The following is a 110,919-nucleotide window of genomic DNA, read 5'->3' as shown; positions in this document are numbered from 1 at the left end:
ATGCACCAATCCACTTATACCAGTACGCTTTCTTATATGGACAAATGAATAATGATAAAAACAATTTGCAGTGTTAACAGACGTCTGTACTCTGTGACCGAGAGTGTGAACACTGAGTAATCCCACATTTCCAAAAAAAACACACCCACACTTACACCCACACACACACACCAACACAAAAAAACAATTACAAAATCCAGTGACCTACAACCGGTCTGCACGCAGTCGCCCCATCTTTCCTCCAGACCCATCTGTTTCAGGCGTCTGACAAAATCCACAGGGATCCTATTCTGTGTGTGTGTGTGTGTGTGTGTGTGTGTGTGTGTGTGTGTGTGTGTGTGTGTGTGTGTGTATGTGTATGTGTGATTATGACATTTTGTTAATCTGGTGTGATGGTGACCGGGTCATGTAATCTTATTTTATTTCGGTGTTTCGTTTCCTCGCTCTTCATTACGTTTTTTTTTTTTTTTTTTTTTTTTTTAATATTAATAAAGCACGGCACATCCACGGACAGCGTGTAATCTCAGCTCAAAAAATCAGGCCTCGTGAGGACGGAGGTGATGAGGGGGCCACTGGAAGACCGCTGCTGACGCAGAACGTCGTGCACGTGCTAAGTGAATTGCGGGCTTTAAGTCTTGCAGAAAAGGCTCCAGAATTAAAAGCGGGATGAGCCGAACTGACTGACTGAGCTTTCACGACGCAAGAGGAAGTGGAGAGCAGGGCACGTTTTCCCCGCCCACTATTGATGAGGACATCTGCGCAAAGGTCAGAATAATGAACTGAATGATGGCGCCGCCTGATTGCAACGTACTGACGACGTCGATGATGATGATGCATCAGAGGCGTCCAGCAGAAGCAGCAGAACTCATCACCAGTTATAGCTTGACTGTGTCTTTTAAAAGGCGTGGCGGTCTAACGGGGAAGTCACAAAGTTGCATTAGTTTAATGAGCAAAATGCACACACACACACACACACACACACACACACACACACACACACACACACACACTTAATGAACAAATTATGAAGGAGTGGGGAACACGTAGATGGCAGATAAAGGAGCGTAATAATTATCTCCCTGTTTCTGCTGATGGACTAATTAAGTGCAAAGTAATTGAATTATACTATCGGTGTATCTAAACACAATGGGACGGCATTTTCTGAGTGTCTTGTCAGTTTCTTAACTCGCCAAACTTTAATCACAAAATCGTCCAGCGCACACGAGTTGTTAAAATCTAATTAGCAGGAGTTTCACTCCCAAGTCGTCTGTCACCAGCCACTGCATCAGGTACTGTGTTCAATTGCTCATTAATGTAAATAAAAAAAACATGGTATTTTCCTTTATACAACTGCTGCCCACTGGACATTGATTCTTTCTGGGACCATTCTCAGACAACCCTGGAGAGGCTTGTGATGGGTTGTGATGCAGTGAGACCAACAGACTTCTTCACCGAAGAACTTCAGCAAGTCGTCTCCACCGCGCCTCCTGCCTAAACGCAGTGAACTGCTGCCGCGTGATTATTAGAAACGAGCGACTGAAGGCTGTGCGGAAAACCCCCTCAGGAGAGAAGATTTAGTTTGATGTTTCCATTTGTTTCCTGACACTTGGAACATTCAACACTCTTTATCAGCTACTTCCTGCTTGCTTTAAGTCAAGCATGGGGGTGCGAACGAGACGGTGCGACAGTTACGACAGAGATTGAGCGTTTCTGCTCGAGAGGTTCAGTGGGTGGGCGTCGTGTTTTTTTTTAAATCACGTCTTATATGTTGCGATATGTGACACGAACAGGCGCGGCAGAAACATTTCATCAGCGGATGAACATCGCTCCTTCCTCCTGTCTCCACCTCTCTGTTTTTTTTTCCCCCTCCTCTCATCCTCAGCGGACCATTAGCGTCCGCACGTCTCTGTACGTCCGTCCACTCCTCCGTCCATTCTGCCACGGCGAGCCTGTGCCCCGGGGCTGCAAGTGTACTGTAAGTTCCACTGAGCACATTCATGCGGCTTCTTGTCGTACGTACATCAGGGATGCGGCCGTCCACTATGGGACGACTTGTCTCGGCCGCCAGATGTGGCGGCACACCAAAGACTTCATCGGCTCGAGGCCACATCAGGCGTGCATGAAGCAAGAGCACCCTCAGTGCAGACGGACCACGGTAGAATCTTTATAAATAATTGTACAGCAAAAAAATGCCATTACATTATTTAAAGAGTTTGTGCATAGGTGCTTATGGCGGTGAAATTCGACGTCCGTCTCTTCGTCGCAATGAAGATTTAATCGTCCAGCTGGCAGAGCAGAGCGGCAGCTTTGGATATCCAGTAGTCGCTGCACCTGCTGGAGGGCAGCATCACCGTCACGACAAAGTTGGTGGAGTGACCTGAAGGAGGAGGAGGAGGAGGAGGACAGGGGCAAGAGGGCGAAGGGAGCAGGAAGTTACACGAGGTCCCAGACTGCAGAGGAAACGACCATTGAAGGCCCAGCGCGTAGAATTTAGTAGCGTTCAATAGTAAAATTCTAATTTCTGATACGAACTAGTACAAACAAAACAGCTCTTGACCATACTTAGAGACACACTTTTTTCGTTTTGCATATATGTTAAAGTGAATTTTAAAAACTAGCTGCTACGCAATGCCAGTGGACGCAGCCATCTTGTTTTCCGACAGTGCTAACTGGAGCGCTGGCAACTCAGCTGTGACGACATTCTCAGATCCCAGGGTTGGGATTTAGGGTTGGGTTTGGGGTTAGGGTTGGGGTGGAGTTAGGGTTGGAGTTGGGGTTGGAGTTGGGATTTAGGGTTAGAGTTAGGACTAGGGTTGGAGTTGGGGTTGGAGTTGGGATTTAGGGTTAGAGTTAGGACTAGGGTTGGAGTTGGGTTTGGGGTTTGGAAGTGAGGAAGGAATAATGAACCATCTCCATATGATATATTATTATTGATTATATTTAATAAGAGTGGTTAAACAATAATTAGGTGTTATCTGTTCAGAATGATAATTAAAGGAATATTTAATTATATTATTTATTTAATTATTTTTTGGTATAGTTAATGCCCTCTTTTTTAATTCTGCTGTCCTAAAGAACCAACCACACCACAATAAAATCCTTGCTATTCCGTGCTAAACCTACTTGGCAATAAACATGTTTCTGATTCTGATTCTGATTCTGATTATTTGCATTTTTTTCTGATCTAACCCTCCGTATTAAATTGTTCAAGGTTAATGTAGGCAAGTAGCGGTACAGTAGCTGTATATTTTTTCCTCCCTTAAAGAAAGCATATCCCAGTTGCTTCCTTCAAATGTTCCACACTGCACCTTTAACTCTCATCCAGCTCACCCATTCAGCGTGTTGACCGCTAAGCTAAAAACCAGTAAAGCGACGTACCGGTGGTGGACAGCGTTCCGGCCCTGGCGGAGGTCTTGTAGAGCGGAGCGTGGTACAGCTCCGGCTCCGGTACGTAGTTCTGCTGAGGCTCGAAGTGGACCACCGGCAGCATGGAGTTCATCACCCGAGGCAGCGCGTCCTCGATCACCATGTTGTCGTCGTCCCACCGGCTGGCGTCCATGAACATGCCGTGCACCAGCACGCCGTCCTCGGGTTCGGGCAACTGTTGCGTCATAGATCAGATTGGATGGAGCAGGAGAGACATCAGTCCACGGTGGGAGAAAAAGGAGCAAAAGTTTTGTCTGTTGTTTGTCCAGTTGTTCCTTCCGGGGAGGGGGGGGGGACTTTCTAATTTTAAGTCAGAATTTCACAGCAGCTTTATCAATTTCATTTTAAAGGACCTCATAAAATCAGAGATGAGAAAATTGCTTTCCTTCTTTTTTTTTTGCATGCTCCACTTTCTACAGAGAGTGTGCTCCAAAAAACCCACTTCTGGAAATCTGACACCTCACAGATACATTTTTTTTTTCTTTTTAGGATAATTAGTCATGGAGGGCAGCATCACTGGGGTCCAGGATGAAAAATGAGGATCTGACTATGGTATAATACGGTACATTTAAACTGTGCAGTGGGCGGTGCACTTTGGGAGACTGCAGAAGCTAATGAAGGAGGCGAGCAGATGTTGACTGATGACCCCCTGCTGTTCACCTCCGTTGGTTTATGGCAGTGACGACTGAATGAGGAATATAACTCCATCCAGACTTGCAATTTTTGTTAATAAAGCCACCATCACATGAGGTCGAGCGTGATCTTGTTGGATCAGACCCCCTCCCTCCCTCCCTCCGTCCCTCCCTCACCCCCCACCACATCATCTCCCAGTACCTCATCATCCATCTCCAGGTGAGCGTCTTCGGGCAGGTTGGCCAGAGCTTCGCTCACTTCCATCTGGTCTCTGTACTTGGGCACCATGTTGAAGCTGAAGTTGAGCTCGTCAATGGGCAGATTGTAGCGCCTGGCGTGGTTCTGGAGCACGCCTGCAGGGGCAGGGCACATACAGTATTATTAAATATATAATGATATAATGCAGGAGCATTTTAGTGAATCAGCCTTGTGAGGATTAAAACATACAGATCTTGGTTGCAAGGCACGAGTAGCAGTGACTTCTGTGACGTCACAAAGGGCTGATGTGACCAATCTATGTGTGTGTGTGTGTTTTTTTTACCAGTAAGGAAGCCTTGTGGGAAGAAAAACCCCGAGATCCAGAAGGATTTGGGCAGACCTCGAGTGATCCACATCTAGAAGCCACAGACAAGACAGAAGAGGGTTTAACTGGGTCTCATCTTTGGGTGACCTTTTGTTTTTTAAATACTCTTTTTTTTTTATATGTTTAATAAACCGCGGTGCACCACAGCAGGCGTCCCTTCGCTTCAGGGATCAGCGAAAATGACACAGTGACTCGCAGTCGGACGTGCGCGCGGAGGTGGATTTTGTCTTCTGAGGTAGCGAACGCGCAGCGTGACTCAGCGGCGGCGCAAATGACTTCAGGAGTGAAGGCAAGCCATCCGTTTGTCCCCTCTGCGCGCGGCACACATGTTCAGACCAGTCTCACGGAAGAGCAGCTTCAGTTGGAGGAGATGAAGCATTACTGGCGGGGGGAAAAAAAAAAAAAGGAAGTGAGGGGTGCGGGGTGGAGGGGATTCTACCGGAAGGAAGGGATGTAGGGCGAGAGAGGCACAGGAAGAAAGAGAGAGAGAGGGAGGGGGAGAGGGAGAGGGAGAGGGAGAGGGAGAGGAAGCCCTCTGGGTAGAAGGCAGAATGTGATTATCGTCAAGTGTTATTAGCGCTTAATGACTTGATGAACGCGCCCCGGCCACGCACACACGCTCCCGGGAAAAAAAACAAACCCACGTAGCGAGCGCACTGACGCGATCAACGCACACTCACACACTGCGGAGTGAGATACTGTTGTGGGCGTGTCCGAGAGAGTCAGTCACCCAGAGAGTGGAGCGAGTGAATCACATTAGCAAGTCATTATGGTTTCATTAAAACGGGATTGTTCCGCCGTGGTCTTTGAACACAACAAGACCGCCGTCTCGGAACAGCGGCCTGTCAGCGCAACAGGGACAGTAAACGCAACTCAAGGTGTGTTCCTTTTTGAAAATCTCTTCATTTGACTGGTAACCATTCAAAAGAGCCGTGTGAGGCCACAGAGGTGCTGAGATACGGGCTAGTTTGCAGTAAGACAAAATGTAAATGACCTCATTTGGTTTGTTTCTCGATAAAGAAGGCAGGAGGTTTGAGAACTGTGAGGGACTGGAGGAAACTCAGAGGGAGACTCGGAAGTTGGAAGTAGGAAGCAGGAAGCAGGAAGTAGCGATGGATTGGAGAGGTTAGCTTAGATTTTACTGGACGACTTTTTCCAAATTCTCGTGGACAAGGCAGCGACACGCTGCTAATGTTGACCAATAGGATTGGACCTCTTGAGTTGTGACAGACAGATGGTTTGTCCAATCAAAAATCAATCAATTCCAGTCAATTCTATTCCTCCCCCCCGTTCCAGAGATGCTTTCAATGGGCTCTTCACCCGAAGACACATGAATGTGTCTAATGTCTGGACGTTCAAGTAGATTTATCACACTGACACTGCAGTTCAAAGTTCTAAGTTTTCAGCTAAAGAGCAGATAGAATTCTACACAACATCCTAAAGTTGATGGCTATGTCGTTGTTATAAAAACAGCACCAGAGACAATAAATAAAGAATAACTGTCAGAGTTTGCTGAGTGGCTGAGACTTTGGTCCTTTCAGCCAGAGCAATAAAGTGGCAAAGTGAGTGAGTGTGGGAGTGTAATAGCTCAAACCTGGATGAAGGCAGTCCTGAGGAACATGTCCTTCACCCAGGAGCCCAGCGTCTTCAGGGAGGGGTACGCGGCGTTGGACCAGTGAGTCGGGACCTGATTATTCAGGAAGCTGGTGTAAATACGATCCATTTCCTCTGACATCACCACCAAGCCCTCGATGGCCTTCTGCAGAGTGATGAGTGACGTCTGGCAAAAGCAAAAAAAACATTTCGATATATGCGGTACAGGGTAGAGGAAATTGGAGCACGTAAACAAAACACAGTGAAATGAATAATTCAATTCCCATTTGTTTGGTTTCCGGGGTCCTCGGTAACACGATGGCAGTCTTTAGTAAAAACAAAAAAAAAAAAAAGAGGCAGAAAGAAAAAGAAAATACAAAAAATCACTCTTGTGCTGTTGGCTTTGCGCTCTCACTCTAAGGACTTTGAGCAGCTTGGTGAAGCGGTCGGCCTCCTGGCCGAGCACCGTGGTCAAGGAGTTGACACGGCCGTTCTCGTCCCGTTCGAACAGACTCTCCAGGGCCTCGTCCATGTCCAGACACTCTGCAAGATGGAAAAGTGGAGGGGCAGAAAAAATGGTTGGCGCGACGCAGCAAAGCTCGACACGGAGGCCCGGGATTGTTGAGGTGTTTACCCGGAAGTTTGAGCAGGATGGATGCGGCGAGGTCGCACACAATCTCGTCGTTACTTTTGCCCCCCTGCTGGGCGGATGAGCGAGGGTTCACATCCAGGATGGTGCTGATCAAACTGTTGGTCTCTTTGCGCTGTTTGGACGGCGGAGAGTCGTGCAGACGCACAATCAGGCCGGGAACACACACATCCCTAATTCATGATATATTGGCTCACTGACGCAGCAATTTAAGATTAGCTCTTTGATAGCATTGAAAAACATTCAATTAAAACATTACAAAATATTATTATTATTATTATTATTATCATTATTATTATTATTATTATTATTATTATTATTATTATTATTATTACATTACATTGACTGAATGACATAATTCAATTTAAACAACTATTTAGAAAAGAATACAACCCTGGCAGTGAAGGGAGATGTTGGAACACGGACAGAATTCTTGAGAACAGACAGACTTTTTTCTTTCTTTCCGGATTATTCTTTTATCAAGGCGCCGTTATCTCTCCTCACCTGGAAAGCTAAGTTAGCATTTTCATGCATGCCAAAGACCTCCGGGTCATCTATGATTGGGAGACTCTCGATGTATTTCTTATATTCCATCAGTTCATCTGACTCCGGGGTGCTGTAGGTACCTTTAAAATGCAAACGAGAAAAAGCACTCATGCACAGAAGAGGGAAGAGCGCGCCGCACTGTAGCAGCCTCAGACTAATGGATCCAGCCAGCTGCTGCTCACAATGCCAGGCTCTGATACATTCCTTCATCTATCTATCTATCTACAGTATCATCTATCCATCTAGCTATCATCTATCTATCTATCTATCGACATATAAGAGGTAAAAAAGCGCTAAAGAATAAAAAGGCACCAGAGGGGGAGAAGCTGTAGTGTGGCTCCAGGGTTTTTGGTGAAAAGAAGCTCTTCAGGACGGTCCTGAGGCAGCGCTGGTCCCAGGCGTCCGTCACTCTGCCTCCGTAAGTGATCTCACCTGAGGGAGCAGAACCGCACGTCGGTCACTCGGCCATATCAGTCGGCATCAGCCTCTCTTTTCGCACTGCTTACACACGACTAACTCTAACGGCCCAGTCCTCGCTTCAGCCTGGAGTCCCACATAAAAAAAAAATAATATTAAGAACTCTCCTCAGAATCAGCACCTTAGGAAAAAAAACTCTTGGTCTCCGGCAAACAACTTGAATAATACGTTAAATATTTATGAAAGCTGAATATGAATGAGTAAGCGTCTGGCCTGAGGCTTGCTGGAGGCCGGGGTAACTGTTGTCAGTAGCACCAAAAGAGGCTTTTAGAGCAGCACGTCTTCAATTTCCTCACCCTCAAGTATGAGGCGAGAATGGGCCAAAGACAAGAGCATGACATGACAAGTAATCTTGAGATAACTATGCTGTGCGACCAAAGTCTATTAGTGTCAGTGTATATACAATGTGGGCTTTATGTCCTCTTAATTTTATACTTTTCTACCTGCAGGTGCAGGAAATATGAGGGGAAAAAACACAGTGGAACAGTCTATAAATGTTCGCAAACCACACAGAAATGTTGACGATAATGGCGCAACAATAGCAGTTATTCCTCACACACACACAAAAGATACGGCTTGATTGTAATTACAATTGTTCACAATAAGTTTCAGACTAAAATACATATCAGTACGTAATACTCAATAATATTTGCGTCTTTGACAAACGTCACCTGAATGAGGTGGTGTTAGCATCAGTATCTAGTTAGTTAGTTAGCTATTGTGATGCTAACTACATATATTTATTTTTGTGTTGTGGAGGTCAGTTTATCTGAGATAATTTTATTTCTGTGTTTTCAACATATGTTTGTAGTTCACCAAATTAAGTAGCAGAAGACAAAGAAGAAACAGTGGTTTAACAAGTGCCATCACTTCCAGAGTGGTAGCGCCTGCTACGGGATAACACTATGCAGCCAGTGAACTGAAGCGGACTGAGTGAAGTACACAATTTGATCTTTTGTGTCAAGGATTGACTGATATGAACACACACATACAGCACGGGGAGGTAAATAGGCTAATAGGAAGCATCACGAGGATTCACTGTAGAGGAGCTGAGAAAAGGCAAGCATGGCTGCTGGCTAACGCTGCACTTATTAATCATGGTGAAAAAAGATCAACTTTAAGTAATGGTTTCTTTTATTCCCAACTCAGAGACAAAAAAAATCCACACTACAAAAGTGTTATATAAGACAGTGGAGAGGGGAGCCGGGGTGAATAATCAGACAAATCTCTGCTGAAGCTTTTAGTGGGCTGCAGGCGTAGCGAAGCTAGTAGTTTTTTTCTTTCCCGTCTTGGTTTTGTATCAGGACTAAAATGTCGTCTTCGGAAGGAGAAAAGAAAGAAGAAAAAAAATCACACTTGGCTTGAGCACAAATTCCTTCCCTCAAACGGTGTGAATGTCTGGCACATGAGGACTGTTGGAGGAGGGATTAAACTAATAACGCTGCGGCGCGATAAAGGGAGCCTTCGATTTGATGCCCCCCGAGGTGCCTTCCACAGAGACTGAACATGATCACTGGAAGGTGTAATTAGAAACAAGAGCGGGGAAATACATGAAATTAGAGATATGATGGGTAACCTTGAAATGGAGCCGGATCGCTGTGATTTCAACAATCCCAAACCGGCATTGCCAGCCTCGTTAGCGCAAATAGCTAATCGGCCAATCACACGGTAGCAACTCGGTGCATTTAGGCACAACGCGCTGGAGTTGAAAGCGAGCATGAGACAGGGAAGAAAAAAAGGGGGTTTAGGTGACTTTGAATGTGGTAAACGTGATTGTAATTGTAATAATTCCAAAAAAGAAAAAAAAAAAATCCAGCGAGTGCCGAGCGGCAGCTGTGTGGCGGAAAGACCGGAAAGACCGGAAGTCCGGAAAGAGACCATAGAAGGGCTACAGGAAATCAAATAACCAACAGGTAACAACCAAGGTCTGCAGATTAGTATCTCTGACACTGTTATTGCCACCTAAGGTCAGAGGTCACCACAGTCGGACAGGTTAGAGACTACAGAGACAAACGGAACACAGAAGTACTAGAAAAGAGCATCATGTAACTTCAGAAGCGGTGCCACGGACCCCTGCAGCAACACGTGTGTTTGTACTTTAACATCAGACAATAACTATCAAATCCCGTTTTTCACGCCGCAATGTCTGCCGGTGCTCAATAGCGGCGGCGCCAACGGAGGCTTACGCGTGCCCTGTGCGAAGCGGGCGCCACGGTTCCCGGGAAGCATCTGTTCCTTTCATCTTGCTCCTAAAAAAAGCCACAGAGCCACGGAGCGCAACGAAAGCTCACTGAGCGGGAGAGAGCGACAAACACGGGGTCGCGGCCGCTACAAACAAGGTAGAAAAAAAAACACAAAAAAAAGCGTTTCCCTACTAGTGATGTAGATGAGGGCGTCCCAGGGGATGGTGCCGTCCTTGCAGTAGAGGTTGAGGTTGAGCAGAGCGCACTCCCTGTCGCTGTCGTTGAACTCGTAGCCGATGTTCCAGCCCAGGGGTCCGAACTTCTTCCGCTCCTGCCAACGGGTTTTTGAAAAAATTGAAGACGCCGTAAGAGAAAAATATGCGGCGTCGAAGAAAATAGCTGGTGCACAAAAACTTGGTGTTGTTCTTTAAGCGGCGGAAAAAAGATTTTAAATCATGAGACGAGAGCGCGTCATCCATATAGAAAACTCTGATCGCACAGCAACAACTACAGCTGCACCTTTGTTGTAAACATCCATGTATACATACATATATATATATATATATGTATATATATATATATATATATATATATATATATATACGTATATACAATATATATATATATATATGTATATGTATATGTATATATATATATATTTCTGTATACATTTTATTGTTTGCTTGGTGAGCCTCTTTATGAAGCTGATTCTGATTCTGCGCCCCAATTTAAAATTTGAAGAGCTTAGCAGTGGTATAGTGATATTTTGTACTATACATTATAGTATAGCATATAGTATGGTACATATATTTTGTAACACTTCCGATGTGGTTTGTTTTGCTTTTGCCAAACCAAAGTGGTAAGAAATTAGTATTTCCATAAGACAGGCACATTTTAGTGTGAGGTTTAGAAAAGCTAAAACTGAAGTTGCTGTTGAGTTATTGTATTATATGAGTTGTTGTCACCTGGATGATTGCGTGGAAGAAGCACATTCCAAAGACGATCTTCCTCCAGTTCCTGCCGAGGGCGTGCTCTTCGAAGAAGTCGTCGGTGATCTCGGTGAAGGCTCGCCGGATGTTGGCTCTCAGACCTTTGGGAGGTTCATTCGTCACCTGGTGGCGTGTGGCGGAGACAGACAGGAAACGCAATCTTTGACCAACAACTCTGGAAGTAAGAGTACTAAGACTAAAGTCCAGAGTTTGTTCACCTTGACAGAGTTCTGGAGCACCGTCACGGGAAAGACTTTTGTGGGCATGGAGCTGAGGAACAAGCGGAAGTTCTCGTGGATAAATGTTTCTGCGGAGGATCAGAGAGCGAAAATAGCCAGAAATAAACATTAATATTAGGACTGGAATGATTTTAAAAGAAAAAACAAAACAAAAAATAATAAAACGTTTGTTTTATGTATATATATAAATATATATATATACCATGTTTTTATATGTATACATATATATATGTATATATATGTATATGTATATGTATATATATATATATATATATGTATATATATATATATATATAAATATATATAAAAAAAACATGGTTCGCCCTTTGTTTGCAGCATGTTTTTTGCTTCTTGCTAAGACTGACGCTTTGTTGCACATCTTTGTGAAGGTACGTGTCGTTGGAAGTGCTACTGTCCTGCTCCAGCGCGGCACTACCTGGCTCCGTGAAGGTCTTGATGAGCTCCTCCATGGATAACAACCAGGAAACAGCCAGGTGGCAGTTCTGCAGGAAAACCCACTTGCCATTTTTCAGGGCGTCAAGAATCATCTTCTCTGCGATTGGTCCCTGACCTTGACCCAATGAGATGGACTCGACTCTGTGAGGGTGAGAAAGACACGTGTTAGTGATGCATTAACCTGGTAGGAATCAGAGCAAACCGCAGACATCCGTTCCTGACTTTCAACGTCCGACTTTTGAAGGTGACCGACTGAAAGGAGATTCATCTGTATTCGGCCAGCGTGCGCTCACCTAATAGCAGCCACCGGCTCTTATCGTACCTGTCGAGACAGCCCCTCTCTTTGGCGAAGCGCTGGAAGGCCCCCATGGGATCGGACCCCGTGCTGAGAATGAAGATCAGCGGCGTGGAGGGCGACATGTCATTGTAGAGGTTGGCCAGGTCAACCGGCGGGTTTTCCACAAACTGCTGCCCCAAGTTGACGATCACAAATTCCGTCGCCGCGGCGACTACCTGCAAAACATGGACGCGCAGGAGTGACCAACGTAAAGCAATCAATGAACAAGTGTGGAGCACTGCAAGAAAGTGAGAAGGGGGGTTGAACAATTCCGAGATCATCAATTTCCTATTTTTCCTACTTCATGTCCATCATGTCTCTAACTTAGCGAGTTGTTCTTGCTAAGGAAGCTGTCTTGCTGTCTGTTTAGTCATGGCCTTTTATTCTGAATGCACATCACTTCATTTCCTAGCCTTTAAAAACCAGGAGTCACTCTAATTTGTTCTTATACCTCCACTGGCGTGCAGCTCTGACACATTCTGCATGCAAAAAGCAACGCATTTTGACAAACTGGTCAACTGGGAGAAGAAAAGAATGAACAACTTCTTTGTGGACGTCATTTACTCATTTTGTTTTTGACGTGTTAACCTGGATAGATCACCACCCATCAAGAGCGAGTGAGAGCATTGCAATAATTCAATCCAGAATTTGAATGCATTGCTGGGATTTAAATGTAGAAATCCTGTTCATCCATCTTCCCAAAGCTCCAAGAAAGGAGTTTTTAAAATGCCATGGATTTCATGAAAAATTAATCAAGTCACCTTCCAAGGTTTGTCTCTCCTTCACAAACGCTTCAAATGGGTTCTTCACAACACAAATGCACAATTTATACATATAGTATTTCAAAAACGCACTGCTTAGCAAGTTGGTACAGAGCTGCATGGCGGTGGTTCCGAAAGTTACTGCAACACCTTTTTTTAAACTGCTCCTCCTACCATCTGTTGCAGCCAAGAAATGATGGTGTCACTAAAAAGCAACTTGAGACACGTCGTTCTTGCACAGACATACCTTCTCTTCAAAGAAGCTCTTGATCAGGATCAGCTTCTGAAAGGTTGTGAGCCTCCGGTTCCAGTGGCCTCTGACCCCTGGCTTCTTCTCCGCAGACTCGTCAAAGGGAAGCAGCTTAGCCACGTAGTTGGTCCACCTCTCCGGATTAAAAGGTGTCTGAAAGGATCCTGGAGGAGAGGTGATGGTTGAAGAACACATTAATCTTAGGGGGTGACATTTGACCAGGAGATGCAGAGGAAAGACTAGAATACCAACGCCTGACAAGGAATAAATCACATTTCAACACACTGGTGTTGGTATTCACCAGACACGTTGTGGCGAGATAAGACAGGAAAGGGTAATAGCTGTCGGTTACCCATCTTGATGTGGATGTGTGTCTTGGTGATTTCGTTTGAGAAGTCCTCGAAGCAGTCGAGGGTGCTCTCCAGCTCGCAGCACGTCTGCCAGCAGAAGTCGCTCAGCCACGGCACGGCTGGCTTCTCGGCGCATTCCTGCAAAGAGGAAGGTTAACATTTTGAAAAGAGGACGGCGGGAAGGAAGGAAAACGCCTCGGGCCGAGGGGGCCAGCCGGGACAGACTGAAGCGAGCGCTAAAACCTGCGACACGGAGGATAAACAGACGGCGCAGGCGTCAAGACGCAAGAGATAAATCAGGAGGGCACCACGCGTTCAAAATCTGCATGAGAAGCGTGCGGATGATGAATGTATTGAATGTGTGGTGCTGAGGATGGGGTGGGGCGAGTGGGTGGAGGGGGAGAGGGATGACAGCAGCCACCCGACTAATGCCTTAAAAATGAGAGGCAAGCAAGGAAGAGGCCCCCGGGTGGCGCTGACTCGTTTGAAATTGTCAGCGAGAGCGGCGCCGATTCCCGGGCGGCACTTTAATTTAACTGTCGCTCTGTTCAACTGTCTTTGCTTTTTGGCTAAACAGCCCACCTGCCCGTGTGACAGCCGGGACTTGAGAGGCAGCCTTCCACTGACAGTGAAGGTTGCAGATAGAGAGAGGAGAGAAAGGAAAAGATAGGGAGGTACAGTCGAGAGGGAGAACAACTTATCTCAGCGGTGCTGCTGGAGAAGTACAGTCTTAGCTTCTGAAGCAGATAATGCAGGGACATTTATCAGGGAAAAACAAAAAAATATATGGAGTCTGAACTCAAATGCCCCGAGTTGAGCCAACTGAAGGCAGGACAACAAGCTCAGTCACCTGACTCGCCTCGCTCGGTTGGTTGGATTCGTCAGTCAACACCTATCAGCGAGCACGTACAGGTTGTTCCGACAGCTGAGAAACAGCGATACCCTCATTTTCTTATCTCTCGCCCGCAGACATATTTGGGCCGTCGAGCTCTCTGGAGACAGACAGACGATACGTGCGCCTTTGTTTCCCGCCTTCCTCCGAGTTTCCATCAGTCTCGGCGGAAACTCGACCGGCCAAGAGAACGACAAAGGCCGGCCGCAACTCAGCGACACGTTTTTTTTTTGTCTACATCAATTCAATCCCAAACACTGGAAAAAAAAGAAGGAGAAAGCTGCCCACAGACAGACAGACAGGCAGACAGGCCGGGTGGTGGGGCTGAGGGGGGCTGAAGGGATTTACGAAGGGGAAAATAGAATAGCGCCATGTTTATCTGCGCTTTAGAAGATTTGGGCAAAACATCACTTTTCATTATTCTTGGCTCACATTGGGGTCCAGGGGGAGCAAAGGAAGGAGAAAGAGTGTATTCGTGTTATTATTAGGCCTTGGATCTGGCTTCATCCCTTCAAATCTGCTCTCGCTTCAGTCGTCCAACCACAACAGAAACGTGGGAAAAATAATGCCTTGCATAACAGCAACAACGATAGTAATGATGATCATATTATGAAATGTATTGGCCTGATTTAATTGCTGTTTCACTCAAATGGGCAACACTGACGAACAAAGCAATTTGCTGTGGCGATAAAATAAATGTTCACTAATTTTAGTTTAGTTCTTCCAGTGCAGGCCTTCTGTTTGAGGAAGAGTGACACCGAAAGACTGTTGAAGGGAGGCCCAGTGAGCTGCACTGCAGAAACCTGAACCGGCTGAGGAGCATGACATTTAAAATCCAGACTGTCTGACCTAAAATCAAGGCAGCTGTCGGACCTCAGCACAAGAGTAAGAGGAAGGCCCAACTGGATCCTGGATACCATCTTCTAGTTATGAGGCACCAGTGCAAACTAACCAAAAACTGATGGAGCAAGCAGTGTAAATTTAAGGAACATACAAGATTTCTGAAAGCATTTTTAAGGTTTTACGATGCCCAAACTGAAGATCAGGACCGACACTTCCTGCGAGTCCGGCGTCCCAGCTCACCTTCTCCATGGAGGACCCTCCCCTCAGGAAGTACTGCCACTCGGCGTCGGAGATCTCGCACCGCTCCTTCATGACGTCCACACACAGCATGACGCTGTAGATGAGCTTGTGGTGCTCAAAGAGGCCCCGGGACACGTTGTTGTAGGAGTTGAGCAGTATCTGGTCCAGCAGGATCTGAAGGCGCTCGTCCAGCACGTCGCTCTTCTGCGACGTCTCGATGGTGGTGTTGAAGAGCTGAAAAAACAAAAAAAACAAATGCAAGACGTTGCGTTAACGTGTTTTTTCACGACTGGTGACGGGACGCCTGGCGCCGCACCTGCTTGAAGTACTTGAGGGAGAACTGGTACATAGGGTCGATCTCGGAAAGGCTTGCGATGACAAAGTACAGGATGGAGCCGCGCGTGGCCACCAGTCGGTAGCGTTCTCTGGCAGAGTTGATCTGCAGCTCGGTGGCCTCGGCCTCCTCCAGCCGCTGCTTTATGGTTTCTGATGTCACCTTGTGTGGGATCAAGCAAGAAGTGAATAAATAGTGAGATAAAAAGTAATACTGTGTGATATCTCTACGACAGCCAACGAGCAGCTGGCCGACCTTGGACATCTGCAGGGTCTGGACGAGCTCCTCGTTGTCCAGGATGTTGCCCTCCGAGGTGAAGAGGAGCCGCAGGATGCAGTCCTCGATCTCTTTCAGCTGGTTGCGGTCGGCGTTGATGCGCACGATCAGCTCGTTCCTCTGCTGCTCCAGATGAGGGCTCTCCAGACGCACAACTTCACTGAAGGGGAAGATTTTTTTTTTTTTTTAAAGCGTTTGCTGTTCGAGAAGGGAAAATATATTGTTTCCAAAGCGAGCACCTCAGTAGCTGGTCCTCCAAGCCTGACTTTGTGACAGTGAAGTTGATGATGGTGACCTTGATGCAAACCTAGAGGGCAACGCGCGCACACACACGGTAAATGTGTTAATTCATCCTTCACTCTTCATTGAAACAAGCCTCATTCTGCATGTGCCCGACAGACACGGCTGTCGGATCACATTAAACCTTTACTGTGTAACCGAGACGACTCATCCCCCCTTTTTAAACTGCTGCTTTTGTGATTCACCGAGGTCTTAAATTAACGCTGGAAGCCTGGTGTCCACGTGGTTGGGAAAAAAAAAATTTAAAACTAAAACAAAGCTGCAGCTACATCAGCGAGCAGGCAGGTTACTGCATCTCTTGGCAGTGCCTTCAAACTCTGCCTGCCAGTGTCATTCCAAGACAACCTGGAGAGCTTCCCAATTCCTTCACGCTGATCCATCTGCTAAAGAGCCCACAGAAAGCATTTGGAAAGGCGAGGCAGACACATAGGGTGACTGGATGAAGGTAGCAAGGTGGCCGAAAGCGTATTTTCCACCGCGATAAGCCTTCAGTGACGCTGACGTTAGCGGCGCGATTCATGCTAAATTGAGATTTCATCCATGTAATAGTATCATCCATGTTGAGGGAAAGTCATATAATCTTCTAATGGCATCTTCTAATCCATTGCGGCATCCATGTTAATCTCTTTAGCATGAGCTATGCTACCAGTAGCTTCCTGCATTTCCTCTTCTTCTGGGGCTTTTAAAGGTTTAGCAGAAGTTGAATCAGAGAGATTTAGAATAAAACCAACACTAATTTGAACACTGATTGATGGCATTTAGCATTTGGAAGCCAACAACATAAACAAGCAAGTTGTTGATACTGATGTCCTGCTGCCAGGCCATGAGTATTTTTTTTCTTCTCCATAACCAGACTTTCTTTTTTTTTTTTGAGTCACTTTGATTATTTATTTCAATAACTTGAACACACATCCTTACTTCTGGTAAATAGTGTGGGTTGGCCATCTTTGTTGTCATGTAGAACCTGAAGTTTTTGTCATAGTCAATGTCTGAGTCTCCCAGTCGGATCAGCGTCCGCCCACCAGCCACAAACGTCTGCTTCAGCAGGATGGGTTCCAGGGCTGGATCCAGGCTCTCCTTTAACTGGAATCACAACACAGAGGCAGAGAAATTCAAGCATGAAAAGCATAATAAATCTGAAAAGATCTGATCTGTCCATTATGATTCAGCCAAACTAAACAGATTAGAGTAAGGATTGTGGTGGTGAATGACATCATTAGATTGTAAAAGTGAAAAGTCCAAAATTGACTTATGTTGCAGTATCCACTTTGCTTTAAAAAACACATTTGTGTAAACCAGCACTGATGCCTCTTGCGGGTCGTTGACAGCCCACCTCACAACCAACAAAGCTTCAATTACAGCAGGAAGCTAAAACCAAATGTGTTTGTCGTTGTTGCAAACAGGACAGGCTAAAACTTGCTGTTCTGAGCTTTTTTGGATGGTTGTGCGTGGCTGCTTTACTTGAGTCTGTATTCAATATGAAGATCTGAATATATGGTTAAATAGAAGCCTTTTCACCTCTTCCAGCAGCACAGGCATGCCCATACGTATGGCGTTCTCCAAGGTGCGGAGGAAGTTTGGGTCCGTCAGCTTGATGACTTTCAGGCCGGCCTTCCCCTCTTTGGAGCGGATCCACCGGTTCGCCTGGGAGCGAAACAAACAAAAAAACAAAAACCTTAACACAGGGGTGTCAAACTCAAATACACAGTGGGCCAAAATGTCAAATTTGGACATTGTAGTGGGCCAACATTGATATTTACAGAAAAAAATCTTCCTTAAGACATAACAGTGCACCTTTGTATATGGACACAAACAAGTTTTGCTTGAACCTGAATATGAGTTTGACACCTATGCTTTAACACAATGCACCTTTTGGTAATTTTGGTAAAATGTGTGGCCTGTATTGGTGCAAAAATTCTTGTTGATCCACAAGTCTGTGTGAGGCGAGACAGAGGGAGCGGTGAAAGGAGCAGCAGGCGGCGCGGCGAAGGACGGAGGAGGAGAGCTTCTCTCGACATGACAGCAAAGAAAATTGGACTTGTCACCGGTCAGGAAGACGCAGAGTCATCAGCCGCATTAAGGCTTGGGAGCAAAGCCGCGAAAGGTTCTGAGCGAGCTGGTTTGTGCCGTCCTTGGTGCGGGAGAAGCTGGGAAGCGGCGCGAGCGACCCGGGGCGAAGAGGGTCGGCCGCTCGCTGATCACCTCTGACAGGAAGTCCTATTTTAAGAGAGCTTGCTTCACGCGCTTGGTGCTGGCAGGCGGTGCAGCCACGAAAAAACAGTGTTCTCTAATCAGAAGATGGAAACGTTCATTGTGTTTACGATCGAGGCGACCTTGAAAACGTAAAAAGTTGAGGCAGCTTTTTCTGTGTTTCAGGTCCATTTATGATGACTGCGTTGAAAAATGATTGTTTTCATGAGGGAGGTTCTCACAAACAGAGGATTTGCAAAAACTTTTGAGGTTGCAAAATGTTCCAAAACTGCTTTGGATGGACCTCTGGCAGTATTTTTCTCTCAACATGATCACTTTAATTCTGTGACAATGATCATCTTCGATCTCCTTGAGCATCACGACCAGCCTGGTTTTCCCATCTCGACTTTTGCTTCTAATGAATGACAAAATCTTGTGGAGTTTGGCTGATGTTCGCGAGTTCCCGGAAGAGCTGATAAATCGGATCAGTCGTGACCAACAGGCAGGTTGGCAAGTGACATTTTTTGCGATTCTGATATTTCAGTTCTCGGCTCACCTGGTCCTGTGGGTCAATCATGAGGGGCCACCGGCGTCCCTCCGTCACCAGAATGCCGTTCTCGGTGGACACAGAGTCCCGGGGAAGACCCTCGGCGTTCCACTGGCGGATGACGTACGGGTCGCCCAGGATGTTGATCAGGCTGAAGCTGGAGCTGATGGGGATGTTGAGCTTCTGGCAGCCCACTATCCACTCGTCGGTGAGCTGGAGGAAAAGGGAGGAAAATTAGGTACATACACTTGCCTTTCTTTTCCCCCATTGATACTAGAACATCGCCGGCGTGCCACTGACCAGCTGCCTGTAGTGGGAGGTGAACGCTCCGCTGTAGGCCACGCAGGCCGCCGCGATGAAGACGTTGCCCACCACGTTGATGATCTCCTGTTCAAACATGGCCACACTTTCGTCCCAGCGCACCTGCTCGTCGCCCAGGGCCGAGGTCAGCTTGCCGGCCCGAGCCAGCCGGCTCTCGGTCAGAGCCATGTTGTTCACTTCACACGCAGACAAACAGGGAGTCACAAATATAGGAAATCAGAAAATATCACCAGATTCTTAGTCAGATGGAAATGGTTGAATCTCCGTTGACGAGTAAACATGAATTTTGGAAGAAGAAATAGGGCCGGTTTGATATTTAGTGGAAACGTCTCCTCACACAGCTCCTCCTTCTCGTTCACGCTGCTCTCGTACAGATCCTGCAGCTCCTGGATCTGGTCCTCCACCTCCTGGAGCTGCGCTTGTTTTTCTCTCAGCAGCGACATAGTTTCGTCGAGCTCCTCCTGCACCGGTTGGATAGGAAGTCGGAAGAGTTGGAGAGAAGGGGGATGAGTGATTAATAGGCAGCACTTAAATCAAGCTGTTCCTCTTTAAAAAAACAATATGTGATTAAAACCCTGTGCAGGCGAATTAGCAGACAGTGTTGGACCGACCTGTGCCAGGGCCAGTTTCTCTCTCTTCGGACCCACTTCTTTCAGCACTCGGGAGTAAATGTCCATGGCTCTCACCCACATGCACATGGATTTACACGCTTTGGATACTTTGGCCACCTGAAAGCAGCAGCACAACAAAGATACACACAACACAGTGAGAGGCACAGCAGGATGGTCCAAAAGTCCTGAATGAATGATTTGAAAGGAGTCATTTTCAATTGTCTCGTTTTGTGTGTCAATTCCTCGCCTCCATTGTTTTTTCAATGCAAAGAAATGACTGTGACACGTCACTATTGTGCGACTGTTATTCTAACTGTATGTTTGTGTGACCATATAAGGTTTAGCCCTGTGCGAAGAGTAAGAGATCCAGTTTCTTGTTTCAACTCAGTTGTGAACGAACAAATCGAATCAGTAGCTCAAAGCATTTCGACCCCGCGATTGGTTCAAAAATGAGTGGAACATGAGTTCAAAAATGAACCAATCGCTCAGCAACTCTGCGGGTAGCAGCAGAGCTTGTGCAAGCATATTTGTTTCTTGCACACTACGAGTGACTGAGTAGGAGTCAAACAATTGTGTTTCCCATCACTACTCTGCAGCTGCGGCCAATGCTGCAGTTAAGACCTGCAGTGAAAATCAGCACAAACCTTTTCCGGGATGAAATCGGGATTGCTGATGTATTTCTGCAGCTTGAGCAGAACCTGAGGCTTGATGTTGTCTTTGTCGTAGTCCATCAGACGCCTGAGGAAATTGGGGTCGCCCAGTAGCTGCTTGGCACTGGCCCAGTCAGGTCTGGGAAGGGATGGAACAGGGATTAATTACTACTTAGTGAGGACTAGTGATGCACAATACCACAGATCTCCATTCCGATTCGAGTTAAACCAAATGTGGATACAGAACAGATACATGAATCTTTCAGCAGAGCAGTTCACTCCGCATTCAAACACGTCAGTCTTGAGTGCTTGTCAGTTTCTTCTCCTGGACTCACTTTGAGTTGAGGAGGATGCCGACGGCCTGCATGACGGTCATGACGAGGTCGGGAGGTTTGGTGAACACCTTGATCTCGGAGATGTCGGCCTTGTCCAGGGAGTTCAGAGCCTGATTGGCTCCTTCCAGTGCCGGCAGCGCCTCGTCCAGGTCCCTCTGGGCGTCGTCGGCGATGGCCTGCGTCTCCTCAGCTTTGACTTTGGCCACCGCCTCGTCCTCCATCACCATTTCACGCGTCTGGTGGCCAAAGACGTTGTTGTTGTTTTGCGTAGATGAAAAGGTTGTTTCTGTGTGTGCGGTATGGATTGTGGCATTGTGTCCCACACGAACCTCATCAGCCGTCTTCTGGTCGACGGCCAGTTTCTCCATCAGGGCGTCAACATCAATGGATTTCTGCTTCAGGATGGGCTCCAGGGCGGACAGGTTCACTTTCATCGTGTCCACCAGCTCATTGGTCTCTAGCAGCTTTGTCAGACCGTTCTTCACTCGATCTCTGGCCTAAACACACACACACACACACACACACACACAGACCATAATTTTGTTGATTTATTGTCATTTAAAGTGTCGCAGAGCTGCTGAACCAATTTTCTATTGAATTTTACAAACATGCATAAGTAAGCATATTGCTGCTGGTCGGCTAAGTGGCAACACAACTATCATTTAGTTTCCCAACTGGCAGCAATAACTCCAAGTGTTGCTCTCCCGGCTACACTTACGCCCACTAGCTGCTGCCGCTTGTCCTCCAGCATGGACAGGTAGAGGTTGATCAGCTCCAGGTAGGAGGTGGGCGTGGTGTAGTAACGGCGCCGCAGTTCGGAGTAGAAGCGCTCGGCCATGTCGGTGACGCTGACGTGGATCTCCACGCAGATGGCGGAGAAGCTCTCCTTCAGCTCCTCGCTGCCAAACTCGATGTTCTGGAAGAAGGCCTTGGAGACGGAGAGCAGCGCCTCCCGGGGCCACTGCAGGGCACAAAGAGGAGGAGGATGATGTCAGACAAGATGACAGTGGCACCGCGTTAAGATAAGGACTGAGAGATTTGAGAGCGGATACCTGGACAAACCAGTCGATGGTGCAGCAGTTGACCAGTGAAGGAAACATGCGGCAGCGGGACCGGAAGGCGTCGCCGACGGGGCTCATGCACAGCACGATGTGCAGCTTTGACCGAACGCGGGAGATGAAATACTGGAAGACCTACAAATACAGTCACACAGGCACCGACACTTAACTTCCACTCAGCTGGGGAGTCACGTTATTGAGAGCAAAGTGTTAAAACTGAAACTGCTCTGAATGAATCTGTGTTTTGAATACCTCGTCCCTGTTCTCTTCGTTGATTCCAGCTTCTTTGGCTTTCGGACGAGTGGCAGCCAGAACTTGCTCCAGCTCGTCTTTCTCAAAGAGATTAGGCACCTCGCCAGAGTTCAGCATGTTGTTTATGTCCTCCAAGAACTCCTCCACCACGATCTACAACACAGAGGGTCAAACACTGCAGCCTTTGTTTTCTCTTCTGCAGCAAAACCTCACTTAATTACTACTTAATTACTCAGCGTGGTTTCCAACCATCCTCTAAAAAAAACGTTGTCCCGTATTTTAAATCAAAAATGCTTGTCCCTTAATTACATTACATTTTTTTTAGGGATGGCTGGTAATCCGAGTAGTCACCTGAGGAATTTGTTATATTAGTATCACGATAAAGTGTTTTTGTGCATTCCTATTATAGACAAAACTGAAGTATTTTGCCTCCTGATCAGTCAACACATATTTATTGTTGTTGCTATGACCAGCCATGCTGCTGCAAGTTATGGAGAACAAGGAAGATGCCTTCACTGTGCAGAGTCGCTATGGGAATACGATACGATATGTCACGACTAAGTCTGAAAACTTTTCCATCTCTGACGTTGCACAACTGAAAGAAATCACCACGAACTTCAGCATTGCTGTCTCTGTCTTCTGATGAAAGCGTTCTCGACACACACAGAGGATCAAGCAGTCACCTCGTGACAGGGCATCCACCGGCTGGCGTCGCCGCACCCGGACGGCCTACCTGAGTGTCGGTGAAGAGGAACACCATGTTGTTGTCCTGCACGCCGGCCAGCTTGTAGAGCCTCCGCAGGTCCTCGTGGAAACTGTCGTAGTTGTAGCCTCGGCTCAGCTCGATCTCAAAGCAGCGGTAGCCGCACATGTGGGAGGCCAGGCGGGTGAGCGACTGCTTGCCGCAGCCTCCCACCCCCACCAGCAGGGCGTTGCCTCTCTCCTGGCGAATCATCCGGGCAATCCTGGGGAGAGACCATCACGACTGTCACCTCCAGGAGAGATCTGCACCTGCTCGCATCGGCCGCCCAGTCCTTTGAAACGCACCTGGAGACGTGCTCGATGGCGTCCTGGAAGAAGACCAGCTTGACCTCCTTGGAGAAGGTCATGTTGTAGTCGTCCAGGTAGTCCTGGAGGACAGTCTGGATCTTCATTATGTCCGTCAGGTCCTCGTACAGGCGGTCTTCCTTGTCGGCTCCCACCTTCAGGAACACGTGGCAGGATGTCAGGGTGGGTGTCTTTCAGCGGCCTTACAAAAGATACGACTCTGAGAGACGTCTGACCTTGATGAAGTCTCCGAAAATGATGGGCTGCGTCACAAAGTACGACGGCTCCAGGTCGATGGAGAAGTACCGGCCTGTTGGGGGTGAGAATCAGAGCCAGTAAGCTCAGACAAAAGGGGGTTGTGGAAAACAGGAAAAGCCAAAAAAGTGATGAATCGTGGGAACGCGTTCTCACCGGCCATCTCGCAGACGATGATGTTGAAATACATCTTGTCTTGGTTGTTGATGAGCCGGTCGTGGAACACGCGCTGACACTCGTGGCAGAAGAGGCGGAAGATCTGGGTTTTGTCTCGCACCTGACTCGACTCGCACTGCAGGATACCTGCAGGACGGGTGACGGAGCAGCAGTAAAGTTGGAGGCAGAAAGAGTAAAAGACAAGTACGGAGGGTTTCGAAAATGGGAGGCTGAGCCGGAGAGAGCTGCACGAGGAGAGCCGACACGACACTGGAGATAAAAGACACACTTTGTATCGGGAAGGGGACTGAGGGTTTGAGCAACACTGTCTGGCTGCCGAGCGAGTAGCTTATAGAAAGCAGCTGCAGAATTAAATTCAACTCATTTTCATGCTGTAATGATGCCTGCTGGGTTGAGGGAGAGGAAAGGGGTAGAGAGGTTGGAAGGGGGAGGGGTGTATGTTTTGGGGCAAGAAGCTGAGACAGAGTTTAATAAAGTTCCAAAGAGGCCTGTGGAAATACGCCACAACTTTGACTTGTGCAGCAAAGGGACCAAGAATTAAACAGAATTTATTAGCCTGTTTTTTGAAGGTCCCATGTTTTTTCATTTTTATTTGTTTGTTTGTTTCTCTAACCTGTCAGTGAACTCCACAGAGGGGAAAAGTCCATCCCCTCCTTCTTTCCTTGCCCCACTTCTCAGAAAGTTCGTGCCAAAACACGCTGTTTAGAAAATCTGCCCCTTGTGATGTCACAAGGGACACCTCTCAGGGGACATGTCAGTTTTAGCAGGAAGCTAACACCCAGCATTTTAGTGAGAGGTAAACATGCTGCATTATTTTCGAAAGCAGTTTCGGTGTTATTGATCACACTAAACTGGTCCACTTTGAAAAATAAAGATCTGAAAACTTCAACTCAAGGTTTAATAAGAAGAAGAAGAAGTTGTACAGATCCTCTTTGTTCCACGATTTGAATATTAATACTGTAGCTGTGTGTGTGTGTGTGAACCGGCGCCTCTCTCACCTTGGACACACTTGGAAAGATCCCGAAGATTGAAGACGTAGTGCGACTTGGCCGGTGTGGGCAGCAGGTCCAGACTCAAACGGTTGTAGATCTCCACGGCCGCGTTCACAATCTGGGTGGAGCAGTTTTTCACCTCCTCGGGAAACTCGCCCAGGAAACCGTCCAGGATGGCCTACAGGCAGGTGAGGAGGGGTCCAGGGAAGTGTAATTAAGGGGACTTAATTAATATTGACACATGGAGGACGAGAACGAATGATAATGTGATGCACGCGCATACACACACACACAAGTATCTGGGTGCATTTCCTTACTTTGAAGATCTGCTTGAGGCTGTGGTCTGATGGCGTCGGGAGGCACAGGATGCTGAAGTGGCGGATGAAGCGAGGGGTGACCGGATTGCGGCCCCCTCCTGGAGGAGCGCAGGCTGCGGCGATGGTCATGTCCTGAAGGACAGACGGAGACACGGGAATGGTGAGAGCAGATGGAGTGAAATATCACCTCAGTCTGCCTTGCTTGCTAAATGTCCAGAAGTCATTTCTCAGTCCATTTTCCCTCCAAGTTCCTTTATTAGAAGCGCAGATTTGCTTTTAGTGTGTGTGTGTGTGTGTGTGTGTGTGTGTTCGTGCATGTGTGTGTGCCAAGAAAGTACCAACAGAACAAATTCTAATCAATACAGAATAAACCCCTATTAACAGCTAGGATGTACTTTCAAAGGCCAATTGTAAAATGCTCAAATGCTTTTTTCTTTTTTTCTTTTACACAAATAGCTAATCAGCCAATCATATGGCAGCAATTCAATGCTAGCCGGGCCGATGATCTACTGGGATTTTCACCACATGACAACCATCTGTAGAGCTTACAAAGGGTGCAAAAAAGATTAAAAAATAAATAAATAAATAAATAAAAATGTTGCTGTCTGCATTGTTACCTGGATCTCCTTCCAGAAGAACTTGTCCCTGTCGTAGAAGCCAGAGAAATCCTGGAACTGACGCAGCAGCTCTATTGGAGGCTGAGAGCCGTAACTGTCCAGCTTGGGCATGTTTAGGTCGTCCACAAAAACTACCAACTTCTTGTTGGCAGGAGCGCCTGCAAGGCAGAGAAAAGGGGGCGAGGAAGAATGGAGAAGAGGGAAAATTGTTATAAGGTAAAAAGATACGATTGGAGTTTAGCTTCAGATATTTTTGCGTTATAGGCTGAATTTTATATGGTGCGAGTCATTACCCAGAACTTTCTTCCTCTTCTTCTCCAGTTTGGACTCGATGATCTCCTGCGTGCGAGCCGATGAGGTCTGAGCTGAGAAGTTGATGTAGACCGGAACGTACCCCGACTTCTCCTGGATACTGTTGAGGAGACCTCGAGCCACCACCGACTGAGAGACACAAAAAACTGGATTTGCACGCTGCTGTATTCTAACATGACTGTGTCTCTGTTCTGTCAGTGAACTCTGAAGCAATGTGAAAAACACACTCTTCATACTTCATATGCTTGATCCACTTGACTAAAAGTCAGTGCTAACACGTGCCAATCTGGAAATAGGAAAGAGCTCAGACACCTCTCCCAGGTTAACACCCACGTTAAAAGATGTTAAAACATGAACATAGACACGACCTGGTTTGGAAGGTCCAACAAAGAAACAGGTTCAACAGGAAAATAAAAAAGAATTCTGCAGGAGGCTGTAAACAGAGGGTTAAACATACTGGTCACCAGATTTTTGGGATCGTTAACCACGGAAGGCCGGTATTTCAAACACATGAAAATCTCATATCTGATAATAGATGTAATATGGGACCGTTAAATGTAACTTTATGCCACGGTCATTGTTTCTCTGAACACAATTTGCCGTAAAATGCATCTCATAGATTTGCTACTTTGCTTGAATGAAGCAATTCTGTTGTCCATTTGTTTTTATTCACTAACGATCTCCGTTTGAGCAAATCCATTTGGAGAACACTTCCAATTTTATGATCTTTACTGATTTATTTTTGTTATTTACTTTTAAAACCTCACCTCATTTAGACATTTAAATTGACTGCCATCCACATTTCAACAGCTGCCTTCTGAGGAAAGAGTTTTTTTTGTAGTTGCTGAGGTGGAAGAATTTAATATGAGGGCGAAGAGAAAATAATCCTAAAAAAAAAACCTTCACCTTCCCCACTCCGGTGCCTCCGGTGAAGAGCACGGAGCGCCGTACGGAGAGCAGCTTCTCCATCAGGTAGCCATAGCGGACGGTGTCGGTGGTGGGCACCAGCATCTCGAAGAAGGGCTGCTCACTGTTGTAGTGGAACGCAGGGATTATGGTCTCCCACGGGAGGAGACGCTTGTTCTTGAAGTCCATGTACAGGCTCCACAGAGTGCCGCCCTTCGGGATCTGGGAGGCCACAGGCACAACATGAGAGGATGTCGAGTGTCAGGACAATTTAAAGGTCCGGTGTGTAATATTTGGCTTGATCAATGATTTTTGTATTGGTAAAAGCGGAACAGACTGGGCATAAATACATTAATAAAAGTTAATACTCGCAGTACAATAACAGTTATTTGGTTTTACTACCCCTGAAAAGGTTCTCATATACACAAGAATATACATAAAGCAAGGGTCTTGCTCCTAGTTAGTTGTCATCTTGCTTTAAGGAAGCCCGCCTCACGGTGCCTTTACAAAACGTGCTGCCAGGCAGGCATTAATTACCAGGTTTTTTCACAATTGACCTTTAAATAAAACAAGGTCATAAAATGGAGTAAAATAATAATATTAGAAATCCTGAACTGAAAGGACTAAATTCCCATTTCTGTCCCTGGATTTGAGTTGGCACACTGTGCTGTACGCAGAAGTCAAAGATTCGTCAAGCATAACTGTCAACCACTAATGCTTCTCTTCAGAATAGTTAGTATGATCAAGACATAACAAGCAGGGGGTCCTTGTCATGACTCACGCACCTCCTAACGGACTCTGCTGCTGGTGTGAGTGCACGCAGAGATGCAGAAGCAGCGGAGGTGCTCCACATTTTAATCACATCCAGGTGCCTTCCCAATCTATCACCAGAATTTCTTGGTCTAACAGTGAGTTAGTGACGGTTCCACCCTGTCGTTATCAGCCTCTGGGAGTGAGACACTCCATCATTTCTCCTTTTTTTTTGAAACCGCCAGTCAGGAAATAAAAACATCATTACGCTCTCATGACGCGCCACAGCGCTCATTCATCAGCTGCTTCCTATCTGTTCGTCATGACCGGTGGGGTAGGTACCTCATTATTAATATCCTGCGGAAATGTGATCATTTCCAAGGCTGCTGAAAAAACAAAATAAATAAGCCTTACTTTTGTTATGGCAGGATGCATATGTATGTTGCAAACTCCAATTAGCAGATGGATACGGGGAATGAATCCAACAGATTGGGTTTCATTCAGTGTGCCAAATCTGGATAATGAAACCCTGACGTGGATTTCAACAATCAGAACTGATATAGAAAATAAATCTACATTGCGCTCCAGCTGAATAGAGCTGAAAACAATGTTGACAATGATTGGATATAATAAAACTCAACTCGCGTGAAAAACATTTTGATTAATTCAGGCCAACGAGAGTTGAGGTGTGTTGATGAACGCAGGACCGCCAGCACTCCCACCGAGGGGCCAAAGGAGTGAGTCACTCAGACCTCACACGCTCGCTTCACACCTGCCAGTTTTCACCCCTGTAAACATCCCTCCGACGTAAATGGCACAATCCCGGAAGCGGAGGAAAAAGTGTTTGCGTGGGAGACAACAAATTGGGGTGCGTCGATGCGTGCGGTATGAGGTGGGATTGTGCTCCATTACGTGGCAAGTGGTTCCCTATTCTCCCGTAAACTGGTGTAATAGAAAGCCGACAAAGGGGGGAAAAAGTGGGTGTAGAAAGCAAAGGCCTGCAGGTATTACAGTGCAGAGACAATGGGCTGGGAACATTTGCGCCCCGAGACGGCTTCGGCTGGAGGAGCGAGTGATTTGTTCCATTGCACTTTCAACAAATGTTCGGCGGGAGCAGCAATGAATAAATAATCTCACTGCAAACTGAAATCAGCCCCGATAAATGGGGTTGACCCTCTGTAATAAAGGTGAGCTGTAAAACCCGAGGCGGCTTTTGTTTAATGCATACCAATGCTAAGCTGGCGCTACAGCTGGATTGCAAAGATATCAACTCGGAAGTCTCGCTCATCCATCTCAGCCGACCCTCAAAAGTTTTCACTCTAAGTGTTGCATTTGGTTTTGTGACCCATCAGCTTCCTTTGAGTTGTGACAAAGCAGCAGACAAATATTTACTGGATATCTTGTCCACCTTCTTCTTTGTTGGTTTATTCGAAGACACAAGCAGTCACCCTAATTACGAAACGCGCTGTCAGGCGGGCTGGGTTGTCCACACCGGCTGAACGGAAAATATGGCGGTGCAAGTTGGCAGAGAGCAAGACCCTCGCTATAAGTGTTTTCTTATGCATAAATAAGAACCGTTCTAAGGGTAGGAAAACTAAATGGCTTTTATTGTACTGCGATTAGACACTTTTATTAATGTATTCATGATCTGTATATTAAGTTTTTGCTGATATATAAATCAAGCCAAATATTACTGAACCTTTGAAATCACTAGTGCAAAAAAACAACTTCCGAGCTAAAAGCTGCTAAAAAGGTTAGCATGGATGCTACAGGAGTAGCATTTAATTTTTCACCGACTTGGATGTTTTTTTTCTGGCTAAGGAAAGACCACATGTTGCTTTCTCAACATGTCACTTTACTTCCAACTGATTTTGACAAAAGTTGGGCTGAGCTCTGCAGTCTGCGTCACACCAGGGAGCCTGGAAGCGAAGCTGCAAGTTTCTGATTTATTCCTTCCATTTGTTTTGCAGCTTACTGTCACAAGTTGTGGGCATATTTGCCTCTTTCAGTTTTGGTTGTGTGTGTGTGTGTGTGTGTGTGCGTGTATGTGTGTATATGTCTCTACCTTGGCATTCCTGTTCTCCTCAAACTGTTTTTTGATGAAGTTGTCAAAGCTCTCCCAGTAGGTGCAGTTCAGGTTGCCACCTATTGCCCAGAGGTAGCAGAATATGAAGGTGGGACACAGCAAGCCCTTCATGTGCTTGGGCTCCTGACATAAGAGACACACATTTGAGAAAATGATGGATACTTACATAAGAGCAGGTCAAGGACTAAAGGCCTGATGTGTAATATCTGAATAAAGGAGCTTTTTTTGGTTAGCTAACTTAGTTAATTAGTTAAGTCAACTGTTGTTTTCAATTTGTCACCTAATCGGAATTTGCTTCTTTAACATGTGAACAAAAATCGTGTTCTCAAAGTACCATTTGGAGGTTCGGCCCTTCTTTGCCCAGCAGCAGTTCCTCCAGCAGGGCGCAGAGCGTCGTGACCTTACTGATGTCCACCTGGGCCATGGCCTGGATGCAGTTCTTCAGAACAAACTGAAGGCCCTTCTCCACATATTGCTCAAACAGCTCAAGCAGGTACGTCCTCACCGCCTCCGGAAGCTACTGGCACAATGTCATTTCATGTTAGGGACCTCCACCCTTAAAACTAACTTTCTGCTGTATGAAATGCAACCAGCATATTTTTACAATAAGCTCACTCTCTCATTTTAGCGTTGAGAAAATGTGAAACGGTCAAAAACTAGGAGAAAGCAGAAGGTAAAATGTAATGAGAATGGTTGAGTTTTCTCTGTTCCATGGAAACAGGCAAAGACAAAGTCAGCAGAATCAACTGTGCAAAAAAGGGAAAACTACAGCAAATCCTGTTGCATTTTCAAAAAGTGACTCAATCGAAAAGTTTAGGAAACAAAATATGACAAGATAGGGATTAGTTTAAAAGAAAACTTGAGTAGGCAAAAACTGTTGGCCGGCTCAAGGAGGCGCCGGGACGTAAGTGCAAAGTCAAAGACTGCAAGTCAAAAGTTGAAGGGAGACGTGACCCAATTTTTAACTTGCAGCGTCGAGTCACTTTTTTTAAGCAGCTCAAGGCTGATGCTGCAAGCTAGCATAAAGTTTGATGACGCTGTCAGTGTTTGTGATAAAGTTCTCCCAGCTGTTACTCCTTCAAAAGAAAATGTTCTTTGGCCTTTAATGACCAAAAAAACACACGTCTGACAGTAAAGCAACACTGGACGTGAAAAGCAGCGCTACGATATTTTCTTTTTCTTTTTTGGTGACTGCAAGTTTGGTCAGTGAGGCACAGCCACGACCTGGAGAAAAGAGGTCAGTGATGAGGAGCCTTATCACTGTGATGCACTAGATGTGCTCTGACTGATGGATGGGACATGATGTCGGGTGACGCCGAGCTCCTCTTGGCCTTTTACGACAGAAGTGAGTAATACGCAACCTTGTCTTTGAGACCGCTGATCCATGTCTGGACGTAGGGCATCCACTTGAGCTCGTCTGGGTCGATGTAGACCATCCCGCAGCGGCTGACTGTGGCCGGAGACGCCACAGCCAAGTCCTGGACCTGGAACACGCACATGAGGAAGAAAGGATCAGCAAGCTCTTCTAGCAGGAGCAGTTCTTGAAGGATCCCATTCTACATCACTTTTCAGCTCTTTACTCTCCAGCAAACGGCACACTTTGCACTCTGTTTACTGTCTCCAACAAAATGCTCAATCTCAACTTCCTGCTAAAATGATTTTATCTTCTCAGGGGTCTGAGGGCCTTTACAAGAGATACGCACACGATGTTGGATCCATTATTTTCTTTCAGAGACTCACATATTGCAGTGCGAAAGTTTGGTTTATAATTGTCGTGTCTGACGCATATTTGAAATTGGCACTAGTGTGGATGAACCTGTGTGACATCACAAAGGGCTAATTTCTATAACTGTGAGTTTCTTGTACCGGAGTTTTGAAAATTGGAGCAAACAAACAACGTTACAGGTAGATTCAATAAACTTAATATAATAATCTAACATTAATAGTAATGTTGTAATATAATAATATAGTGTTTAGGGCAAGACAAAGTGGAAAACATTTTCATTCGCTATTAAAAAATAACTTATTACATCAGATCAGACCCACTTCTTAGTATTTTTATTATATATGTATTATTGCGCTGCATTTACATCGACAGATGTTGAGAACACACAGCTGGTAGAAGGAAGACGCGAGGTCAAGTCCGCCGTCAGATTGTAACGTTCTCACCACCAGATGAGCGCGCTCTCTCTCACCTCAAACACCATGTGTATGGTTGGCGTGAGCTTGATGCGCTCGCTGTTGGCCAGACACAGCATCTTGTTGTCGTCCAGCACCGTGTTCATGTTCTCGATCCACAGCGCGTCGACCGGCCCGTCGCAGATCACCCACTTGTGGTCCTCGGTGGTGTCGCTGACGGCGTCGCGCACGCTCAGCGCCATCAGGCCGTCGCGCCACTCCATCGTCAGGTTGTTTTCCTAAATCAGAGATCAGGTGAGGTGTTAAACATGGAGGCGAATGCTCGTCTGTGTGTGTGTGTGTGTGTGTGTGTGTGTGTGTGTGTGTGTGTGTGTTGTCTGTGGCTCCTCGCGGCACCTCTCCGTAGAGCTCCCCCATGGTGACCGACTTGGGGTTGAGGATGTAGGTCTTGACGAGCTGGTAGAAGGGGTTGTATTCGCCGTGGCCGGTGCGATAGAGGGTCTCCAGCGTGTCGGCCAGGATGACGTACACGGTGGTCTTGCCGCCGCCGGTGGGGCCGACCAGCATGACGCCGTGGCGCACCAGCATGGTCTCGTACAGCTGGATCACCTTAGAAACACGGCCGAGCTGGAAGTTAGCAAAGGTTGACCCCCAAGTGATGTGAGTGAGCAGGTGGCGCCGTGCGTGGCAGCCATGGCCATCACCTTGTGAGTGTGTGTGTGTGTGTGGGGGGGTGACAGTGAAGCGGTGTAAAGCGCTTCATTGTCAAAGGCTATGTAAGCTTTTATTCTTTGTTTTGTTTTCTAAATGGAAATAAAAATATTAAAAAAAATAATGATATCATAATATCATAGAGCAGGGGTCCCCAAACTACGGCCCGCGGGCCACATCCGGTCAGTCATAACCCCCCCCCCGCCACGCAACTTTGCCGACACGTTAGCGTAGCGCGACCCATTGCTAAAAAAGTTTGGAGACCACTGTCATAGAGGATTACCATCAATTCACCAATTATTATTTATTCATAGACCTCACATTTTTCCTAAATAACCCCCCAAAAAAGTCGGAATCATTTCACACTACTGACTATTGGCACTTTGCAAGATTTATGTCTTATGTCTTTCAGTGACAGTCAAAAAAGGGTGCCAGTGTAGAACCTTTGTAGAGCTGTTTGTGTTAAATATGATGCAAGGTGGTATAAAGAGACAGAGTACTTAAATAAAATAGCAGCTGCGCAAGTTCAGAGGAATTTTTAAACAACAGAAGCCGTCCCCGCACCTTATTGGTCATGCTGGGCAGCTGTTGCAGGTTTCGAAGAACCAGGCACTCCTCGATGGTGGACTGGAAGATACCGTAGTCGTGCTCAGGAATCATCACGCCGGGGAAGAGATCCGACAGGATGCCGCTGGAGGGAGGCGGAACAAATGGACCGGACCGTTTTCACATTCAATTTTGCCTCCAGTCAAGAACACAGCGGCCCCACGAGGAGGCCCGCGGTTTTGTACAAGGTCAGAAGGGGGCGCTGTTTCACACTTACCCAAACAGAAGTGCGTCGTCGACAAGAAATTTTGGCAGGTTTGAATCCCTCAAGGCTCTGATAAGGACCACATCCTCAATGAGGTGGGGGTTGCTTCTCTTCAGAGACCTAAACACAAGCAGAGATATGATGATATGATGATAGATGATATATATATATGTATATACATGTATATTATATGATATAAGAGAATATGAGGCATCTTCTGAGTGTATCTGATCTGAAATGTACTGTTGTTCATCATTACAAAATGCCCTTTTATGTACACACCCAACTTCATAAAGCAACAATGATTTTAAAAGTGACACGCCAGGCATGGCAGCATAGCACCCTGTCTAAACTCATTTTACGTTGAGTAGATTGCATGAAAGAAAATTAACTAATTGAAAATTGCAAATGTAAGTGGTTAACAAAGATAATAAGCAGCAGAACCTGAGCTGATAATTCGATAAGATGATGGCAACAGGGCAACTCCACTTTGTTATTAACAAACAAAATAAATAAATAAAAAGCTGTGCAGACACCAGAGAGGGAGATAATAAAAGTATGCTTAGTGTGGAACGAGCAGGCTCACAGGGAGCAATAACCAGGCAACGACAGCCAATGGATCACGGGCCAATTCCAGCAAGTCCCTCAGCTGCTGCTAATAACCAACAGGTAATTGCCAACAAGGCTCGATAGAACAGCGCTTTACATCTTTTTAGTCATTGTGGCATAAGTCGTTTTTGCTTGATTTTCTATTTAAACTAGTCCCAAAACTGGACGGCCATGAATTCACATGTGGAATCGAACTCATCCATTGTGCCAACTTACAACTGAGAGGGTTTTACATTAGTCTCAGGAGTTGAGGAAAAAAAAACAAAAAAACAAAAACAAAAAAAACCAATAGGGAGTTGCATCAAATTGCCCTCAAAAACCACGCAGGGAGACAGGAAGTGAGAGCAAGGCTAGCTAATGCTAACGACTAGCAAATACTAGCAAAACTAGTACCAGTCTCCGAAATGTTGTCAGAATTGGATGAAAAATGCACGACTTATTAACAGCTGGCGCACTAGAGTGCATAAGCTATAATGGGTCTCTGTTATGTTTAGAGCCTGCCACCTACTGGCTGAGACCGAAAAAACAAAACAAAACACAGCTGTGGTCGCCCCCTGAAAGAAGCGAACGCATCGGCCCGGTTCTCTGACCCTGCCATGACCAAGACGGACTTGACGGCCCTCATGCCGAAGTCGTAGTGGTCCTGCTGGGACAACTGCTCAGAGCACAGCTTGTACATCTGGGTCATCTTCCTGGCGAGCGTCTTGCTGGACTCGAATCCCTCTGAGTACAGGATCACCTGGAGACAGATCAGGACAGTCAGCGACACGAAATTTCACAAAAAATAACAAAACAATCAAACTGTGAAGCCAACGGACGGCCGGGCACCCCGCTGTGCTACCTCTGCGATGAGCGCGTAGTTGGGCACCATCATGGCGATGGGCCTGAAGAGAGCCTTGAGGTTGTCGGGAAGCTCCGTTCGACCGGCGTAGCCGGGGTTCATGGTGATGAAGGCGGAGCACGTCATCACCAGCCTGATCTCCTTGCCCTCAAACACGAACCTTGTCAGCTAAATGGCACGGATGATAAGTGAGAGGCGCGGACACGTGTGCCCTGAATGTAATGTCCACAAAGTGTGTTAATGACAGGAGTATTACCATCGTCCTCTGTGGATTTACCCTAAGTCATCTATTTGGATGCATTTGCACGCACAAAGTTTGACTTTTTCTTTCTCATGAGATAATAAACAAATGGACAAAAACAAACATCTCTATATGTAGAGTGTTTCACAGATTGTCTGATTCTTACTGAACTGTGCAATTGTGAACTTTCACTGAACTGTTCAGTGATGATTCATGATTTATTCTTTTTTTGAATGAATGGTGCAAAAAGTGCACTGACGCAGGTGCGTGTTTACCTTGGCGGCCTTGGCGTTTCGTATGGTAATGAGCTGCTGAGCGATCACAGACAGCACCTCGATGTCGATGCGGTTGAACTCGTCAAAGCAGCACCAGGCGCCGGACTGAGCCAGTCCGCTGAAGAAGCGGCCCATCATCTGCAAGACGGCAGGGATCGGTCTCGTTAAAAATTCAAAAGGTATCACCGCGCATTAGGGCAGGTCACCGTGAAGGATAATAAGTTTCTGCAAATTTGTTTTTTCACTTGGACGACCAGTGCAGCGAGCACCGTTTAAAGTCACCACTGTCTCGCGGAAAAATGAATTCACACGCAGCAGCTGAGTGTCGCCCTGCGGAAGAGGCGAGTCGAACAAGGCATTAGCACATCAAATCACTGGTTGCTGTGACTCAAGGGTCTGCTGAATAACAGGTCTGTCCTCCTCCAACACACAGGTGTCTGCCGCTAATAAGAAACCCCTGCAGACGGTGAGAAAATGGCCTTTCAGCCTTTAGGGGCGCCGCTGAAGGCACAAGGCTTTGTGGCAAAAAGGGTGTGTAAAACACATGTTACGTGTCCAAAACTCACACTTGTTCTTGTCATCTGGGGGAAATGATGAACCATCATCAACCGCCTGCCCGCTGGAAATTGTTTAGAGTGAGTGTTTGAGCCAATCCTGTGATAGGAACTACATCGACAATAGCAGTCTTCTCTGCGAGGGTCTCATTTGATGTTGCAGGAGATTTATCATCATCAGTAGAAGCATGACACTGTTACATAAATACCATAAAAAACTTTGTTGTCACTTTAAAAAAATAGTTGGTATGCTTTGAGGTTATCGTTCTATTATTTTTTTTTCATTTTTTTTGAAGTTAAACCTGCAGCGTTGGTAAAGACTTGGTTATAAAGGTTCAGTACGAGCCTTCATTCTTTAGCATCACTGCCATCTAGTGGTGATTTATTAAGTGCATCCTCTCTCAGTGGTGACTCTGAAGTGTACAAAAAAAGGCAGACTTTGCAACAATAAAACACACAGCTGCTCATTTGATGGTCTTCAATGAAACTCTACCTTGTAATCAAGGCCGTCAGAGCAGTTGAAGACCACACACTGGATGGCGAGGGCCTTGGCCAAGTCCTTGGTGGTCTCTGTTTTGCCCGTCCCTGCTGGTCCGGCAGGAGCTCCGCCCAGGTCCAACTGCAGCGCTCCCATTAGGCACAGGTAGCAGCGATCCTGCATACCAAAGCAACATTAAGGGGCATGTTGGTTTTGTGTTTTTTCTTTTGTTTGTTTTTTCTTTTTTTTTTAATCCTTAGCAAATGGGCAACACGAGTACAAACACATTATATTATGTGAATAATTAGAAGTCAGTGCAGAATAGTGGGTTTGCAAACAACCTTGAGCTGTGAATTCACGGAAGCTCTCTAAGCTTTGCCACAAGGGGGAGCTTGTCAATCACAGACTGATTAATAGGCATGGAAACAAGGGCCGGTGTAACGAGGCTTTGACGTGTGGGAAACAAGTCTGGGCAACAAGTACGGCACGATACCGTGAGCGGCGTGATGACGAGCCGAGGACACGCCCCCAGGTACTCATAGCCGTAGACGTAAGTAGCCAGAGCCATGGTGGCTAAACAGGTGTCCTGGTCCAAGTCCCAGTAGTAGCGAAGCTGCCTCTGCCACTCAAAGTTAGAGATTGTGTCCACCTGCACGGAGGAAAAAAAAAGATCCTCAGTCAGCTGTTATATGCACATGCATAGCCGAGTAGAGACACAGAAAGATGGTTCTGTAGTGGGCGTCCTATGTGCAGGCTGACCCTCCATGTGTAGGTCATGCGACATTGAGTCAGTGTTGCAGAAAAAAAAATCACATGTTTTATTGGAGCTGACATGCTCAGGTATTAAAAAAACATAAACCTGAGCTGGTGTTTGTAATATTTCACGGTCTAATATTTCTTCCTCTGTCTCTCTGTGTGTTTTTAGCACACACACAGTCAGAGCAGATTTACTGCCGTTGAATTCACACAGAGAGCAACTGCCACACCGCCAAAACAAAGGGCTGGTATTGGAAATGTTGCAGATCTGACAACAGAAAAGTCCAAACTGAGCAACTCTGGCGTAGTGAACACTTTGTTCCTGCTGCTCTTTTTCCTCTCTCGACAACTTTATTTTTGAGCACAGCGTTCGGCACGTTTCCGTGAGATCTTTGCAGGTTGTGCTGAGTGCAAGCTGTTGATTAGCACCTTTGTTACGTTACAGATTGGGCGGCTGCAAAGGTATCAAATAAACATGGCCTGTGTGTCGCACGTCGTCTCGTCACCTTCTGATGAATCAGATCGGTGACGATGTCTCTGGCGTGGACGTCAATGGTGATGAGGGCGGTGATGATGTTGCGATGCAAAAGCAGCAGCTCTCCTCTCACCAAGGCCGCCAGAGCGTTGAGCCTCTGAACGCACGAGGACAGACAGACAGACAGACAGACAGACGGACAGACAGTGAGACGATGATCAAAGTCGGCTGAGCCTGGACGTGTTGGGGAATCTGGGCGCGATTTACGTCAACGTTGGTCAGCTCAAACTCCTGCAGGGCGGCAAAGTGGTCGTGGTCTCCCTCCAAGCAGGAGTCCATGTCTTTGCACCACATCATCTGAGAGATGGTGAGCACCACCTAGTGGAAACACAGGCAAGGCTGCACTTGCAAGGATGGATTCTCCGGCGGAGGAGGAATAAGCGGCGCACTGCAAAAAGCATATTGTGTGTGTTTGAGTTTGTGTATTTACCTGCGACGGGTGTCCCGCCACCACCCACTCCTCTCTGGATTTCACCTGGTAGTCGGCGATGGCGCCCTTGCAGAGGCGCCTCAGCGAGTTGAACATGGCGTCCTCCACCTTGCAGAGCCAGTCCTCCACGTTGCCCTGAGCCTTCAGACCTTTCGTCAGACCCACCTGCGCTCAAACACAAGACAGACATCAGCAGCAGGTGGCGGCAGCATCCTCCACCGTAAGGTCGCATTCTGTATGAACCTCCTGCAGCCAGCAAGGCCGCACGATTTATGCCTGCTGTATTTACATGCCGGTATGGCAGGAAAGGCCCTACAGTTTAAATAGCTGTGGAAATCTTTTCATAGAATTAAACAACGGGGTCATTATTTCGGAAGCAAAGATGAGAAAACAGCTCAAAGCAACATGGAATGTGAAGTGTGAGTGTCAGCTGGGAAAATCTGTTGCCTCTTTACTTTAAAGTGTCTATTTTTTGCTGCCACAATAGAAAGAGCGCGCGCGTGTGCGTCCCTTCTCACCTCCCCCGTCATATTTTTCAAGCCGAGGCTGAGAGAAGAGTAGCAGGCACAATAAAACAGAGCTGAGGTTACGCAGCCTGACCTTCTCTGCCTCTGGAGACACCATGAACAGGATGTCTTTGCTGTAGATGGGCTCCTCTTTCCCGGATTCCGGCAGAGACTGGTCATTCAGCAGGGCAAACTCCAGCCGCGTAATGGCATCAAAACATTTCCTGAGGTGCGGCTGCACGGCTTGGGGATTTCTGGTCTGAGCCAGGATCTTCAGCAGCTCATCGTTGGATAAGAAATAGAATCTGCGAGGACACAGAGCGGAGGTGTCAGAGCGATTCCCCTCCGTATGACAGCATGGCATAATCAACAGAAGTGTTATCTGGTGCTGACGGGGAGAAGATGTTTCAACTTAATTTAGACACAGACAGCATCAAAGATTCCCGTATTACATCTCAATTTGCATCTTTTTTTTCCTTTTAACTTCGGTGTAGCATTGATGTGTTATTAACTTCTCCAAAAAAAAATCTACAGATTTCCATCACGTAGGGTTATTTAGCCCTCTGTTTATAGCCTCCTGCAAAATCTCTCGATTACAGCTTTCTGTGAAAACTGGACGTCTGCAAGTTTGAAAGGGCACCAAAACAAGATTGTGCCAAGAGGGGCATCAACAACTGGCTTCCCTGAGAGAGCTTTCGGTGCCCCTTGTGACGTCGCAGTGGGCAGAGGCCTATTGCAACGCACACTGTCTGAGAGGTGGAGTAGGCAAAAAGCACTAAGTAGGTTTTGGTGGGATTTAACAGGCAGGCAAGAGACACATAATACTGTCAGACAAGCATCAGTACAGTGAACTCTGCAATTTGTGTGACCTTTAAATGTTGCACAACTACATGCAAAATTGTTTGGGTAATGTTGGTGCATTAATGCATGGCAGATTAAAGACCTGGGGAAAATGACTCTCTTGGACTCCAGATAGGCCTCCAGACACTTCTGTATCTCGTCCAGCAGAACGTTGTTGGTCTTGAAGGTCTCCAGCAGATCTGAGTAAGGCAGAATTAGAGAGAGAGAGACACGGGGAGGGAGAGAGAGAACGAGACAGAGGGAGAAAAAGAGAGAGAGAGCAGAGCGCACAGTGATTTATGGGACAGACTTTATACCTGCCTCTGCAGAAAACCTCCCCCCCGTCAGCGTTGCACGGTTACCCACCAGGCTGCGTGGCTGCTTTGAGGGCATTGGGCATCTTGTTGACCTTTGACATGATCTCCCTCCACGACTTGTCGACCTGAATGAACATCTTGGACTCGGCAGGCAGCTGCCGCTTGATGTCCGGTGCCAAGAAGATGCTCTCCAGATAGAGCCAGTTCCTCTGGCACGCGAGCCACTCCTCCTGGAAAGTGGGAAGAGGTGGCATGCGGGTCAAGGACACGCTGCTCCACTGGGCGGGGCTCATTTATTTATTTATTTATTTTTTAACGACCACTAGAGGGCAGCAGGTGCTACTTTTTTAGGACGAATCCGAAGCGATCAAAAATGTGTGCATGGTAGAAAGACAGAGGCGAGTCTGTGTGTGTGTGTGTGTGTGTGTGTGTGTGTGTGTGTGTGTGTGTGTGTGTGTGTGTTCTCACCAGTGTTTGGTTGAAGACTGTCAACTGCTTCAGCAGTTTGTCCACTCTGAGCTTGATTGGCGCCGCGTAGCGTGAAGACGCCACCGTGCCCACGTTGATGATGCTGTCGTCCAGCAGCACCTTTTCAGCAAACAACAAGACACACGTGTTAGGGGCGCAAGGTCCCGACAGGCGTCAGAATCAGAGAGCTCGGTGCCCCCACCTGGATGTCGTCAGTGCCGCCCAGGATGAAGGCGTCCTTGGAGTCGCCGTGAGCCAACACTGTGAAGTTTGTCGTCTTCCACTGATCTTCAACCTGGGCGGCAGGGCATTGTAAATGTGACGTGACGACATTTCAGACGCCAAATCTTATATCTCATGAACTTTGAACAACTCATGTTTTCTGTAGTCGAATAAGAAAGGTGAGGTCCTTTTCAAACCACAAGGTGGTGCTGTGTGGTCAAAGTCTGCAAAGGTGGGTCCGCACAGCAAGAGTGGGGGACCACGAAAAAACAAACAAACAAACAAAAATATACACATCCCAACTAATTACAAGAGATATAATATGATGCGGTTGTCTGTACTGTATTTCTATGTTCTCTTCTCCAGACAGCTGCATGACTCGCATCCATCATACCACAGATGCAAAATACAATTATGCTCTTTTTTTTATTCTTATTTTTTTTAAATAATCACACGCATAACAAGTTACTGATCAAACAATCATTTACCGAAAGGCAAACCGTAAAATTAATTAGACAGGAAAATAAAATGCTGCATCGCACATCGGCTCGAGACAAAATCCCCGTCTTGCTTGAACAAATACCTGACAGATGCGTCACTCGTCAATCCGACTAATCAGTCAGACTGCTGAAGCATGGAGTCACCTGTTGATGCAGCCGACTATTTCTAATTTCTAACAACTATTGTTGTTAGTTTAAAGCGATTTTACTTGATTGAGATTTTCAGCTTCTTTCAGAATGAACGATGAGCTTCTGATCTTTCATCTTTACCGCTTAAGAGACCTTGTTTTGACTGCAGGCACTCGTTCAGATGCTCTTATGGAGACACTCAGGTCGATGCTGCTCTTTTGCTCCCGGCTTATTACAAAGACTGCCACACTAAACACAACTGACACTGCATTTTGTTTTGTTTTTTTGTCAGAGGAGCCATTATGAGGAACGGGAGAGAGACTTGATTTTCTTTTGTACCACTGGAGGGAGCCATGCATGCATCTCTTCTTAATTTGCTGCACTCCTCTTTAAGATTAAGCTAAAAATTACCGCCTCCTTGCAGGGCCTCATATTAAACCATCGGACACGCAAGAGGTACCGGTCCTTTCATCTGACTCTTGAAAAAGCCAATCTAATCAGCCTGTTTTCAAAATGTCAAACTATTCTCTCAAGGATGAGTCGCATTCATCTCCCTCTTTGACAAGATATTTGCGGAGCCAAAATGCCCGTTCGGTCTTTGCAGCCGCCCTCGAGGGACGCATCATCTTCTCACAGATGCCTGTCTGGGATCTCACCTTCATTACAGAACTGCCAGTCAGATGGGGCTTTGTCAAATACTGTAGATCAAAGGCGCTGATCTCATAAGTATAGTTAATGCCTGGCGCTGGCGTATCTGTCACATAATGTATTTCTCCAGGTCTGATCTTATTGCAACCATCAATCCCTAACATGGCTCTGCCGAAGAGCCATAAAGCAGCTCCAGTTAAGGCGGCAGCATGGTCAATGTGCCTCTCTCACACACACACACACACACACACACACACACACACACACACACACACACACACACACACACACACACAAAATGGATATTTACCTTCAAATGATACTGGGAAGCATCCCAAACCACAAATGCTGCTCACAAGGAGGCTCCCGGCTTCCACCAATTTGAAATTGGTGTCACCAGTTCAGCATCCCTGTCACCAATACTGCCACTTTCTATTACCACTTATCCTGCACTCGCGATCGCAGGCATGCTGGGTCTTATCCAGGGTGTAGCAGGGTAAATATTGGAAAACGACATACAGGGAACTACACAGCAACGATGAAACTAGCAGAGGGGTTAGAAGCTAAAGAGCATGTGTTTGTATTGTGCACACGAGGATCAAGAGAGAAAGACACTGTAATATAAAAGTTAGGGTTTGAATTGAACCTGGGAAACTTCTGCTGCGTCGGACCAGAAGTACACTGAAAATAAAATATTGTCACATTGTTTTCCATCAGACAAACTCCTGCTGGGTCTCACTTTGGAAGGATAAAAGTAACTGATTAAGATGAAGTACTTGTGGATGTGCATGTATGGCTGACCTGTCTAAGTCTAGGCTGGCTTATGTATAGGTATATATATGAATATAATTTTGTTTAACATTTTAGCTTCTCATTAATATTTTTTCATGTTAATAGTCTACCATTTAAATAGTCTAAAATCTGGTATTTGTGTTTCTGCAGTTTTCTCTTAATGGCAGCGTTGAATTGAAGTGCACGTCATAGTACAATTGGTTTAGAGCCACCTGGTGGTTAAAAGTATAGAAAAGCAAAAATGATGGCAAAAATACAAACCTCAGTGTGTTTTTCTTTCTTTTTTTTTCAACCTTTCAGCCGAACAACTGTGGACCATTATGTTGCTAAAATGGCACTAAATCCAAAAATAAAGGTGAAAACCTCATGCAAAGGCCATTTTAGGATCAACGATAGCTGGGCCTGAGTACAGCATTAGCACAGTAACACCAAAGATGAGTGACATCTAAGTACAAAGTGGTAAATGGTCCCATTTTCCAAACCTTTGCAATAATGGTCTTGACTGAAGCCTCTCCAGAAGCCTGTCCAGACACCTGAAAGTCAAGAAATGGATTACACACATTTCATTTGCATTATCATCCTATCAATAGAAAAATATATTAGAAGAGCTTATTTTTGATTTTTGTGTTACCTCCTGTATCTCAGTGCCGTAGGAGAAGATATTGATCTTGTCCAAAACGGAGAGAGTGAGCTCCTCCACATTGAGCTCCGTCCCAACGATGGACTCCAGAGTTTTCCAGTGCTCTCCTTTCATACAAGGGTTGCGTAGATCGGTGATGACAGGCAGCTGGGGAAAATTACGGGCGACAACAGGGGTTTGGTTGTCCTGAACACTTGCTTTGCTGGTCCATACCTGTTAGCTGGCTGCACTGCAGACGTTTGTCCTACTCACCCTCTGCTTCATGACTTCCACCTTCTCCTTGAGCATTGGCAGGACGCTGTTCTTGGGCAGGCCCTTGTCCAGCTGGACCACATACTTGCTGTATTTCAGGATCTGTGTGCTGAACTGATCAAGGTCTAGTTCCACCAGTGTGCACTAGGAGGATGGACATGTGGGGGGGCGGGAGGATGGAGTCAAGCTCAGAAGAGAGGAACAGTTGTTTCCTGTCAAAGCGCTCAGAGCCTTTTTATTTTTTTTCCCTGGCAACAGATGAGTGTGACCTCACCTGGCTCCAATCCTTCTGCAGAGAGTCCCACTCCTCCAGAGAGTCCCATAGCAGCCGCTTCAGCCTGAACTCTGAGATCAACTCCTCCAGGTTGTCGAACTTGGTCACCTCAACCTTCACTCAACAGAAGATCGAGAGTGTACCAGGTGAGATTGTAGCACTTCTTTTGACGTTTAAAGAGAAACTTGGAAAATATGGCCAGAATATAATAGCAGCCTCTGCACGGTTACCCACTATAAAATGAAATACAATAAAAAAAAAGAAAGAAAAAAACTGACAAATGGGACCGGAATATTACCCCTGGAGGGGAAAAGTGGTATTATGGTATATGACAAGACAGGCTGGGGCTTTTGGGACAGCATGCCAGTTAAAACATTTTCGCAGTGCAATACACTGAAATCTTGAACAAAACAATGCCATACGTTGTTGAGGAGATTTATTTTGAAAAAATAACAGAAAAAGTCGGAAAAGTATACATTTCAGCACCTTGAATTTCTTCTCAAAAGAGTTGTAGGCAGTTGCCTGCGCTTGCATCTCGTCTATGGATATCTGGATCTCCCCCAGCAGCTGGTGCACTTGGGTTTTGTCGGCTTTGATGTCCAGCAGCTGTGAATCCTACATTTAAAAGAATAAATAAAGAAAAAATAACGTTAAGAAAGAAAAATGATTGAATGACTGAGATTCATTTAGAAATGTTAGAAAATAACATGAAAATGGTTAATAAAGCAACTAAAATAGTACAACTACTAAACTTCAGGGAGAACAGAGTGGTGGGACATTTTTCATTTTTAACAGATTTAAAATTTTCAGTGTGATATTTATTTATTTATTTTGCAAATTAATTTTTTGTGCACCTGAGACTTGAGCTTGACTTGCATGATCCTCTGGTTCAGCTTCAAGACGTCATCGTGCAGGGACGTGCAGAACTTCTCCATGTAGGCCTCCCGCTCAGCCACCGTCTCATGTATGATGTCATGCAGCGAGTTAATGGACGGCTGCAAGGAGGCAAAAGTGACTACATCCTCCGGCGGGTAGGGGACAGCGTAGGCAGTAATCAGATCGTACATCTGAGAAATTGTGTCTTGCTCCTTTTCCAGCACCGTTATCTGAAAAAAAAAAAAAGGGGGGAACAAGTTGAAAGGAAAGACACAGAGAAAGTAAAGGAGGCTGAATTACATCCTCCCAAGGTCCCTTAACGTGTTTAGAGATGAAATGTGAATCTCACCCTCTCGTGTATCTCGTCCAGGAAGGAGAGGAAGTTTGCTAACTCCACGGTGGTGGTGGGGTCCGACTCCAGCCTGAACTGGGCGTCCGCAGCCTCAGCAATCACCGCGTCCAGCTTTTTCTTGGCTAGCTGAGTGAGCATCCGGTTGACAACCTGCAGGCGGAGACACGTCAGAGATTATTATATTATAAAAATTATATTATCATAAAGATTATTGATGCTGCACATTTAGCACAGCTTCAGCTGACCAAAGTGCTGCACAATTATTAGAACCAGCATGAGAGCAGTGACGTGTGCAAGTCTGGGGTATGTTTTCATGAACTGTGGAAATGAGCATGACTCAGTTTTGACAAGCACAAAAAAGACTTGGTTCACGTCATGTGATGTGCAACAAAGGGCCAGGTGGATTTGAAACAGCTGATAAATGTGACTGTGAAGGTTGCAAAGACAACCAATCTGTAATGAGTTAGAAGTCAAAGCAAATATTAAGTTCCAAATAATGGAAAACTCTCGAGCAGAGGAACCTAATGGAGAATAATGGAAATGTGATGAAAGTTCAGCGGCAGTGAGTGCCGACGTTCCAATGAAAATGAACCAGCCACATTTCAGAACACTGAGCACCGTGTTTCTAGCAGCGGCTGCGGGAGAAAGAACAGTCCTTTTGTTGCATTATCAACACAACAAAATTGCACTGGAAACGTATGAACATTCATCAACCGTTCATTATGGGACTCGTAACAGCCGTGCGACTCCTCACCTCCAGACATCGCAGTGGAGAAGACTCCAGCATCTCCTTCAGCAGTTTCTTGTCCACCAGCAGCAGGCCTAAGTACGTCTCGGGTTCCACAGCCACCGCCTCCTCGTGCTCAGTGTGGTATTGATCCAGCGCATGTCCGAAAAAGGCCAGATCTGTAACGGGAAGAATTTGGCACCCATCAGTCTGAGAGAGGAGCGGTATTATTATTCAATTTGTCTCCCTCACTCAAACCTGGGAAAGACAGTTCCATTAAGAGAAACGCAAAAATGAGCCTTTGGGTGGGATTTTTATTGACCAAAAACAATACTTCAAAGTACGAGTCAAACAAATGTTGATTTAGAGAAGTAATTAATCCATTATTAATGTTTTACTGGAACTGCTTTTTTTTTTTAAGAAATCAAATCAGTATAATAATAAGTTACCTTGCTCCTCTTGCTGCAAAGCAACCAAATCCAGATTCTCGTTCTCGTTGTAAAATGTCCGAAAGTGTTCCAGCGAGTCTGCGTAAAATCGTGCTATTTCGAACACCATTTCAAGGTCATCCTACAAAACAAAAAGAAACACAACGGGTCCATTGAAATCATGAAAAGTAAGTCATGAAGAAAAAAAAGCTGAAAGAGTGAAAACTGACCTTAATATTGTGGATGAAACACTGCAGGTGCTCATCGTTTAATATGATAGTTTCCAAGTGAGGGCCTTCTGCATATTCATTTTCCAAGGTCTAAAAGAACGTAAAGACACAAACAGAACACAGAAATTTCAATTTTAACAATCACAACAACCTGGTGTAGGTCCCTCAACATATCCGGCATGAACAAGATTGGGGTGAATTCATTACCTCGTACTCTGTGGGTTCAGTCAATATTTCAAAGTCGGGACTGGCTGTTAGCATGTCAACCGACAGCACCGTCTCCTTCATTTTCTCAATGATCTCATCAAAGCTAATCTGTTGGAAGTGATGAGAGCACTATAAAGTGGGTGGGCAAACAACAGGGCGAAGCCAAACAGATGCAAAGTTGGCAAAGAAGAATAAAAATAAATCGAGACGAATTGAACCTGGAAGTCTTTCTCGCACGGCTTGTAAACCATAGCTCCTGACAGCAGCTTCAGCTTGGTGAAGAACAGCGAGTGTTCCTGGTGGTGGTCTACATGGAGAAGCTACAAAAGCACAGATAAACAAAGCGGTTTCATCCCAGCACAGGTGTATGAACGGCGTGCGTCCCTGCGAGAGAGAATTTTCTCTGGTGAGTTCCAGTGTTTGCGGTGTCAAGATTCCATTCTATGCAATATTTACTGACGCGACTTTGTGATTGCACACAGAACACTGATACCTCTCCCAAGGTAACATCCGCATTTGTTCTTCAACATTGTTTTTGACTCCTGACAACAAACCATCAGTTCTACCAGGACACCAACATTAAAAAGATGGGTAAATATTATATTGTTTTCAGGTGAAGCACATGGAGTTTTAATGTTTTATTTAAGTTATTAATCATGTGAGGCTGTTTGATTGGAGTCTGTGATGAAGAACAAAGATGTGACGGCAACAATATTCAGGGGGCTTTAACATTCCAAAGGCGACCTCCTACCTTGTGAGGTGTCAGCTCTGCAGGAGCTTCAGCGGTGGCGTCCGGCAAATGGCTCCAGCTCTCGATGGTTTCGCGGCTGGGCATTTGGTCGATGTGCTCCTGGAGCACAGCCAGCAGATTTTCCACAGCATTCACAACCAATTGGTGCAAAGTGCTGACGACCAAATAGTCGACGAGACGGATGAAGCTGTGCGGACGAGAGAAAAGGGTTTGCCTTTTTTTCCCTTCTTCTTCTTCCCAGCAAGCAATGTCATGAGCCATTCTGAATCGAGCCGTAGCAGTAACATTGAATTAGTGTGTTGCAAGTGAGACATGGTGAGTAACATGCACACGCTTGTGTGTGTGCATGTGTGTGTGTGTGTGACCTCACCAGATGAGGCGGCTGGAGTGAAAGGTCTTCTTGATCTGGAAGAAGATGTTGCCTTTGTCCTGATCATCTGTGACAAACGAGAACGGGTCGTCATTGACGCGGGGAGAAGACCGTATTCTGCACACCAGCGTCCGATCGAACGGGTTTGCCCGGTCGGCGTGCACGCACCCGTGTTACTGGACTGCATGTGTTCTGCCAGGTAATTGCGACAGGCGGAGATGGTGACTTCCTTCACCAGGTCGGCGAACTTCTCCAAGTCTTCCAGTGTCTGACAACAAGGAGCAAATAAGGGACGTGAGCTTGTGAAGGGGCAGAAAAGGATGGCGCAAGGTAATAATTAAATAAATAAAATAAATGTGCTAGTGGACCACGTACCTCTTCCAGTTGCGTGAACTGAGAGTCCTGGAACTCCTCCAGAGTGTATGTGTGTTTCGTCTGGATGTGAAACAAACCCGTGTCGGTCAGCTGATAGCACATCCTCTTGATATCCAACAGCGCCGGTCCTAAAGACTGCAAGCAATGTTTTCAAAGATTTGTACCATTGTCCGTGTCCATCAAGTCGCACGGTGACTTGGAGGTTTTGACTACACGTCTCATACCTGACTGACGACAAACAGTCGTTCTTTGAGGAACATTCTGGCCTGGTTGACCTTCTTGGAGCGGACCTTGGTGCGCCACATGTAGAACGATTCCCACTGCTTGAAGCGGGCGAAGAAGGGGATGCAGGTGATCTTCTGGTTGTTGGTGTACTCGTCCTCCCAGCGGTCCAGGGTCATGTACTCGTACTCGTCGTTGCACACAGAGAGCGCGCCGTCGCTGCTGATCATCAGGTAGTCGTCCTTGTTGTAGGTGTAGATCTGGATTCCAGAGGGAGTGTCCAGGTGGCCTCCGGTCTTGATGGAGAATGGCCATCGGGGGGGACTTGAGCTTCGAGCCGCATCGCTGGGCGGCTGAGGAGAGATGGAGGGAATAAAACGAACTAAATGGCTCAATAAAAAACTGCAAACTTGGAAGGAACCTTCAGGTTTTGACTTCGTACTAGTACGAACAACAGTTGGATCGCTATATACATATTGAAATATGGAATATTTCCTGAGTGTCGCTTCATGTTGGCTGTTGCCGCCACCTTTACTTCAAATTTCAAGTCTATTTTTGATACAAAGCCTTGAAGCGGCCTCAGGAAGTGTAAAACACAACTCTTGGAAACAATACTTTATCTGCTCTTGCAGTCACTAACCTTGGTTGTGTGTTTCAGGGGAGGCAGTCGGACGGTTGATTGTGCGCTGCTCCTGCGTGGCTTCTTAATCTGTGGAATCGGAGGTGATGGATTGTGCCAGCCGGGGAAATACATTTGCTCGCGGGATTTGAGAAAATCTTGGCTGGGTTCTCTCCTTGCTACTCGCCTCTTCAGCACAGCCTGAATAGTGGGGGAAAAAAAGGGAGAGAAAGCAGTGATACGGTTATGTATTTTAACACAGTGGGCACTATTTCCCATTGTGTTACCTGTGTGTCCCGAATGTTGACCGGGGATTTTGTAGGGACGGGCGGACTGTGTAGGTTCGGGATCTTTGGTAGTTGCTCTGAGACAGTATGGCAAGGTGAACTTTTTACTTATCACCGCTGTTTAATTAAAAGATTAGACAAGCCGAGGCACGACGTTCCGTTTGAAAGAAATTACCTTGGGATTCATTTTCGCTGCTCTCGGAGGAGCGGCTCGGTGAGGAGCCCCCCGGTGATGAAGAGGCCATGGAGACTATCTGGACAGGTCCTTTGGTGAATGGGCGGAGAGCAAGATGGAGGAGTTAATCAACTCCAGTAACATTATGACAAGGATCGTAGGAAAATTACTCTGAACCAGAGGAGACTGGCTTGATTTGGAAATTCACGGTCTCAATATTTCACGCGCAGCATTTAGATTAAAAAAATAAAAGAAGAAAGAATGAATGAAACAATGTGGCACGACACAGAATTTTAAGACTCTCTTCAGAACTGTAAGAAAAACATTGGAATTTTGAGAAAACCCTCAGGAAACTGACTTTAATCCTAAAATTCTGAGGCTGAAAAAAAGAAGTCAGATTAAAGGCAAAAAGGTGTCAGATTCATTAGCTGTTCTTAGTAGAAACTTTTCAAGTCTTACCTTTCGACTTGAACCCTCTCATCTCTGTCGATCGCTGTTGGCCTAATTATCACTCATTTAAACATTTAATCTGTAACGATTTGGACCAAGTGGTGACCATAGGTGGTGTCTGACTGGGTCCTGGAGTGTATGGTTTCCTAGTAACCTGATGTTTTCCCAGCATGCAGTGCAACTAGTTCATGACTTATTTTAAATGCATGCTGTTTTAAAATGTAAATTACTCATATAGTTATGGTTAGAATAATAATGATAATAATAAAGAAACAAAAGCCACACGTTTCTGTCCGAATCCAATTAAAAACGGAGCCCGGTCGAAACTGAACCGAGACAGACGGTATGCAGACGAAGCGGGGAGGTTGTGTTACGCGCGTCCGTTGTTACTATGGTTACCGCCTCTTTCACACGGTTAGTATGGTGGATTGTGGTGTCCAATACATCTTGTTAAAACTTTACTAAAAGACTATAGTTTGTGACATGTCACGTAAAGTCACTAATTAATGCCGTAATATTCCGACCCGGTAGATAAATTCCGACAGAAACTTCCGGTGTGCTTCATGTTGACGCGATGTCACATCACCCAGTAAACCAAATTGAACTGACGTGGGATGAGGACAGAATGTCAGTGGCAGCAGAAACAGTCACAACACACCAAATCATGATTTAAATGTTTTTTGCTAAATAATTGCAATAAACTGAATGCTCCGTTCTCTCCCATAAACCACGCTTGCTAAAACTGGATTGGACAGTGAGGGCGGAAGGGCCGGTTATGTTCCTGAGACTTCCGTCAACAGTTGCGACGTAATCAGATGACGCAGCAGAAGCTCAGCCCGCAACACGTCTGTGATATTCACTTCTCTTCTTAAACCAGTTTCTACTGACGTAGATTTACAATTCATAGGCATGAACTCAGGCTCAGGATGCAATGGAATTTATCTGCACTGTATATTTATTGTTTTACAGTTGGACCAAAAGCGTTATTTCACATGTATAAATACAATCAAGAACAAAACACAAACAAAAAACAATAATAGCACCTGAGCAAACAAATTAACAAGTCACAATGAACACACATGGCACAAATACTAGTAACACTGTGGGAATGTAATTTCATTTCATTCAACTTAAATTAAACAAAGTAAAATGTTCAAGCATTTTTTTTTTTAGACATTATGGCTTACAGCTCATAAAAATATTATTACAAAACATCAGCATTTTATGGAGTGCAAATACAAAGTATTTATAACACAAAAATGTAAACTAGCAAAAGGTATGTTCATTTGCACACTGGGTCGGAGCTACTTTTGCACGACTTGCTGCACCAATGTGGCGTGCAGTGAAGGCAATCATCCTGTTGTTGTGGGTGCTTTGTAGCGACCTTTAGTTCACCTGTGCAACTGTTTCTTTTCACAGGGCTGAGGTCAGGTGTATTGGCTGGACACTGTGGCTCAGTAAATGCATGATTAGCACTGAGAAATCAACATCTTATCCCCTGAGGATGGACCTGGAGACGAGGAGAGTGATTCGGGACGCAGGCCACGACGCGGTTAAAATGTCTCTGGATTAACTGCGGCTGCTTTCCTCCGCTGTGACATCAAAGCGCTCAGCTGCTTAGGGAAAAAAAAGAAAGAAGAGGCAAACAACAGCAAAACTGTCAGCATTCAACACCTACATGATAAAGGACAATGACACTGCAACAATCACACGCACCTGTTGGGCAGCAGCTGTTGCCTTTTGCTCTGCCTGTGTCAGTCGCCGCTGGAGTCGGTTGGTCTTCTCCTGATTCTCCGCCGCCTGCCTCTCGTACTGGGCAGACAGCCGTGTAAATTAGTCACACGCAATCAGCGATTCAACTCAACAAGTGTCCTTTACATTTCGCACGGCTCCGTCTTAGGGTGCCGCGTGCCTCGCAATAACAAGTGTGGAGACGCAGCGAGTGAACACCGTCGTCGACAGCGCAGCTCCTTGACTGTTAAAGAGCGACGCCAGCAATCACTCTTCCTGCCTCTACTGTTTCGCCACTTTGCATGAAATAATTACAACTTCACATTTATGAATGGTTGAGTGGATCAGACCAAACTTGTGAAAAAAGATTAAAAAATGGTGGCAAGAAACAGCTCCCGCACTTAAGCAGGAGACTGCACTTGAATCAGTCACGGGAATTCATCAGAATGTTTTCTCATTTTTATTTCCCATTCTGAGGGTGAAAAAAAGAAAACAAAACAGGCAAATACGAAATCGAGCAGTAGGGTCGTTGTGTGTGTACGTGAATTTGTCAAAGCAAACCTCTGTAATGGCACCATGGGCTGTCTCGAGCTTCATCTCCAGCTGGCGTGAACGCTGCTTCTGCCGGTTGAGTTCGGTCCTGAAACAGACGTTTATTTTTAGCCGTTTATGCCACTTTTATCTTGTCTATATCCCTCTTTTGACCTTTTCAGTATGACACCACCACATCTCCGTGGTACAGCTGCTGCCGAGGATGAAACTATTTCAACTGGTAGTGTTACAGAACTGACATTTATTTGGACTGACTTAGTAAAAAGAGAAAAAAAAAAACCTCCCCCCCAAAAAATCAATCCTTCAGTCGTCTTATCATGTTGGAATGATTCTTTGTTTTCTTTTATGCGTTAGTTTTTTTACTGTCTGTTTTACTTGACAAGTGTTAGGCATCTGTTCTGAAGCAGTCAGTTCCAGAAATGTTTGCTAAGCATTAAACATAGCCGAGTGCTCCCTGCAATAAGGTAATAATGCAGTTTCCCCTTTTTAATTTGCGCTCTGGATCTCTTCCAACATTTAACTGGTGACCTCTCGCCTCCCAGCGAGAATGTCTCAGTGCATATTTTTGTTGCTTCCTTTTCTTTCTTCATTAAAATTTAATCGACCGTCGCAAGTTCTTACTTGAGGCCGGTGATTTTGGTCTCGAAGGACTGAGTCAGGTTCTTGGCCTCCTCCTTCCAGCGCCGGGTGTTTTTCTGCTGCGCCGTGAGCAGCCGCGTCAGGTCGGCGCTGGAGCTGCGGCTGCACTCCTCCAGCTCCCTCACGCGCGCGTCCAGTCCCTGCTCCTTCAGGCTGTACTCCTGCTCCATCTGAGAGACCTGCGGCGCGACGGGGCGACTCGGCTAAGTTCTCGTTTCATCAGACAATGTTTGGAAGTGCTCATTTTATCTTTTTTTCTTTTTTTTGGTGGAGGAGGGGGGTTCCACGGGCTATTTCATCACCTTCAAAGCAAACTCTTGATATTCCTTCAGGGAAATGCATTCTCAGTGTTCACACAGTTATAGAACGCTCAGGATCTGCGGCTCATGAGCTAACGCCCCGTTGCTTTCATCTCCTCTCCCGCTTTCATTAAAGAAGGCACTGATTTTACAAAACAAGCCGAATGCCTGGAAAGCGCAGAGGCTGTTTGAGCCTGCTTGTGATGCCTTCTGTGGCTTCCGAGCCGCTTATTAGACTCGAAGTCCTCTGTGTAACCCGTTTGAGCTCAGATGTGACAAGCAGAAAGGGAAGAGTTACGGCAAAGGTGGGGCGTTTCAAAAGGAGACGCCGGCGGTGGAGTTTCCAGAAAATGTCAAGTGAATTTTGAGCAAACTTTTGGAAGTTTGCTTCAAAAAGAATAATAAAAAATAGACACACGAGCTTTGTGTTTCCATTCAGGCAACGTAAAGCATAGTTACATCATATGACAGCACCGCGTGGCTTGCAGACAGAGCAGAAGTGAATGACAGCAGCAGAGGACTGGAGACAGAATTTCAGGAGTTGCTGGCCAAGTTGGAATTCTTCTTGAGGTCAACGAGCATTGAGGGACGCTGCTCTTCAACCAACACACAGTCTTATGAATATTGACTGTGTTGAATATTTGCTACATCAGAGTTTATTCTGAAAACCCATTTCAGGTTTTATCAGCTCCGATTCAATTAGAAGAGTTTCTTTGTTTTTTTGCTATTTCCATGATGTTTCTTCAGAGCACACACTGAAATCCTTTATGGAAACTCAGCAGGTGACATTCCTCCAGTACCAGAGATTTGAGCCGTCTCCCTGTTGCAGCAGCCTGAGCTGCAGGGCAAGACACTAGAAGTACCTGCTGTTTGGCCTTCTTCTGCAGCAGAAGGGTGGCCTTGCGCAGCTCATCCATCTCCTTGCGCAGCCGCAGGTTTTCCTGCTGCAGCTGCAGCCGCTCGTCGCTGACGCAGACGCAGTCGTCCCGGGCCGCCGCCAGGGAGCCGTGCAGCCGCCGCACCTCCTCCTGGCAGCGGGACAGCTCCTCACCGTAGCTGCGGAGGAACGCGTGAAAATGAAGGATCAAAACACAAAGCTCAGCGCGCTGACTGTCGGAGTTCGCCTGGTTTATGTCGTTGTGAAATCGGGAAAACAAGAAAAGCAGCACTTACTCCATCTCCAGCTTCTTCAGCTTGTTCTGGGTGCTCTGCAGAGTGAGGCTGGCTTCATCCTTCATCCGCTCGGCGTTGAGGCACCTCTGGTGAAGCGCCTCGATCTTCCTGAACTCCGGCTCTGCTCTGCCTTCTTTGTACACCTGGTAAACAAGGCAGCAGAGGCGGCAACGAATGAAAAACCCCCGTTGCAGCCGCAGCCGATGTGCATCACACAACGTAATTCCGCTTCTTGGTTCACAGCCACCTACCTTCTCCAACTCCTCCTCCACGGCTTTCCTCTCCCGCTGGGACCTGTCAATCTGGGACGATTTGTCTGCGCACTCCTACGGAAGCACGGCGGCGACAAAGACGACAAGAGAAGACGAGACGGAGTCGAGATACAAAATCAAAGGGACTTTTGGAAGGAAACTGAGGAAAGTGTTCGTCAGATCCGGCAGTCACGCGCTCGGCTTCGTACCAGCTGCAGTGCCGACAGCTCCTCGGCCATGTGCTGGATCTGGACGTTGCACTGCACGCGCACGTTCTCCACCTGTCGGAGGCAAAGTCATACGGGTAATGACTCATTTGTTTGTCAGTAATTACAGAGGGGGCTCTGAACTTGTTCAGCGAAGCCTTCTGTTTGTGAAGCCAATACGTAATGTGGAGAAATGCTACAGAGTAACGACCTCATCAGCCGGGTTGGCTTCCTGCATTCTGCCACTGGTTAAAATATGTTTGGCACAACACAGAAGTTTTTTTTTTGAGTGCATAAATCTTGTAAGAGGCCATAGCAACGGAAAGGTCTTTGGCACCTCAATGTCTGTAAGCAGATGACCTTGGATGCCCTTTATTTTTTTACAATAAACAGAAAAGGACAAACTGATTAAGACAGAGGAAAATGTATCAGAAACTGAGGGATTAAAAGTCAGGAGTCAAGTTTGTTTATCTTTTTTTTTTTTTTTGACTGACATTACTTACATGATTCTGAAATCATGTGGTGGTTAAGGTGCTAATATTATGAGGTTCATTAAAACCTCATTCAGGCTAATTGAAATACATTTGGCAAATAGCAAAATAAATCTATAAGTCTGAAATTCTAAAAGTAAGTCAGTTAAATTCAAAACCGCAACACATGAACCCTGCCAGGTGACACTTCAAGCTGAACATCTTAGAGCCTTGTTATAGAAAGGTCCAAGCCTCGTTATTTTTCATTAACATCCTGGTATTTGGTGGAGCAATCAATCACGGCTAGTCACGTCAGCATCAACTTCAGCCTTCTGTTTGCAGCCTCCTGCCAACTCTGCAGCTCGCTGAAACTGAAGCTTTGTTTGATTGCTCACACGTTGGGAGGGGGACAAGAACAACGCATCGTCCCAGGGCTGTTTGTGACATCACAAAGGGCTACAGCTCTGGGCTTTAAATGAGGACAAACGATTTGCAGCAGTTGAAACAGATGTGAAGTGCGGTGTGAACTCTGCAGCAGGCAGCCACTGTGCAGCACTCGGGGACCAGAGGCCGCCGCCTGGTTTTTGATGACTCTCACACAGGAGATGAACTGTGGCGACCATCCCGCAGCCGTGCCGGCCAGAAGAAGTCAAGTATGAACCTTTTCCTCATTTCTTTGAAGCTCACCGACAGACTGAGACCAGAGACAGTCTGTTATATTAGAAATCGCCGCTAATGGGAACCTTGCATGAAATGGGACCTTTAACTTCTCGCAGGAATACTACGTGGCCACCGTGCACTCTGGTATGTTTTAGCAAATTACCGCCGCTAACTGGCCACCGGCCTCCAGGTCAAAATGAGCCCTCGCTTTGTCTCGCTGCTTCAGGAACTCCAGAAAAGGTCATCGCTCGCTCTGAAGGGGAATATTTAAGCTTTCTGTCTGCCGAGAGTTTTTGCATTATTTTGTGAAGCTCCACCCCTCACATGTCCACCCCCCCCCCCGGCCCAGTTAAGTCCGGCGTCCGACTGCAAGAGTAAGCACTTCTGGGATTAATTCTTCATTACACGTGCTTATCTCGACGCTGAATGGCTTTAAGTGAAGATGTGTGGGAGAGAAGATTAGAGTTGGGGGGGAGGAAGAAAAAAAACCTTATTACTTTGGCTTTAATGTTTAACCTGAACCTCCCTCCCCAACATCTGAGAAATTTACGTAGAAAAGACCCGCGCGAAGGGGAGGCCGAGGGACTGAGGTGGCGGGAAGCAGCACAGTCAGGCGAGGAGTCATCAGCGGGATTTAAAAGTTGGACGGATTTAATGAAAGCGACCAATTATTGAGCATTATTCAACGCATCCGGGGCGGAGGTGCTTGGACTGGGGTGAGTGAGCAAAGCTTTGATATTCTGGCCTTAATGAATCACTGAAGTTAGAAGTTTTAACGATATTAATTGCTTTGGAAGAATCTGGAGTTGGCAATGCATTTATCAGCAGCTTGGAAAAAAAAATGATCCTGTGAAGTTTCGGTTAAAAAAAAAAAAGAAGCTACAACTGATTTCGCCCCAAAGCTTCCTGCAGAAAAAAAAACAAAAAAAACAGGCCTGGCGGGTTGCAGCTTGATGAGCCGCTCACCTCTTTTCTGGTACGGGCCGCGGCGTCCTGAATCAGCTGCCTGATGGCCTCTTTCGTCTTCTCCAGCTCCTCGGCTCTCTGTTTCTCCCTTAACAAGGCCTGCAGGGGGAGACAAAGGCAGCGAGTCAGCGGAAGGGGTCACGAGTGTTGAAAAACGGGGAGACAAATAGTGGCGAAGAGCGACGGCGGGGAGCAGAAAAGGCAGTTGAGAGTGACGGACCTGATCCTTCTGCAGCGCCGCCTCCTCCGCCACCTGGACGCTCTCCCTGACTTTGGCCAGCGCCTCGTACTTCTCCTCCTCTAAGGCGCTGCAGCGCGCCTGCAGCTCCCCCACCTTCTTCTCCCACACCGTTTGCTCCCTGCGAACCGTCTCCGCCTCCTGGGACGCGGCTTTCAGTCTGACAGCGAGCGCAGGAAAAGGAATTGACAGCCAGGAGCGGATGGAGAGATTATCGCTCTATTCTCACCTCGTTCTCGCTACTCCGACGGCGAGACGTGCGACTGCGCAGAGTCGCTGAATGTATTCTGATTTTTTTTTCTTTTTTTTGGGGTTACGAAAGACAGTGTGGGAAGATCAGGTCGAGGAACCTGCGAGCGAAGCAGGCAAAGTGGACGGAATGCTTGATAAAGGGAGGAAAGCAGTGAGTGTGGGTTCACCTGGCCTCTAGCTGGCTCACAGCCGTTTGAAGCTGCTGCAGCCGTCGATCAGCGGCTTCCTCTCGGCCCACAGCCTCTGCTACGTCTTCCTCCTAAACCGGTGAAAACACACACACGTTTTTCTGGACTTTGCTAAGGCAAAAAAAAAAATATATATATATATATATACATACATAAAAACAGGAAATGAGACTAAATGTCTCCCAACAACATCCTTTTTGGATCATATCCTCCTTCTGTGTGTTGCAATACCGTCGCTCACCCTTCTTTGCATTTGCTCCTGGATGTTCTGCATCATTTTGGTCATCCCGTCCACTTTGGCTGCGGCTGTTCTCAGCTCAGCCCTGGACTGCCTACAGTAGTCAGACACAAAGAAGCCAACCCACTGACATTAAAACCTCTTTATAAGAGCAACATAAAACACTGTCACAACACCAGGTGCAGTCCAAATTTAGCAATACATTGTTTTCACATACCTTTAAGAGAATGCAAAACAATTGCAGTGACTATGGTACATTTGCTCCTTTAAAAAGGACCTGAATTTGCCCAAAGTCACCAGGTCAGATTGAGGTGTAGTGTCTAAATGTTTGTGTGCCTTTGATATATGCACTTTATTCCTATTTTTGTCATTACATTTTTTTCCTCTACTTGCAATTTTAATGTTTTATTCTATGAATAAATTCCATCTATTTTTTTTTTTTGCTGCACTGAAAGAAAGCACTTAACTTGTTGTACTCCTACAACGAGACAGAAACAATATTCAATTCAGGTCATTCCAGGAATGTGGGGGCAGCTCAGTGGAAAGCCTTTTTGGCAAACTCTTTCCTGTCTCAAGTGACAGAAAGTGCAAGACACTGCGTGCTACACATCTCACAATATCACAGTTTTCTTTCAAGTTCTTCCAACATAACGTCTCCCAGGCCCATTGTCTGCCATTACCTGAGTTGGATGTGCAGCGCCTCCATCTCCGTGGTCTGCTCCGCCACCGTCTGCAGGAACTGCTGGTTTGTCTGCGTGTGGCAAGAGAGACAAGACTGCCGCTTGTGAGGCATGACCCCGTTTAAACCTCGTCCCCGGCAACGACTTTGCCCCTAAAACCGTTCCGCTAGAAACTTTCTGCAGGCAATAGGAACAAACTTGGCGGCTCCTTCTCACGTCCTCTGTGGCTACAAAGTCACTTCTCGTGTGATGGAGCCACAAAAGCTGTTTGCATGACAAGTCAGAGCTGGGAAAGCCAAACCCTGGCTGCACCATTAAAAATGCATTAAAGGGATATAGTATTACCAACACAATGCGACGTGTCACAAGGGCCAGAAATGCATAGGTGTAAATGTGGCTGGTTTTGTATTGGGAATAAATGTATTTTCAGCTGCTTGCGAAACTTATCCTGTAAGAAAGTTGGAGGCTGAGGCGGGAAAGAGTCCCGACGTTCACAGACTGTTAAAACCAACACAGCAGCGGCCCTGGTGGCAGGTGCGACCACAGCGATTTCAAATTGTATTTACTCAGAAACAAGATTATTTATTAGAGGGTTAATGTGAGACAGGGGCACAGCGTTTTCATCCCATGGCTAATTAGAAGGCAACAACTTAACACACTTTTAATGAGGTGTCACTAACCGATTCCAGTTTCTGATTGGCCACTTGAAGCTTCTGTGCATGCTGCTGAAACTGAACAAGTTGATCCTGAGGTGGGAGAGAAAACAAGGGTTGAAAGTTAACTGCTTGTACCTTGAACACTCATCAACCGAGGCCAAATGGCTCTAATTAACCTAATTTCTATCATAAGGGCTCCCTCTAGTGGTTGAAGGCATATGTTCTTGCACTGGGCAAGCGATGCTGTGCAGACTGGGATGCTTTTGCGCGGCATCACTGCACCTTGAGCTTCAGTCTCTGAGCGTCGAGGATCTTTCCGTCAGAGATGCTCCTCTGGTGGGTCTGCTGAAGGTGGTCCAGCTCCTGGGCTGCTGCCTGCCACAGCTCTAAGGCCTGCAGGCGCTCCTAGACACAGAAGCATTCCCGTGTGTAGTATATCCTTCTTTGAAGCCGGTCAGTGTCAAGTACAAAGCAGTCCAAACCTATATGTGTACGTCCGAACCTGCTCAGACAGCTGAACCTGCTCTTGGAGGTTTCTGGTGACCACATCTTCCAGTGTGCTGCTGCCTTCAGCTCCTGAAGCTTGGGGCAGGGTGTGGAGTTGCTTCTCCACAGACTCTATGAGCTCTTGGTGCAACCTGGTCCAAGGTGGTGGGTGTCAAATGATCATTCTATTCTAGATTCCTCTTCACATTTCAAATACAGGATTAGCTGAAGTCAGCAGGTTTGGGTTAGCAGCAGCAGGTGAAGGTAAAAGATAAACTCAGATGCACTACTTCTCCCCTACTGAGCACGTCACACTTCTGGTCTGATATTGTGCTACATAAGTATGAGTCAATCAATAACCACACATTTGACAAGAGCATCCTTTCTATGAGAAATGCTAAATGAGCTTTAACATAGACTTTTCATGTGCCATGGATTTTTTTTCTACCTTTCATTCTCCTTGACAACCACATCCAATTTCAGTTTCACTTCAGACATCTGCCCCTGTTGAATGGAAAACAGTGATTCAGCATATAGCATGGAGTCACAGTTCAAACTCTTAACAAACTCAAGTTAATCAAAAAGGAAGAAATCTCTGAGGCTGTAAGACGGTCAAACCCCCACCCTGAAATGTTGTCTATAAACAATGGAAGTTTTTCCCAAGACTGAGGGTAACAACTGTGATGTTTTATCTTTTGCTTATTTGTGACTAACCAATTCAGTTCAGATGTCATCTTTTGGGGAGTTGAGGTCTTTTATCACCTAAAACTAATACCTTTTGTTGACCTGACTCCCCTTTAAAACGTTGTGTCTCAATGCGAGAAGTACAAAGGTCTAGGTGATTTATTGAGCCCCTGATGGCTTTTGAATATGCATTTTAGAGGTGTCTCTGGTCTGGGAGGATATTTAAGGGAAAGAGCAAGAACCTTGTGACTCTCCTTTTTTCTTCTCTCTCTCTCTCTCTCTCTCTCTCTCTCTCTCTCTCTCTCTCTCTCTCTCTCTCTCTCTCTCTCTCTCTCTCTCTCTCTCTCTCTCTCTCTCTCTCTCTCTCTCTCTCTCTCTCTCTCTCTTCTCTCTCTCTCTCTCTCTCTCTCTCCTTGATTTGCTTACCATAATTTTTACACAACCGGTCTGTTACATTTTTGCTGCATTTTTACTCTGGACTTCGCAATAAACTGGTATGTTATCCATTTCCCTTCAATACCAACTTGTTGAGACTTTTGTTCTATGTGGAGAATAATCTGACAGTTATATTCAGTTATATGGTAAATTCATTGGAGTCATGTTTTTCTAACTATTACATAAGTTAGATGATATAAACCTCTGAATATCTCAACCTAGATGTCTGGGCTGTTCTTCTATGTTAAGAAGGTCACTGAATGCTTTGTCTATATCTGCCATCACTGAACTAAGATAGGGATTAATCAGAATCCCAAAGACCTTAGTTATATGGTAAGTTTCACTGGACATTATTCAAACCCTTAACCTCTGAGCTGGACAGGTAAGATTGGGTATCATGTTCGATAACCTCTGAATACTCCAACCCAGACATCAGGCTATTCTTCCATGTTTAATGAACAAACTGAATAGTTTTGTTAATGTATATAAGCCTTCCCTGAACTGAAGACTAATGTCAGATCACTAGAACTTAATTATTATTATTATTATTATATTATTATTATTATTATTATTATTATTATTATTATTATTATTATTATTATTACATAGTCTATATTCTTAATTATTAATCAAGTCTTTCTCTCAATCGATATATAAAAGTACAGTTATTATTATCAAATGGAGTCAGATTAAATTAATTATTTTGTACTTTAATTTGAAATCCTCATCTTAACACGGGAACAACGGAATACGTATTGGGGAGATATAATTATTATTTGTGCCTGGATATTTCCTCCCCTCCAAGGCCCAACAATGAGTTAAAGACTCTTTTAAATGATTATGAAATCTACCTTCATGTATACATATGTTAATGCACATCTCTTGTAGAAAGAGGTGGGTGTGTTTAGTGTACTTGTAGGTCTGAGTGATTTGTTGGAAAATCTCTTCATTTACCTGGTATTTTTTCAGCTGTACGGTCATGTCATTTATGTGTCGATCATACTCAGCTATAAGAGGAGCCATTATACTGCAAAGCGATAGAATGACATCGTTAACGGTGTTAGCCTTGGGTTTAATCATGCAGTTACCAATAGGACATGTCAACCACCATGGAAACAGACTTTAACTGCTTCACCTTCTATCAGAGATCCAGGGTGCAGAGGACTCGGCCATTCTTATAGCTTCACCCTGATTACAGTCAGAAAGGCTGGAGGTGAGACTGGGTGTTATACAGTTTTGGGCGGATTATACCTTTAATATCAGTGAGCCAGTTCCATAACAAGGAACTAGCTCATAGGAGTGTGATTAAGTCATGTGTCAGTCATATTTAAAGATCCCTGTTTCAATAGAGAGTCACCTTCATATACACAAACTGTCTCAAGATTACAATGATAAACCCGAAATCAGCACATATGTAAAAAGGCATTGCTGACGTCTTTGTACCTGAGATGCCGTGAGCAGATTATGGTTCCCATTCTGATACTGACTCAGGGCTGAATTCAGCCTGTGGACTGGAAAGAAAGATACACATGTTGATTTCAAGTAAAGCTAAAAGAAATACATCAATTTCTGCCAAAGCAAGGGCCGCATTTCATTTGGAACTGTAGTGGCCACTATTATAACAATCAGTATATATTATGGAGCTAAAAGAGATTAACATTTTTAGCAACTGAGAGCAAGCAGCAGTCCTTCATGGTCTGTTTGAGGGAGTCTATCAGTGCTGCGTTAGTGGAGAACACTTGGGACAAAACTGTTGTTGTTTATAAAGGAGGTCAGCTTCAACACAGACAACTGTATGGCTCATCTTATCTTACCTTGATCACGTAAAAACTGTATTTCTGCCTCCATAATGCATGGACAGCTAATGCACACAAGAAAGAATTCATGTTAGAGATTACAGAAGAAAATAAAACACTGTTGAGGATGTAAAATCAAACATGCATTAAGCTTAAAATGTAATCAGGTACTGCTCACTCGTCTATCCTGATACAACCAGTCAACTGAAAAGTTCTCTATACTTGCATGTGCCACACGTGACAAATATTGCACCAATTATTTATTTTTTAATAAACAAATTAAATCAGGCTTTTCGCTTCCTAATGCGTCTTACATCACATGACAGCTAAATGTGAGACGCATGGTGACGATCAATATTAGTAAATAGATGTGATAGGAAATATGATCTATAAGATGGAGAAAAGTATTTACAGCAAGGAGGTTAACAAAGGTTTGCTACAGGGGGAAGACTCTAGTTGCTCTGTTTACCCCAGTAATTTACGCAGAGCGAATATAGTATCGTATGAATGACTTAACCTCGCGGAAATCTAACAAGAACAGTTGCCGTTTCGTAACGCTAGCAGCTAGTAAAAGTTAAACACATGCATGACTTTGGCAACAAATGAAAAACCTCAGACTTGAAAAGCGCAAACCCCACAAGTAGCTAGCTGGCGTCAGTTGTTGTTGAGGCTTGACAGGACAGCGGTCGCTGGGGGCAACTAATCGTCTCAGAGCCGAGTTTAGCCGACGTGGCTAACCAAAGCGTCCGTACAAACGGTCTACGGTAAGATCTAACAGGAAAGTAGTCAACGTATTTATTTATTTATTTATTTTTTTTTTTTCTGATGAAGCGTCTTAAACAATTATGCGAGTCGCAGAGTCATTACATTCCCGGTCCCCTCGGTTCCGCCTTCGCTTTTGAAGAAAACAAACGACAACCAATGGCAGAGGAGATGTGCGCCAGGGGGACTGTTCCGTCTGTGCAACAGGGAAGTAAGAAGGTTCCGCTCCGTTCTCGGCAGTGTAAGTCTAAAATGGAAATTCAAACTCTACCGTGTTAGTTTGGTGGCAAATGTTAGAATATACGCTGATATTCAGCGTATATGTTGCTATTACTTTTATTAACAATATCTATCTTGAAGCAATACTCCCTTTTTCAATTATCTTGTATCCTCTGAACGAGTTTCGTTTCAGCTACCTGGTCTTGTGATTTGCTTGTTGTGCTGACGTAAATTCTGATTGAACACGTCCAGTGGGTAGCTCGCTCAGAGCACTTCGCCCCTCTTGTAATCAAGTCAAGCGCTTATCTGCAAAAAATAATATGGGCACTGAGTGATTGTGTTTTGTTAATGGCAGTTTACGGAATAATGGTAGTAATTATCTTCATTGGTTCCTAAGTAACAGAGCTACTCTCGACATGAACCTAATTTTGATAACGCCTGGTAAAAATGCTGAACGGACATAGTTTTGCTTGATAAATTAAATCTTTACACAGGGGAAAACTTTTCCATTTTTTTCTTTTTCTTTTCTTTCTTAATCATCAAGTCTTTGGACCTCTGACAGCATGGGGCCAGCTCGTGCATTGTTTTTCATGGCACTTGTCCGGATTCTGCCATGCTGTAAATCTTTGTAAGTTGATTGGTTCTTTCTGCGTGGAGTCACCACAGTCTTGTGACATATTAAGCTGATTCTTCTTCCCCATTGCAGCTCTTTTGGACAAATGGAGTTTTCCATTGAACATACATGGGATAGCGAGCCCGTGGATCATGACCCCATCAATATTATTTTCTCTCCTGGCCTAGGAGGGCTGAAGTTACAGGTGCTCGGGCCCTTCTTCAACGACCCAGCGGGTCCTCCTGGGCCCCCAGGTCACACCTTTCCTGGCCTGTGGAACTACGAAGGTTGGCATCAAGACTCAGCCTGCTTCCCTCCTTATGTCAACATGTAGGAAACGTTTGAAGGAGCTTGTTGACAAATCTGTGAAAGACGAGACTGAAAAATGTTTTTCTTAAAGTGACAAAATTATTGAAATTGGTCATGAAGGCGACCTGACACGTAGTGTAGGTTGAACTATTTGACTATACAATATAAACAAATATAAACGTGTTCGGAGAAAAACAACAACTTTTTTTTTGATTATTTGATAACAATAATAGGAATTGTTGTTGTTAAATATCACGAATCAGAGATAATAATAAACTTGTTATTCTTTTTCATTTGTTATGTTTAGCTGAGTAAATCAATCTAAGCTGGCATCTCCACTCCCACTTAAAATTAAACTGAAGCAGAAAAGCCATATTCGACACCCACCATCGCTTGTCGGAAAGGTTTTATGCTCCGCCGGTTTATCAACCCTTTTGCATTGTAAAAGTACCTTTGCCAACTCTAGGATCAGCTCTTATAATAATATTATTCAGGTTGTGATATGAACACTAAGTCATTGTAATGCAATTTTATACCAGTTGAGAATATGACGTAAAATTATTAACACAACAGTGTCCCAAGAGGTTGAAGGATCACTTATTTTTATAGGCCATAGCGCTGAGCCCATAGCGCTGATTGCATTATCATTATTACCCTGACACAGCAATTAAACCTGGCGATGAGGCTGAGTTATGACAATCCTGTCTAATTGACCTTAAGTAAGTTGGATTTCCAATTAATGAGCCCCGCATTTTTGGCCTCATTTATGTTGCTAAATTGGACACCAACTCCATTATAATGGGAGTTAGCTAGTTAATGATATGGAGCATCGTCTGTTCCCATTCTGGCCAGCCTTTGACACTTCTGACTTGGGAAATGTTTTTGCACAAATTGGTAAAACTGTTTCTTACGGAAATTGTCTGAAATTATTGGACAGTTCATAACGGATTGAATTCATGAAGGATTAAGTGTTGTGTCTGTGCTCACAAATATGTTTTGCACCTTTTCTCATCAGTTGTGGAGTCCTTCTTCCTTGATAGCACCACAGAAAATTACCTGGAAGTGGAACTTTGTCCGTAAGTACACACCTGTTCGGCCCCCTTTTTTTGGGCGAAAGATTCATAGAATCTGAGTCTTTTTGTCATATTATGTCATAATATTTTTTATATTATGATGACGGAGCTGAAAAAGGAATTTAAGATTGTGAATTAATGTTAAACTGTCAGAAAAATTGAATTAAAAATGAAAATTGCAATTGGCAAACAATAATTAGATAACAACAATTAATTTACGTAATTCTGATATTTTAATAACAGTTGAATGATGATAATATAAGAACTTTTATTTGTTTTGTTTTAGGCACGGACAGCACCTGATATTGTTGCTGTCAGGAGTCCACAAAGTGTTCTTGGTAGGCAAACAACGTGGACGTCTTCAAAGAAGGCAACTTTACTTTGTGGTTATTTAATCATCTCCTAGTGTGTGAATTTTCTTTTCTGTTTTCCCTCCAGCAACAACTGCCAATGGAGTTTAGTGCCACGACCGACGGGAAGAAATGGAAGGGCGAGGCTCTTGTGCCCTGGGCTTACTTCCCTCCCAATGTCAACAAGATGAACTCGTATGCCATCCACGGCTCGGGAGAGAACCGCACGTACGAGGCCCTGTTTCCGATTCCCAAGGATGAGATAGTGGAGGGTCAGAAACCCGACTTGTGAGTTGACTTACGCTTACAAGCGCCAAGTGTCTGACAACATGTGGCGAAAGCACACTGGACAGGGTATTAGCACACTAAGAGTAGTAGAGTGAATATTGCATAGTTGGGCTCTTTTAAAGTGGTACAGTTTATTTTGAAGGTACAGCCAATATAATGCAGCTGTCGGTGAGATTTTTTTTTTCTGAGGTTCATGAGGTTGAGATAGCCTCACTTACAGCAGTGTTCAGGTGAAATTATACCAAATTTCAATTTATTCTCAAACAATCTGTTTTTCGTAAGACTTGCTCCTGCTAGCAACGGCCAAACACCGATGACAGCACACCACAAACAAAAATGTAAAATGCAATTTTACTCTGTTTTGGAATTGCATCTGAAAATGCTTACTCTTATTATTTGTCTCTCTCTTTAGCCACCGGCTGGAGTACTTTAAACATTTCCGCCTGCAAAGCATCATGGGAGAGGGTTGGATCGAGCCAGAATCAGATCTATGGAAGGGAAAGCCTTGAGCTTTCCAGAAACACTTTACTCTCTCTCTCTCTCTCTCTCTCTCTCTCTCTCTCTCTCTCTCTCGATCTCCCTCCCACCCGCCCCCCTCTCGACGCATACACTGACACACACCACTGCCGAAGGGCAACAGTACAAACACTCATTGATGGCGAACAAAAGGGCAATCAATCTTTATTAGTTAATGATGTCGAATGATACGACAAGAAATATGTTATCAGCTCGTCAGAGCGTGTTAGCCTTCACACGCATCGGCACAAGCACACACTATCACACACACACACGCACACACTATTGCACACACATCACAAGGCACTTGGCCGTCACCTTAAATTGCTTTGGCAGAGTGACCTGCAGTGGTTATGCTGTGGATGGTGGCGGCGAGTGTTCACTTTGACTTTCAGCTCCTTTGTAAGCTGTGAGTTTCTCTTCAAGGGAGGTGAGCTGTGGCAAGTTTCGTGTGATTGTTTTTCATTACAGCACACAACACACACACACACTAGGGATGGGCGATATATTGGGTGTTTGCGATATATCAGCGTTTGCAATATATCGTCAAAAAACTTTAGCGCAGTAAGAATATGTCATCTCGCGGTAACAATGATAAACTCCTGTTGATGATGTAATTACGTGCGCAACGCACTTGCTGCTGGCAGCCGGGAGCTCATGTGTCGCACAATAACAAGCACAGGGCTGATAGCGTACCCACCGTGCTCGAGAATCAATTGTGGATTGTGTGCAAAGTGAAAATAAACACCACGGAAACGATTCGCAAACGTAAACCTGTTTTACTTTTTATTTATTTTCTTTTTGGTCGTAAACACTTTTTTTTTTAGTGCGGTTTCAAAAAAAAATCCCAAAACATGGAGTTGAATTGTTTTATATTTTTTATTGTCACTTTTATCGTTATCGCAATAAATGCCAGAAATTATCGTGATAAAACTTTTACTCCACATTAATACAGACAATATTACAATTGATTTATGTTGATTTTGTTTCTTTATGTGGATTATTAAATTGGTTACATTTGAAAGACTGTCATCCTCCTCACAGTTTTGTTTCCGTGCGTGTGCTGGATGTTGCAATCTGCATGTTTTTCTTAGACTAATTAACATACAGTACTCCCAGACTGCGGACATGACTTCCTGTTTACGTTTAGTTGATTGTTCCACAATTGGCAAAATTGGCTCAATGGCTGAAGCAAACTTCGGAGAAAATAGGACCAGTACAAGCTAACTGATAAAGGACATGTAAAAAGAAAAAACACTGATATTGGCCAATACAGAGGCAGTTGCTGATTATAGTGCATTCTTAACTTATGCATCCAGGTTTTGAACAATGTACTCAGGGTGCAGATTTGGGCAGTTTTTTTTAAGGTGCACAACACAACTCCACAAGTCACTGCAAGTATTTCAAATCACACTGGTTTCCTGTGAACATAACACTCTCCTAGGACAATAATAACCACATACCAACAGTCAAAGAAGTTGGAATAGCCAGAGCAAACAAAAATAGTTGTTGTAAAATGTTCCTGTCTCTCATACGCAAGAGGATTGTATAAAAAAAAATTGTGTGTCATTTTGTTTTATTTTTTTTCTCCATAACAATGAAATGAAACAGCCGTGTGCAGCTCCATCTTTGCGACGTTAGCCGGTGCTCTGGCACTGTTGGTTCTCGTCTTTGTCCCCCAAAAACGCACTCAAATACTGCAGCCTCAACTACAGTGTGGTGTTCAATGTGTATTGTCATGTTTTTCTTGAACAGTGTCACTTTTCATTGCACAGTAAAAAGGGATTATTAGTAAAACAAAGACGTTCTTCTCCCTCCTCTTGAGCCCAAGACTGTTCTCCATGTTTCCCTGTTTGCAGTTGCTGTGATGGACAGTTAGGCATGACTGTGTGCCCTCTGTCGGAGAATATGCAATTCCTCCCCCCAAATATTCCTCTATTGCGTCAAGTTAACTTCTTTAAAAAAAAAGTTCTTCTCATTAAACTAAAGAGTGCAGGCCACCGATGAATAAAAAATGAAACGGTAAGGTGGAAACCTTTTTTATGCAATATTATGACATGTGACATCCTTGCGGCTCATCCCCGCCGTATACATCAAAGTCTTCCTCGATTGCCTCTCTACTTCACTTTTAGGAGTTGAGATCACAGACCCCCCCCCTAAATCCCCAACCCCACACACCGGTGCGCACACACACACACGCGCCGCACAAAGAGCGAGGACTTACAAATCTCTGCCATCACTCTGTGACCCCACAAGACTTTTTATTTCTTGCTCCTGCCACAGTGCTTTGTAGGTACGGCGTGTTCATCCCAGATTCCCATCGGATCAGCGGCTGGCGCCGACCACCTCTGACCGGCAGACGGGAAAAAGCCCAGATTGATTTTCATGTTAGATGTGTTTGGGCTCTCCCCGTGGCGACCTGAAAAGCCTCGTATTGAGCCCCGTCGCTTTTTAATTGGAGCTCTCGCCTTTGAAATGTGGCCGTGATTAGGCCGAGGGAGGCCCGCCGCTTAAGCCCCCCCCCGCCTTAACATTTCCTGAGGTGCCACTGCAAATTACTAACGTGCACCAAAACACACGCGCTGCATTAAAAAAAAAAAAAAAAAAAAAACGCTGCAGGGCGAGCGACATCGCTGTCACCAGGAACACCTAAAACATGTTCCTGATCTTTATGAAGCTGATTGGAAAAAAAGAGCAAGAGACACGCTCGCCTTGACGCGCGCCCGGCCGTGAACCCGACCCTTCGCTTTATGGAGAGATGAGAGGGAAGAGCGGAGCAGGTCGCCGCCTCTCCTCCAGCCCCAGCACCGAGGCAGAGGAAGACACCAGAGACGCCTCATCCCTCCCTCATAAAAAAAAAAACTAGACCAGCCGGCTCTAAAACATTCAGCAGCAGCTTAAGGGCGATTCTCCACCTTAGAAACTTGCCAGTGATCAACCTAGCCGCTTCCTTTTCCTGATTTTTTTTTTCCTTAACAAGAAACGCAGGTCTCATTTCCTCAAGTTTAAAGAGTGTTTGAGGGTATGAACGAGGATAAAGTTGTGATGAAATATAAAGTGCGAGGGATAAAGGAGCTGATGTGGGTGCATTAAAAAAAAAGAAGGGAGGTTGGGAAAAAGTGAAAATGGTAATGACTTTTGCCTAGTTTGGCCCAAATGAAAGATTTAAGTCGGAGCTGGTGAAGACCAAGTGTCAGCCTCTGAGGGGAAACAGAACATTTGTTGAAAGCTACATGGTTTGGGATTAGTGATTAGAAATCCAGATGACTAGCTAGCATCGATGTCTGGGCACGGAGGTCGTGCATGTTGTCAGTTTCTTCTCCTTGACTGACGTGTTGATTAAAATAGACTCCATCAACATATTGTTCCATATAGTAGCTTGACGGATGATCACTACAGTCGTCTTCAGAAAACATCCAGAAGGAAGCGTCCAGTTGTGCCGGCAGTTGAAACTTGAGGTGCTCAATGCTAGTTGTCTGAATGGAAATATAAGGACTGGTTCATTTGAAAAGAAAAAGAAGACAGAGAGGCTCTGACTGAGCCAGTGCAGCCTCCAGATTTTCCAAACCTGAGTGGATTTGCTTTTACACGTCACGCAACTCTTTGGTTCCTTGAATTTCATCCCATCTAATGAGCAGAGTACCATGTGGACCTCAGTGTGACCGCCTACATCACTTTAAAAAAAACAAAACAAAAAAAAAACGATTCCAGAGATGGAGCAGGGATAAACTGTGACGGCACAACAACAGCGGACCTCTGCGAGTCAGCTGTCTCACAAGGGAGACGCGAACAGGCACATAATGAAGCCCTAATGGAAGGGAAAATGGCATCCCAAGTGGTTTGGACGAACAACTAAATGCTTATTAGCTCTGTCTAATTATTGTCCAACCAGTCCATTATTAATGAGACGGCTGCAGGGGTGAAGGATTTGAAGAGTGCCGTGGGGCGTGAGAGAGAGAGAGACAGAGAGGGAAACGGAGCTGTCTGTCTGGACCTACATGCACCTGTGGAGCGTGCACACGCGTGATAACACAGGTACTAATTGCGAGCCGAAGCCCGGCTCCTGAGGATGAGGGCGTGACGAGGTGGACGTGGAACGAAGCCGGATGAGGCTGGGCAGGGGCGGGGCCACCGAGGCCGGAGAGAACGGCAGGGATGCTAATGAGGGCCGAGCTGAGCCGAGCCGAGCCAAGCCGAGCTGGACTTCCTGGGAAAGAGCCGGCACGAGCAGGAGGAGGGGAAGGGGACAGAGGGTGATGTATTGGATAGCCGCCATCGTCCTCGTCCGTCCAGGGAAAGTCGAAGACAAATGTAGGCTCGGTGTTCTTCCGAGCGTACACGGGCGAACATGTTTATTCATGCCAACGTGCGCATCAACTCTGCTGGAGTTCATTAATACCTTGAGTTTTTTTTTCTTTTTTCTTTTTTTACCCTTTTACCAACACGCACGCGCGCGCAAAGGCACGAGAAGATGGGGCAAAGGCTGCTCGAGTCACGGGGAAGAATGAGATTCATATGTTATCGGCGCATAAACATTAGAAACAAATGATATCAGCACGACGGGGGAGAGAAATAAATTAAGCTTTCTTTTTTATCAACACAGAATATAAATCACAGGCGTTTGCCTAATTGATTCCATTACATCCCCCACCTGCCCACCGACTCTCTCTCCCTCTCTCTCCCTTCCTCTCTCCCTCTCTCTGTCATCCATCCGTGTATTGTTAATCTTCATTTTAAGCGAGATGGATGAAAACGGCTCTTATTGGATGTGAAGCCCGCTGGATTTCGTCCCTCTCAGCAAACACATTAATTGCCTCTCGCAGACGGTCTCGGGGAAAAGGGCTGCGCGTGCGCCACAAACTCCGAAGTTGAACGGCCCTCCCACATCCCCCTGCTCCCCCACCGCCACCCCTACCCGACCCCCCCCACGCCCACCCCCACCTCACTCAGAAAGTTTGCTCGTTTGGCGGATGCGAGATGGTGCCGATTTTCCTTTTGTTTACCGACGGCAAATGGGGCACGCTGCACTTGAAGGTAATTTATGTGCAGCTTGATATTAGTGGTTGTAAATGAGCGAGTTCACTAACTCTTAATTGGGGAATAAATCACGCCGTTGCCGTGGCAACACACGCTTTACAAGCGGTAATAGCTTAGTGAGAGTGTGATGGCAGCATCCCTTGCAAATTGAGGTAGTCGTAGTAGTGTGTGTGTGTGTGTGTGTGTGTGTGTGTGTGTGTGTGTGTGTGTGTGTGTACGTGCGTGCGTTTGTCCACACCCTCAATCCACCTCATTACAATACAGCCTTATTAGTGTAACTGCAGATAGTACTGTACATTGCATGCCGTTTCATTCCATTAGATCCTGTTTTGTCCGGGCCTCTCTTGGCGACTGAGCTGCAGGCTGCGAGACCCGAGCAAAAGTTGAAATAACAATGCAGCTAATCAGCAAGACTGACCCCCCAAAAATAATTACCTCGTCATAGGTATCACAGTATGCGCCGCGCATCTCCTCCGTTTAGCCGCTGTTTGTGGGTCCCTTCCTCCGTCCTTCTTTCCCCGCCATTATTATGTGCCGCGTGTCTCTTCGGTGTCTGAAAATTGTTTCCTTTTCTCACTTTCACCCTTCATCCATTTCTCCTCTTCCTCTCCCGGGCCATGTTCGCAGGCTCTCCAGTCTCCTTCAACTCAGGACGGAGTCAGAAAGGGCATTAGCTGAGATGAATGGAGGGGGGAGGGTCGGTCTGGGCTAACACAATCTGGCCCACTTCAGACGACAATTTAATATGGACTCGCCCACAGTTTGGTTATCCTGCCAGGGCACTGTGCTAAATCTCACTTTGACTTCCTGTGATAGATACCAGGATGGCGGATCAAAACCATGTGTGTGTGTGTGTGTGTGTGTGTGTGTGTGTGGGCATGATGGATATGACAGACGATCGATAGGCGAGTGAGCTCTGAGAGGCATAAGTGATAATTATAGTATTTATCTGAGTTAGGTGTCACAAGTGCACATGCTGTGTTGTGAATAGTTAAGAAGCTAATATATCTTTTCATCGGATTCCATTAGTTTAGCACCTGCTACGAGATTATGGAGGGAACAGAAGAAGTCAAGTCAAGTGAATGTCGTCATTGCAGGCATCTGCTAGATGTCATGGTTTTGTAGTGTGTATATTTGTGTGTGTGCATTAAAACAAACCAGGTCCTTGCGCAACCTCGGTGATCTCCAGAGAGTGCTGAACTTCCTCTCTGCAAACAAAAACACTCACCGGCCACTGTTTGGACCTGTCCAGGGGGGAGACAGTGAATATGTGGGTAGAAGGACGCTAAGGGTGTCAGTGGCAGGCAGGAGGCCTGGAGGAAGAGCAGTGAGGAGATTAATGGCTGTAGTGGAAGTGGACGTGAAGTTTAGTTGGTGTGAGAGAAGAAGGACGTAGAGGATCAGGGGGTTAGATGGCGGCAGATGCTTGGCCCTGCAGGGGAGAATGAGAAAAGGAAGGTATTACTTTTAGGTCGACTTATTTTAGTTGTTGTAATATTACAATCCATCTAATTTGCCATTAATGTTAGCAATGATCCTCAGACTTCCTAATTAAATTGTATCAAATTTAATCAACGGTGAAAAAAAGAACAGGTACTAATTTGTTTAGCTCAGAATAATCACTGTCTCTTTACACATTAGTCGAGCTGCAAAAGAAATCAATGGTCGGAAAGTCGTTTATCTCCAATAACCAAAGTGGTGGAATTAGTTCCACTGCACTCATTACAAAAAGTACACCCAAGCAAAAACTTTACAAAGATCCTAATTGTGTGAAGTTAGTTGGAAATAACACTCATTTTTGAATATGCCAGATTCAACAGTGAATTTTCATAAACAACCCCTTTCCCACTGCTGTGACCAGTCGGAAAGAAAAAAAGTATTTTAATTTATAGGCTGATCACATGTGTTGGAAGGGTTTGGCATGCAAGGGAGCAGTGCAGTGCTGCATCAAGGCAGAAAATTAATATCCTGCAAGGATAAAAGGCAGACAATTTTGATGGATAATTTTAGCATAGAGGCGGCAAAGTCTAAAACAAAAAGTGAGCAGGTCAGGGATCAGTACAAAGCACAGCCGACATGAAAGGGAAAAAAAATGTACTGGCTATTAGGTGGTGGGAGATTGTGAGGCGCCGTGTGAGGCTCGGTTATTTTTTAATACTTTCTTCACCTCAGCCTGTGCAGGTTGTGCAGGTTGCGCTAAGGGTCATGCTGGTGTGGAGTGTTACAGAGGTTTAAATATCACCACAGTAAAAATAAGACAGACCAAAACTGCACTGGCTGCACTGCATCATCCACTTTCATTATCCTCCTTCATCACAATTAAAAAAACAATAACAAAGAAAACAGGCCAAACGGGAGAGATCTAAGAGTTCATGAAATAAACTGTGTGAAGTTTAATTGCCCTTTTAGCGACAAAGCTAACGACCATCTAACTCGCTGACCTTCTCTGAATGTGTATTGATTAAAACGTAGCTCAGAGAATAGAAAATGGGGCATGCTGAGCTGATTAATTTTGACTGAGGTTTCTTTGCCAAGGTTTATCATCTCACGAGAGACGAGAGTTTAGCAACAAGGCCAACTTTAATAACATCTATTCCATCGGGGAGTAAGCAGGAATTGTATTTCGGGTGGACCATTGCAAAATTAGATGAGGGGGCTCTTTTCCCAAGACTCTTTGAAAAGGATTTTTTCTTAGCCTTTGTAAGATTAGCCTAGCATCGCTAACAGCAGAAAAGGAGAGCAGCTAAGATAGCCATCACAACCGTCAGCAACCGCATAGTTCCGGTTGTTGCTAATGTAGAACTGACTTTTTAAGACAAACATCTAAAGCAGCACTTAGCACACAGAGCGCCGTCTGCGTTAGCGCCACGTTGCACTCAATCGCAGAGCTTACTCTGGGTCACCACGGCGGGAAGGGAGGTGGTGTTTATATCATGTACTCTGCAATAAAATGCGCTGAACTCTGGACATGCAGCGGGTTCAGTGTGTTGACACCGAGTCCTTTTTTTCCCCTCAACAACTTCCGCCGCCGACCTTGTGAAAATGTTAAGCGCTTCAAGTCGCCTCCAACAGCAAATATCACCCGGGCTGGGAAAAAAAGCGACGAGCGGAAGGTCAGTAATGTATCAGTGTCAGTATTCTGGTAGGGCTTTTTTTTTTTGCTTTTGTTATTGTTTTGAATTGATTATGAGCAAGTTTCAGGACATGAAAGTGGCGCCCCGCGGAGGGTCGACATGTTTGATAGAGGGATGTGAGGAAAAAAAGGCAGAGGGAGGAGAGACTGTTACAAGGTGAGACGGGTTAAGAGGAGGAGGAGGATGTACATGGAGCATCCTCCTCCTCCAAGACTAACGAAAATAGGAGCAGATGAAAGCAAATTGTGCGGGAGAGCGAGAGAGAGAGACAGAGAGTAAGAGACAGAGAGAGAGCGAGGCCAAGTCCAGTGTGGCAGCTGGGATTGCGCTGGAAGCTGCAGGGGTCGGGGGTTCAACGGAGGAAAGTGAACAGGCTAAAATGAGAAATATTGTTTGATGATTATTATTATTTATTATTGTGATTATTACTATTTTATCATCGTCGATGTTAGCTGCCAGCTGGCTTCAAATCAAAACTTGCTCTGGTGATCAGAATTTTTCTTTTTTTCCCCACACGAAGAAGATAAAACCCCAGCATGCTGCAAGATAAGAGCAAATTAGAATTGCATTTATTTTCCGCAACACCCTCTTCTTCTTCTTCGTTCACCCTTTCGTCCCCTCTCACGTTCCATCCGCTCCGCTGTCTCCTGCTCCTCTTGCTCTCTATCCCCTCCTCCCCTCCTCCATCCGCCGCTGCCGCCGCATCCTCTCCCCACTTCTTTCCCGCCGCCGCCTGATAAGGCTGCTATCGGGGCTGCCAGTCAACTGCGGAGCCAAGCAGACGGCGATCATGCTCCGACATCTCCTGCAACCGCAATTAACTGAAGCTGTGTCTGCAAGAGAAAGTTAAACTGTTTTCTCTGTGTGTTTCCCCTCCCCTGTGCCTTCTCCATTTTTTTTGACAGAGACACTCGGTGAATATTGATCACAGCACCGACATGCATCTAATATAGAGAGCTTAGAGCCCCCGGACGCAGCTGAAGCCGGCTTAACTCATCTCTTATACGTCTGCTCCTGTTTGCTGTGGAGAGTCAGAGCTGCTCGCTGTAAGGAAAAAAAAAAAAAAAAAGGGGTGGGGGGGTGCGCTTGATTTCCTTACCTTGCTGCGCCTGCCTGAGCGGCTAAGGGAACGAGGATAAACTGTCACGGCCGGCTAATAGCTCATTCGCGGGTGCAAATTAAAACACAATCAGCTAATAGGAGTACAGAGCGGGGGAGGGGGCGGGGTCTAACAGGATTTATGAGAGAATAAAAAGTGATTGGATGTGAAGTTTGAATTAGGGGGAAAGCGGCACGGTGTCAGGCTCCATGAAGGTGACTGACTGCGCTGGTGAGCGGCTGACTCTCAGCGGATCCGAAGCAATCCAGGGCCTGTCTGTCAAATTAGCCCGGTCGGTGTAAGCCCCTCCCAGCTGTTAGGCCGGCGGAAGCAACCTGCCAGCGATTAATGGCGCCACTGTTTAGGCAGCCTTAAATGACCTTCTCCGCCCCTGGCACGGATGCGGGCAAATGTCTCTTCTGCGTTGAGTTGCACAAGGGACCAAAATTAAATCGGCTGGCCAGTCAGACTTTTGAACCACATGCACATCAGCGCATTTTATTGGTTTAACAAAGGGGTCGTGTTGAAGGAGAACTGAATTGGGAGAAAATTGCTGTGAAATCTGGAAAAAGAAAAAGAAAAAAGAATCACTTGCTGATTGAAATTTACAAAAAGCTTTCAGCAGTTTGAAGTCAGTGAGTTGAAAAGGAGATTTTTTTTGCATTAGAAACTTTATAGAAACAGCATCATTCAGAAAAGCTTTCTCTAAATCGCAAATAAAGCATTTGTGTTCTATTTGCAGTTCTATTCTTTTTCGAATCAGAGTTTCAATGCAAAACATTTGATGGGAAAAGACTTGTCGAAATAAACTCTGGCATCATGTGCCGGATGAGCTGCTTTTGATCGATAGGACTCATGGCCAACGCTAGCTGACCTGCAGGAATTGACAGTCTTTCCAGAAATTCTCTCCATCTGCTGGTGTGGTTTACCTCCTCTTCTTCCGATAACTGCATTGTGTCTTCTCTCTGAACAGAAGGCAGATACGCAGCACTGCCCAGCATCTCTTTCGCTTCTGCAGGCATCAGGCAACATTTTTAGAATCGATAGATTTCAGTAGCGTAACCTCAGTATGAAAGACGCTGCTCTGCAGAATCTTGCGTCTCAGACTGTGGTGAAAGAGGGAACGCTGCCGTCAAAGGCTCTCATTTCATGCTGCACGACCTTCTTTCCGGCCTTTTCCCACTCGGCGGAGAACCCAGAGAGGAGGCCACAAAGTTAACACCTCAGCAAGCCTCGCACATCCTCGCCCTCCTCGCTTCGGTAATACACAGTCTTGAAGTTTAAGGAAACTCCCACCACATGGTCCTGCTTCATTGGAACCTGGTCGTCCAAATTTATCCACACGTGTTGCCTTGGCACTCTTCCCTAAACTGCTTTACTACAATTATGGCTGTAACAAATCACAACTTTTTTGGACCTGTGTAGGTGCGTAGGCTGAAGTTGTGTTTTGGGTGGGTCAGTACTCAATTGGACGGGCCAAAGACTCTCGGTCTTTTGCAAAAACAAATGAACTCTATTTAGCCATTTGGTGTTGGGTGAAGTGGACTAGTAAAGTTCGTCAAGTCAACCGTCAGAACCAGAAAACCAACCTCTCCTGCATAGTGACGGTCACTAACAGAAGATTGGACAGTGACAGAGTGGGAGAGGAGAAGTATACATGAATAGATATGTATGTACACTGTATTTTGCTGGATCAGCCCATTAGAGTTGGTCATGTGTCCAAGACGCCATGAATCCCACCTGAGAGTGTAAAGCAGACAACAACACTGATGTCAAGCAATTCAAGCTGAAGCAAAATTACCACCAGCTTCCCGATGTTATTTTCATTGCTAAGCTCTCTAACATACGTCATCACTTTTACTCTTTTACTCTTGTTGAGGCCATAGTTTGTTTGAAGCACCAGGTTCAACCTTGGCCACAGCGACAGAGCACCGCCTTTTCTCCTCCAACCCTCGAGTGCGTTATCCTCTTCTTTGCTGCACGCTTGCACCCGGAGCCTTCAAGCCCTTCTGCATTCTGAAGGTCCCTCCGTGTCTCGGCGAGCCTTCGGTGGCAGCTGGATGTGACTGCCTGCTCGGAGAAGGTCTTCTCAACTGCAAGCTTAGCGGTTTTAACGTCTCCTGCGCCCTTTGTCTTTGGGCCGCTGTTCTCTCCGCCTCCATTTCAGATGTCTCTTCTCTTTTTCCTTCCCTACCCCCCCAAAAAATTGACATTAAGATCTTATTGCTCTTTTCGTGCCCACTTTTTCCCCTCCTCTCCCCGCTGCTGCTGCTCCCCCCATCCTCCTTAGCGTAATTACTGAGGTGGAGACAGTCAGGTAGCGAGGAGGAGAGGGGATATATTAAAAAGGGTGAAGGAGGTGGTGGAGAAATGAGGGGCACTGGCTAGAAAGAGAAATAAGTGGAGAAAGCAGAGGGGTAATGTAATCCTCCTGTGGGGAGTGTGGTAATATATCACCTGCCACAGTTAATAAAATGTCAGGACGCCATGGCTTGAGACAGGAAAGAAAGGTTAACTGGAGCTTCATATAAATGTGCTTCAACAAGCGCAAGCGGAGGAGATTAGGACTCCATGGGCAGGCACACACACGTGCACACACACACACACACACACACACACACACACACACACCAGCACATACGTATCACACGAAGAATCAGACGCACATTAAAGGGATAGTCTGTTCAGATATGCATTTTGCTATTTGCCACTCGCCCCAAAGTCTTTTAAGGCTCCTTTGACATTTTCTAATCCACATAAGCACCCTTTGTTTCAAGATGGGGGCCGGGGTAATCCACCTAACAGCCATCTACTGTGGTCACAGACTTCAACAGAAGCAAAACAAAGCGTTAAAACAGACGTTAAGACTAGCATGTTTTAGCCCAACTCGCCACCGACTCTTGTGAAGGCATTAAAGACACAGAGTCGGTCTTTGTTAACCATTCATTCAGAGAGAGACAAAAGAGTTGCTAATTAGCCTGACGTGCATGTCTTTGGACTGTGTGTGTGTGTGTGTGTGTGGGAGGACAGTGGTGAGGGGGGTCAGGCAACCAGGAGAGAAAACACAAACATGCAAGCTCGCCAAAAATGTATGTTTTTTTAGGAGGAAGCATCCCTTTAAAGCTCAATAAGAATCGCAGCATGCCGACACGGGATGTGTATGTGAGTGCGTGGGCAGCGACAGAATGTCTGCTTGTACCGTGTGCACGCACTCAATTACTTGCCCCCCTTTGATGATAGTTGTAATCACACACGGGTGGAAAATCTCATTTTCATCGGGCAAAGATTTTTTTTTTCCCGCCCCTCCAACATCACTCTTTTAACCCCCTCCCCTCGCCCCCTGCTCTCTTACCTCTCTGCCGCTACTGCTTTTTGAACCTCTCACTTTTGCTCCCCCCCCCCCGCCCACCCCATCCTCACCCTCCACCTATCTCCTCCCCGTGGCCGGCTCGTCCCTCTCTCCTACTCCTCTCTCTCTTGCCCCAAGGATATATTTCCCTCCTACACGGCCTCGCCTCATCCCTCTCTCTCTTTCCATTTATTTATATCAATGAGCAAAAGTCACCCTTTCATCTTCCTCCAGATGAACAGACTCCGCTCGGCGAGGAGGACAGGAGGAAAGAGGAGCCGAATACAGAGGAACACAGCGTCTCTCACTCCATAAATTCGACTGCATCAAGCACTGGGAATATTATATAAACTCTCCATCGCAAGAGGCGATAATTCAAAATGTTTTGGCTGCCTGGTAAAAGGAGTGTTTTAACCCAGCACCCCAAACACATTTCATACTGAACCGGAGGAATCGAGACTTTATTTCACCACTCATGTTGTGAGGGAAAAAAAAAAACCCTCTCCAAGCGTCAAATTCGGGCTGACACCGTGGCCTTGAAACCAGCAGCGGTGGTGCAAAACAGTGATAAAAACAAGAAATGTTTTTGTTTGTTCTGAAAAAGTAAAAACACAATGTTTTATAGAAAATATATGGGGCTGCGTAGCTCCATTATGTACTAGCTTGATCCTTGCTGTATATGGATCCTGTATTCTGCTCTGGTGAGAGACACAGACGCCAGTGACGAGTTCCGCCATTGTTGTCATGGTTTTGTGTAGGGTTGCGACGCACCATTGTTGGCTGACACGTTTCAGTCGGCGGCTGAAAGCTCAGAAAACAATAAAGCGCCTCGCTGTGCAACATCTGCACGGTAGCCACGTGCCAAGGCCTCAACGTTGCATCAATATTTAATATGTGACATGTTTTTCACTCCGAGCACCTGTTGGCTGATGAAAGATCCTGTTCGCCGTTCGTTGTAGCAGCTGCTGCTGCTGCTGTTTGTTCATGTACTCTGCAGGTCGCCGTGTTCCCCAAACATTGCACGTTCATAATTTCATCTCGGATTTTTAGATCATAATCGCACGAGTGGACGCAGTCGACTGGCGATAACGCGGGGACGAGCAGCTAAGCGGAGGCGCTTGGAGCCGAGGAGGGCGGTGCAGAATGACAGAGTGCTTACCCTCAGCTGAACACAGAGCCTTTGTTTTCCTCTGCCGACGCAATAAGGCTCCTCTGCTACACACAGCTAGCTGCCGATTGTGCTGACACAACAATATTCAGCTGCGTGGGCTCCCAGTTTTTTTTTAATGTTTTGCTGCACAATGCGCAGTTTGAGCGGGCTTGCAAATGCAACAAATGACCATCGATTGATGGGGAAAATATGGCAGCTCGCCTCATGTCGAGGGGACAAATTAGATGTTATGCCCCTTTAACAAAGGGGTGTGAATCGTCAGAGGGGTGATGCCGACTTTGAAGCTCAGATCTCCCGCTGTGAGCAAGCAGGTTGCGGAGCAGCTTTGATTATCCCCACACTCGGAAGAGCGGAAAGATAGACACAGATTTTCCTGCACCTTGCAGATGCTGTGTGCTGTCCTGCTGCATGTGTTGGCCCTCGTCGTTGCAGGTGTGAGGTCGCTTTTCAACTCTAATAGCGCCTGTATGCTGGTGGCCGGCTAAAAAAAATATGCAAATGAGCCTCTGCAGTATTAGCTAATACGGGTGTAACGTTTCCTTTCCCTCATTTTAGTATGCTAATGTAATTAAATTCGGCATAATTAGAAAAACGGTTATGCCATTAGTCCCATTATGACCATCATTGCAATATAATAAATTCCATTCATTTAAATCCCTCATTGCTACACGCGCCACCTGATGGGGTCGTAACAGTCGGTAATGCAAAGCTGTTGCTAATTTATATTGATACGACGTGCGTTGCTTTGAAGCCCCACGTGGAATTACCATGTTAGAAAAAGAACAAACAAACAGAAAACTGGCTCGACCTTCAGTGAGGTCTGCATCAAACTGACACGTCCAGCAATATTAAAATACAAAGCTAACAGTGGGTGTTATTTTAGTCAGCGCTTTCTCGCAGTAGTAACAAAGTCGGTGCCATAACCTTGACCGCCGTGTCAATATTTGTTTTTCATCAAGATTATGAGGACAGAAGATAACGGGGCAAAAAAATAATAATAAATAAATAAAAAGAAAATCAGCAGAGGAGGAATTTTTGTTGAACTTTTTTTTTCTTGTTTCAAAAAATAGATTTATTCTATGTATGAGGCATTGATGCTGACACGTTGAGTTGTTTCACATGAACAAGAACAAATAAAATGCCCTTGAATAACACTAAAATATTCACAAGTGATTGAAAGTTGCGGGATCAGAATCTCAATCCTTTCACTTATTGTCATTCAAAACGGAGGAAGAGATCCCGTCGGAAATTGGCTGGCTTTATAGTAGAGGTAAAAAAGAGTAAAAATTCTGAGACACTCAGCAGAGACGATGTTATTTGAAACCCAAGGGGGGAGAAAAAAGGCTGGAAACGTACACAAAGACGTGTTTCATGGCTGAAGCGGAGCCGTACCATCAGATTGATTGGCCTTGCGCGTTGAAAATGTGAAGGCGCGGCGGGCGTTAAGGCAACAAAAGCCTCACCGCGCCGTGGAAAATGGGTTCATTACAACCAGCAGGAGTCGCGCGACGGCGTCTGCGGTGGACTGAACGAGCAGAGACCTGATTTAACGGCGGTTCGCGGCACAGTAGGTTGGGCGAAGGTAAACAAGCCGACGTCGAACACGACTCGGCGGGGCGCCGCTCGTAAACGACCCTCCGTCATTGTCTACGGTTCAGGTATGATGTGACTCTCGACTCAGTGCGTGATCGTTTTTAATGTGGGTAGATTTTCTGCTCCTGAGCCAGACGATGACACTCACCTTTTGATGAACCCAAGATCTCAATTTTGGTATCAATGCGATGTACATGTATATATTTGTGACGCCAGAATTGATCCGCTACCAATACTCACCTTGGTGTTGATACCAGTAATATTTAGATCAGTCAGCCCAGCCCTACTGACGAGACGGAAGCAAAGCTCACCATGAGTGGACGATGTTCAATCCATCATTTCCTGAATAAACTCACGCGTCACGGTTGAACCACTGTTTTTAAGCATTGGGACAAATGGTTTTCAAGTCAAAGACAAAATATTTGCCTGTGTGGCAAGATGCAGAGGGCCCGGGTGCGCTTCGAACCCCAGACTCCTGGGCCAAGTAACCAGGGCGCATGATCAATTGGAGGCATAGTGACAGGACCGCCACTGTCACATCTGCAAATATTTCTCATTTTTATCTTCTCCCTTCCTCGACCCTTGCAGTGTCACCATCTTCAAAGAGAGCACAACTGTGTTTCAGTGGTAAGACATGATAAATGAACTTCCGGCCACAAAACACCAGCCCTCGGAACTTGTTTGCGGAAGTGTCGGAGAAAAAAATAGAAAAAACATGTATATCCCGGCCAGAAGTTGCTTGTTTACTATGAAAGGTGCGCTCAAGTTTTGTTTTTGTTTTTTAGCTGCGTGAAGGTGAAGAAGACACATTAATATCTTCTCGGGCCGGCATGCAAACAGAACCCAGCCAGAATTACACATATTTCTCCTGGAGCTCCGGGCCGCTGCTCGTCTGGACAAACAAACCCTATAATCACGTTACACCCCCCTCACACCCTCCCACAACCCCTACCCATCCCCCGCTATACGTTTGGCCCGCAGCCTTATATAAGATTAATATAACGTGTCCGGTCTTCGGTGGCACCCCTGGGAGCGACGGGGGCCTGTCTGGAAAAAGTGTCTTCTGTTTGGTAGCTTTATTTTGATTGTTTTATTTTGCCTCTAAATCAGCCCATGGAGCACGCCGCTGTGAGATCCTCCTGCCCAAGGCCGCCGCCGCCGCCGTGCGCCTCGTCTTCACATTCTATTTGATGAGTGCGCACCAGCTCGTCTCTTCATGTTTCGACATGCAAAGTGAATAAAAACACAAATTAGCATATCTATTTAATTTATTTATTTTCTCTCTCTATTTTTATTTTTTTTACCGACGAGGTCGTGTTCTTGTGCTCGTCTTGTCGAGTGGAATCTTCAGAAGAAGCGTGACGGTTTTTTTTTTTCCCCTCTTCCACTTCCCGACCGCTTTATTTGGAATTAATCACTGCCGACGCAGGCTGCAAACACGGACGGTCTGCTTGTACCGTCGCATCCAGCCTCTCTCCACAGTGCTGAGGCCTCCAGCTAACAGACTCGTGCGTGGCTTTCACTGATCCATTGGCATCAAATTGAATGGAGAAAAGCGACATGCATGTTTGCAGCTATTTCTACGAGTTTGTCAAAGGCTAACACCCATAATCACATTATTAGCAGGCGGCTAATAAGCAAGTTAACCTTTTGCGAGGTTCAAGGTTATGTTATTAAGGTTCTGATCAAGAAAAAATTCTCACAGTCTACTCAGGCCGACACTTCTTTTTCCCTCCCACATTCTCAGCGCCGGCAAGTGGCAGGAGATCAGAGACGACATCAACTGCGCGGCGAGTCCGACTCGCAAAACCCGAAGCGCGAGCGGATCTTGCGTCGCGTACAAAGTCCCGGCCCGAGCTCAGCGGCAGGCGGATCCAGGCAGCTTGGAGAGAATTAGCAACTTAAGCACTCGCTATTTATCCGTCAGCTTCGCACGAGTCTGTCTATATTTCTCTTTCTTGTCATCGCATCAAAGGCAGCGTCTTTATCCAAATTCCCACGCTGCACCCTTAAGATCTCCTCAAGACTAGATTGGATCATTTTAAGTTTCCCCTTTAAGTTTCTCCAGCGTACTCACGGGGTTGCCTGCGGGGGCCTGCGTGTGTGCGTGCGCGTGCGTGTGTGTGAGGGGGATCGAGTGCGACTCGACTGGGCGAGCTGAAGTGTGACACGTGTTTTTGCAATCAGCTCTCCTGCCGGGTGCTGGCTCATCCTCCAGGAGGCAGACGACGAAAAAACACTGTGACACCTGATGGCTCTCTTTTTGAATTCAAATCTCCCCTGGGACTTCTTGGGGAATCTTACACACACACGCACACACGCACACACACACACACACACACACACACACACACACACACACACACGGTTGATAATGGAATAACAAGCTCCATTCAGAGAGTTATTGCGTCAGACCCAGATGAACGTGGAATGAGGCGGAACACCTTTAGTTTTCCATTAAGGAGGGAGCGGCGCAGGTGCGGGCTGGGTGGGTGGGATGGGGCGGTGGGGGTCTCGGTCTGCCTGGAACCGACAGGGTGTGTCGGTGGATCACTGTAGAGATTGGTCAAAGTGGTGGTGCGGGTAGAGAGGACGTAGATGTAATTGGTTAACTGCTGGGACGGTGATTAAATCCTCCTCATGGCGATAAGACTTGCTGTCAGATCACACTAGAGGCCCAACTGTCCCGCAACAGTCGGATCTGGTCTGCACATTTAAAGCAGCACATGTGTAGGTTTACCTACATCGAAATTATCATTTCAAAAATAATTTTTACAGCTCACTGTTTTGTAACAGGGTTAACGACACCATCACTATTGACGCAGCGCCCCCTTCTGGGCAAGTGTAGATCTACATAACTTTTGTTGCCTGCCTGGCACCCACTCGCAGTTCACTAATGTCCCTTTGGTCTGAGACTAAAGAGGATGCTGCCTGCTAGCCATCCAATGATGTAACAACGTCACACGTAGCCTCGTTACTTCTGCATTTCTCATTTTTTCTTATATCTTTAAAATGTTTTTTCAAAAGATGGTTTTAAATTGCTCTACAGTGAATGAAAACGCACCAAAAGTAAAATGTACAACCACCCCACTGACAAGTCGCTGCTCACCCAACTCCCCTTTTATTTATTTTTTTAAAAAAAAGGGAAAGTCTGCACGCGTGATTTCAAAAAAAGACTCCTCAAACCGTGAAAATCAATATTTGCGCCCGTCGGAGTTACAGTCAGCACAAAACGCCGTTTAGATTAAATACTCTGTCAAATGGTGCAGGGAGAGAAATTTATTCACAACTCCGTGTGGAATAAATGATTTTAAAATTTCTCTCAAACGTGTCAGTCGTGAGATAAATGGAGGAAGCAGAGGAAGTGGAGGCATATTCTTCACAGGCACCTCAGAAGTCTCCTGCGTTGGAGCTTTACTCTGAAATCTGACTCCTTTCTTCCCGCCCCTCGCTCCTCTGAATTTCTCCTCCAGCTCCCAGACAAACACTTCCCACTTCTCACAGCTTGTCATTTGTTTCCTTACACCACCTTGCTCCAAGAGCGAGAGGCGCGCACTGACATCCCTTTTGCTTTCACACCCATTGCGCTTGCTCGAGCAAAAAAAGAGGAAGGGAAAAGAAAAACAACACACGCACACACACACACACACACACACACACACACACACATATACCACCTTAGCCATGTTAGGAGACACACATGGAGGAGCCGCATTAGTGTGGCTGGTTGCAATATGTTCCTCTGGATGCGCGAGTCCGCCTGCTTGCAGGAGTCTAAAATAGCGTGCTAATTAAATGTGTCGTTTGTGAGTGGTGGCATTTAACATCTGTTCAGTTCATGGTCTCAAGGTTCAAAACTCCAGAAAGTGTAGAAATCCTGAATTATTGAAGGTGAAAACTGCAACGGCTTAAGATTTTTTTTTCCCGTTTGAAAAAAAGAACGGTGAACTAATAAGAGATTGACATCTGTTGGGGGGTTCCAAAATGAACTGTGATTGCAGCAACCACATTTTATAGAAGAATTAATTAATGAATGAATATCCAAAAGCTTTATTTTTTCTTTGAAATTTACCAGAAAATGCTCTTTTGCTCACCTGGAGTTGAATGAATCACGACATCAAGTTGTTGAGGATGCAAACGCTTGGATGATATGCAATTGCTAGCAGGATATTCCAGACTGGAACACCAGCAGACCTCAGTACGTCCAAAATTACATTTTTAAACAGATGGAATAAAAAAAAAATGATAACGTTCCTGCTGCAGCGCTAAATAAAAATGACATCCAGACAAGCAGAAAGTAGACGTGGCCGAGTGTAGCGAGCCTGTCAACAGCAGCGGTGGTTAATGGAGAATCTGTCTCACCTCGTCTTTGTTTCTGCCACCCCTGAAACGACAACCTGAAGAGAGGAGGTCAGATGCTTCATGAAGTGGACAGGTGAGGACGGCGCCGCTCTTTCTCATCCCTCGCTCAAAAGCAAAATGCCCCGAAGCGGGGATCGCTCCACGCCTGTCACCCCGCCGGCCACTACCACAAACACAGACAGTCTGTTTTTTTCAGTCTGTTTTTTTTTTTTCTTTTTTAAGAAAACAAGCCAAAGGGAGAAAAAAAAAGTATTCTGAACCTCAGCAACATCGTCTTGACCGCGTCCGCTCGCCTAAATGCACTGACAAGCAATTGGACACTGTACCTAATAAAGCGGCCTCTGAGCCTCCAAGCAAAAAACCGTCGGCGCTGACAGGAGTTTGTATCATCATCTTTGCGGGTGCCCAAGAGCCTCCGTGCCGAGGCTTTTAATCGCGCCTGTGAAGAGTCGCCAAGTTGGGGCACCTTGGTACTGAGCTCAGGTGATAACGAGGTCCATTGTGACAACATCGAGCGGGTGACAACATCAGAGAGGACGCCTCCGCCTTTTTTCCTTCCCGGCGCCTTCCTGCTCCCACCTGCAACCGAGGAGACGGGAGAATTAAAAGAGATTAAGGAATGACGAGCGCTCGGTGAGAGAGAGGGGGAACGAGTCGCTCCTGGCCCTTTTTTTTACTCTCTCTCCGTAGAGCGACTCCGAAATGGGGCCGAGGACACGTCCTGCACCTCTTTGATAAGGGCCGGTATAGAAAAAAAAAAAGGCGAGGAGGAACACAGACAGAAAAACGCGCAGGAAGAAAGAGGAGTGTCGAAGGCGATGAAGAGGAGACGGAGGAGCTCGAGTGTTTTTACGAAGGAGCAAACCGAAGCTGTCACTATTGAAATGGACTTGGGTTTGATTAAGCTGCAGGCTCCTTGATCCACACACCTTGGTGGGATCTCCGGTGCCCTTTTGCTTCACCTTCACACACACATGCACCATATCTGAAACCTCCCGGCACTTCAGACAATGCACACACCCCCCACACTGACATCAGCAATCAGCGCCGGGAAAGGGAAGAAAGGAAGAAAAAGAAGAAAAACGCGGTCTAACCTTTAAGCATATTTTCTTAGCTTATTAATATGCCTCATCGCTAAGAGGCAGGTAGGGAAAATGTCTCATTTAAATTTAGAGCGACGATGAGATGGATGTGGATTTCCATTTAAAGGTGCCCGTCTCTGTTCGGGATATGCGCGCAGATACACCCTGAACGTGCTCGCACGCGACTTGCGCCTTGGCAGTGTAACACACAGCCTCGCCTGAGTTCAGTGATTAGGAGAATGGCTGTGAATCTAAATCGGAGCACGTTCTCACCGAGCCTGACATTTCGACTCCTTGCTCGTCTCTAATCTGGCGTCACTCACATATTGCTAAGTGGCTACTGGAAAGAAAAAAAGTCTATGTTTCCTTTTCTCTCGTTCCCTAACGTAGCGCCAGCTTTTCGGCCCGCCTGTACCCTTTGAGCTCTCCCCACCCCCTCACCCCGTCCTACCCCTAACCCCCCCCAATCCAATTGAACTTTGTTCAAACTTTGCTCGCTCTGCCTTCCACTTGCTACAACCCGACTCCACTCCACTATGCACTTTTGCAACTATTGCTTCCTGAACCAGATGAGAGAAGCAACTGTTCCTTTCTCTCTGACAATTTATGACTTTGGGTGTAGCTGAAGTTTGTGTCAAGGTAATTAGCTGGTACAAACTAGCCAAAATAAATAAATAAATGAATGAATGCATAAAAAAGAGGAAATAGACACAGCAGGTTAAAACGACTTTTCAATAAAATAATTGCCTGTGTTACTAACACAATTCACAGAAGAACAGAAGGCTACTGTAAGATGTAAACAAGGGCTGTGGCTAAAGGGATTAGCGTGTGTACGTCGCTACAATGGCAGTGTCATCTAATCTTGATAGCATTCGTTGTAAATTGCTGTACCTTTGTCTTTGTTTACCATCAAAGTCCATTACCAGTGCACAATGTTATGCATCGTGCACTGGTACATTGATATATGGGATGAACCCAATGGTTTCACTCTGGGCATCACATCATCATCAAAACTAAAGAATATTTTCTTGCTCCTCACCTCACTTCAGTCTTCTCCCAACGGATACCTCCTTTGCTTTCTCTTTCTATTCTTTTCGTACATAAATTGCAGTATTGACACGACAATTGTATTGTTAACTACTCAGTTCTTCTATTCTTCCTCATTGTTTAGTAGATTTTGTTTATAAGTACTTCAAAGAAATCTGTCCTGAAATGTCCACTACTACTACTACCACCACCATGGCCATGCGTCTTTGAGTACCCTCCCACTCTGTCCACCCTCTGATGCCTCCTCTGCTGCCAGATTTCACCTCCCGCCCCTCACTCGTTGTTAATGTTTTATAATTCCCTCCTTTCTGAAATAAAAATTTCACACACTGTTGTGGGTTGCAGCAAACGCCAGCACAATCTCCCTGCTTTGCTCTTGGCGTCTAGCTTGCATTGACAATATCATCATTAAGGTTGGGTTCCAGTGCGATTTAATTTCTTTGGATCAAAAAAAGAAAATAAAAAAATTTGGACGCCTCAAAGAATCAGCTCACTCAGTTTCTCAGCCAGCCGTTTTTCATTCCCGGCGAGAAAATTGAACTCAAGACAAAGAGTCCGCATCAGATGTGCGTTAAGGCGGCGATAAACCGTCTATATAGGTGCCTTTTAAAAACTCTCTGTTCACTCCGAGTGAATGTGGACAGTGGAGTCCTTGCAGCTTTACGACTGGGCCAAACAGCCGTGATTACTGCGTGGGGTATTTGTCATCATCTTCTCAAGGTTTTCACTGACCTCAGCACGAGCGAGTGCATTTCATTTGCCCTGCAAGCACCATTCAAGGCACAGTTCAGGGGATTTATTTCTTTGATTTATTAAGTTTGGAGCCAAATTCTTTGTTTTTTTTTCTCTTGGTATGACAAACTGTAATGCCTCAGGTCGTGACTCTTTATAATTAAAAATGGAGTACCACAAGGCCCAGTCCTTGAGTTGTTTTTCTTTCTGTAATTTCTGATGCATTTAAGGCATTTTGGGTCTGTGACGTTGAACTTGCGTCTCCGGAAACCCCACAAAGTAAAAATGACGCACCAAAACGTGCAAATTTGTTTCTTTTTAATTGCTTGATAGTCTTCATTAAGCATTTTTCCGTCCACTCAAAATACCCATTATCAACATTGAGCTGGCTGCTCTAGAATGGATACGCGTACATTCGAGAAGGCAGCGGCTGAACATTCCAGTGTTATTATATATTCAAGCTGCAACTCCGACTTTTGGAAATAACTTTAATGCCTTAATGCTGAATGACTTGGATATTTATTACATACTGCCAATGAAAATACAAGGATAGAACTGCACTTGTATTTTGGTTTCCGCCATTTGACTCGATATTCTCCGACTTCACACAATGCGCTATATGGTATCTGGCAGAGACGCTGGCTGCGTGTCAGTGCTCTTGACCCCGTGTGAGCCGGTGTGTAGCTTGAGAATCCGACGCAGAGCCCACTTGGCTTTTCTACAATCCGCGCTGAGAACATAATGTGAGCACTTTTTCCCCTTCTCCGTTTTCCTGTGGGGAAGGCCAAACGAGTTTGGATTGCCCTGCCCGATGAAATCAACTTGCCTGCCACGTTTACTGTACTGCACGTGCAGCCTCACTTTCTTTTCTGGGTGTTTCCAAAGAATTGCAGTCACTGTTTTAGCGTCACATTAGCTGGCGTTGACACCGTCACACCCCTTTGACCTCACCGCCGTTCCTCTCCAAGGCTGCCACGCTCTACTGTAATACTAATTTTAGACGTCTCCACTCCTTTAACTTCTATCTCCTTCTTTCTGTCACATCACACTGGGGCAAAATCCAACAATCTTTTTGAGTATTGTGTTTTTTGATGATATGGCCAACATCCCGTCTGGGTAAATGTCACACCCACTCAGCTACAATAGCAGAGCGCCTTCCATGTGTGACAGTTGAGGGTCCTGTCACGATGCCTCCAATTGATCATGTGCCCTGGCTACTTGGCCAAGGGGATATCCCTTTGGCCGACTGGTTAGTGCATACAGGAGGAAAACCAGACCTAATAGAAAATTTCCATTAACATAAACAGCTATGAAAAACTAAGCCAAGGAATTTTAACTAGGCTATATAAGTTACAAACAAAAAGAAAATCACTCGTCTTGAGGAACAAATGCTTATGTGTGGCAATCTCTTTGACTGTGGAGTGGGAACAGGCTCGGGTGAACTGACCTATGGACAAAGACACTCTGGCTGTGTCTCAATTCAGGATCCGCATCCTTGAAGAACGCATTTGAAAGGAAGTTGCGTCAGTCATAGCACTGCGCCGAAGACTTGTCCCAATTCCCAAAAGTCCTTAGGACGCTCAAAATGCGTACTTGAAATGCGCCCTCATTTTAGCCGATTTCCAAGGTTGCACCGCTACTATCCTTCGCGTACTTGTGTATCCCAGGATGCTTTGCGTGCTGCTGCAAAGCTTCGTGGGATCCTTGGAAGTCAGCTGAAATTAGCGGCATGTACTGGCAAAGACACTTCGTATAAATGTAAGTATTAAATTTCACATAGAATATTCAGTTTTAACATCGGGATTTTATTTATTTGAACATCCAACGCCATCGTTAGATGGTGAACCAATGGTTAGCTTGATGCTAGGAAAACGTCACTTCTGGGGTTGGCCAGCAGGAGGGAACGGCAGTGACGCAACGAGGAAAGTCGCCGAAGGCTAGACCGTCCCGTGTGGTTACGGGGAGGCGGGGTTTGGTTCGTCCTTCTGGCCGGGTCCTCGAAGAACGCTTCCTTCAGACTGAGGATGCTTGTTTCAAAGGGTGCAGACCCTGAATTGAGACACAGCATCTGGCACGAGACAAGGGAGATGCAGACTATTTAAGTACACAGAGTGTAATGGGGAACAGGTGAAGACAATCGGTAATCTGGGCAGACACACAGGTAACACTCAGGAAATGCTCTGAAATGAGAGGAGAGTTAATTTCATTTCAAAATAAAACAGGAAATGACAGGAGTGAACAACTCAAGACAAGACAAACCTCACCACGGTGTGACAACAACAACAAAATTACTTAATTAATACAATTCTTGCTTAGAAAACTTTTTCTTTAGGACAAAATAAAGAAGAATTCATTGAGATGGGGGTGAAATGTAGTTTGTGGGACCTGATTTGAAATTCATGAGATTCGGAACACAGAGAGGGTTCTGATGGGTCAAGAGGAAAGGAGAGAAAGAGACAGCAAGAGGGAGAGATGTCGCAGAACACTGGATCTCTCTGCTCTAATTCCTGTACCTTTACTTCCTCATGGTTTGCATGCCATCTGTGGACTGACACAGCGTGGGAGCAAATAGGATTAGAGCCAAGTGTTATTTCAACACAAAGAGGCTTGCAGACTTAAGGAACTTGGAATGAATTTAGTCTGTCTGTCTTTCTATCGATCTCTTCCACTCCATTTCCCCACGATGGGCTCCCACACACCAGGTCTGAGTGGCCGCCACGCAGCACGAGCCTCCACTTGCCTGAGCCGCAGAGCTCACAGGAAGCACATGCCATGGAATATTCAGGGTTCCTCACAATGAAATGGAAAAACATTAGTATCTCAGGCTATGTTGGGAGCGAGATGTGGCAGGTAAAACAGGCTAATTCAACAGGAAGTAAAGACATCACAGGAATAAAAAAAATTAAATAATGAACTGAAGCGTTGCAAATTTTTTTTTTTTGCGTTAGAAGATCAAACCCGGTGACTGATGCAACTTATTAGAAATGATGGTAATTGTAATTTTTTAACTTGGTGCAGGCAAAAGCTGAATAACATTGTATTATGCCGGATAAGCGGTAGAAGAAGAAGAAGAAGAAGAACATTGTATTACAATGGCTGCAAATATGATCTGTAAGAGGTTGCAAGGTGTGTTCATTGTTGTACTTGTGATTTTTATTTTTATTAGACTGAACCCATTGAGTAAACGTGCAAAGAATAAAACATTAAAGGCAAAGAGAGGGCTATTTTATTTAACAGTGACAATTACAACAATTTTCATTATTCTTACTATTAGAATTATTTCTCCCATTCTCACCAACAAAACTTCAAATCAAAAATAATTGAGGGATTTTTTTATTTTTGTATTTTCTTTTATAATTTGTAGTTGCCAGGCTTTCTGAACAGCCAGCGTGAAAAGCACCAGGGAATATTCGGAGCATGAAACTGAAACTCTGCAATAAATTCAGTACAACAGGAGAACAGCAAGTACTTGAAGCTGCTCAGATAAAACTCACTGTTGTATTTCGAACTGAGCACAAGGTTTGGACAAGTAGATAAAATATCATCCACACTTCACCGCTTTGCTGCACAAGAGCAATGAGGTCTAACAGCTTTTTTTCTTTTTTTTTTCCTACGTTATGATTTGGTTCTAGTCAACACATTCATTACCGGCTCTGGAGACAGTCATTTTGGACTTGTAAAAGCAGGAAACTACCCATGAGGAATCGCAAGCCATCGAGGTCAAAGTCAAGGTCAAAAAATCTTGTCAAGGTCAAAATATCTGATACTGCTTCACTGTCAAGTTAAAGGTGCTTTTGTTACCATATATGTGGCATATATATGTATATATTAATATATACATATATATATATGTATACATATATATACATATATATATATATGTATACATATATATATATATATATATATACAAATATATATATATGTATATGTATACGGTTTTAATCAAGGGGCAGTGATGGGCGATCAAGCTGTGTGTGTTTGTGTGTGTGAGTGTGTGTGCGTGTGTGCCTCTCTCCTCACAACATTCCCTGTGTTATTCTGAACTAACTGGCTTATTTTTTCCAGCCAGTCTTTCTGTCAATCATGTTTTTTTTTTTCTCGCTGCCCAGGCCAATTTATTTATTGATAATTTCTTCACTCGGTTTGTTTGTCAGCGCCTTCACCTCCAACGTGCTTCTCTTTGAGTCAACCCTCCCCCAGCTAACTCAGTCGCTATTCACTTCTCGCTCCCATTCTTCCACTCGGGAGAGTCGAGGACAAACGTGGGATTTTTGAATTTGTCAAGCGATGGATGCTCAGCTGCTTTTTAATGAATTGAACTCCAAAGAAGACCGGAGCTTTGAAAGGTCAAGATATGTTTTTGTTGGAGAGGTGAATCAGAGGAGGTTGGCAGTGTGTGTGAGTGTGTGCGCGCGAAGCGTCAATTCTTGGATGAACATTTGTAGATCTTAATTTGGATCAGGCCGCAGCTCTCGGCAATTACAGGCTGTGTACACAGGAGAGGAGTGCTAATGAAATCACTCCAAGTGTGTGTGTGTCTGTGAGCTCATCCACACACCCTGAGACGCAAACCAGTGTGGAATCTGTTTGATCGATGAACGATGATACACACACACACACACACACACACACACACACACACACACAGACGTGGTGCTTGTCTCACCACCCACGAGAAACACACCAGGGTCACGGGGGCACAGAGGCGTGACACCAACCCCGACTAGCCGTCACTCAGACCCGCAGGTGTCTCACAGAGCAAAGGGACTCTCCTACTGTTGTGTATTTTTGTGCTTTGTGTGAGCGTTACTTGACAAAATACCACAAAAAAGTAAATGAAAAACTGTTATTTGACAGCGTGAAAACGCTGTTTGCACGTCGCACAACTGCAGAGTTTGAACGCGGTGGGATTCGTTACGGTTTCCTCCCACTAGGTTGGTGGACTTCCGGCCCATGCTGACCCCCAGGCCGCATTCTGGCCCTGTGCACGTAGGGGGTGGGGGCTGGATGTCAGCAGCAGACCAGACCGGAGATGGAAAAGACAGCGGCCAAGGGCGCCGCTAAAACCAGGCTGACTTGACAGCGGTTATTTACTGAAGCAAAACATCAAATTTGGCACAAGGGTAAAATCAGCAGCGCCTTTCGGCTTTTGTTTGATTCTGCAGGCTCACCCTACCTGACCGTTGTGAGTGAACTCTGCTGAACTCTTTGTCTCACATATCCCAACATAGAGTGGTGGCATTGACTTAAGGAGGTGGCCATGTAAGCGCTCAAATTCAAGCAGATGAATCAAAATCTTGACTGTGTGACATCATGGTCAGCCGCTAACCAGCGTGTTTAACACAACTGTGCACAAAGCAAAACAAAGCAGTGCTGTCCTCCTTGCTGCTGTTGCGATAACGCCGGCCAGTTCCGATAACACCGATTCCAATCACTTCAACTACTGTTTACAGCACACAGTAGCTTCTTCTTCTTCTTCTTCTTCTTCTTCTTCTTCTTCTTCTTCTTCTTCTTCTTCTTCTTCTTTCATCTGAAGTATATCAGCAGTTTGGAGCAGCTGCATCTTGTGCGTCTCACACCGTCTCTCTTGTTCTTAAAGGAAGATGATTGTTACACAATCTGCTAAAATCCAAAGTCTGATGGCCAGCCAGGATATAAATATATAATATGATAAATATTACACGAGGACACACAACATTTGGCTTTGAGGGAATCAGCCCCTTTGCGGTATGATTACCTAGAATTGTGGGAACGAAGGGAACCCGTGTTGAACCTCGTCAACTATGGTGATGAACAGGGCCTGCAGTGTAAGCTTGAGCCACTGTCTTGGTCCTTCTGAGACATTTTTTTAATGCAGTCTGAGCTCCAGATGGGATTGTGAGTGTGTGAATTGATAACCAACCATCGACTGAAGAAGATGTCACCAGTTCGAAAGAGGCAGACCCTAAGATTACCTCCAAGGCAACTCCAAACTTTGGATCCACGGTTCGTGTTCCTCGATGCTGTTCATGCCCACTAATATTACAATGATTGCTTCATATCCTCAATGGTTTCTCACATTGAGCTGATTCAGATGCCCAAATAACATCTGGCACATTTTATCATGCGTAGTCGCTTCATATATCCAGCTAATGTTACCTCAGCCAGCTAGTTCTCTAAAAAGTCATGCATATTTCTGGCACGTATTCGCCTTTATAAAACTGTAGCTCAAAAAGAAAAGAAATTCTCCACAATACAGTGTTATGTGTCATTTTCCCAATGTACTCAGGCTAAAGTGTCATTAGCCCCACTAGCGCTTAGCATTAAAGGCTTGGTGTCTCCGATCAATCTGCCGGTTCAGTCCGGTAATGACAGGGCCAGAGTTTGCGTCTCTGAGCACAACTTCTCAACTCTCAGTCTCTCAGTGCTATGATTGGACAATTATGCATTCGTTTAGAGGGTTTTAGCTAACAGTAAATTGGTCCGGCGCTCGGGCAGGAGAGCGAGTGAAGACGGCCGAAGGAGCCGCTAAATAAATGCGCTTGGGAAAAAGCAAACACGCTAAATAGAGTGAGTGGGCTGGCGGCTGACTAATCAGGTGAGTGAATGAGCGGGGTAAGTGACTTTGCATCTGACTGATTAAGTCACCAATAGCACTTAAGCCTACAGGCGTTTTATATGTTAATGTTGTGCAGCGGGGGAAAAGTTGGGGGGGAAAGAAAGAATGCGGGTTGAAAGGAAATGAGGAGGGCCGAACGGTGCAAGGTGGAGGGGAGTGATTGGGGGGGTGAGGTGGAGGAGAGTGGTGGGGGGGGGCAGGGGAGGGGGGTGAGGTGAAGGGGAGTGGCGGGGAGGGGTGGCAGAGAGAGACTCACTGGAGTGTGTAGGAGGGATGGAGAGAGGCAGGCTGTGGAAGCTGGTTTTAATCAGAGGGCAGTGATGGGCGATCAAGCTGTGTGTGTGTGTGTGTGTGTGTGTGTGTGTGTGTCGGTGAGAAACCCCCGCTGTGGCCGGGACTCTGTGACAGACCTCAGAGCTTGTTGGTCTGGCTGTGCACAGCTGTATGCAAACTGTAGTTTAAAAAAGTGGTCGGATGGCATTTCCATTCCTCCCAGATGTTTTTTTAATGTCTTTCCAGCTGATTCGCCGACACAGCTCCCGAAGGCGTGACCAACGCGAGGTGGTCGACCTCGACAACAACAAAGTATGAAAGTCTGTCACCTGATGATTTTAAATTGAACTAGATCTTGTTGCCGGTTTTCCATGAGCTCAAATCTAAAGGTTCAAGCTACTGAGCAAGTTTAGCACATCAAAGGCAATCAAACCATTTTTTTTTTCCAATTAAAAACAATGACAACTCTTTCCCTCAGCCAAGTTGTGAACACGCCTTGAGGTGCTGCAACGCTCCTACCTGAAACTCTTAGCATGTTGTAGCTTTGAAACTACAGAAGAAGAAAAAGCATCCATCAGCTTGAACGTAATGGCAAGACAAGGACTTTTGAGCCAGGCCACATTTTCATGTGCGACAATTTAGGAGCTACATCACCGAGTTGAACAGCCGGGCTGATCTTTGGCGAGGCCGCTCCTCTCCCAAGCTTTTCCCACTGGCTTTTTTCTCAGATGGACCTGTAAAATCTGACGGGTTCTGGAACTGTTCCATCTGTCACTAAAAAAAACCCTGCAGTTACAGCGAAGGACTTGGGTTTAAAATGTTTACGGCCAAGGGTTACATCCCAGTATCGGTCACATGATTAACAGAAAAGTGACTCAAGTGACAATCTGTTTCTCAATTGATGCACCTGCGAAGTAAAGGTTGCATTCATTTAAATTCAAACCAAGAGTTTGTAGCAGTCGAAACGACTGTCATTAATTATTTTCTGTTGCACCGCAACAATCAGGAAGTAAAAGTACCGCACGAAGCAACTCAGTGCTGAAGTCAACTAACAACTAGATGAGCCAAAAATAAGGGAGCTGCTGGCTGCTGCTTCTGTCATTTGTTGCTCGAGTTGCCGGAGTTCTTTCCATTTCTTGAAGATGTAGGTCTGCACATCTGACAATCCTTAGCACGGCTGACATTTACAGTTTTTTTTTTCTTTTTTTTTCCCACCAGTCACTTTCGCTCGCTCAGAACTAAAAGCAGACCCTCTCTCTCTCTCTCTCTCCCTCTCTTATTTTAATGTGGCATGTAAACGTAAATGCCAAAGAGATGGCACAGCCAGAATCTTTAGGTTTGGAACCTCAAAGTGGATTTTCAACCTTTGGAATTTCCAAGAGCTGCTTTTCAATCAATTTTCTGAAGTTCAGAGGAATAATTTGATGATGACATCTTCATTTTCTACAGCATCTGCCAAAGTTTAAACATGCTTTCCAGCGCAGATGAAATTAAATACAACTGGATAGTTGGGGGGAAAAAAAAAACCTAACCAGAACTCTGGTGGCGCTCTGGAAGCGTAAACATCTGACTCATGCTTTTGACCCTGTGATGAGCAATCATGGTCAAAGTGACCAAAAGACCGAAAGACCAAAAAAAAACAACAACAAAAACAAAAACCAACACCGATGCTATAGGCAGAGGATGAAACCTCAGTTTATTATTAATCAGCTATAGAGAATCACACATGTTTATTGTGAATATAATGGAGCCACATTTGTTTAGAAAATGCCCCCCCGCGACTGGAACGAATGCTGGGATAAGAAGCCGTTGAGCCCATTGTTATACGCTCTGCCTTGAGAGTACAATTTAATGCTTCAAAGCGCTTGCACTGTGAGAGAGAAAAAGGAGAGAGACAGATTTTTAAAATTCTTAGGCTTCAAGGTAAGAAAACTTTTTTCTCGCCTCCCCTCCCCCTCCTCCACTTTTGTTCTTGCTGATTCGTTCAGCCGAGAGCGGATCAGAGTGTCTGTCCCGCTTTTTACTGCACGTTTCCAGTGATAAAGTGTGCCGCTTCCTGGCATTCATTTTTCATGTATGCATATTTGGATGTGTGTGTGCGTGTGTGTGTGTGTTTACTTTAGCTGTTCTCAGTTGAGTGTTCATATTCCAAGATGAAGGTAATATAGCGCTGTATATTCATAGCAACCACTTTAAACACACACACACACACACACACACACACACACACACACACACACACACACACACACATCCTTCCTTATGAATATGTAGCTTATTTCATAGCGTATTTTGAAGACTTTCAAGACTCCACAATAGTCAAACGGACAATGTTTAAATGACTTACGCTCGTCCGCTATTTTAATAGATACAATGTTTGATAGCTTGTGAACGCAGGTCCCAATCGGCCAATCACATTTCAGCATCTCAATCCCTTGAGGCATGTATAGATGAAGACGGAGACGAGTTGCTGAAGTTAAAACTGAGCATCAGAACAGGGAAGCAAAGGGTTTGGTAGAGAACATTGTGTGTGTGTATGTGTGTGTGTGTCATCGTTCATCGATCAAACAGATTCCACACTGGTTTGCGTCTCAGGGTGTGTGGATGAGCTCACAGACACACACACACTTGGAGTGATTTCATTAGCACTCCTCTCCTGTGTACACAAACGTGCCTGTTGGTGCCAGCCAGATGGGCTGCTGGTGAGTGTTTTGTTTGGTGTAGAAGGTCAGAGGTCAGGCAGGTTGACAGTAACTCAACAAAGAAAAACCACTGGTTACCAAGTTCTGCAGAATTGGATCTCTGAAGGCCACTTTATTAGGTACTTCAAGCAGCAGTTATAGTTCAAGTGTACCTAATACAGTTGCTTGTGAGTGCATATATGTACAGTATATGTATATGTACATTTATTTAATTCAGGATTCTACTTCCTACTAGACTTTTTTTCTCGAGTAATTCAACTCCTGTTAATTGGGCCTTTGCAGTAATTGGGAGGCTGCTAACTCAGCTCCTGAAATCATTAAAGCTTCTCAGGAGTTTGGGAGGAGAAAACAAATTGTTGCTTTGAGGAGTTACAAGCAAAGTGACTGTTTTGTTCTGTATTTCTGGTTTTTCGTGTCTTGTTTTCTTGTTCTTTTAAAGTTTTTTTTTTTTTTTTTTTTTTTTTCTTACAGAGTGGTGAACGGTTACCCAACAAGCTCACCATGTCTCTTGTGTTTTTTTTTTCCTTCTTCTTCTTCTTCTTCTTCTTCTTCCTCTTCTTCTTCTTCTTTTTGTGAAATTCCGTGGGTTCACCGTCTCCCGACTCGGAGCGGCTCCTGCGATCACCTTCCTATGATCATCGAATGAGCACGCGTGGGTGGCCGAGGGAGAGAGAGAGAGAGTGAGAGAGAGCGAGAGAGAGAGAGAGAGAGAGAGAGAGAGAGAGAGAGAGGTAGAGAGCAGCGCAACGTCTATTCTTCTCCTTCCTCTCTGCTGCACGGCTTTGATTCCTTCTCCCCCGTGTCTACCAACCACCCCCCCCCCCCCCCACCCCGTCTGCTTCGTCTTCTTCCTCCTCTCCTCGCCGACCCTCCGCAGATAAGGAGAGATGCAACACAACACATTTCACTCGAGCACCGACTTGCGCTCTCACGACTTGGCATCGCGGGAGGACGGGACAGCGAGAGACACCGAAGCAGCCGATCGAGCCCGGTCATGGATCACTTCTAATCCTCACAATGGATCAGCACACAGTGTGTGTGTGTGTGTGTGTGTGTGTGTGTGTGTGTGTGCGTTGTCAACAAAGATGAAAGTGTGTGCTAATTTCCTGCGTGGCTTTTCCTGAACTTTCCTTTGGAGTTTTTCATTCTCTCTCTCTTTTTCGCCCCTGACTGCGAACACTCAAACGCCCCTGCGACACTTTTAAGTGTCATTCGTCTCCCCACGATGACATTTGCCTGGAAAATGCCAATGCAAAAGTCTCCATCCCTCATTTTACAGGTGCGTCAGGGGCAACCACACATAAGTACGGTGCGGGCCCAGCGCTGAACCTCCGCTCCGATTTTGCCGCCACTGTTCCAGTGATTAACACCCCCCCCCCCCTCCCCTCAACCCCCCCATGCCTCTGAGGAGAACAGATGCTATTGTTTCCTCCCTTTGGCTGCCGTGAACTGAATGAGACTTGAGATCCCAATTCTGGCTCCAACACCTCGCAGCTTTTCGGCGAGCGTCTATGCGGGTCCGACATGTAGCGGAATGAAACCGCGGGGGTAATATATGGTTGCCATTACCCCGAGGCCCGCCAGCTTAACCTCTCTCATAGATCTCCCTTCCCCCATTCACCCCCCCCCCCCTTGCAGAATCTCTCCGCTCTGCTTTGCCTTCGCTCGACTCAAGCGCGAGCAGACGTATGGTCGGCCTGCTGCGCCCACAACCCGCTCTTAATCACATATGTAGGAGCATGTGGAAGTTATCTGCCTTGTGTTATGAGTTCAACAATCATTTTCATCCACATGCAGTCCTGCCTCTCTCTCTCTCTCTCTCTCTCTCTCTCTCTCTCTGCGTACGGGTGCACTGATGGCGCGGCCAACAGGTGGCACTGCAGCCCTGTGTTTTCCCCCTCTGAGCTGTCCGTGGTGCTGAAGGTAAAAACCTCCCCGATCTGCTGTTGAAAAAAAAGGAGGAAGAGAGAAAAGAACGAGTGGGATTTACGGAATGCACACGAGAAGAAAAGGAAGGCAGGAGGAGAAGAAAGGAGAGGGTAGGATTTGAAAAGACGGAAATGGGAGGAAGGCGAGGGGAAGGGGGGAGTAAAATATAAACGCTGGAGATTAAAGAAAGGAGCACGGAAGAAGAGGAAGAAAAAAGCATGGTGGGAGAGGAAGGCTCCATGGAGGAGATGGGGTTTGGAGAAAGACCTCTGCACAAGGGAATAAAGATGAGGGAAAAATGAGGCGCAAATGAAGGCTGGTGTGACGAGAAATTGTGGCGGTGAGGTGCAGGGAGGATGGGAAGGAGCGGCAGGAAAAGTGGAAAAATAGGAGGGATTGGGCCGTCATCACCGCATACCGCCGGTCGGTTCAGTGACTCACCGCTCTTTGCGCTCAGTGAGGCTGTGTCGCGTTTGAACGTGGACGATTTGTGGGCAGCAAAACAGAAGGAGACACGAGGAAATGGACAAGAATGAAAGACAGGAAAAAAAATGTGACAACCAATGGCTACAAAGAGCAAATGAAGGCAAAACTAAATAGTGCATAGTTTGGAAATAACCAAGTTTGGATGGGTGTTCCAGAGAGGTAAGTCAAGGTGTGGAAATATATTGGAAAAAACAAAACAAAAAATAAATGTTGGAATGATGATTACAACAGCAAGAATTAGCTCTTGTTAGCTAGCTAAAGTGCCAATGTGTTGAAGTTGTGTGCGTTTTGTTTATGGGAGAGGAAAAGTCGTCTTTACCACAATTTGCTGCTGACAAACAAAACGATGAAGAAGAATAAGGAGAAGGTGAAGAGGAGGAGGTGGCCGTCACTTCTGGCAAAGTGTGAAACTACACTTCGCCACTGGGGGCACACAGAAAGGTTGTATTTGATACGGGGCTCAACTTTGTGCCAAGTGAGTTTTTTTTCCGTTCATGGGAATGTTTCTGCAGCCGTGTCTTTCCCTGTTTGTTTACATCTGCCGCAGTGACAAGAGTGTTTTATGTGTTCTTGAGAGGGAGGAGCAGAAAAACAGACAGTGACAGATAGAGCTCAGAGGGGTCGGAGATATTAAGTGGGTCCTGTCGATGTGTGTGTGTGTGTGTGTGTGTGTGTGTGTGTGCGTGCGCGTGTGAGGGCACGGACATTCTGCCTGTGTGTGCGTGCGTTACAATTCCCTGCGTGTGGTTTCTGATGATCTCTGATGCTGTGGCAGCAGCACTACTGTATGCATGACACAGACAGCAGGACTTTTGCTCGCCGCGAGTCGACAGAAGGCGACAGGGGAAGCCTCTGCCGGCCTTCAAGCCCCTCCCCTCTCTTCCCTGCGCCCTCCTCTCCGCCAACCCCCCTCTGTCTGCCCTCCCCGAGTCTTTCGCTAACCAAACCCCCGACTCGGGCCCGACTGTGTATATTTGCTTTCGCTCTGTCATACTTTGACAATGATCCAGTAATGGGATTGTCAAAGTCAAAAGTCGCTCTGTGCTCTCTCCCCTGCCTCCCTGTCTCCATGGATTGGAGGTGGAAAAGAAAGCAGGGTTTGCTCAGTGCTGTTGATAGTTAGCAGAGCGCTGATGGTTAAAAACTCCGTCTACATGTTCCCTGGGTGCTTTGTGGGTCAATTGATTTTTTATTTATTTTATTTTATTTATTTATTTCGAACATGTAAGAAAGGAAAGAGAATTAAAAAGGATACAAAACCAAGCACACAAATCAATCAGCATAGAAGAAAGGCTAACTTGTTTGACACCTTATTAGAATAGTCAGGGTTCCTTTTAATTTGCTGCTTCTTGTTTTTGGTATTTATGTGGTGACTGACACAGAGCTTTGTCCACCTGGCCACAAAAAATGCAGATGAAACAAAGTTGTTACTCAGAGCACGACACATCTCCGAAGGGAAGCATATTTCTTCTCCCCTTTGCAGGGAACTGGACAGTGTGGCAAAATGCTAATTGGTCGTACTGGTAGAGCTTCAGTAACTGAGGAGTGGTATCAGTATGCAGTTAAACTAGCCAGTCCATGTGAGTGTAGCATTTAGTTGGCTTTAGTCAGTACAACAGTTGTACCTGCCAGTTACGTTTAGGGCTTGCTAGCTAGCTAACGCTATTAGCTACTGTTGGTCTCATGCTTTCTTCCCTTCTTTTGCCGCCGCAGTCGTGAAACTGTCGTCTCCAGCCACGCTGAAGAAATGCTATTTTTTTTTCTCTCAGGCTCACTCTGCATCAGTGTCAGCTGACAACAAGGAGTTTGGCAGCTGACACAAGCTGCCAGCATCTTGAAAAAAAGCTATCGCAAAAGCACTGGCAGCTCTTGTTAACTGTCGTCAGCAGCCAGGAATGCAGCTTCTTTCGGCCAAACGTTTCACTGGAGCCTAATTTTATCATTTATATATGTTGATTTATTGCAATGGGCTCTTCTTACATGGCCTTGTAAGGACGACGGTGACACACACACACACACACACACACACACACACACACACACACACACACACAAAAAAAAAAACAGTTGGTTCCGTTTCTTCCTCAGAGCGTCGGCTGACTGCGAAACCATCTAACAGGGCTGTGGCGTAATTGAGTTTTGCGAGGTTCTGTTTCCGCGAACTGCACAGAAGTGCAACTGGGTCATGCAATTTGTTGTCCAACTGCATCCAAAGGTGGTGTCTGTGTTGCTCCAACAAATGGCCACATTTCCCCACCAAAGCGGCCGTCGTCGTGTCCTGCAGGCACACATCGGGTCTGGTGTGTGTCCCCTCGTCGTCCAGATGCCATAAATCATCCCAAGCGCAGGAGGATCTCAAACAGTCTCTCTTTTGCAACAAAAGTGTCTGTCTTTGAATGGAATTTGCGCGTAAAAGTGACATGCGAGAGATGAAGGAGTGAGCTCGTGGCTCCTCATATGGGGGCACAAAATAAGTTAAATTTAATTGGCTATTTGGGGGACTAAGAAAAACAAAACAAATATTGATAAAACTAAATTAAACTGGAAAAACAGAAACCTAATTAAGCCAAAAAGTAAGATAATAGTGAAAGACGGGGGAAGGGCTCAGTCAAGTGTAAAATATATATATACCCCGACAACTTCTTAATCAGTAAATAAGCTAAATCACAAGGAAGCCGAAGGACGAAAGGAAAATAAAATAAAAGTCAGAGGAAGAAAAAGAAGGTTCGGCTCTGTTTCAGATCGCTGCCAGGCTCCATTGGAGGTTGTCACAGTGTTTGGATCACCCGGTCAGAAGCTGTGGACACGCTGGTTTTCAGCAAACTGTGCCGCAGCATTTTTTTTTCTTTTTTTTTTACCCCTCATCCTCCGACCGATAAAAACGGGAGATGACCACAGGCGCTGAGCGGCGGGCCCTCGCTGATGGTGGCGTGCTGGGAGATACTGGAGATGCCCCCCCCTCCCCCACCACCACCGCCAGTCTGAGAGTGGGCAGGGATTCCAGCCATCAGCACATCTCTTAAAGTGAAGGGGTGGGACTGACGCCTGACACCGAGGACGCTCGCCCACCGCATGATTACCTCGCCGCCCACTAGAGGGGAAACACTGTGCTTGTCATGTGCTACCCGTCCACTTTGTGGTTGATGTTGCAGTTGTCGGGCCGAGAAAGACTAAACCGGTTGCAATCGCTCCAACCAACATTCTCTTAGAGTTCTGAAGGTTGCTTTTCTCAAAGGTGACAAGTGTAAAAAGCTCACAGAAAAAGAGTGGATTTCAACACTATGGGCCAGATGCACAAAGTGATTGTCCGGCTTTTGCGGCAGAGCGGACGTAAACGTGAAAAGCTGCAGAAAATGCGCCGAGGTGCAGGTAGAGGCAGGGCTTCACCAGACTCATTTGAATATATTTAAATTAGTCATTACAGGAAAAATACACCCCCTTCTGTGCAAATATGACTCATTTGAAACAGCGCCAGATCCGCAAAGAGTTTGCACTCATACGACGTAAATACCGCCGTCCAAAACCAGGTGCAGTTTCGTCCATCAAGTGTTTCTGGCTCTCTTTGATGATGAGGTGTGTGTATACAGAAAAATATCATACACACGCAGCTTTTCAAATATAAAATCAATATTTTTATTTATTTATTTAAGAATGCAAAACATTGATAAGTTACAAGTTCACTCACACTTGAAACCTGCACTTAGTCGATCAGATCAGCCACTAAACAGCCACAAATCGCACTCAGGCTGCGGTTACTGTAAAATATGTAACACGATGAAATATATATAAAAATACGGACACGCCTTGACTGCCTTCCGATTATGATTGTGGTCGTGATCAGGAGTGCCAGAGTTTCTCTTTTTGACATCAGACTAAAGACCCCCAGTGGCAAGGTTTGGAATTGTAACACAAACACGTAAAACAGACAATGACGATGATGATGATGATGATGATGATGATGATGATGATCATAGTGATGGTTACAAATCACTCTCTTCTTTCTCCTCCACACTAAGATGTGAATTCATGCACTGTTTCCTACTCCAGCCAGGCCCGTCACAAAGTGCATTGAATGTTGTTACACAACAGCCGACTTCATGTAACGTTAAAAATCAGCCAACTCTGTCCGTCCAACTTCTGGCTGTAGTTTGCTGGTGTATACGCCTCAAATCTGTCCCCTGAACAACTGCTCCTATACGAATGCTACTGCGCTCACCAGCTGAACAGCCAATGACATGGCAGCGACTCTTATTGCAGAACTACCATGTAGCCAATTTTTCAAAGAGCCTAATTAAAGTGTCTGTGTCTAGTTTGCTTTGAGTGGATGCAAAGTTGCAGTAAACACTGTTGGTAATAATTAATTAATTAAATTAATTAATTGAAGGATTATCCATCTTTCACTCTTTCGTTTTCCCTGCAATCAAATGGATCGTTTCCCCAGAAGTGGGTGGAGCTTGTGTGCGCATGTGTATTTTCATCATGCTGGCTGAGTGACTCTGGCCCTGTTTGCACTTGGTCACTTGTAACTGTTTTGGGGGATTGGATCACGAGAACGGATCTCGAAGCATCTGTTCGCACTTAGCCATTAACATGCGTCTTGAGCGTGCCATTTGTGATCGCATCACACTCCCCCCCCCCGCCGAACCTATGCAAATGCAACATGCGTCATTTCCGTTTTTAACGACTGGGGGCAGTAAAGCGCAAAACAACGGCGAGTTTTTCCTAAAAAAACAATAAGAATCAACTTCCTGTTTGCGGACTATATCAAGTCACTGGTTTTAATTCTACTGCAGCTCGTATGGATCCGAACGAGGAGTAACGACTGGTGGGACAGAGTGGTGACGACTTTATTTTCGGATCAACAGTGGCTGGCAAATTTTCGGATGCAACGTCGCACATTTAATCTCATATGTGGGAAACTGCGGCCGCTGCTCCACTGACAAAATACACTAATGCAGAATGAAATTTATTAGCATTCTAATAAAAGAGTCCAACAAAAATGATTTGTTTTCGCTTCTTGTTTGTAACTTTATAATGACGACGCCGGGAGGTGGGGCGCCGACCAAGTACGTACACGGGAGAGGTGAGTGGAGTAGGCGGTCGTTAATGTGGACTGAGCTCGCATTCTGTTCACACGTCCGTGACGAATGCGTTTTTATGCGATGCGACTACCCAAACCACCTCCCCGAGGTGGTTTGGGTAGTCGGATGACAAAACGGATTTGGACTGTTTGCACTTGGTTACTTCATGTGTTTTTTGCCGATCGGAATACGAAAAACGCATGAAATGAGCAAGCGCAAACAGGGCCTCTGAGACTTAGAAAGGCCAGTTGTCACTGATGAGTGACTCACATCGACCCGGCTCGGCGGGACGTTGAAGCCTGGAGTTCGAATCCGACCGCAGACTTTGCCGTTTAAAACAGTGTTAAAACGACAAAGTCAAAACGCTGGAAACGTCCCCATGCGGCCGTTGTTTTTGGAAGCTCATGATCAAACACAGCTGCTGCTGCCGTCGCGGCCTTTCTGGAACTTGGCTTCCGCTTCAGTCGCTTCCGTCCTTTCAAACCGCCCGCATTCTGTTTTTCTGTTCCTGCTGCAAAAGAGAATTTCTTTATTGCTTCACCTTCTCTCTTTCTCTCTCTCTCACACACACACACGCACACACACACACACACAGAGGCCGATGCGTTCTTTCTTCAAAGCCCCTGGTTGCGAGATCAATGCCTCGTCAGGTCGGCCGACTCTGAGTTATTGTTCTACACAGTGTGGGAGAGGGAGAACGTGGGGCAGCGGCACAGTGAGTCAAATTCCATGTGCATCTAAATGCTTCTCGCGTTTTGTTTTTTTGCTGTTTGAAAGCCGCAAAAAATGGAGTCAGACGAGAAGGCTTCTTTCATTCCCGGATAAAGGATCCGCGGGGATCGAACCGAGCGTGACGTCAACATACATGCGTGAGTGTGCGTGTGCGAGCACGCGTGTGTACTTTACTTTTGTTGTCGTCGTAAACGCGTGCTTGCAGCCGAGGCCTCACGCCGCGCACCAAATTCCGCGGCTTCGCCTCACCTTTTATCATTTGTAGTTGTGCCACAGCTCCAGATGAAAGCACCGAGTTTCAGAGGCCCCGTTTACAGCGGCGTGCGTCCGACACCGTTTGAACATGGAGCGCACCACCGCGGCGCTGGCGTCGGAGAACTTTTTCAGAAAAGGAATTGATGCAAATCTGGAGTTTCATGTGAACGCACACGCTCTGCGAATGAGACAAACAATCAGCAGCCGAAAAACAGAAGGTTTTCTGGTGAGGTTTTTGATTCGGCCTTTGGCGGCAGTGGGTCCGGGGGGCTTCCTTGCCTGGGAAACATTGGCAAGTCTCACAATAATGGCTCGGATTGTGTAACCGTGGTGTGATGACCAGACAGGCGTGACACAAAGTGGCAGAGAAACCACACAAACAAACTGGTGGCCGCACATTGAGTTAACATCACAGTGATGTGAGACACACACACACACACACACACACACACACACACACACGCACTTTGCAGACCCTTTGGATGTAAAATAATTACAGAATTGAGGAAATCTGAACCCAGGTATAATATTTTCATACAAAGTAGCAGTTCGTGCTTCGACCTTGTTCCTTGGAGGCCAATTAAATTAAAGCAGAGCCATCCGCTCTCATGAGTCAATTTATTTATTTATCATTTCCCTCTTCTTCTGACTGGAATGTCAGGCGGCAGTCGAGGTCTGACTGCGCCGCCACCGGTCCTGCCATTTGATCGATCAATCAATTGATCCGTCGACCGACTGATAAAACAATCGAACCCTTTTGAACCTCACCAGTCGGTCACGATCCTGCTGCCGCCTGGACGTGTTAATAAGCAGCTGTTTTTAGAATCGCCTCAAACTGGCTCATACGGGGGTTGTAGGCTTTGCTCCCGACTGCGATCCCCAACAAGGTCACATCCCGTCTGGTCATGAACCAGGCAGGGAAGGCCGCTGCTCGTCGGGAGGCGACCCGAATCCTCGCACCCACGTCACGCCATCCTGGCGGTGTCGGGCTCCTCTTCCTCATCACTCGCGCACACACGCCTGGATGCATAATGCACGGCGAGCCGGGATCTGACTCGCAGCCACACTGTTTTGCCTCCCTGTGACAGATAAATCTGAGACGTGCCTTTTTTTTTTCTTCTTCTTCATGCGGGCGTGTGCGTGCGGCGCCCACGGCAGCTGCCAATCAACCGCTGTCGCCTCTGAATGCGATGCGCTGGGAAGACGAGGGGGCCTATTTGATTTGATCACTGAGGGGGAGCATATGGCCTGCATCGCTGGATCACACGTGCACGTGCGCGAGCACACACACACACACACACACACACACACACACACACACAGAAGGAATAAGGGAATAGAAAGTTCTTATTCTGGTTGGAATGTCAAATCTCGTTGAATGTGCACGCACAAAAACGCACACACGCGGGGCGTGCACAAAGACGGCGGCAGACACCTACATGTGCACACGTGCAGGTCACGGTGCTTGATGACAACGGCTACGACGCATTCAAATGAACAGCCTCCTCCTCTCACCACTTGCGCGCAGGATGAAAGAGAGACATCAAGCGGAGGAGGAGAAACAGGGACGTCGGCCGAGAGCGAAATAAATAAATAAATAAATAAATAAATACGGCGTGAGGAGAAGGTGGGGGGGGACAGGCGGGGGAGGCTGAGCGCAGGAGGAAGGGACTGGCGGAGCGATGTGGCCGCAGGCTCGTCTTGCGCCGTGTGGACAGACAGAGTGTGCGGCTAGCCTGGCCAGCTAACCTCGCAGCGCTAGTAATTGGCACTTAGCATTAAGCGACCCCCACTTTTCTCCCCCCCTTGGGATGGCAAGACTCACGGACAGGAGGGACGGTGTGTGTGTGTGTGTGTGTGTGTGTGTGTGTGTGTGTGTATGTGTGTGGGGGGGGGGGGTCAGCGCACGGACTGAGACCAAGGCTAGTGCTCGGCCCCAGACAGAGACGAGCTCCTTTAAAAACAGTCGGTCGGTATGTAGCGACGCAGCGTCTTCAGACACAACACACACACACATGCACACGCCGCATTATTATTCATCCCACGTTAAGCCGGTTCACAGCCCAGCGTGGTCGAACCTGCTCAGTCACGTTTGGACACTGAAAGTTCAACTCAGCCGAAGTTGCAGCTGCAGCTGTCTGGACTTCTCCTCCGTTCACGTCTTTGGGTTAAAAAAAAAAAATCTAATTTTCAACACTTTTAGCCTCCCATTGCACCGCAGCCGAGTCGAAGCGCCTTTTTAAAGTATTCGTACAAAGTTTCCCCCCCCCCTCCCCGAGGACCAGATAAGAAAGTCGACAGATTGAGCATTTACATGCATCGTTCTGTTCTGCGCAGGCACTTCAGGTAACACTGCCGGCTGCAAATGAGTGATAGAATGATGAGCGCTGATGATGCATCATCAAGTCTATATAATATATGTTTTTGGAAACGGTGACTCTTTGCTATGAGTACAAAAAAAAAGTTTCAATGTCATTTTAAACGTTTTTGAAAAAGTTCAGCAGAACGGCACCGGAAATACTGACCCAGTTTTCTAAAACTTGACAATGAGGGATTGAACCAATCGTGACCTAGAAAATTGAAGTTGGACAAGCAAAATCCAGTTAACTGTTGGAGTTTTGTCCATTCAGGGTGTTTAAAGAGACACTGACATTCCAGCTTTATCATTCTTCCTGATCTGACAGAGGTTACGGTTGTTTTGACGGCTAATCAGGCATTTTCCAAAGATAACCTGCAATATTCCTGTATTAGTTTGGCTGTGTTGGCATTCTCTGGGCATACATACCTATTTACGGCAAAAGCTGGAGTATATACGGTGCACATGAACATTCCGAGTGACCCTTGTGTTGAGCAGGGAGCGGCACCACCCACCAGAGCGTACAGGCTCCAAGCTAACGGGTGCAGCGCCGCTGTGAAACTGGTATTTTTTTTCCCGGCATCCGACATCAGAACCAGCTTGTTGCATCATTAGTCGCTCAGCAGCCAAAATGATGCTGCTGCGCTAAATGCGCTGCTTTAATTGTACTCTGTTGGAAAGGTTTTGAGGAAGGGGCCTAAGACACCTCGGGGAAGGATAACATTTCTCCCCCAACAACAGCATCACAACAAACAACAAAACCTCCAGCTCAGTCGCTGCGCTGCCCTCCATCCACCCACCACTGTTGACGTTTCTCATTCCGAGACTAAATCCTCCCTCAAATTGACTTTGTGGAGTTGCGATCAATCCAAGTGAAAATAAAGAAATGGGAAAACATACATACATTTTCACAAATTTCACTTAAACGCTGTTGCATGTTAGAGGGGCGAAAACTTTTTATCTGCACGGCAACTGAAACCAAATTACATGCAAATAGCCTGAATACTAACATTGCCAAAGCTATGCTGGATACTAGATCTGTTACCATGTGTTTGTGTTTGCAAGGGGACCACTCAGAGTGACCTGCCTCCCTCCGTAAGTGGTTTTAGTTGTTTTATGTCGGCTGACTTTAGATGAATATAGCTAAAGAAAAGGCTGGCATACAGACAGTTTAGCAGCCAGGTCCATCCCTGGATAGGATAGTGGTCCCCCTTTGGAAACACCACGCAGGTTCCATTCACAGGTAAGCCTCAGGATTTCGGGTTATATCCAGCGTAGCTTTAGCTAACGTTAGCATGTCCAGCTAATTCACATGACATTGACAGTTTACGACACAGCATTATGCACTTGA

General features: G+C 45.8%; 3 protein-coding genes across 14 annotated transcripts; 1 reads left to right on the top strand and 2 right to left on the bottom strand.

Moving 5' to 3' along the window:
• Positions 1–2,151: 2,151 nt before the first annotated feature.
• On the bottom strand, positions 2,152–50,068 carry dnah6 (dynein, axonemal, heavy chain 6). The gene is made up of 82 exons (XM_076037109.1): positions 49,827–50,068; positions 49,368–49,457; positions 49,193–49,269; positions 48,927–49,106; positions 48,289–48,639; positions 48,065–48,199; positions 47,858–47,957; positions 47,690–47,756; positions 47,320–47,506; positions 46,787–46,888; positions 46,569–46,676; positions 46,362–46,451; positions 46,153–46,273; positions 45,731–45,882; positions 44,974–45,126; positions 44,603–44,854; positions 44,235–44,363; positions 43,749–43,862; positions 43,475–43,618; positions 43,214–43,369; positions 43,065–43,115; positions 40,494–40,586; positions 40,292–40,411; positions 39,873–40,053; positions 39,610–39,706; positions 38,761–38,971; positions 38,161–38,325; positions 37,938–38,048; positions 37,702–37,827; positions 36,933–37,088; positions 36,455–36,616; positions 35,408–35,545; positions 34,892–35,059; positions 34,641–34,789; positions 33,454–33,561; positions 33,195–33,321; positions 32,316–32,528; positions 31,976–32,197; positions 31,142–31,264; positions 30,115–30,297; positions 29,760–29,903; positions 26,945–27,166; positions 26,020–26,167; positions 25,727–25,884; positions 25,110–25,241; positions 24,799–24,970; positions 23,780–23,926; positions 23,605–23,678; positions 23,369–23,523; positions 23,055–23,286; positions 22,322–22,474; positions 22,064–22,204; positions 21,730–21,972; positions 21,341–21,508; positions 21,012–21,247; positions 20,671–20,815; positions 20,027–20,143; positions 19,753–19,876; positions 19,395–19,591; positions 19,104–19,307; positions 17,876–18,001; positions 17,276–17,440; positions 16,297–16,364; positions 16,037–16,217; positions 15,764–15,943; positions 15,448–15,681; positions 13,475–13,610; positions 13,120–13,286; positions 12,097–12,287; positions 11,755–11,915; positions 11,298–11,386; positions 11,056–11,202; positions 10,283–10,421; positions 7,743–7,862; positions 7,389–7,510; positions 6,870–6,999; positions 6,651–6,778; positions 6,237–6,422; positions 4,601–4,673; positions 4,261–4,412; positions 3,379–3,601; positions 2,152–2,377 (listed from the first exon to the last, which is right to left on the bottom strand). The coding sequence occupies exons 1-82, from the start codon at positions 49,846–49,848 to the stop codon at positions 2,274–2,276; spliced, it is 12,168 nt and encodes a 4,055-aa protein (XP_075893224.1). The 5' UTR covers positions 49,849–50,068; the 3' UTR covers positions 2,152–2,273.
• A 686-nt stretch (positions 50,069–50,754) lies between these two features.
• On the bottom strand, positions 50,755–63,348 carry sclt1 (sodium channel and clathrin linker 1). Of its 7 annotated transcripts, none has more exons than XM_076037047.1 (22): positions 63,285–63,326; positions 62,436–62,482; positions 62,065–62,132; positions 61,757–61,809; positions 61,576–61,648; positions 59,951–60,006; positions 59,519–59,654; positions 59,299–59,421; positions 59,041–59,106; positions 58,361–58,431; positions 57,684–57,774; positions 57,422–57,513; positions 56,985–57,162; positions 56,765–56,863; positions 54,672–54,743; positions 54,463–54,537; positions 54,212–54,354; positions 53,902–54,094; positions 52,722–52,918; positions 52,110–52,188; positions 51,534–51,629; positions 50,755–51,430 (listed from the first exon to the last, which is right to left on the bottom strand). In XM_076037047.1, the coding sequence occupies exons 2-22, from the start codon at positions 62,467–62,469 to the stop codon at positions 51,371–51,373; spliced, it is 2,055 nt and encodes a 684-aa protein (XP_075893162.1). In that variant the 5' UTR covers positions 62,470–62,482; positions 63,285–63,326; the 3' UTR covers positions 50,755–51,370. The 7 variants fall into 7 exon arrangements, with proteins under 7 accessions (XP_075893162.1, XP_075893122.1, XP_075893128.1 ...); XM_076037007.1 differs by lacking the exon at positions 63,285–63,326 and adding an exon at positions 63,029–63,242; XM_076037013.1 differs by lacking the exon at positions 63,285–63,326 and adding an exon at positions 63,051–63,242.
• Positions 60,560–67,306, top strand: cunh4orf33 (chromosome unknown C4orf33 homolog). Of its 6 annotated transcripts, XM_076037065.1 has the most exons (8): positions 60,576–60,680; positions 61,767–61,834; positions 63,943–64,026; positions 64,105–64,298; positions 65,336–65,396; positions 65,680–65,731; positions 65,832–66,031; positions 66,444–67,306. In XM_076037065.1, the coding sequence occupies exons 3-8, from the start codon at positions 63,962–63,964 to the stop codon at positions 66,538–66,540; spliced, it is 669 nt and encodes a 222-aa protein (XP_075893180.1). In that variant the 5' UTR covers positions 60,576–60,680; positions 61,767–61,834; positions 63,943–63,961; the 3' UTR covers positions 66,541–67,306. The 6 variants fall into 6 exon arrangements, with proteins under 6 accessions (XP_075893212.1, XP_075893204.1, XP_075893180.1 ...); XM_076037089.1 differs by lacking the exon at positions 63,943–64,026 and having other exon boundaries at positions 60,573–60,680; XM_076037058.1 differs by lacking the exons at positions 60,576–60,680; positions 61,767–61,834 and adding an exon at positions 63,363–63,420.
• The last annotated feature ends 43,613 nt before the right edge of the window (positions 67,307–110,919 follow it).

The sequence above is a fragment of the Nelusetta ayraudi genome, unplaced genomic scaffold (genome assembly GCF_046127955.1).
Source record: "Nelusetta ayraudi isolate G7.1 ecotype Tasmania unplaced genomic scaffold, CSIRO-AGI_Nayr_v1 ptg000004l, whole genome shotgun sequence".
In the NCBI taxonomy this organism is placed as follows: Eukaryota; Metazoa; Chordata; class Actinopteri; order Tetraodontiformes; family Monacanthidae; genus Nelusetta; species Nelusetta ayraudi.
This window is presented reverse-complemented; position numbering and strand designations above follow the sequence as displayed.

Bases quoted from the DNA above. Each gene is read 5' to 3' on its own strand.
- dnah6 (XM_076037109.1), bottom strand. From the start codon at position 49,848: ATGAGAGGGTTCAAGTCGAAAG. The intron at 46,452-46,568 runs GTAATGAATTCA...ACGTTCTTTTAG, and splicing joins CTGAACCCACAGAGTACGAG to ACCTTGGAAAATGAATATGC. The intron at 43,370-43,474 runs GTGAGTAGGACA...AATTTTCCCCAG, and splicing joins TGGAAGTCATGAAGCAGAGG to CTGCCTGTCATCACCGATCT.
- sclt1 (XM_076037047.1), bottom strand. From the start codon at position 62,469: ATGGAGGCAGAAATACAGTTTTTACGTGATCAAG. The intron at 58,432-59,040 runs GTTAGTGACACC...TGCCACACGCAG, and splicing joins CCAATCAGAAACTGGAATCG to ACAAACCAGCAGTTCCTGCA. The intron at 57,514-57,683 runs GTGAGCGACGGT...TCACCGGTTTAG, and splicing joins AGGAGCAAATGCAAAGAAGG to GAGGAAGACGTAGCAGAGGC.
- cunh4orf33 (XM_076037065.1), top strand. From the start codon at position 63,962: ATGGGGCCAGCTCGTGCATTGTTTTTCATGGCACTTGTCCGGATTCTG. The intron at 64,027-64,104 runs GTAAGTTGATTG...TCCCCATTGCAG, and splicing joins CTGCCATGCTGTAAATCTTT to CTCTTTTGGACAAATGGAGT. The intron at 64,299-65,335 runs GTTGGCATCAAG...TTTTCTCATCAG, and splicing joins TGGCCTGTGGAACTACGAAG to TTGTGGAGTCCTTCTTCCTT.